This window comes from Carassius auratus, linkage group LG48F (assembly GCF_003368295.1).
Source record: "Carassius auratus strain Wakin linkage group LG48F, ASM336829v1, whole genome shotgun sequence".
Taxonomy (NCBI): Eukaryota; Metazoa; Chordata; class Actinopteri; order Cypriniformes; family Cyprinidae; genus Carassius; species Carassius auratus.
The window spans coordinates 367,360-511,538 of record NC_039300.1 but is presented as its reverse complement, the minus strand read 5'-3'; the positions used below and the strand labels follow the sequence as shown (position 1 = coordinate 511,538).

At 40.0% G+C, this 144,179-nt stretch overlaps 2 protein-coding genes and 1 pseudogene across 5 annotated transcripts; 2 read left to right on the top strand and 1 right to left on the bottom strand.

Annotated features, from left to right (window-relative positions):
- Positions 1-41,041: 41,041 nt before the first annotated feature.
- Positions 41,042-93,633, top strand: samhd1 (SAM domain and HD domain 1). Of its 2 annotated transcripts, XM_026241406.1 has the most exons (17): positions 41,042-41,436; positions 41,510-41,801; positions 49,737-49,803; positions 49,908-49,980; positions 50,051-50,211; positions 50,333-50,448; positions 60,495-60,565; positions 60,814-60,969; positions 61,715-61,815; positions 61,886-61,994; positions 71,140-71,231; positions 71,313-71,428; positions 72,107-72,246; positions 72,492-72,581; positions 74,733-74,837; positions 75,225-75,362; positions 92,694-93,633. In XM_026241406.1, the coding sequence occupies exons 2-17, from the start codon at positions 41,636-41,638 to the stop codon at positions 92,886-92,888; spliced, it is 1,896 nt and encodes a 631-aa protein (XP_026097191.1). In that variant the 5' UTR covers positions 41,042-41,436; positions 41,510-41,635; the 3' UTR covers positions 92,889-93,633. The 2 variants fall into 2 exon arrangements, with proteins under 2 accessions (XP_026097191.1, XP_026097192.1); XM_026241407.1 differs by lacking the exon at positions 41,042-41,436 and having other exon boundaries at positions 41,464-41,801.
- Positions 93,634-125,456: 31,823 nt separating this feature from the next.
- Positions 125,457-131,693, top strand: LOC113068630 (uncharacterized). 3 transcript variants are annotated; one of them, XR_003279583.1, is made up of 7 exons: positions 125,457-125,587; positions 125,668-125,730; positions 125,830-125,895; positions 126,034-126,114; positions 126,209-126,472; positions 126,575-127,170; positions 131,485-131,693. XR_003279583.1 is itself a non-coding variant. In XM_026241405.1 (2 exons), the coding sequence occupies exons 1-2, from the start codon at positions 126,451-126,453 to the stop codon at positions 127,222-127,224; spliced, it is 672 nt and encodes a 223-aa protein (XP_026097190.1). In that variant the 5' UTR covers positions 126,326-126,450; the 3' UTR covers positions 127,225-127,371. The 3 variants fall into 3 exon arrangements, 1 of the variants encoding a protein (XP_026097190.1); XR_003279584.1 differs by lacking the exon at positions 131,485-131,693 and having other exon boundaries at positions 125,834-125,895; positions 126,575-127,371; XM_026241405.1 differs by lacking the exons at positions 125,457-125,587; positions 125,668-125,730; positions 125,830-125,895; positions 126,034-126,114; positions 131,485-131,693 and having other exon boundaries at positions 126,326-126,472; positions 126,575-127,371.
- A 3,218-nt stretch (positions 131,694-134,911) lies between these two features.
- LOC113068621 (coiled-coil domain-containing protein 106-like) lies at positions 134,912-138,311 on the bottom strand (annotated as a pseudogene).
- Positions 138,312-144,179: the final 5,868 nt, after the last annotated feature.

Here is a 144,179-nt window from a genome sequence, read left to right as displayed (position 1 = left end):
ATAGTCAGAAGAGGACCTATGACTTCTGGAAGCACCTCTTTTAGGAGCTTAGATGGTATAAGGTCTAACATACATGTTGTTGGTTTAGATGATTTATGAAGTTTATACAATTCTTCCTCTCCTATAGTAGAGAATGAGTGGAACTGTTCCTCAGGGGGTCTTTAGTGCACTGTCTGATGTGATGTGTTTCATGGCAAAATTAACATGACAATACTTTGATTTTTGTTCTTGCAAATGAGCTTGTGTGTTGTTTAATTTGTAGAACAAAACATAAAAGTATTGTCATGTTAATTTTGCCACTGCTTTTACTTTATAAAAAACACCATTATATAAATTCAGAAAAAATCTTGAAGGGAGCAGGGTCAGGGTTTGGATGTTCTTCCTTCACCCTCTCTATTAGACAACTCTAAACTCGAACAGGTTTCCTTTTTCTTCAGTTGGAACCTCAGTTCCTCCAACTTGGAATTGATTGTCTGTCCCGGTGTCCAGCAGTTGCCTTTTCATGGTGTTTCATGACAGCATCTGCAAAACCAAACAAAAAGAAGATAAAAGAACATTTAAATAAGTCAGTTTTTACATGACATGATTCTGGTCAAGTGTTTGTACCCTTAACCCTTAAGGTATCTGCACACTATAGTCCGATATTTTCACACATTAAAAAATAAATATGACCTCACGTATCAATCATGTTTACACAATGCCTCTTAAACTTATGACTTCCATCATAAAAAAATATTGGATCAAGTTAGATTTTCTACGTTTTCACAGGACTGACATCCCGGTGAGTCTGACACACACACACACACACACATACCATTGTCTGGCTAGCTATGTAATAGTGTTGTCAAAAGACCCGGTACTTCGATACCAAATCAGTATTAAAAAAAGAAAATGTCAAGGTACCAGGTTTCTTTAAGTACCGGTGGTACCGAGGACCCGGTCATTTCCGCGAATCAGAAAATGCAGACAGAATCTCAAAATCCAGTCATGAAAATTAAACTTACGTTTTAATATGGACAGTCACGGAATTTGTAAAGTTATAAATTAATCAAATCAAATCTACATATGGACCAGTATCTTTAAATGTTAAGCCTCAAAAGTTGGTTGAAATATGAATCCGTGTTCTGCGCATTTCTTTGTGAATGAATGAATGGCAGAGACATGCGGGTTTGTTTACTACATAGACTGAAGCATGTGACACTTGCAGTAATTTCAGCATCTGCCATCTAAATACATAAACAACATCACCAGAACTGTTCTGGGTCACTTCACAAGCATTTTACAGTTTGAGTTAAACCAGTGTCAATTTAATAAAGGTATTCACAGCATCCCGTCAAAATAAAAGTTCATTCTTACATAAAGGCATTGTGCTAGAAATATTACTATTATTTAGTAGAATGTATGTGATACTGCTACTACTGCTGAAAAAAATAATAAAGCTTAATTTTTTTAAAGAAATAAATCACACAATATTTCTTCCATGTTTTAATTTTAATAGCAAATCTCCTTTATTTATTAAATCTGGGTATAACTTGTTTAACATTTTTTCATAATTATATTACTTAAATAAGGATAAAGCATGGCATTGGTTATATTTTTAGTGATAAAGTGTGTTTTTTTTATTTATTATTAGCATATTTTTGCTTTGGTACCTGAATTGGTACCGAGAACCGTGGAGCTTCACTGGTTTCGTACCGAATACTGGACTTTTGGTACTGTGACAACACTAGTTGTACCTCTCTGGTTGTAGTGTCCTCAGTGCAGTGTTAAACAGGATGGCCTTGTAAGACATACAGGACTCAAAACATATTTAATATTTATTTGATACATTTTTTAAATATCTGATAAACTTTTGAATGTTTTTCTGGAGAAGTTCAACAAGAGGTCCACTCCAACTCTGATGCATGGTCTTCAGCATGGAAGAATATAGGACAATAATCAGTCTGTCACAGGGCCAACAATACGCAGTATACAATGTCAGATTTATTAGAAATAAACTACAGCAGAGGTGACATGCAGACAAGAGAAAGAATAATGTATAGAACATCCTACAAATAATCTTAAGAAAAGAGAATTTACGTTTTTAGGTTTTAAAGATGCTTTGATGATATAGGTGAAATAAATTGTGGAAAAAAGCATTTTAATTTATTTAATAATGTTTCTCAGATCAGCTATGTTTCCTATATCTCTATCAGCAGCTCCCATTAGAGGACATTTATCTGACATTACTAAAACCACAGTACAATTTGTTTATCAATATTTGTCTACTCTACAATGAAAGATAAAAACATGTTTGGAATAGTTTCAGCATATTTTAGTTCATGTAAGTGGATTAACAGTATGGCTGCCAACTTAGAAAATGAAAATAAGGGACAGAACAAGGGACACACACAAAGGCCTATTATTTATATACATATATAACAGGTATATATATTTTAGATTTGTAATGTTTTTTATTGGAGTCTCATATGCTCATCGAGGCTGTATTTAGTTGATCAAAAATACAGAAAAAAGAATTTCTAATATTAGTTTCCTATCTCATTATACTTAAAATATATTTTTTTTATTAATTTATTCAGTGACTCAGTGTATTCAGTGTATTTTTAGTATCATTACTCCAGTCTTCAGTGTCACATGATCCTGTAGAAATCAGTATAATATTCTGAGTTATTATCAGTGTTGATAATATAATTAACTGTTGTGCTGCTTTTTATTTTATTTATGAAACGCAGGTTCCAAAAAATATTAAGTTAAAAACGACAGAATTTATTCAAAATATAAATGTTGACAATATTCTAACAATATCATTTGTTTATCAATTTAACACCTAAATCCTTGCTGAATAAAAGTATTCTAAAAGTTTCTTTAAAAAAAAAGAAATGTACTGTCCCCAAGCAGTAGTGTATATTTAACACACACACACAAAAAAATATATTTTGAATAAATACTGTTATTTATACTTATTATTTATGTATTCTTTGATAAATAAAATCACAGGTCCAAAAAAGCAGCATACCTGTTTCCAACATTGATAATAAATCAGCATATTTTAATGATTTATGAAGGATCATAATGATGCTGAAAATTTAGCTCAGCTTTACAGAAACTCGCTGATCAGATCACAGACACAGAACAACAACACCCGGTCTCTGTTTTAATCATTCTTGGGGACTTTATTAAAGCCAATCTCTCCTGTGAACTGCCAAAATACAGACAGCACATCACATGTCCCACCAGAGACAGTTATATATTGGATCACTGTTACACCACAATAAAGGATGCATATCTGTTTCATGAGTAGCTTTGGGACGTTCTGATCACTGTCTGGTTCATCTTATACCATCCTACAAGCAGAAACTTAAATCTGCTAAACCTGTAGTAAGGACTGTGAAGAGATGGACCAGCGAAACAGAGCAGGATTTACAATCTTGTTGTTACGTAAGACAGAGACGGGATGTAATCGCAAGGCGTGTTTATTGACAAACAGCCCAAGAGACAGATATATAGGAAGAATCACTGGAAACACAGGCGGGCGGACACAAGGCTGATGGAATGGTGACACAGGGACTTCGGTGGACAACAGATGGTGGTGCTCAGTCCAGTGATGATCCCTTGCAACCCAGTGTGTATATAATCCTCGTGATGGTGCTCAGTAATCCAGTGAGTGCTGAGTGAACAAACGACGATAACAAGAAGACTCAGGCAGGAACTAAGGACACAGGAACAGGTACGGGAGCCCACCGGGGAGAAACAACGATCTGACAACATGAAACACAAGTTACTGAACTTATATAGGTAACAAACAATTGAAACCAGCTGGCGCTGCTGATCATCGCTGATCAGTGACCACGCCCACAGACACACACACAACAGCACGCTAGACGAGAGAGAGAGAGTGAATTCATGAACCGTGACAGTACTGGCGTTCCCTGGCGGACTTACCTGACGATTGTAATCATCAATCAGAGAGTGATCCAGAATGTCTCTAGCAGGAACCCAACTTCTCCGTTGGGACCGTAAGCCTCCCAGTCCACCAGGTACTGAAATCCGCGTCCCCTCCCTCTCGAGTCCAGAGTACGACTAACCAAATAAGTAGGTTCCCCATCTACGAGACGCGCCGGGGGAGGAACCGGGACAGGCAGATTAATAGGTGCCCAAAACACGGGTTTGATCTTTGATACATGGAAGACGGGGTGAATTCTCCTTTACGTAGGAGGAAGTTTGAGGGGGATGGCCACCGGACTAATGATCTTGGTGACAGGAAACGGCCCAATACATTTGGGAGCAAGCTTATTAGAGACGGAGCGGAGAGGAATGTTCTTGGTAGAAAGCCACACTTTCTGACCGACGGCGTATACGGGAGGCTTTGACCGGTGGCAATCGGCCTTGGCCTTGGTGAGCGCCCCCATTTGGAGAAGAGTCTCACGATCTCTAGTCCAAGTGTGGTGACACCTCTGGACGAAGGCGTGAGCGGAGGGGACCGCGACTTCGGATTCCGTACTGGCAAAAACTGGTGGCTGGTAACCTAAACTACACTCAAACGGAGTAAGGCCCGTAGCTGACACTGGTAACGAGTTGTGTGCGTACTCCACCATAGAAAGTTGTTGGCTCCAAGAGGAAGGATCCTTGGAAACCAAACATCGCAATACTCTCTCCAGATCTTAATTGGCCCTCTCTGATTGACCATTGCTTTGGGGATGAAACCCCGTAGAGAGACTAACCGTTGCCCCTAATAATCTACAAAACTCCTGCCAAAATTTGGACACAAATTGGGGACCCTTTGGCCTGCCTAGAGTTGAGTCTTTTAGCAGTTCTAATGTATTCTAGGTTCTTGTGATCGGTCCAAACGATAAATGGTACCTCTGATCTTTCTAACCAGTGCTGCCATTCCTCCAGTGCTAACTTGACTGCCAACAACTCTCTGTTACCAATGTCATAATTACGTTCGGCAGGTGATAAACGATGAGAAAAAAACGTGCAAGGGTGAATCTTATCGTCTGTGGCAGAACGTTGGGAAAGAACTGCTCCTACCCCCACCTCTGACGCGTCGACCTCCACCACGAACTGACGTGATGGATCAGGGGCAACGAGGATGGGAGCCGAAATGAAGCGGCTCTTAAGTTTGGCAAATACAGCCTCTGATGTATCTGAAGACCAAAAATGTGTTATTTTAATATTACTTATTTATTTGTGAAGTTTTATGCATGATGAAGTTTACTGCATGAGTTAAAGTCTGCATGAACATGTAGGATCATATGACAGACACAGGGAGAGGAACTAATTTTGACCATACCAGAATGTCTAAATGAACGTGTATGTAATATGTTCCACTGATGCATAGGGTGGTTTCTTATTTCCACCAATGTATGTATGTATAAATATACCAACAGATGTTAGCATGAAGTATACATTCTATTTTAAACAAACCAACATGTTTCTGTACCTTGTAAGGAACTTGGTCAGTGGTATATAAGCTATGGTCACTGTTAAAGCCTTAGAGAAACTGAGAAACTAAGAAACTGAGAGACTGAGAAACGGAGAAATGGAGAAATGAACATACAGCTGGCAAAGACAACAAGTTTCTCTCCTATGCCTGATACAATTGTGATTACTGATTTTAGATCAATATTTGGTATCACGAACAGGATATCCATTTCAGACATTTGTCTCAATTATCACGATTCATTAGGTAAGACATTTTTCTTTTTCCTAAAAATAAATCTAAGTCTGCCTGATGACATATGTGATGTTGAGACTGTGACTGAAACTGCTGAAAAGAACTGTGTAATTTTAAAATACCAGTTGTGTTGCCAATAAATGTGTCACACATAGCCAAATTTAAGAAATTCTGTTTGATGTAACTAATTGAGTTGTTCTGATCAGTGGACCTCCAAAATATTTGAATGAAGCTGGGGTAAAAGTGGATCTTTTAGAGTAAAAGACCACTTAGTAAAATTTTCAGGAGAATAAGCCATAATGCGATTTAGCAATTAGATGATTAGAAGTGGTGGAATGTGGCGAGTCTGCAATAAGGGGCAGGTTAAACTCTAAAACAATTCTATCCACAAAAAAAAAGCCGCACTTAGGAAAGTGTGGGAAAGTTATAAGTTGTAAGAATAGGAGCGGTTTAAAGTGGCGGGTCTGCGCTAAAGGTATTGCTGTTTTGAGAACCCTAAAACGTTTAAACACACTAAAGTAAAGGTACAGTACCTTTATGAATTATAGTGGCTAGAATCGTGGGCCTTCTGATTTTGACAGTAAAGCTGTTCAATGTTTGGGAAAGAGACAGATCAGCTCAACTTAAAAAAGGGGAATTATAGGAATATTTAGGATTTAACTTTGTTCTCTTTATCTTTCTTTGTTTTATTTTGAGTTGTCAGCTAGAGAGAGAGGAAGAGAGGGGAGGGCAGGACCCATCCCTTCAGCAGCAGCACACACACACACACACACACACACACACACACACACACACAGATACTCACACGCACACACAGAGTTAAATATATCCCTGCTGCTGAGAGCCTGAGACACAGATCCTCTGCAGAAATGACAGAGACTGGCTGCAACAGCAGAACAATATCTGCTTGGTACTTGGAAAAGAACAAGAAGCAAGCAAAGTTTATGAAGAAAGGACTGAACGTTGATGCTTCTTTGGATGAACAGTTTAAATGGTTCATGATCCAAAAATACTCAGTCAAGTTGAAAGCCTTTCCGATCCTAGCAGCTCACTGGATTGTCAAGCAAGGTGGTATTTGTTGCAGTTCAGATGGGAGTCCAGTTTCACTTTTTGAAGCAATGAAGCCTCAGATTGAAGCATATAAAAATTTGAATAAAATCATGTCTATCACATGTTCAGAAAAAGATAACACAACCATTGATGATTCATTTGATCCAGATTGGACAAATATAATAGCCGAGGCTGAAAGAAAATATTTGCAAGAACCAGTAAACTCAGCAAAAACTGTAATGCCTCCTCCATACAACCCAATTTATCCAGCTTTGCCTGGACAATGTAAAGTTTATAGTAAGCCAAATGGAGGGCCAGTTGACAAAATATTTATTGCATCCGCACAGGCTGCTCCAGTAATAACCAGATCCAAAACAGCCCAGCCAAACAGAGACATGTCGCGATATGCACCAGCACCTGCTTCTGATTGGGGTGATGAGACAAGAGAAGATGAAATGATCACAGTTGATAAGGTCGGTCCTAAATTCTCTTCACCTGCTGTTAAAAAGGAAGAATTACAAACTGAAATGATGACGGAAGATAGACCATTCACACCAGGAGAACGTCAAGCCATTCTTACAGCTTTGCCTCCTTTGAAGAGACAAGATCCAAACACAGAGTTTTGGCGAGAATTAGATTCCTTGGTTGAAGCACATCAAATGTCACTAAAAGACATACACACTATTGTGAAAGCTAAAATCCCGAGAGATAGATGGGAACGCTTGCCAGCGTCAATAACGACAGCCCAATGGATAGACTTGTGGGTTGATGGCCAGGGACGGCCCCTGGGCCTTTGGAGAGCCTTAGATGAGTTCCGAAAAGAAATCCAAAATATCCTGGGAAGCGGTAAGATTCCTTTCACATCAGTAACATTGATTAAGCAAAAAGATGATGAATCTCCAGATGAATATGCTCTGCGTAAATGGAATGCTTATGAAAGATGGTCTCGCTGTGCTAAGAAAGAACCAGACAGAGATGATGTACAGTTTACTGACACACTAGTGGATGGTTTTAGCACAAAATATCAACAAGCCTTATTACTTGGAGTCAATCCAGGAGAAACATTTGACCAAATTTTGCAATGGGCTGGTCGTCTAGAGATGGCTATTAGATCAAACAAGGATGAAGGAAACAGGCTGAATCGAAGAGGAGTGGCATTCGTTCAATCCAACAGCGTTGCAGAGAAGATGTTGAAGGTATGCCACAATTGTGGAAAGCCTGGCCACATCATTAAAGACTGTTGGGCTAAAGGTGGTGGAGCAGAAGGTAAAGGCCCATCATTTAAAAAGGTAAATGCCAAAAATAATGATAAAACATCTCAGTGAAAGTCGTGGACTGAAGCACAAGTTCGTCAGCTCATTGAAGGAATTTTGCGTCCACAATAGGAATCAGCGGCCCCCTGTAAGAGTAAGAAAAAAGACAATTGACTTTTCATCCCTGCTTTGATAGGGGGCCATTCATGTGACTGTCTAATTGATACGGGAGCCTCCCTCTCCATAACTGATTTGAATTTACCTACAACACATGAAACTATAGAAGTTGGAGGAGATATCATGATATTTCACAAAAGTATACCAGTTCCTCTGCAGATACATGAAGATGAAGTCTTATGGACACCTTTCTGGGTGGGGCCGAATTCACAAGGAAGTCTTATAGGTATGGACATTCTACCATTGTTAAACATGATTATATTTACTGACAGTCGTCAAATAGCTACAGCAGCTGGAATAATACCACATAAAGATCGCACATGTAATATAAGTCTTATTGGTGTAGTTAAACCAATCACCAGAGACTGGGTAAAAGAAGGTGTGTGGGGTCTTCTGTGTGGTTTATATCCAGATGTTTGGGCTAAACACAAATTGGATTGTGGAAAAGCCAACATTGACCCTGTTATTATTGAAGGACCGATACATGCCCCTCATAAACAATACCCCATTCGACCAGAAGCAAGACAAGCTGTGGTAGAAATTGTGGCAAATTTGGAAGCTGAAGGAATTGTCCGATGAGCTTCTTCTACTACCAATTGTCAGGATCCTGCCCTGACAGTCTTGTCTGTCCTATCTTTGATTAATGTGCGTCTGTTCATTTTGTGCCTGAGCACATGGTTGTGTCTTTGTTTATGTTGGCCCTTGTCCTGCCTCCTCGTTTCTAATCACCACGCCCCCTTGTTTAGTCCTTTTGTTTGTCTAATTGTTCAGCTGATCCTTGTGCGCTCTGCTCCCTTTATATTGTGCTCATTTCCCTCTGGTTCTTGTTCCCTCACTGCTGGTTTGTTTTTGTGCGTGCCTTGTGTACAGTCTCTTGCTTAGATATTTAGTCTTGTGAGGACTCTTTAATCAGTATTTTGCAACTTATTTGGTTCCCTCTTGTTTTCTAGTTTTCACTTGTTCCCATGTGTAGTCTAGTTCTAGTCTTTGTAGTTTAGTTTTTTTTCTTGACCCTTTTGGGGTTTTTCCCACCCTTTTATTTTCATTCTAGTTTTCAGCAAGGTTGCTATTTTCTTTATTTTGGTTTGTAGTTCTAGTTATACCTAGCTTTTTCCAGTTGTTATCCTTTTTGTTTTCAGTTAATTCCAGTTATTTCTAGTATTACTTTTTGTTTTTCCTTTTTTAGTTTTCGTTTCTCCCTAGGCATTGGTTTGCAAGTTTACTTTCATCTGTCAAATTCTTGTCTCCCTTGTTTTGTCTTTGTTTGCATCTGTGTTGGTTCCTGCCCTGCTTCCTGAATCCTCCCTGGTGGCTGGTTCGTCTGACCTGACAGACCTTGTGGTGCCACAAGGGGTTCCTTCAACTGGGTCAGGGCCTTCCTACTTGAGTTGCTACCAGGTCTCCTTTTGCCACAGAGTCTGGAGCCATGACCTTCTGACCAGCCTGTTCTCCTGTCATGTGCCCTGCCCTATTGTGGACTGTCTTACTACATCATCCGTGTTTCATGCTTGTTAATAAACTGTTTCCCCCTTGATAATTCTGCATCTGGGTCCTCCCTTGCCAAACCCTGACACCGATAGCCCTGTATGGCCAGTCAGGAAATCAGATAACTCATGGAGACTAACCATTGATTACACAAGACTTAACAGTGTAACACCAAAACCACATCCTATTGTGGCAAACCCTGCTACCATTTTGAATGATATTCCAGGGAATGCAAGAATCTTCACGGTCTTAGATGTGCTGTCAGCTTTCTGGTCTATACCTATTGATGAAAAATCTCAAGAAAAATTGGCCTTCACTGTCGGCGCAACCCAGCATGTATGGAACAGACTTCCACAAGGTCTTAATATTTCTCCTGTTGTATTTCACAGAGCCCTGGACCAGTTCTTAACTGAGCGAAAAGCTGAAATTGAGAGCTCAGGAAGTGTTTGCCTCCAATATGTTGATGACTTGTTGATTGCAAGCCCAGATGATAATAGTCACATATATGCTCTAAATATTACTCTGCAAGCTCTAAGAAAAGGAGGATTCAAGGTTATCCCTGACAAAGCACAACTGGCAAAAACTAAAGTTATTTATTTAGGCCAAGAAATATCTGCTGAGGGAAGGAGATTGACAACAGAGCGTGTAGATGCATTACAGCAACTTCCAAAACCCCTGACAGTTACAGGAATGAGAAAAATGATGGGACTTTTCAAATACTGTTGCCAGTATATACCTGATTTTGCCAGACTCACTAGTCCTCTTATTGATATGTATAAAGGAGGGAAGCCTGGAGTGGAACAGATAGAATGGACACCAGAAGCTGAGGAAGCATTTACCTCTATGAAAGAGAAACTGATTTCAGCCCCAGCCTTGGGACTTCCTGATGGTCGTTTGCCATTTCATTTGTGGACCAGAGTGGGAGATGAGACCTATTCAGCAGTGTTGTGTCAAAAACCAGGTGATCAATACAAACCAGTTGGATACTTTTCCACAAAGATTCCTGTTACCATGATAGGTCAACCACGATGTATACAAGCCCTTGATGGAGCCACATGGGCAGTGAATGCTGTGGAAAATATGATAGGTACACAAACCATCACATTGCACACCCCACACAGTATAGTAACGCTGTTGAACAACACAAACATCAAAACAATTACTGATTCGAGAAGAGCAAAATGGGAAGCAGCTTTGCTGAACAAGGACTTGAGAGTGGAAATCATCAGAGACACTTCCCTTAACCCCGCAACAATGATGCTGGAACCGCATGAGGGAACAACACATGAGTGTGAAAAACAAGTAGAGGAAGAAAGCCTTGGTCCAGTTAATCCAATCCCTCTTGAAAATCCAGATAAAGAGTTATGGGTCGATGGATCCAGTTATTACATTGATGGGAAACGACACACTGGATGTGATGTAGTGGAGGCTGATGGAACTGTTGTGAAGAAAGGAGCACTTCCAGGGCAATTTTCAGAACAGGTAGCTGAGATCATAGCGCTTACGGAAGCTCTTGAACTATCAGATGGAGATCGAGTCAACATCTATACAGAAAGTCGTTATGCTTTTGGCGTTGTACATGACTATCTCGCCTTATGGAAAAGACGTGGTCTCATCACTAGCAATGGGAGCGAAATACAACATGCTTCCATAATTCGTCGCTTGATTGCAGCATGTCACTTACCAAGAGAAGCAGCCGTGATAAAGGTAAAATCATCAATCTGACAAATCCAAAGAAAGTCAAGGAAACACGGCAGCAGATGTAGCAGCTAGAGAAGCAGCTTTACTTTCCCCTACTCCTGTCACCTTGGTTCAAGAAAACAGAAAGGATAATCCTTAGCTCAATCTTCTGTCATATCAAACAGAGACAAAAGAAGAGAAAGAACAATGGGAAAAAGTAGGAGCAAAAAAAGATGATCAAGGTATCTGGAGAATTCCGACAGGACAAGTGGTAATGCCTATCGAAACGAGAAAATAATTAATGCAGTTGTATCATCGTAAAGTGCATGCTGGAGCAAAAGCAATGAAAGCTCAAATCAGCGAGACTTGGTGGTGGCCACGAATGATGAGAGACATTGATGATTATTGTAGGAGATGATTGATCTGTATGAAAGCAAATGTGGGAAAACCTGTAAAGGTAAGAATGTCACATGCACCCAGACCAACAGGGCCATGGACACATCTTCAAATCGATTTCAGGGGACCATTGTCACCCAGTGGAGGGTACCAATACATTCTAGTTATCATAGATCGATTTACTAGATGGGTGGAAGCGTTTCCAACAAAAACTTGCACTGCTGAAGCTGCAGCACCAGTAATGGTGGAAGAAATTTTTCCTCGCTGGGGCCTTCCATGTGAAATTGATTCTGACAATGGAACCCACTTCACTGGAAAACTAATGAAGGAAGCAATGAAATTGATGGGAATTAAACAAAAGTTCCATATTTCATATAGACCACAAAGTTCGGGAATGGTCGAACGGATGAACAGATCATTAAAGACGTATCTTACCAAAGCAATTCTGCAGACTGGCCAAGGTTGGCATAAATGATTACCTGCTATATTGTGGAACTTAAGAGCAACTCCAAACAGAGTAACAGGACTAACCCCTTTTGAACTAATGACTGGAAGAGCAATGGTTCTAACTCCTGATGCTCCCCCGCCTGCAGGAACAGGAGGAGATTCCACTTTATTCCAAGAAAAGTTAAGAAGATATCTCACTATGCTGGACAGAGCTACCAAAGAAAACATCCAGAAGATGCGAGAAGCTCAGCAGCAGTGGGATGAAAAACACCACTACTGACATTCCACACATTCCTGAGTTAGGTAGTTTTGTAATGGTCAAACAAATTGCTAGGAAAGGTTTAGAGCCTAGGTGGGAAGGACCATATGAGATACTTTATTGACATTGATTAGAGATGGTTGCAAGTTATTCTCGATACACAACATCAATGGTATGCTTCTTTTTAACTTTATTTGGTGTTTACCAAGGAAGCCAAGCTTTATGGACTCCTCGGGTTCAAGGAATAACTCGGAATGCAACTCTGAAATCTCGTCAACATCTTACTCTACCCTTTATTTCCAAATGGGGATTATGGGATTGGGTGCCAAGTAATGATAAAGATCTTGCTAAATATCGAGAGGGCATCTATGGTGGATGTAACTATCACCATGAATGTTACAAAAGTACAGTAATTTGGCCAGTTCAAAATGGGAAATATTCTAATAGTGGTCAAAGACAAGAAATATGTTCAAAAGAACAATGTGAAATTGTGGGGTTAGACCTCATAACTTCTTGTAATGTGGAAATGAATTTCATATTGAATCGTACTTACATGCTTACAATATGGGATTCGTTGGATCGAGGGTGTGTTTATCCCATAGTGTTGCCATGTGAGGGGTTCTTAAGAGATACTGGCTCCAGAACGACAAGATTCAAGGGAAATTATTTAAGAGTATGGCATTCAGAAGATGAGAACAATTATTGTGAAACTGAACTAGAAAATGGACGGTGTTTTTATCTCTCTGCAGAAAAGACAAACAAAGCAAAAACATGCCCTAACACAACTAATGTGCCAGTTCATGGTATCTTGTTAGCAAAAGAAACCAAAACCTTGATAAATGAAGCCCACATGGTGCGACAACGTATCAATTATAATTTGATGTCTCTGCATACTGTTTTTGATCAGTCCTATTTCTGGAAATTTTACAAAAATAAGAAGTTGGTTGGAAAAAGAAGTTAAATATTATACCTCCAAAGATCCTCTTAGTAGTCAAAATCATAAACCTCTAAGTATATGGGGAGGTATAGAAGGGGTATTTGGTTCTGTCAATTCAATTAGTAATACTGCTCAAATGAGTCAATTAAGTAAATCGGTCAGTGGGTGGGAAAAATGACAGGGAAAGAACTTACTGAAGCACTTCATGGTTCTATGCATACAGTGTTGGGAAAGTTCACTTTCTACATGAACTAGTTCAAAGTTCAATTCACAAATTTTAAAATGAACTAGTTCAGTTCATAGTTCAAACTACAAAATTTTCACACAGTTCCAAAAATGAACTAGTTCATAGTTATTTTTTCCATATGTTGCTACGAGCTATTATTTTTCAAAATTATTGCAACAGCCCATATAGAATCACAGAAAGCAATTATTTTATCAGTTTTAACAATGAAGCTATGCGTCAGATTTCATCTTCATATCCAATTTTGAATCCTTATCCAACCAGGGTTTACATTAGCATTGAGGGGACAGCACTTCCCCCTTGTTGCTTTAATGCTTTGTCTCCCATTCTCACCGACCTTGTCATAAACATCATAAAATTATTTTAAATGATCATACGCCTTCTTGCTACATGCTGCTGTCGCCTCGATGCCTTTTTTTTTTTTTTTTTTGATGACGCGTCACGCATGCGGCGGAGTGTGGTGTGACACTGGTGGCTGGTGTTGCCAGCTTGGGTGTTTTTCCGCTACATATTAAGACCCGTTTACGGTGTGTTTTAGCCGGTTTTTCGCCTGGAAGGCTCTATAGAAATCTGGCACCCTATTGAACGAAGTTAACCTGAGAGAGCGTGCCGTTCACAGACACCAGAATGAACGAGTTGACAGTAACGTTCATCAGGCATTAATACAGCACGTTCAATTCACGTTCGGCCAAAATATGAACGAGTTCATGAACTATCCTTCAATGAACGCGTTCAGGCACAACACTGTATACATATTATAGCAGCGGGTCAACATCTTAATAATGCTGCAAAGGAATTGGCAGACGCATTAGCAAAATCATCTAATTTTGAGACACACCGTGCAGCGTGTTTATTTTTAGCTCAAAATTTAAAGGATCAAATGGTGGAAGATGTTCAAGTTATTGGGATGGCTCAAGTTCCTGAACGAATAGCTGAATCTTTGTTATTGGTTTTTGGTAATCAACTTAATTTAACTTCTGCTAAACATATTCCATTAGTTAAAATTGCAATAGATGAGAAATCTTTAACAGGTTCTGGAGTACTACCTTTAATTATGGTATGGCCTCAATATGGAAAGCGCAACATAATGACAGTTAGAAAATTCCAATCAATGGGAATTAGACAAGGAAATTGAGTAATTAGATTAGGGAAAAATGGATATTGGGCTGAGGGGAAACCACCGATGATTTCTACCACAAACTGTTGTGTTGAGGAACATGAGTGGGTAATTTGTTCATGTTCTACAATGTTTAGTCTATCTCTTAATGGATCTGCAGTTTGGGAGGTAGTTCCTTTAGATCAAGCCACAGGTGCATGGCAGGTGTCAGAAGCACAGTGGTGTATATTACATAATGGAATAAGTGAAAGTATGACATATGGGGGGAAGTTGTGTCCAATTCCTCCTGATCCATTTTGCATTGAAATTCTCTATCCTCTTCATTAAGGTGGAATACATGTTCCACACATGCAATTGCTGCAGGTAGAACCACAGTGGTGGAATAATGATTTAGTGGAGGAAAGGAATTATGAACTCTTTGAAATGGTTAAGATAGTCAAAAAGAGTGTTAAAGCAGCTGAAGAGGAAGGAATTCAAGCAATGGGACATATTGTCGTAGCAAAGGGAGTAGCTAAATTATTGTCTGAAAGGAAATTAACACAAATTCCAGGGAATTTATCATGGTCAGACTGTATAGTTCTTACTATGGTAGGAGTTCTTGTGTTTATGTTAATAATACACATCATCATATGTGTTACTAGAAGGAGAGGTATTAAACCTGCCAAACTAGTTATTTCTAACCATATGGATAAAGCAGAGAATGGGAAATATAGAGTAAAATAGGATATTTCATACATTGCACACTTATGAACACAACCCCACAAACAATCAACACCTGCTTACTGATTTTCAACCCCAAGGGATAGGATTCTTTAACATCAACCTTTATGTTAGTTTGTTATTTTGGCCAGGAACTGGAGGAGTTCAGGTACCGGACAAGTCCAGGCACTGGTGAAGATTTATTCATTTTTCCTTTCCTTTAGATAACTGGGGTTCATTTTAAATACATACACATAGATGTAATTACACACATATTATGCTGGAACATATCATGGGTTGGGGTTATTTTGTTTGTTTTGTTCTATTCCTGATTCCTTATGTTTCTATTCTTCTGTCCTTTGTGTGTCTTTTGTTCTTTGGTTCGCTTTTTCTCTCCTTACTATCACTCCATTAGGTGGCGATGATGGTGTGAAACTGACGGCCGTAGTTTCAGAAGGGGGAGATGAAGACCAAAAATTTGCTATTTTAATATTACTTATTTATTTGTGAAGTTTTAGTGCATGATGAAGTTTACTGCATGAGTTAAAGTCTGCATGAACATGTAGGATAATATGACAGACACAGGGAGAGGAACTAATTTTGACCATACCAGAATGTCTACATGAACGTGTAGTAATATGTTCCACTGATGCATAGGGTGGTTTCTTCTTTCCACCAATGTATGTATGCATAAATATACCAACTGATGTTAGCATGAAGTATACATTCTATTTTAAACAAACCAACATGTTTCTGTACCTTATAAGGAACTTGGTCAGTGGTATATAAGCTATGGTCACTGTTAAAGCCTTAGAGAAACTGAGAGACTGAGAAACGGAGAAATGGAGAAATGAACATACAGCTGGCAAAGAAAACAAGTTTCTCTCCTATGCCTGATACATATGTCAATAAAGATTTTTGACAAGGCAACTGGTATTCGGCCCTGTGATTAAATTGTAAGGGGACAAGACTGATTTTAGATCAACAGTATCGGACCACCTGAACGTCGTTCTGGGGGAGGTCAAAACGGTCAGAGGAGTGACTAGTTGGCTGAAGTTACGAATAAAACGTCGATTAAAATTGGCGAATCCCAGAAGCCTCTGTAGGGCCTTACGGGAATCTGGACTTGGCCAATCTATCACAGCCTTAACCTTGTCAGGATCCATACGCACTGCCTCAGACGAGATGATGAACCCTAAAAAGGGGACGGACTGTGCATGCAAAACGCATTTCTCCGCCTTGACAAAAAGCCCATTCTCTAGCAACCTCTGAAGCACTCGTCTGATGTGCTGAACGTGTTCCTGGAGAGAAGAGGAAAATATCAATATGTCATCCAGGTAAACATATATGAATTGATCAACCATATCTCTCAGCACGTCATTGACGAGTGCTTGGAAGACCGCGGGCGAGTTGGATAGCCCGAAGGGCATAACCAAGTATTCAAAGTGCCCTCTGGGGGTATTAAATGCGGTCTTCCATTCATTTCCTTTCCTTATGCGAACCAAATGATAAGCGTTATGTAAATCCAATTTTGTGAAGATGGATGCTCCCTGTGTCACAGTGTCTGGGTTGTGTTCCCTGGGGCTCCACTAGATGTCCTTCTTTCTCACGGTGTCTGTCACCAGATCACTTCCTGTTCCCTTATTTGGTCACCTTCCTCCTTGTGTAATTGATTGTTTCCCCACCTGTCTCCTGTTTCCTCATTATCCTTCTGTGTATAAATACCCAGTCTGTCCTAGTCTGTGTTACGGAGTCCTTGTTTAATGTCGAATGTTATTCATTGTCCGTCACTCTTGCCTTGTCGTCTTGTCTTGCTTTCATGTTTATGTTTATGTTGGATTTGGATTCTCTGGTTTTGACCCTGCCTGGACTGTTTACCCCTTTGGATTATCCCTTAATAAAAGATACTTACCTGCAATTGGTTCCTTCTCCTGTGTTTCCCATAACACGTTACGTGACAGAAGGACTCCGTCACCAAGAGAACCAGCAGGTATGTCTGCCCATGCCTAAACCCCAGTCACAGAGCGGGACAGAGGTGGTTTTGAAGGAACTCGCCTGGTGGTTTTCCGCGGAACCAGGGGAGGTCGTCGAGGAGGAGGTGGGCGAGAGGAAGCACGGCGCAAGATGGCCACCGACCCAGCGCCGCTGTGGTGCGTAATCACCAACCCCGCACCACGAGGCCAGATGGAAGCCAGCCTCACCCCACAGGGCAAGATGGCTGCCAGCTCAACACCAACGCCCAAGAGGGCTGCTGATACCCTTCTCGACTACTTCGAGATGCTATCGAGAATACTAGAAGTTCCCAAGACGGTTCACGTCATGGCTGCTGAGCCAGCGCTTCAGCACAAGATGGCCGTTAACCCAGCGCCACAGCTCGAGATGGCCGCTGAGCCAGCGCCACAGCACAAGATGGCCGCCAGCCCAGAGCCACAGCACAAGATGGTCACCAGCCCAGCGCCACAGCACACGATGGCCGCCAGCTTAGAGCCACAGACCAAGATGGCCACCAGTTTAGAGCCACAGCACAAGATGGCCGCCAGCCCAGAGCCACAGCACAAGATGGCTGATTCAACGCCTGAGTCGCCAGTACAAGTGTCACCGACTCGCCGTCATAGAGGGCGGAGGACGAGGAGACAGGCGTCGACCGTCCCTCAAGGCCTGGAGAACGTTCCCGAGCGGACCGTTTCCATTCCCGAGGCGGTGCCCGATGCTGTTCTGGAGGTCGAAGTGGGGCCTGAGGCCGAGGCGGTGCCCAATGCTGTTCCAGAGGCTGAGGCGAGGCCCGATGCTGTTCCAGAGGTCGAAGCGAAACCCGACGCTGTTCTGGAGGTCGGGGCGGTGCCCGATGCTGTTCCCGAGGCCGATGCTGTTCCCGAGGCCGAGGCTGTTCCCGAGGCGGTGCCCGAGGCTGTTCCCGATGCCGAGGCACAGGCCGTTGCTGTTCTGGAGGCCGAGGCGGTGCCCGATGCGGTTCCCGATGCGGTTCCCGAGGCGGTGCCCGATGCAGTTCCCGAGGCGGTGCCCGATGCAGTTCCCGAGGCCGTGCCCGATGCAGTTCCCGAGGCGGTGCCCGATGCAGTTCCCGAGGCGGTGCTCGCTGCTTTTCGAGAGGCCGAGGCGGTGCCCGATGCAGTTCCCGAGGCCGAGGCGGTGCCCGATGCAGTTCCCGAGGCAGTGCCCGAGGCGGTGCCCGATGCAGTTCCCGAGGCGGTGCCCGATGCAGTTCCCGATGCGGTGCCCGATGCAGTTCCCGATGCAGTTCCCGAGGCGGTGCCTGATGCCGAGGTGGTGCCCGAGGTCGTTCCCGATGTGGTGATCGATGCTGTTCTGGAGGCTGAGGCGGTGACCGATGCGGTTCCGGAGGCCGAGGCGGTGCCCGATGTCGAGGCAGTGCCCGAGGCGGTTCCTGAGGCCGTTACCAAGGCGGTGCTTGACGCCATTCCCGATGCAGTGTCCGAGGTCGCTCCCGATGTCTTGACCGAGGCGGTGCCCGATGCCTTGACCGAGGCGGTGCCCGAGACCGTTCCAGAGCCAGGACCAGTCACCTATGACCCTCCAGGGCCAGGGCCAGTCACCGGTTACCCTCCAGAGCCAAGTCAAGTCACTGGGTGGCCGGCTGCTCCATCCTGGGGGACTCCGACGTTGACCACAAGGTCGTGGTGGTCTTCCGCTCCGCCCTGGAGGGCTCTGGCCTTGACCACACGGCTGTGGTGGTCATCTGCTCCGCCCTGGTGGACGCCTCAACATGTCCTTCATGGACTTCTGTTTTGTGTTTTTTGAGTTCTGTTATGTTTCTGTCTGTTCCCTTTAGTTTGTCTGGCCCTCCTTCCCTCCCCCTGAACCTCCTCCGGTCCTCCTCCCTCCTGGTATCCCTGTTTTATGTTTACATTTCTGGTGTTGTTTCCCATGTTTTCCTTTTCTGGCCCTCCGTCCCTCCCCCTGAGCCTCCACCTGTCCACCTCCCTCCTGGTCTCTGTGTTGTGTCTTGTCTTGGAGCGTCTGGGAGCCGCTCCGTAGAGGGGGGGTACTGTCACAGTGTCTGGGTTGTGTTCCCTGGGGTTCCACTAGATGTCCTCCTTTCTCACGGTGTCTGTCACCAGATCACTTCCTGTTCCCTTATTTGGTCACCTTCCTCCTTGTGTAATTGATTGTTTCCCCACCTGTCTCCTGTTTCCTCATTATCCTTCTGTGTATAAATACCCAGTCTGTCCTAGTCTGTGTTACGGAGTCCTTGTTTAATGTCGAATGTTATTCATTGTCCGTCACTCTTGCCTTGTCGTCTTGTCTTGCTTTCATGTTTATGTTTATGTTGGATTTGGATTCTCTGGTTTTGACCCTGCCTGGACTGTTTACCCCTTTGGATTATCCCTTAATAAAAGATACTTACCTGCAATTGGTTCCTTCTCCTGTGTTTCCCATAACACGTTACGTGACACCCTGCAATCATTCGAAAGCTGAAGACATCAACGGCAAAGGATAAGTATTCTTTACCGTGATGTTGTTCAACCCTCGATAATCAATGCACGGTCGCAGAGACCCATCCTTCTTCCCCACAAAAAAGAACCCCGCCCCCACTGGAGATGAGGAAGGTCTAATGAATTTGAATGCTAGAGAATCAGAAATGTATTTCTCCATAGCCTCCCTCTCTGGAACAGAAAGTGAATATAACTTGCCCTTAGGCAGAGACTCGCCTGGTACTATGTCTATGGCACAGTCATAGGGATGATGTGGAGGAAAAGAAGCAGCACGAGACTTACTGAACACTTCTCTCAGGTCCTGGTACTCTTCGGGCAAGTTAGATAAATTCACTGCCTCCTCCTGGAAAACAGACAGGTACAGACGAACACGCAGATACTAGACATGACTCATGACACATATTACTCCACATAGATATTGAATTGTGCCCCCAATCGACTCTGGGATTATGTTGTGTGAACCAAGGATGACCAAGTACGATGGATGCCAGAGGTGAGTTCATGAGGAGGAATGTTATTGTCTCAGTGTGGTTGCCAGACGTGATGAGAGTGATGGGTTCAGTAGCATGAGTAATGTTGGGAAGCTGTTGTCCATTAAGAGCATTGACAGAAATCTTGTACGTGAGATGGGTGATAGGAATGTGAAGACAGTGAGCCAGTTCAAAATCCATAATTACCCTCTGCCCCCGAGTCCAGTAAGGCCTTGGTGTCATGTGTGTTGGTTGCCCACCTTACTGGAAGGAGAGTAGATGATGGTGATGATGATTTCTTCTTAGCGGAGATCCCACCCGATAGTAGCCTCCTAGTTACTACCGGGCTAGATCCTTTTAATGGGCATGAGTGGATGAAGTGGCCCTCCCGCAGTATAGGCACAGTCCTTGGGATCTCCGCTGTTCCTTCTCCTCCCGGGAAAGCCAAGCTCTACCCACCTGCATGGGCTCCGGATCGTAAGAGGGACTGACCGTATCCAGGAATTCCGAACGTCTGGTCTCCATGCCGCAAACTGGATGGTCTTGTTGGAAACGGCCCATTCTGCTCAGCTGAGCATCCACTCGAAGTGCTAATTCGATAAGTCCATTGAGACTAGTGGGAAGGTCCAGCATATAAATTTCCCTCTGAATACGGTCAGCCAACCCATGCAGGAATCTGTCCCACTGCGCCTCCTCGTTCCATTGGCACTCTGCAGTCAGGGTGCGGAACTGGATGGAATACTCGGACACCGAACCGTGACCTTGGCCAAGATCGGCGAGTAGTCTGGCCGCCTCCCTACCCGCCACCGCCCGATCGAAAACCCTCCTCATCTCTTCGGTGAGTGCTTGGAACGAGGCGCAGCATGGGTCTTGATTCTCCCACACCGCCGTTCCCCAGAGAGCCGCCCTGACTGAAAGTAGCGTCAGCAGATACGCCACCTTGGATCGCTCTTGGTTGAACGTCTGAGGCTGTAATGCAAAGTGCCTAGAACATCGGATCAGAAAAGCTCTGCAAAACTCTGGTTCACCTGAATAACCTTCTGGTGTCGGCAGTCTCGGTTCTCGCCGCAGCTGCGGCTCTGGAAGGGGGGGTGGAGTCGGCGGTGTGGGTGGTGCAGTGGAGACTCGTAGCTGTTTTATTGGCTGGGTGAGCTCGGACACAAGCGCCTGGAGCGCCCTCCCTGTGAGAGAGATGTTCTCATCCTGAGTGTCCATTCTAGCGATGCTTTGAGCCGCAAACTTGTCCCATGTGGAAGCGCCTGCTACATCCATTATGGTCAGATCGTTCTGTTACGTAAGACAGAGACAGGATGTAATCGCAAGGCGTGTTTATTGACAAACAGCATAAGAGACAGATATATACGAAGAATCACAGGAAACACAGGCGGGCGGACACAAGGCTGATGGAATGGTGACGCAGGGACTTCGGTGGACAACAGATGGTGGTGATTGGTCCAGTGATGATCCCTTGATACCCGGTGTGTGAATAATCCTCATGACGATGCTCGGTAATCCAGTGCTGAGTGAAGATCCAGGAACAAATGACGATAACAGGAAGAATCAGGCAGGAACTAAGGACACAGGAACAGGTACGGGAGCACACGAGCGCAGTTACTGAACTTATATAGGGAACAAACAATTGAAACCAGCTTGAAAATCATACTTGGCAATAAAGCTCTTTCTGATTCTGATAAATTATATTTTAAAGTACATTAAAATATTAAACTGTTATGTTAAATTGCAATAATAGGCTATATCACAAAATTAGTTTTTTTCTTGATTTTATCAAAAACATTTATTATCTGTTCACATTTTATTTTTTATTATCTGTGTGTTGTTGTTTTCTCAGTGTTCGGGAACTTTGTGACACAAACAAATTCCTTGTATGTGCAAATATACTTGACAATAAAGCTCTTTCTGACTCTGATTTGTGTGTGTGTGTAATAGCGATACAGTACAAATGGAAATGGTTATTTTTCAATTAAAGATAACTTAACCTGTTAACTGTCACTCATGTTTTTGAAGATAGACATGAATGTGCATGATACAAACCAAAATTTTTATAATTCATGACTGAAAACATTTTGTAACATGATTTTGATGTACCATTTACATGGTAATGCAACGTCTGATTTTAAAATGGGTTTTGAAGGATGAATTTTGAGATTTTATGTTTACAAGTGATAAATAACTTCTGATGATTTCTAAAAAGTGATAGGGAAAAAGGCAACGAGGAAGTCTTTTTTTTAAACAAAGGTAAAAGCTCCTTTTGTAATGTAGATTTCTGAGGGTGCACTCTTGTCATAAATTCATCTATTACTTTTCCTACATAATTTTTAACAAAAAATATTGGTAAAATATATATTTGGGAGTCTTAGACCTTTCCAACGATATATAGTTTGTCAAGATTAGATTAGATTTGATTGTAATATAGTATAGTCAACGTAGGCGTCCCGTATACGGGACGGGGTGACATTTAACAGGTTAAAGAGTTAATGGACTGCTGTGAGTGCTTGACACTTCATTGGTCATTTTGTGTTTTAAGAATTATATTAAAGGTTAAGAGTACGCTGTAACTTATATAAATATAAATTGTTTCATCTAGGTATTTAACAACATTACCTACATTTAAGAAAGACGACTTTCCTTATTGATTATGTCTTCCCTCAGGTAACGTTAAAATGCATGTTTTCTTGCATGTCTGGATGTTGGAATCACGTTGTTTGCGTTCTCCTCAATTGATTAGCTGAAGTCAAAACACGGATGTTATAAACACCTAACTCCGTTAACGGGTGTCCAGCTCGCAGAACCGGGAGCAAGAGACCAGCCGGTGTTCTAACAGAACACCATAACGGATATACTCACACATCAAACACTTGTCAAAAAAAGAAACAAATGATTATCACCTTAGAGTTTGATATTCGTATGGACTAGGTGGTCATATGGCATATGCTTTAAACACGGGACAAACTGCGGCATGTACAGCTTTCATAATGCTTCTTTGATGCCTTAAATACAGGACGATTCCATATTATACAGAACGGTTGGCAACCCTAATTAACAGTACAGTGCATACTTTTAGGTTAAATTAAGTAGCTTTTTTAATTCATCCATTAACAAATCGCCAGCAAAACATTTACAAAGCTATAAAAAAAACTCATCTACACATAATATGTGATTAAAATCCCAAACTTTCATAAAGAAGAGCTCAAATCTATAGCTAGCTTACCTCTTATAGTTAGCCTCTGTTAGCTCACGGTTGTGATGATAATGGACTTATTCCCATGACACTGAACCAAAGTAAATATTCAACAGTAGCGTGACAATTACATGTATAGGAGGCCTAAACTGAATTAGAACATAGGATTTATATAATATAACATAATATAATATAATAACAGCTTTAAAAATGGTATAGTGTAGAAACTAAATGCATTGCTGCACTATAAAAACACATTGATTCAAAGTTATTTGGGGCATGAATATCATTTCACAAATAGCCTAAGTATGTAAACACACACAGCATATGTATTTTTTTAGTATATTTCAGTATATTTAACAGTGCTTCACATATATGTGAATATATTACCTTTCTGTATGGGATTTCCCATAGAATACAATATTATTTAAAAAGCACAACATGTGAATTTTGTCATCAGTTATTCTCCCTCATACCGTTCCAAATCCATACGAATTCCATTCAACTTTGAAACACAAATGAAGAGTATTTTTAATGAAATCTCTGTTCAACTACCATTTCAATGTCCAATACAGTACAGCTGTCAGATTTCATTAAAAAGGATCTTCATTAGTGTTCCAAAAATGAACAATAGTCTAACAGGATTGGTATGAGATTATTCATATATTATGGGTGATCTAAACCTAGTTAGATTACTAACCTTTTATTCATGTTAAATTATCTGCATCTACAATTGACATCAAAAAATAAAAAAAACTTTCTTGTACAGCATTTGAAAATAAAGAATAAAAATGTATGCACTCATGCCTGACATTTCAATATTAAACTAAGAAAACTATACAATCCAAATTAAGATCAGGGCTCCAAGTGTTTGTGTGCATTTAGAATCTCTTGCCATGTGCCCATTTGAGTTGAGATTTGAAAAAAAAAAAAAAAAACTCAAATTAACACAGAATCTACAAGTAGTTCATACATGAGTCTTGGATGTGCACTGCCTTCATCTGAACATGTGATGCTCGTTCAGGATTTCTTCACAGGAAGACTGTTAATGACAAGAAAAGAAAATTAATGAAAAAGTATAGAATAACGTGCAGAACAGGTTGAGATTGAATTATTAAGTTCCAGTTTAAACATTGCTTACAAAATACTGTGACGATCGTGCACCAGAGAGACACAGGGAGTTAGAGAGATCCAATTGCAGGTATTTATTCAAAAAAAGGGTAATCCAAATCGTTGTCAAACACAGCCAAGGTCAAAACCAAAACGACAGTCCAAAATAAACAAACAAAGGAAAGGCGACGGGAAAGGGAACTCGGAAAACGAGAGGACTTGGAGGACGAGCAGACAGGAAGTATCTCGGGGGACGACAATGTTGATACACGAAGGGTAAGGACTCCATACAAACAACAGGGAAAGACTGGTATATACAGGTCCTTCTCAAAAAATGTGCATATTATGATAAAAGTTCATTATTTTCCATAATGTAATGATAAAAAAATAAACTTTCATATATTTCAGATTCATTGCACACCAACTTAAATATTTCAGGTCTTTTATTGTTTTAATACTGATGATTTTGGCATACAGCTCATGAAAACCCAAAATTCCTATCTCAAAAAATTAGCATATTTCATCCGAATAAATAAAAGAAAAGTGTTTTCAATACAAAAAAAGTCAACCTTCAAATAATTATGTTCAGTTATGCACTCAATACTTGGTCGGGAATCCTTTTGCAGAAATGACTGCTTCAATGCGGCGAGGCATGGAGGCAATCAGCCTGTGGCACTGCTGAGGTGTTATGGAGGCCCAGGATGCTTCGATACAATACAATACAATTTTATTTGTTAAGCACATTTAAAACAACCGAGGTTAGCCAAAGTGCTGGACACTGACATAATTGCAACAAATTAAAAAAAGCACATAAAATGAGCACAATACACAGTTTAAACAAGTGACAAACTAAAATAATAAAATGCAGAAATGAACTCTCAGGCTGGTTTAAAGGCCAATTAATAAAATTTAGTTTTAAGTCGTGATTTAAAACTGTCAAGGCTGGGAGCCACTCTGACACGCATAGGCAGATAATTCCACAGCCTAGGGGCCACGAGTGAAAAAGCTCGATTTCCCCTATTTTTAAGTCTTGTTCTAGGAACAGATAAGAGTAGTTAGTCAGCAGACCTCAATGACCTTAAGAGGAGCATGCATCTTCAGTAGATCATCTATGTAAGCTGGGGCTTGACCATGAAGAGATTTAAAAACAAACAATAAAATCTTAAACTGTATTCTAAAACAAACAGGTAGCCAATGAAGAGAGGCAAGAACAGGCATAATGTGCTCTCGTTTACGGGTTCCTGTAAGGAGTCGAGCGGCAGCATTCTGAACTATTTGCAATCTAGAAAGAGAGGCCTGGTTAACTCCTATATATAAAGCATTACAATAATCCAGGCAAGTGGTGATAAAAGCATGTATAACCCTCTCCAAATCTTTGAAAGATAGAAATGGCTTCAATTTGGTAAGTAGCCTAAGTTGAAAGAAACTAGCTTTTACAACAGAGTTTATCTGTGTCTCTAAGTGAAGATTACTATCCATCTTTACCCCAAGGTTCATTACCATAGACTTTACATAGGGCGTCAGGGGTCCCAGGTCCAATTCGGAGATGCTAGTAAAACTGCTAGGTCTGAAAATCATAATTTCAGTTTTACTTTAATTAAAATGTAAAACGTTTAAAGCCATGCACGCTTTAATATCATAAAAACACTCTAACAGCCTTTTTATCAAATCCTCACCCTTTCATTTTATAGGCAGTAAATCATCTGCATACAGATGGAAACTAATGTTATGCTTTTTTAAGATGGAACCTAAAGGAAGCAAGTAAAGGGATAAGAGAATCGGCCCCAAAATAGAGCCCTGCGGTACTCCACATGTCACTGGTGCTGCTGGTGAAGTAGAGCCCCCATATCCAACTTTAAATACTCTCGCTGAGAGATATGATCTAAATCATTTTAATACAGTGCCTTTAATCCCCACGTTGTGCTCGAGACGTGAGATAAGAACACTGGTCAACCGTATCAAAGGCTGCTGTAAAATCTAAAAGCATCAAGATTGTAGAATCTCCAGAATCTGTTAAAATCAAAAGATTGTTAAAAAACTTTTATAAATTCAGTCTCTGTACTATGAAATGCTTTAAAACCAGACTGGAAAACCTCAAGAATACCATGCAGATCTAAATAGGCTTGTAATTGCTCTAGGACTGCCTTCTCAAAAATCTTGGACACAAAAGAAAGTTCTGAAATTGGACGATAATTTGTAAGAACTGAAGTGTCCAGATTTTGTTTTTTGATAAGGGGCTGCACCACAGCCTCTTTAAAACAAAGTGGCACATAACCAAAAGTCAGACTACTGTTTATGATTGCTTGAATGTTTGGTCCAATAGTGTTCCATACCTCTTTAAAAATACGTGATGGGATGATATCAGTGGGACAAATTGAAGGTTTTAAATGTGTAACAATATCATTAAGGGCCAAGATGGAAACAGGCTCAAACTCAGTGAGGACTGCAGCACACTCTATGGAAATGGAAGGATCAAAGGCTTGAGGTGAAATGCTAGCTCTAATCTTTTCCACAAAAAAGTGGAGGAATTTTTCACAGGCCACAGTAAATTCTTCCAACATTATAGATGGGGGGGGGGTATGAAGAACAGAATTAATTGTTCTAAAAAGAACATGAGGTTTATGGCCATTTTTATCAATAACATCAGAGAGGTATTTAGCCTTTTCAGTTTGAACAATTCACTGATAATTATTCAAACAATCCTTTAGAATATCATAAAAAACCTGCAATTTATGTTTTTTCCATTGTCCTTCAGCTTTCCTACACTTTTGCCTAGCCGCTTTAGTTAAATCATTAATCCACTGTTCATAATTAGGTTTGGAGCGCCTGGGCTTTAGTGGTGCAATTTTATAAAGAATATTTATACAGGTGGATGAAAAACAGGAAACAAGCTCATCTGTACATTGGAAAGCAGACTGCTCTAAAGTGTCTATAACATTACTAAATGCTTCTGAAAATTGTGCAGCAGTGGCCGGTTTAATCATCCTGCCGATACGAGGTGGAGCACATTGCTTAAAGGGGGGGTGAAATGTATGTTTTCATTCAATATCCTGTTAATCTTGAGTACCTATAGAGTAGTACTGCATCCTTCATAACTCCAAAAAGTCTTTAGTTTTATTATATTCATAAGAGAAAGATAGTCTGTACCGGTTTTTCCCGGAAAAACACGACCGCCTGGAGGCGTGACGTAGGGGCGGAGCTAAAGAATCATGAGCGTGAGTAAGCTTTTGCGTTGAGAGCGTTTGGAAGCTGTGACATTACCGTGAGGAAAAAAACATCCAAAACAGCGATTCAGCGTATATTTATGATCCAGAATCAGATCCAGAGGCTGAAATCTAACAAGAGCAGCATCAGCAATGACATCTCTATGTGGTATGTACTGAAAATGTACTGAAACTGTATATATTTGCTTAGCGGTTTTGGAAAATGACTAAGTTCCACTTTATGTCGTCTTTTTTTTTTTTTTTTTTTTAAGCTGTACATGTGGAAAGTGCAGTTTGATGACAACATGTTGTTTACTTGATGTGCTTACGCGCCGATAGCTAAGTTAACAACACAGAGATATTTGAAGCAGTTTTACTCACCGCCTGCGTTTCCAACACACGATTGTGACCCTTTTTCGTTGGGACTGCATTATCCTTAAGAAATAAACGATGTGCAAATCCGGCGTCAAACTGGGCCTTGTTTGTAAAACAAGCATCTTCGAAATGCAGGGAACAAACAAAAACAAACACTTGCACAACTCCGTTGATGCTCTGTAAAAATAAACTCCATCCACTGGTCCCTTAATACTGTTTTTTTTTGGTAATCTGTGCAGGGTTGTCTTGCCCTGGCAACCAAAAACACTTCTTTTGTGACATTTCGCGACGCTCTGGCTCTGATCAGTGAAGTCTGTTGTGCTCTCAGTGCTCTGCTATACGGGAGCATGCGCTCTTCCGGCAGAAGTGCCCTTAGGACCCATATAAAGGAAATTCTGCTCCATCTAACGTCACACAGAGCCATACTCGAAAAAAACTTTCCCAAACTTGTGACAAACCGGAAGGAGTATTTTTAGAACAAAAATACTACTTCAAACATACAATTTAATTCTTTAAACTTTGTCCATGTTTAGCATGGGAATCCAACGCTTTAACAATGTAAAAAACTCAGTATGCATGAAATAGCATTTCACCCCCCCATTAACAATATTGTATGGAAGGGAAACATCAAATAAAATTGGTGCATGGTCAGAAAAAACAGCCTTTTGTATCACAAGATTTAAAATAGGCAAACTGCATGACAAAACAAGATCTAATGTGTGGCCATGTGTAGTACCACTTACAAACTGTATAAGGTTAAATGAATCAATAAGTTCAAAAAAATCTTTAGCCAACAGATTTGTGGGACAACATACATGAATATTCATATCTCCTAAAATTAAGATCCGGTCATATTTTGGCATAATTTCAGACAATAATTCAGTCAAGTCTCTGATAAAATGCTTGCTATATTTAGGAGGTCGATAGATAAGAGCACACAAAACGGGCTGAAATTTGCCCAATTCAAACATTGTTATCTCAAAATGTTATCATTGGCAACTGCCTGCAATTGTATTTTTCCTTAAAAATAACGGAAAGTCCTCCTCCTTGACCAGTAGTCCTCGGGGAGTTAAAATATGTGCAATCCAGTGGTAGAAGTTCAGAAAAAGGGCTCGACTCACCAACATTTAACCAAGTTTCAGTCACAAAAAGAAAATCCAAGTTATGCTGGGAAAAAAGCTCCTTTAAAATAAAGGTCTTATTCACCAGCGATCTAACGTTGACCAGGGCAGCTCTGACAGGAGCCGGGGAACTGGCCAATACGAGTTACATAACTCAAAGACCGAAGGTTTCCATGGTTAACACCGCCTTTCCTAGGGCGAGGTGATCGTTGGTGAGAATACTCCATATCTGAGCTGGTAATTGGTATCAACCAGGTCCTGGCAGGATCCATAGCACGCCAGGATAAATAGTAAACCAAAGGCTGACGCCGGGCTCCACAGGCTGAACAGTCCGCTATGTAAGCTTTCAACGTCACCAGCTGCCCGCTGCGCTTCCCACGGCACCTCGAGCGTCCTCTCCGGACAAGGGAACTGCGGGGAATAGAGCCAAAGGTAAGCGTTTGTAGCTGAGTGGAAGTGCGTAGAGTGGATGAGGTCCTGGGGAAACACAGACATTCAAACGCAGACAACACTGAAGCTAACAAACAAGGTACAAGACATTCAACAATGATCTCACAAACACAAGACGTGAGACAAGCCAATATATAGGGGATGAGTAATGAGTGACAGCAGCTGCTGATGACAATTAACGGAGACGCCCACTGTCACAGTGTCTGGGTTGTTGTTCCCCGGGGTTCCACTAGATGTCCTCCTTCTCACGGTGTCTGTCCCAGATCACTTCCTGTTTCCTTATATGGTCACCTTCCTCCTTGTTGTGTAATTGATTGTTCCCCCCACCTGTCTCCTGTTTCCCCATTATCCTTCTGTGTATAAATACCCAGTCTGTCTTAGTCTGTGTTACGGAGTCCTTGTTTAATGTTATGTTATTTCATGCCCGTCATCCTTGTCTTGCCTTGCGTTAGTGTCTTGTTTATGTCTGCTTTGATCTTCTGGTTTTGACCCTGCCTGGACTGTTCACCCTTTTGGATTATCCCTAATAAACGACGTACCTGCAAATTGGTTCCTTCTCCTGTGTTTCCCATAACACGTTACGTGACACCCACAAGCTAATCAGTGCAGACGCAAAACACACAGACTTCACCACAAAGTGCAAACACCCCGACCGTACCAACCGTGACACTTCTCCAATGCGAGACGGAAATCGATCAGCGTTTGAAGATCATAAACCAGCAGAGAGTCAATACATTGCATAAACAGTGACACAAGCAGTAAAATCACGAACAATTTTCTCAGCACCAGACGGCCGGCTACAAACACTGGCGCCATCTTGGAATTCTGATTAAGGCCGCTTCGATAGTGCCAGGTCTCATGCTGAAAAACGAAATCTTCATCTCCATAAAGCTTTTCAGCAGATGGAAGCATGAAGTGCTCCAAAATCTCCTGATAACTAGCTGCATTGACCATGCCCTTGATAAAACACAGTGGACCAACACCAGCAGCTGACATGGCACCCCAGACCATCACTGACTGTGGGTACTTGACACTGGACTTCAGGCATTTTGGCATTTCCTTCTCCCCAGTCTTCCTCCAGAATCTGGCACCATGATTTCCGAATGACATGCAAAATTTGCTTTCATCCGAAAAAAGTACTTTGGACCACTAAGCAACAGTCCAGTGCTGCTTCTTTGTAGCCCAGGCCAGGACGCTTCTGCCGCTGTTTCTGTGGCTTGACCTGGGGAATGCGGCACCTGTAGCCCATTTCGTGCACACGCCTGTGCACGGTGGCTCTGGATTTATCTACTCCAGACTCTTCCTCAGGGTCCGGTCACCTCTTCTCGTTGTGCAGCATTTTTTGCCACATTTTTTCCTTCCCACAGACTTCCCACTGGGGTGCCTTGATACAGCTGGGAACAGCCTATTCGTTCCGAAATTTCTTTCTGTGTCTTACCCTCTCGCTTGAGGGCCTTCTGGACAGCAGTCAGGTTGGCAGACTTACCCATGATTGCGGTTTGGAGTAATGATCCAGGCTGGGAGTTTTTAAAAGCCTCAGGAATCTTTTGCAGGTGTTTAAAGTTATTTAGTTGATTCAGATGATTAGGTTAATAGCTCGTTTAGAGAACCTTTTCATGATATGCAAATTTTTTGAGAAATTTTGGGTTTTTATGAGCTGTTTGCCAAAATCATCAGTATTAAAACAATAAAAGACCTGAAATATTTCAGTTGGTGTGCAATGAATCTAAAATATATGACATATATTATATGTTTAATTTTTATCATTACATTATGGAAAATAATGAATTTTTATCACAATATGCTATTTTTTTTTAGAAGAACCTGTATATAGAGAGGCTAATGACAATAAAGTGCCTGCACCTGGTGCAATTAACAGGAATGCAATTACTGTTAAGACAGGATCAGACTAGAGGAATTCTAGTTCCTACGGTGAAGTGCCTAAGGGGAAGTGAGCCCAATAGTGGACACCCAGGGAAACAGAGACTAGACAGCGTGACATTACCCCCTCCTCAACGGAGCAGCTGCCAGATGCTCCACCCGAACCCAAGGGAAAACCAAAAACACAAAGAGACCAGGAGGGAGGTGGAGCGGTGGAGGACTAGGGGGAGGGACGGAGGGCCAGGTAAAATGGGGAAAACAGAGACAAGAGGACCAGGTAGAATGGGGAAACAGAGACGAGACGACCAGGTAAAATGGGAAAACAGAGAGAAGAGAAGTGCAACACAAAACAAGGAGTCCAGGAGGGAGGTGGACTGGCACAGGATCAGTGGGAGGGACGGAGGGCCAGGTCCTTAGAGGGAAACAGAACGAAAGACACAGACCAGAAACCCAGGAGGGAGGTGGACCGGCGGAGGATCGGGAGAGGGACGGAGGGCCAGGTCCATAGGAGGAAACAGAAAGAAAGACACAATCAGAAGAACAACAAAAAATAAACACAAAAACACAAGTCCAAGAAGGACATCACATGACGCCCACCAGGGCGGAGAAGAAGACCACCACAACTGTGTGGTCGGGACAGACGCCCCCCAGGGCGGAGCAGAAGACCACCACAACTGTGTGGTCGGGACGAACGCCCCGCCCCCTAGGGCAGAGCAGAAGACCACCACAACCGTGTGTCATGGCGGAAGCCCCCCAGGGCGGAACAGAAGACCACCACGTCCGTGTGGTCGAACCTGACGCCCCCCAGGGCGGAGCAGAAGACCACCACAACCGTGTGGTCGGGACGGATGCCCCCCAGGGCGGAGCAGAAGACCACCACATACGTGCGGCCGGACAAACAGGGGAACAAGTCTGGTTGGGCAAGTCTGAAACATAGAACATGAACATGTTAAGGCTAGCCTCCGTGGCCACAACAGGATCAGTCGGGTGCTCAGAGAGTTTGACTGAGACATGACGAGCCTCTGGAAGTTCCGCAGAGGCAAGGAGAGACTCTGGTAGTTCAGCAGAGATGTGGAATGGTTATGATAGTTCAGCAGAAACGTGGAATGGCTCCGGCAGTTCAGCAGAGACGTGGAGAGGCTCTGGCAGTTCCACAGAGAAGTGACGAGACTCTGGTAATCCCATGGGGTTTATACTGGATTCCAGAAGATCAATGCTGACTTGACTCTGCTCATGAAGATTATTGGTGACTTGCATTTGTTCATGAAGATCATTGGTGAATTGCCTTTGTTCATGAAGATCACTGGTGACTTGAATTCTCCCGTGAAGAACCCCGGTGACTTGACTCTGTCCTTGAAGATCACCGGTGACTTGACTCTGTCCTTGAAGGTCACCAGTGACCTGACTTGACTCTGGAAGGTCAAAGGTAACTAGTCCCGACTCTGGAAGGTCAAAAGTGACTAGCCCTGACTCTGGAGGGTCAATGGTAACTAGTTCTGACTCAGGAAGGTCGACCGTGACTAGCTCTGATTCTGGAAGGGTGACGGTGACTAACCCTGACTCTGGAAGGTCAACGGTGACTAACCCTGACTCTGGAGGGTCCACGAGCACCTGACTTGACTCTGGAGGGTCCACGAGCATCTGACTCGACTCTGGAGGGTCAACCGGAAACTGACTCAACTCTGGAAATTCGACGGGCACCTGACTCGACTCTGGAAGGTCAACAGGAACTAGCCCTGACTCTGGAAGGTCGATGGTGACTAGCCCTGACTCTGGAAGGTCGACGGTGACTAACCCTGACTCTGGAAGGTCGACTGTGACTAACCCTGACTTTGGAAGGTCGACGGTGACTAACCCTGACTCTGGAGGGTCCACAAGCACCTGACTCAACTCTGGAAAGTCAACGGGCACCTGACTCGACTATGGAAGGTCAACAGGAATCTGACTTGATTTAGGAGGATCAACTGGAACGTGACTCGACTCTGGATGGTCAACAGGAACCTGACTCAACTCTGGATAGTCAACTGGAACCTGACTCAACTCTGGAGGGTCAGCTGGAACCTGACTCAACTCTGGAGGGTCAACGGGAATATGACTCGACTCTGGAGGGTCAACTGGAACCTGAACTGAGTCTGGAGGGTCAATCTTGACTAACCCTGACTCTGGAAGGTCAACGGTGACTAACCCTGAGTCTGGCGGGTCTACGAGCACCTGACTCGACTCTGGAGGGTCCATGAACACCTGACTCGACTCAAGTAGCACACAAATTCCCAGAACCGGAATGTGTCCAATTGAGCCAGTTCCTTTTGAGGAACCGGGTCATCCAGCCCGGTATTAAAATAGTCCTTAAATGGACTCAATGGGAGAGGAAATGGTAACTTGTATGACAGCAATATGTAATCATCAATAAAAATAAACAAAGAAATTATAAACAACACATTGTAAATTCAGAAAGCCACTCCAAACATTGATTAAATCTTTCCTACACAAACAACTTCACTAACCAAGTTAACTGAATAAACAACTCAATTACTTTTTTTTTTGTCATTGTTGAACATCCCTAATGGTAAATAAATATAGAATCATATGGGTAGCAATTTGAAATATGCTAAATGGTAATGCAACACTTAAAATGGTAATGTAGTTCTGTGTTTTAACCTAACCCTCATGGCGGAAGCCCCCCAGGGCGGAACAGAAGACCACCACAACCGTGTGGTCGGGACGGATGCCCCCCAGGGCGGAGCAGAAGACCACCACAACCGTGTGGTCGGGACGGATGCCCCCCAGGGCGGAGCAGAAGACCACCACATACGTGTGGCCGGACAAACAGGGGAACAAGTCTGGTTGGGCAAGTCTGAAACATAGAACATGAACATGTTAAGGGTAGCCTCCGTGGCCACAACAGGATCAGTCGGGTGCTCAGAGAGTTTGACTGAGACGTGACGAGCCTCTGGAAGTTCCGCAAAGGCAAGGAGAGACTCTGGTAGTTCAGCAGAGACGTGGAATGGTTATGATAGTTCAGCAGAAACGTGGAATGGCTCCGGCAGTTCAGCAGAGATGTGGAGAGGCTCTGGCAGTTCCACAGAGAAGTGACGAGACTCTGGTAATCCCATGAGGTTTATACTGGATTCCAGAAGATCAATGCTGACTTGACTCTGTACTTGAAGATCACCAGTGACCTGACTTGACTCTAGAAGGTCAACGTTAACTAGTCCCGACTCTGGAAGGTCAAAAGTGACTAGCCCTGACTCTGGAGGGTCAATGGTAACTAGTTCTGACTCAGGAAGGTCGACGGTGACTAGCTCTGATTCTGGAAGGTCAACGGTGACTAACCCTGACTCTGGAGGGTCCACGAGTACCTGACTTGACTCTGGAGGGTCCACGAGCATCTGACTCGACTCTGGAAGGTCAACCGGAAACTGACTCAACTCTGGAAATTCGACGGCACCTGACTCGACTCTGGAAGGTCAACAGGAACTAGCCCTGACTCTGGAAGGTCGATGGTGACTAGCCCTGACTCTGGAAGGTCGACGGTGACTAACCCTGACTCTGGAAGGTCGACGGTGACTAACCCTGACTCTGGAAGGTGGACTGTGACCTACCCTGACTCTGGAAGGTCTACGGTGACTAACCCTGACTCTGGAGGGTCCACGAGCACCTGACTCAACTCTGGAAAGTCAACGGGCACCTGACTCGACTATGGAAGGTCAACAGGAACCTGACTTGATTCAGGAGGATCAACTGGAACGTGACTCGACTCTGGATGGTCAACAGGAACATGACTCAACTCTGGATAGTCAACTGGAACCTGACTCGACTCTGGAGGGTCAACTGGAACCTGAGTCTGGAGGGTCAATGGTGACTAACCCTGACTCTGGAAGGTCAACTGTGACTAACCCTGACTCTGGAGGGTCTACGAGAACCTGACTTGACTCTGGAGGGTCAATTGTGACTAACCCTGACTCTGGACCAGCAGCCATCTTAGGCCGTGGCGCTGGACCGGCAGCCATTTTGGTCAGTGTCGCTGGGCTGGCGGCCATCTTGCATCGTGGCGCTGAGCTGACGACCACCTTGTGCTGTGACGCTGTGCTGGTGGCCATCTTGGGCAGTGGCGCTGGACTGACGACCACCATGAGTTGTGATGCTGGGCTGTCGGCCATCTTGCATCATGGCGCTGGGCTGGTAGACTTCTTGTGCAGTGGCGCTGGGCTGGCGGCCATCCCACCGGAAGAGACAGGAGTGGCTAGGGCATCCCATGGAAGCCGATGCTGCAAGTAGCACACAAATTCCCAGAAACCGAATGTGTCCAATTGAGCCAGGTCCTTTTGAGGAACCGGGTCATCCAGCCCGGTATTAAAATAGTCCTTAAATGGACTCAATGGGAGAGGAAATGGTAACTTGTATGACAGCAATCTGTAATCACCAATAACAATAAACAAAGAAATTATAAACAACACATTGTAAATTCAGAAAGCCACTCCAAACATTGATTAAATCTTTCCTACACAAACAACTTCACTAACCAAGTTAACTGAATAAACAACTCAATTACTTTTTTTTTTTTGTCATTGTTGAACATCCCTAATGGTAAATAAATATGGAATCATATGGGTAGCAATTTGAAATATGCTAAATGGCAATGCAACACTTAAAATGGTAATGTAGTTCTGTGTTTTAATTTACATTTAACCATATGTGTCCAAAATTGTTTAAAATTAAAATTCTGTTACATGATTTACATTTGCCATTTTCTACACTAGTTTTAATATGCAAATTAAAAACATTTAAACACTTTACAAGTTGCAAAATGAAGTTTTGATTAGATATGTTTAACATGTCCGAGCAAAAACTGTAGCAAAATCATTATTAATTGCCGTTTTTTTCTAAATGCATTTAGACACATTTTAATCATAATACCTCATAATAATTGTAGCAAAAATGCTGTGAGAATTTCAGAATGCATTCTGAGCCAAATGTGCAGCAAAATGGTGATTTTATTTTTCTTAAATGCATAGACTCTTACATATAAGACTTTTCAATGGCAATTTCATTTAATACCCATTGGTGAATTTAGTTTAAGTCAGTGTGGAAAGTGTTTGGTTGCCTGAATATTGACTTATTATGTGTCCTGTTGCTGACCCCCAACTTGATGTAACCTAACGATTGACGATTGATGCATTTTCAAATGCATTTCAAATCCACACTGACTTTTTATTCATTGCGAGGTATTAAGTAAAAATGCAACTGAAACATCTTTTATGTAAGTGTCAATCCACTTCTTCAATGCACTAAGAATAAAATGTAATAAATTGAAAACACCATTTTGTGCCACCAAGTCAAAATGTATTTAGGAAAAACTGCATTTAAATTATTATTTTTACTACAGTTTTTGCTTGGACATATTAACCATATCTAATTAATTTGTGTAATATATTTTCATTTTAATTTTGCAACTTATAAAGCATTAAAATATGTTTTTATTTTGCATATTAAAACGACTGTAGGAAAAGGTAAATGTAAACTATATAATAGATTTTTCATTTTGCACTAAATATTAAACATTTGTATGGGAAATGTACATTAAAATACAGAAACATATTGCTGTTTTACATATTGCATTTCCATTTTGCATATTACATTTCTAATTGAATTTTGATACCCATATGCTTTCATAAATAAAAACTAAATAAATAAATCAGAATACCAACCCATGATAAGAATGCAGAGGGTGCTTGGGACGCAAAGTACAGCAGCAATTATGACCTGCCATTAGAAAAGAAAACGAAAAGAAACAGAAACACCATGAATGTCATGAACTACTGTCCCTTTCAAACATGACTCACATCGACGGTCATCTGACACAGAAACAACTCTTTACATCCGTCAAGACTTATTTAAGACTCTCACTCGCCAAAAATTCTAATATTGACAATTTTGCGTGCTTTTGTCTGTGTAAGAGTGAGAGAACTCGATGTGCTCCTGGCGCACTCTCTGAAGCTCTGCATGTGCATGATGTGTGCACGGACAGTGTGCCAGTAAAGTTACAGAATTAACTTATTGAGTGAGTGTGTGTGTGTATATGTGTGTGTGTGTGTTTAACACGAACAAGCCGATAAAATGTCTAAACCTACCTCGTTTAGCAGAAAAGGTGTGTTATCCTTGAAGAACTCCATGATATCAGATCTTCTCCTGTCATATAATCTCTTTTAAATAAAAAGTCGTAACATTAATGGTGTTTTCTTGTCTTGCCCATTACTCTGCCAGCTCCTGTTGAAGGCATAAAGCACTCTAAACACAGTTGTAAGTTACCGCACTTCAGATTTAACGTGATCACAGCTGCTCAATATCACCTCAGAAACATTAATTTGCCAGATGCTTTACATTTTGTTGAATAACGTTAGAAGTGTAAGATGAGCCGGTAAGGTTTTTAGGAAAACATTACTTTCATTTTTCATGATGGGTTAGGGTTCATGATGTTTAATATAGGAGACAGATCTGGACTGATCCGGCACATTCACTCTGTCTCTACGAAACCAAGCTGTTGTAGCACATGAATGAGAGAAGGACAGAATGAGAGCTGGTGTTGTCTTGGTCTAATAACCATGGACTTCTCTTGAAAGATGTCATCTTGATGGCAGTATATGTCTCTGTACAATAATGACATGTAATGCCTCCATGTCAGTGTACCCTCACACATGCCAGTCACCCATTCCCCTTGCTCTGATAAACCCCCATCCAATAACAAATGTTTGCTTTTGCATCTGTCACTGGTAAAAATCTGGATGGCCCATTGGTCTTTGGGACTGAGAACTCATCTGTTTTTCCCAGTGGACACATCTGAGCACATCACACATGTCCATTTTCTCTGTCTATCTGAGAGAATCCGTGGCATCACTGCACAGAATTGATGTATAGCTTTCTGATCAATATTAATTTATTTATTTTTTGCTCAGCTTCATGTCATTTTTTTATGTATTATAACTTTATGAGAGATATCTTAAATATCTAAATGATATCTAAATGGATTTTCTGCAAATAATGAGGTGCCTGTCATGGCCCGGTAGGACGCACAGAGGAAGAAACAGGGTCTGGGTCCAAATGCAGGGAAATATAACTTTTTAATAAAAGAGAACAAAAAGGCCAACGAGGCAAAAACAAAACAGAAACGAATAACAGGGAACAAGCCGAAATGCAAGAAATAGAAACACGGTTTACACAAACAACGATTAGCAGATTAGCAGTTTGTTTGTTTATTTATATTTGCACCTTAAAATACAAAATGACAAAAATAATAATAACAAAACATAAAATATATGAACAAAAATAAGACAAATATGATCAATTTAATGATGTCAAAACACACATGCACATACATGTATACATACACATAACATCAACAAATATTAATGACGATTACAGTAATGAAAAAATAAGCCAAAAATATGATCATAACATAAAAATGGAATAATATCTATAAAAAAACTTAGAACAGCAGTTAAATCTTTTATAACATTTTAATGAGGAGGAGTTTATTGCTAAGTGGGAAAACTGTTCCATAATGTGGTACCCCTAAATCTGATAGTAAAGTGACCTCTGCACGTAAGAAACTTTGGAAGATGAAGATCTAAGGATTGACCAGTTGAATAAGAGTGAACCTGTGAGTTAAATTTAAAATAAGCCTTAAAGTGCTCTGGGATATTTTCATAATTAAAATGTACCTTATAAATAAGAACACATATTTGAGTGATATTAATATCATACACAGTAAGTATCTGAAGATTATGAAATAGAGGCACAGATGAAGAATGTGACTCAGATCGGGTTGCAATCCTGACAAAACCTTTCTGAAGAACCAAAATTATGTGAAGTGTAGAAGGAAAAGTGCTTGCCCAAACTATATTACAATATGAAAGATACGGATAAATTAAACTGTAATAGAGTGTAAGAAGACAATTTGTAGTAATGAGATTGCTAATCCTCTTAATTATACCAATAGATTTATTTATTTTCTTGCTAACCCAGTCAATTTGTGTTTTCCAATTCAAGTTCTCATCAACAAAAATTCAGAGGAATCTTGGGATATCTCCACAGTCTCCATTTTGACTTTTGAGAGGTTCTTGGAATATGATTTTTTTCCACTAAAAATTATATAATTAGATTGTTTTGTATTCAGTGATAACTTATTTAATCTGAACCATGTAGCATATGCAGTTAAACCGTTAAACTTTGAATGAGAATAATGGTGGATTATAGTGATTTTGGGCTCTTTTTAATCAGAAGAATCTAAAAAATGGTGTCTATTTTTGCTTCATGTTGTATAAAGTTATGAGCAAAATGGTGACATCGACAATTAACTTACATATGGGTCTGGGAGTGAGACCCATGAACTCGCTCAAGTTTATTCAAAGCCCTAAACCTAATAATACTATCATTCATTAGAGCTGAGAGATTCTAATATTTAAACTGATTTTTTGTTATTCCATTCATGGGTTGCTTATTAATTTGATAATTTTTTTGTGCAGAAGATTTTTTTTTTTTTTTTTTCACTTTCATTTTATTTTGCCACTTTCCCAATTTAAAACAAATATAATATTTTTTTTTTTGGATTGTGTTGCAGCCATCAAAATCTAAAATATTTAAAAATACATATTTAATCTTTTAAAATCTTTTATTTGTACTTTTATTGCAAAACATTTACAATAACACCAACCAACAATATATTTGTTATTAGATTATTAAACTTTAATTTGACCTATCATGTGGTGTTCTTGTTGCGACTTACTCATGATGAAATATTTAATAACCATTTAAAAAATATTGTCTATTTTGTATTAAGTCATTAAAACAGTTGGATCATAATATGAAAGTATACTTTGATTTTTATTCTTAGTATTTTTTTTTTCATTTATCTAGATTTCACAAAATCCAAAATTATTATGATTCAGTGAGTTTTTAATGGCTTTAAGACCTCTTCCCACAATATTAAATAAAGCAGTGTCAATTTTTCATTCTTAGCCTTATTCCCTGAGCAAGCAGAGTATGAACAATGCCTTTGATGAGATCTGAAAACAGCAGAAGTCAACAAATTAAAATGGGGGGAAAGATAACAGAAAATAAATTGATAAACAACTAAAGTGAGAGTGGCACTTCTCCGGTTAGAAAGTATATTTGAGATATTATTTATTTTAACTTATATTCCTGGATTACAGATAAACATGTTCTCTTTCATTTTGTTACTGTTTAATACTTGGAAAAATTACACTTCTGATGATGATGTATTATTTAAATGGTAAGTGTAATGCAGAGATGTACTCATCAATGCACGACTGTCGACTTCGGCTGGTAATCCTGTCACATTCCACTCCCCATAGCGGGCTCCCGTTTCCTCGCCTCCCGTTATCGTTTTCCTCTGGCGGAAGTGATTTACGGCGTGCGCGAGCATCAGGTGTATGCATGCTCGGTTATTAATGGCAGCGAGATGGATGCCTCCACCTAATATGTTCTGTTGTAGCCGTTATAACTTATTCTACAGTGAGCTCTGTCTCGTGAATACATCTGGACCAGCTGACGTAGATCCACACTCATGAGTGCTTTTGGTCTTTTCAGTCAGTGATGTGCAGCAAAAAATGTGTTCTGGGGTTTCATGACCCTTTAATAAAATTAAAAATGCAAGGAAGTAATTAAGGTGCTAAATCATTTGACAAGCCTTATTAAAGAGCATACAGAACAAGGTAAAATATATGGTGCTGCTATTATAAAATATCTTATAAGATTTTATGTATTTATTTGTGATTCACACTCCAGTCCAGTTGGTGGCGGTAAATGCACCGGAAGTTGGTTTGTCATCCGCCGTAAAGCATCCTCAGAAGAAGAAGCGAGCCGCCGGCTTCCATGCGAAAGTTTGCGTGAGTTCTCTTGGAAGTATAGAGTATGGAGAGAGGAGTGAAGCGGCCCCGAGGAGGAGCAGGAGACGACTTCAGGGCCCGAGGAGGAGCAGGAGACGGCTGTGAGGCGGACTTCAGGCGCTGGGACGTGGCCGAGACCGTCTCTTATCTGCGCCGAGAGGGACTCGATCAGTGGGAGCAGATCTTCAGAGGTAAGACACGAGGACACCGAGCAGTGAAACTCTGCAGATAAATCCTGGATCACGATGTGAAGTCTCGATGTCTGCACTTTCATCTCCACTCGTTCAGTGTCGCCGAAGAAAGAGCATTTTAACTAGTCAAGACTACTTTAGCTCATATCCTGCGAGTGAATGAAAGTCATGTCTCCACACATAGTGGGCGTGGCCTGTCGTCACAGCTTTACTCATTTATTTATTTATTTAGTAATCTTCTGTCCATCAAATGTATCCGTCGAAGTAGCCTAACCGTCCAAAGTGGACACCAGTACTGCTCAGAAAGACGTGATTATGATGTCACGAGGTCTTGGGAACGCCCGTGTTTTGTGCATCGCGGGAAACAGATATAATTACACCAGCACAGTGTTCACTGTCGCAGTCTGACCGCTTCTGTTATTGAGCACTTCATGATTGTCTGATCGATGTAAAAGAGCAGCTGAGTCTAGCAGAACTCACCAGTATCACACACTCCGGACACACGTCAACTCGAGCAGCTCTAAAACCGTTTATTTATTCGTCAAACGGACACAAGTTGACTTCAAGAACAAACAATGAGGATAAGATAAGTTTGAAGTGTTTAAAAACGAGTAGCGTCAGTGTTTTGTGTCTGAAGTGTCTCTCTGTGTTCAGCGTCACGTGTCTAAACACACAGCACGCGCTGTCACTGTATGATGAACTCTGACCCTTCTCACGGCTCCAGAGAAACTCTCAGCATGGATTGAACTATCAACTACTGATGCCGATTAATCGGCAAAACTGATATATCGGTCGACCTCTAATAATAACAACATAACTTTCTGTGGGCACTGTATGCATACGCGGTTCATTGTATAGCACTTGCGATTCAATTCTGTATAATATTATTATTATTATTATTATTAATATAAGAAATCCTTGTGTATAAGCGAGCCTTGAGTTCATTAGCCCCAGCGCAGCTCTTCACGTCTGATGTGTGACACACTTAAACTGCAGTAAACGGTAAAACAATTGCAGTACAGATTAGTAGTTTAAGTGTCTGATAATTTGAATATGAATACTAATTTCTATCATCCAGCAGCACCGTGAACAGTGGCTCACACTGAAAGAGAAACGATCAATAGTTTCCAGGGATCCAGGCTTCATCTATTCCACGACCCACCAAAATATCTGAGAAAAAAAACACGTTTGCATTAGTTTAAGCCAAACTTAAAACAGAAATTAAGTATTTAAGAAAAACAACCATTTTATTTTAGAGTACAACTGAAATGTCACTACTAATATTTAAGTTGACCTTGTGTGTAGTGTCCATGAAACTGAAGCAGTGAAGTGTGCAGAAGATGCGTTCATGATCCGAACGAGCACAATCCAACACTGCTTTAGAAAAGCAGAACTAGCTGAAACAGTTTGGAGATTATAATAATCGTGGAAAAGTTTAACTAATAATCAACAGATGTGTCTCGTTTAAACAAACAAACAAAACACTGTAAGACATTTAGTTCAGGCAGAAATGTATGTGTTCAATGGTTAAATGTTCAGCAATCTCTTCAAAAGATTTCTGAACGCTGGTAAATTTTTCTCTAAACAGAGATACGTCAAGGAAATATTGCAAACGTTTGTATATTTTGTTATGTGGAAATGTTTAAATCTTGTGGTGTAACGGTTAACCCTGTGTTTGCTTCTTACCACAGCAGTGCAGAGTTCAGAGGACGATAGAAATGAACTGAACCGTTTTCTGCTGTGTGCATCCAGTGTACTGAAGTGAGCAAGTGCTTCTCTTTTAATAGTGCGCACCGATTGAACCTTTAATGACATTGCTCTGACCTTCACTGGTATTACAGCTCGTGCGCAGGCTTAAATTAAAAAATCCCACTAAGGATATTGCAGTTGGTATTAATGTTGTGATGATTGTGAAGTTTATAATGTGTTACACCGGTGCCGAAGCCCTGGAGAAGGAGGGACGCGCCGCTGAAGATCCCTCTGCGCTGGGAAACAGTTTCACATTTGAGCTTGAAGATCCTGCAGCAGTTTTCACTGCTATAAGACTGTTTCTGTACGAGTCCTGTAACATGTTCGCGTGATTATCTCTGTGAACATTTATATTAACAATAAGAAGAAATTCCTGATGTTAGAATGGGCTGTGTTGTCATGGTAACTGCCTGTTATTACAGTATTATTGTATGTATAATTATAAATACACAGCAGCACAAACGGCTAAACGAGACAACTGCACAAATGACCAAAGAAACACACCTGGAGATGATTTTAAAGGGTTAGTTCACCCCCTCATGTTGTTCCACAGCCGGAAAACTTTTAAACGTGATAACCAAGTGTTTGACCTTAATGGTCTCATAATGGGGCAGAAGATCCGATAAATAATTTGGTAATATCTTGAACTGGATTCTACATTCAATGGGGAGCCAATGCAAACCAACCGAAACGGGTGATATTTCCCCTCTTAGTGGTCTTTGTTAAGAATCTGGCATTGTTTTGGACAACTAAAGGCGAGACAGACAAGATTGAGGGACCCCTAAATACATTGAGTTTTGATGAAAGCGTTTGTTTGTCAGATGAAAGCAGAGTATGACACCAGAAACACTGCTCGCCTTCCCTCCGTGGCTGAAGGATTTCAGGGTGTTTGACATGTTATGTTCATAACGTAACGTATATTAAAAACCAGATACTGATAATGTAGCACTGTAAGATCAATATTACCGTCCACGAGTGCTATAGATCACAGATCAGCTGCGTCAGAGATGAACGGAGTAGAGCTGTAATTGGGCCTTAAAAGTTAGGCCTGACAGGACCCGAGCCCGACAGGTTTCGGCCCGAGCCCGACAAGTACATTTTGATTGACAGCTTTTTAAAAGCCCGAACCCGTTTACAGCCCGACATTATTCAAATGTGCGCACACACACAGCTCTTGCCTTTTGTCAAGAATGAGTCATTTATGCATGTTTTAAAATAATTTATTCATAACTAACGTAGACTAGACCACTTGGAAGTTGGAATAAAGAATAAAATAAGTCCTGTGTCACATCGTAACATCTCAGCATTTTAGACATAGACTCATTTAACCTATAAATAGACCAACACACCAATAAAAACGAGTCATTTAAAAAAAAAAAAATGAAGATAAATTTTAAATTAAGATGGGTATTTGGCAATAACGGAATTAAGATAAAGGCTCCGCCGGATTTGCTTTATTTAATAAAAGAATAATGCCAACATTAGCGTAAATACTCTGTCAACATTATGCATTTAAGACTCAATGATTTAGTTAACATTTGATTTACTCACAGAGATTAGGCTAAGTCTACATGTTTTTGTGGAGGAAAATGATTGAATCCACTGTAGATGTCTTCAGCGCGCTCCTGCGCTCACTGATGGTGCGTCATTATTCACTCATTATTCTCATTATAAACGGTCAAAACTTTTCCACACCTCAGAGTTTGCTTTAGTTGCTGGTGCAACCAAAACGTAATCGGCAGAGGCAAGCTTTCGTTACACCTGCTCAGCATGCATTTTCGCATCTTTCTCGCAATCGAAACACATCACAGGACCGCTCGTTTACCTCGCAAACCGGAGCGCAAGCTGAGCCCGACCCGAGCCCGCGTAAGATGATAGAAATTAAGCCCAAACCCGACCGAACCTGTCGGGTCCCGTCGAGTTCGGGCAAAGATCTTCAGCTCTAGAACGGAGCGCGAGCACAATCCTGTGACAGTCCCGAGCACTAATAGAGGTGTGAATGACAGAGACACGATTCACCAACACTGTTCAAGCTCTCCATTAAAGGGGGGGTGAAATGCTATTTCATGCATACTGAGTTTTTTACACTGTTAAAGAGTTGGATTCCCATGCTAAACATGGACAAAGTTTCAAAAATTAAGTTGTACGTTTGAAGGAGTATTTCTGTTCCAAAAATACCTCTTCCGGTTTGTCACAAGTTTGGGAAAGTTTTTTTCGAGTATGGCTCTGTGTGACGTTAGATGGAGCGGAATTTCCTTATATGGGTCCTGAGGCACTTCTGCCGGAAGAGCGCGCTCCCGTATAGCAGAGCACTGAGAGCACAACAGACTTCACTGATCAGAGCGAGAGCGGCGCCAAATGTCACAAAAGAAGTGTGTTTTTGGTTGCCAGGGCAAGACAACCCTGCACAGATTACCAAAAGAGAAACAGCATTAAGGGACCAGTGGATGGAGTTTATTTTTACAGAGCATCAACGGAGTTGTGCAAGTGTTTGTGTTTGTTCCCTGCATTTCGAAGATGCTTGTTTTACAAACAAGGCCCAGTTTGTGACGGATTTGCACATCGTTTATTTCTTAAGGATGATGCAATCCCAACGAAAAAGGGTCACGATCGTGTGTTGGAACCGCAGGCGGTGAGTAAAACTGCTTCAAATATCTCTGCCTCCTTGTTAGTGCGTCCGCCTCCCATCAGAGACCCGGGTTCGAGCCCCGCTAGGAGCGAGTCGTTGCTGCTGCTGCTTTCGTTCAGTTTCAGCCTCGGGATCTGATTCTGGATCATAAATAAACGGCTGAATCTGACTGTTAGCCATGGTTTGTTTTGGATGATGGGTTTTCCCTCACGGTAATGTCACAGCTTCCAAACGCTCTCAACACAAAAGCCTACTGGTGCTCGTGATTCTTTAGCTCCGCCCACACATCACGCCTCCAGCCGGTCGTGTTTTTCCGGGAAAAATCGGTACAGACTATCTTTCTCTTATGAATATAATAAAACTAAAGACTTTTTGGAGTTATGAAGGATGCAGTACTACTCTATAGGTACTCAAGATTAACAGGAGATTGAGTGAAAACCAGCATTTCACCCCCCCTTTAATGTGTGCAATAGAACGAGAGAAGATTGCATTCTTTCAGTCTCCACAAGGACTTGTGTCACGGCAGATCAACATTGTTCACGGACAGTTACTGATGTATGATGCTGTGATGTATAATAAGACACTTGTTCCTTACTTTGTTTTATTTTATAGAAGGTGTAACATTAAATTAGATTAAAGTGCACATAAACACACAAAACGTAAGTACATATGGAGGGAGGGGTTCACGGACCAATCACAGCACTGCAGTCCACGTAGAATTGACGCGCTGATGATTTTTGGAGAGGTGCACCTCAGGCTACGGCATAGGTTCGACGCAGAAGAAATAGGGCGATAATTAATTAAAGGTAGAAGTTGTAGGAATTGGGCAAGTAGGTTACATACAAAGTCAATGCAAAGACGCGATCAGACGATGGATCAGACGCGTCCTCGCACGGCTCTAGAGACGTGATGCCCTGCGTCTGGCGTGCACACCCCATAATACTAATCTTGTTGATCGTTATAATAGCATACGTTTTCTGTAAAGATACGAATCAAATCACCTGTCCAGTAAAACACAAGTGAGATCGGCATCTCTTTCTAGCTGAAGTTTGTCGTGAAGCTTCTTCTGTACTTGTCCACGACACTGATGTCATGTTTCTACGTCAGTGAAGACGGTAACTAAGGGGAACTGACGTCATTGACAGGCGACTGCGTCACTGTCCAGAATGGGGAGTTTCTCATGATTTATCAACTGGACAAAATATATAACACTAGCCTGGTGGATATTTTCCTGTACCACTGCGTGTTTAAAACATGAAGGGCACAGCCACTAATAACCCTACTGTTAATTACAGACTGGATGCATGGCCCAATAGTTTCCAGTGCTTCCACAGTAAAAACAGTGAGGGAATCGCATCCAGCAAACAAGATGCAGGTTTCACATGACAAATAATATATATTTGGTCGGATAGAGAAACTGGCTCAAACAGGCTAGTTAAAGTAAATGAGACACTTCCAGAGTTAGTGACAGTAGAGCGATTATTTAGACTCTTAGTAATAAAGTGAAGTGACATACACACAGCCAAGTGTGTGACCCATTTCACCTGTAAGAATTAGAGAAAGCTCAGACACTCTGATCTTCTGAGACATACCAAGGACACACAGTGCATTCACATACAGACATCTGTCCCCACATCTCACTGAGAGAAAATGCAGAAACACCTCTCACATGCAACACTTCCTTCCCTTCACATAGCTCCCTCAGAACGGCCAATAGTAGAATATAACCGTCTACATCAATGCAAGTGATCTAACACTCATGTCTAGTATCATTGGAAATGTCTCAGTGCAACTGGTACAATGGTCTCACTCTCACAAAAGTAGATTAGAAGATAATACAGATCTGAAGAGTCAGGAGATATCTTGATCACTGTGATGGGAGTGTCCTTTCCCAGGGTCCTCCATGTAAATTACCCCTGTTCCCTTTAACCCTGGTCTGGGACCCGAGGTAATGCAAATTCCCATTATTAGTTTCTGTCTCCATCTCGGGGGATGTTTGTCTTGGTCTGAGGTATTAAAGGATTAGAATAAAGAGGATCAGGGCCTTCTGTAGCTGGGATGAGCCCATAGCATGAAGTGTGTCCATGTATTTGTCTAAGACTCAGGTATGCATCTTTTACTCTTAGATTCATCCTTGAGAATGTGATTTCTTGCATTGATTTGATATCTATGAATTGGCTATGTGTAATTGGCATAATCCTTACCTGACTGATAATAAATTGTTACATTTGATTTACTCTGACTTACTCTGAAATTATTATCTCAAGTAGATTAAGTGAAGGCTATGTTTCCGCAAATCTGCGTCCAGGGTTAAGTGCATACTAAAACTCAGACTAGATGGAGCATGGGGCGCATCAGGTGAGGTTTTAGATTTCTGGCTAAACCGCTTGACTTTAGTTTAGGTGTACTCCGTTGCATTAACTATGGGGGGCTAGTAACAGTACTGGTCATAACCGCTGGTTATTGTCTCATCGTTAATTAAGTAGTACGTAGTTATATAACTGTTGGGGGCTAGACAGGTAGTGCTAGCAGAACCGCTGATTATCGTTGGAGCTTTAAGTTGTACGTGGGTAGCTGAGGGGGACTAAACGGATCCGTCGTAACCTCTGACTACTGTTGAGACTGGAGAGTTTGTGATGGTGGGACACACGTAGAAGAACGGCTGTCGTGGGGCACCCTGAGCGACAGATTCCTAATGAACGAGTTCAACAAAGAGTTAAATGAGAATAATCAAATCTCAGAAGAATAACAATTATAATTAGAGACCAACAAACAACCAATTTGCCTTTCAACCTAAATTCGAGATCATACTAAAATGGAGTCAGATTTGAGTTTAACCTAAACTGAATAACTCTACGCGCTGAAAGACCGAACACGCAGGAAACCTTCATCCAGCACCAGATACCTTCCTCGGGACGAGTGTCTGGACCTTACAAACCCATCCAAAGGGCACACACACACACACACACACACACACACACACACACACCCATAGGGGTTAGGAGTTAAACTCGAATCATTAAGCCTCAACACAAAGTATTTCAGAGTTTGTCAACGTGCAAATGAAAACTGAAATCCATAAGTGTTTGCTGGCATGAGTAATAATCTGAGAATATTTGACCAGTGGTCTAGGAGGAGTTCGAAACGGTGGGTTTTCAAAGAAAATCAAAATGGGGAAAGTAAGTTCAGCTGATTATGGGGTAACTGGCATCAATGATCTCGTCATGATCCAAGGAATCGGGACAATAGGGAAACTACTAGTATTTTTTCATTGAATTATAGTCTGACAGCGGAGTACCTCCAGGGCAACAATACACCAACATCTGAAAACAGAAACAAAGCATTTTTTGACATCATTCAGCCCAATTATTCAGAGGTTATGAGCAAAAACAGCCGTTTCCCATATCTGTGTGCCAAAACAGCTCAGGTGCTCTCGGGTCGTGGTAGTCATAAGACCAGGAGAAGAAGTAAAATACTTTTTTAGACATGTCGGGAACACTTTTACAATGGAAATGAATGATTTATTGTTTTTTATTGATTTTCTGTCTGTTCCTCAGAACATGGCATCACCGGGCCAGGCCTGCCGTTCCTCAGCGAAGCACATTTGGAGAAGATGGGTGTTTCGTAAGTGTTTCTTCATTACAGTAGGAGTAAGAGTTCACTTTGACAGTTAGCTGTTCATTCCCAGTTTGTTTTGACCGTAGTAACGTCTGTGTTTCCTCACTCAGCCCTTTGGGATCACGCCTGCAAGTCCTCCACTGCGTTCAGAAACTCTGGCAGATCTCCAGTGAGTCCATGAAGGTATGCAGCAGCTTCCAGAGAGTGCAGGTGTCTAATGTGCAGCCCTGAAGCTAGTTGTGTTGTGCTGCAGGTCTTCAACGACCCCATCCACGGCCACATCGAGCTGCATCCTCTGCTGGTGCGCTTCATAGACACGCCTCAGTTCCAGAGACTGCGGCACATCAAGCAGCTGGGGGGGACGTACCTGGTGTTCCCCGGGGCGTCTCACAACCGCTTCGAGCACTCCATCGGGTACGAGTGCACGCACATGCATCAGCCTCTGTGAATATAACCAGTGTTCTGGCATCAATCCTGCTCAGTATCTCCGTAAGATCTGTTTCTGATGGTGCTGCTCTGTGTTTGTGTGGTGCAGGGTGGGATATCTGGCCGGATGTCTAGTGCAGGCTCTTCATCAACGACAGCCCGAGCTCCTCATAACAAAGCAAGATGCTCTGTGTGTGCAGATCGCCGGCCTGTGTCATGACCTGGGTGAGTGACGTCTGGCTAGAGACCTGAGCGAGTCACATGTCCACAGCGCAAGTGACTCATGTTCCTCTCAGTCTGATCATACACGGATTGATTTAACCTCTAACCCTAACACCTCTCAACTCACACGTGTCAGTGATTACGAATAGATGTAATGAAACGGGACAAATTTAGTCTTGACAAACTATGTATCATTATAAAGATCTAATCCTCAAGCATCGACGACAGATCGCTGTTTTTTGTGAGGCGATTGGATGAAAGATAGGCGGAAGAGAGTATATTTGAATTTGGCGCCCCCTCGTGACGCACCTGTCAGCTGATGGAGGCGGAGCTTACAGCCATTGCCTTTTCCTTTCTTTGTTTTATTTTTCGACAGTGTTATATATGTGAGAGTGTGTTTTGTTGAATGTGAATGTATCTGCATGATTACCCTCTGTTTGAGTTAGGGATGCACCAAAATTACAATCCTTGGCTGAAACCCAAAAAGAGGAAACCAAGGCTGAAAACCAAACACCAAAATAAATTATGCCATTTATTAGTACCATGGCATTTATGGCTATGACTGTATACTAACTTTACTAAAACCAAGGCATTGTAATTTCATAAATTAATATTAAAGTTTCATGTAATAAATTACTTATAAATTAAGCAAATGTTTATTTATGACATTGCAACAATGCACAGTATAAAATAAAATTCAAACTAAAATGTTTAACTTGACCCCACTCATGTGCATATGAAATAATAATGTTCTCTCACAAAAACCAAGTGCATTTGAAAGTTGTCTCTGTAGGACTATTACGAGAAAGAGCATTAGTTGTCCAGTAGGAAAGAGGGGATGGGGACTTCAGACAGATGAGCATCTAGCTGTTGAGCTTGTCATCTGCCTGACATCTGACACATATTTGAGAGAGTGCATTTAAATAGGCCCAGGGCATAAACATTTAGAGCTGAAACAACGAATCGATTTAATCGATTAAAATCGATTATTAAAATAGTTGTCAACTAATTCAGTAATCGATTCGTCGCTAAATAAATTTTATTTGCCATAAGCGGCTCATTTCGTGCATATTTCAAATCTGCGGCGACCAAAGTGTGGCAGTAATGAGCCACCGGAGGTTTTACTCAGCCAGTACAGCAGGTGAAGTAGCGAATAGCCAATAGCTGGCCTCGTTTTATGTCACGTGCTTCCCGAACAGCGTCTCTGCAGCATTCAGCGGGAAGTGGGAGTACTTTACTTTGAGCCTTCAAAATGAAGAGTAACCTGTAAACTCTGCACTACTGAACTGTTTAAGGGGCCGTTCACATATCGTGTCTTTTGCGTGCTCAAGTTCGTTATTTCCTATTTAGGCGCGCAGTATGCACTCTCTTAATGGAAGCGACGCGGTCACGACACGCACGCGGTGCGATGCGCCCGTTTTTCCAGGCGCGTCCACACCGCATCCATTTATCCTTTGCTGAAATTTCCGGGTCTTCATGGAGAGGGCACGTCATGGAGAGAGCACGTCATAGTTGCTTAGCAAAGGCAGACGCCTGGTTGCTTAGCAAAGGCAGGGGCGCTTCTGCCTGAGCGCTTTGGAAAGGAGGAGAAAGCGGCGCGACTAGCGTTTTCCACGCGTTTTTAGGTGCGATATGTGAACGGCCCCTAAGAATTTTATTTGTGCAGATTCTCCAGTACAAGGTTGTTTGCAAATGTTTAGTCGTAAAAGCTGATAACATTGCTTTTTAACAGTTAACATTTAAAGCTTTACAAACATGTTATGTGATCAGTTTGTCGTTTACCAGTACATAATTCAGACTTGCAGCCTAATTATGACTGAATGAGAGAGGTAAATGTTTGAGTATATTTAAAATGCACTTCTTTTCTAAGTATTCACTGCTCTTTTTCACACAGCAGGTTTTTTTGTGTGTGTCCCAATTTTTTTTTTCTGGACAACCTTCTGATGGATTTTACTTTAAATTGTGAGTTCCATTCAGGTTTCATGCCATTGGCACTTTTTTTTCGAAGGATTGTTTACAATTTCACAGCATAAGCTATAAAGCTTTTTCCCAGTAAATAATAAAATACAATGCACTGCAATTTTATTCTGTTTTATCCTTATACTTCGTGAAAATATGTTCTCAAAGATTCCTTAAGCTTTGTTTGGGATGTTAAACTACTTTAGGAGCTCTAAGGACTGCCATGGTGAAAACAACATTTGAAATCTCCTTGTGAATTTTGCTAGAGTATGGGTCAGTGTTTTGATTGCAGAAGAGTTCGACAAAGGATTACTAACATAATAAAACAACTCCAGGTATATTTTTGATGAGGATATGACAATGCAAAATGGTTAAAATCTCTTAAAAATCTATGCTGAATGATAAAGACCCTTTATTAATAATTTACTTGGGGAAAAAATGGAAAAAACTAAAATATAAGTACATAAACCGATTAATCGATTAATCGTAAAAAATAATCGACAGATTAATCGATTATCAAAATAATCGTTAGTTGCAGCCCTATAAACATTTTTCTCAAATTAAAAACTATATCTAGCAGAAACATGGCTACCTGTAAAAGACCATGTTCTTTTAAATATTTTGTCATACAGAATCGCATTTTTGTTCATTTCATGCCCAAACACTATTTTAAACCACGAGAAGAATATGATACAAATACTCAGTAGTGGTTTAAAGTGAGTTTAAAGTAAAAGTGTACTATTAATCTTTTGAATTGTGACATTTAGTTTGATGATACCTGTTGCTCTAATCCAGATGCACCATTAAAAAGCAAAGTACACGTTTGACCAGAACAATGTAAACCGATCAAACGTTAAACATGTGTATTAATGTATGTAGATGTAAATGTACACTAAACAAACTTTAAATGTTGTGCACAAACGTATGTAGTAGAAAAACATTCACAGGAAAAACAAGTTAAAAAAATAACTATTTCGGTGAGGTGTGGACTAGGGAGGTTTTAGTCGGGCTGAGAGATCTGTTCTTGTCTGTTCTGTTCCTCATCGCCTGTACCAGCTTCCCCAGGACGTAGAGAGAGGTTTGACTGAAAGCAGTCGTTTGAGCATCTTCCTCCCTCCTCCAGGCCGCTTCCTGCTCCCGTGCTCCCGGCCTCATCTAGCTCCCTCTGTGTCCGGTTCAGTTCCTGCTGTTCAGTATCAGCACCTGCACCTCTCTTAAAACAGCAAGATGCTCCTGATGGTGCATGCCCCCTTTCCTCTTGCCTGGACACACAGAAAGAAAAGTTATAATTGTGATTTTTTTTCTAAAGGTTTTTGCTAAAATCAAAAATTATTTGAGTTATATTTGAGTAATTTGAGTTAAAATAAAGCTTATCACATATCATCGATTAATTTCTGAAAGAACTGTTCATTACAGTGGGAACTAATCAGAGTTACAGTATTTCTGGTGAGCAACAGGATTGTGTAAGGTCCAGGCACTCGGCCCAAGGAAGGTGCACGTAGAGTTATTCAATTTAGGTTAAACTCAGATCTGACTCCATTTTACTATGACCTCGAATTTAGGTTGGAATGCAAATCGGTTGTACCTCTGTTTCTAAATAGTAGGCCTATTCTTCTGACATTGGATTATTCTGGTTAAACTCTTTAGTTTATATTAACTCATTCATTCGGGTGCTCATGTCTCACAAGGATTCAGCGTAATCTACTAGAGTCGATAATTACAGAGTAAAACAGAATAAAATCAAATCTAACAATTTATTAACAGTCAGGTAAATATGTATTTTGCCAATTACATATCCAATTGAAACACATCAAATCATATCAGTACAAAAGATCAAATTCTCAAAGATGAATCTACAAGTAATATATGCATCCCTGACCTTAGACACACACCACACTACAGTCTTTCTGGCTACAGAATCGCCCTGATCCTCTTGCTGCAATCCTTTAATACCTCAGACCGAGACCAACATCCCCCGAGATGGAGACAGAAACTAACAATTGGAATTTGCATATGCAACCTTTTGAAATGCCATTGCGACCCAAATTTTTATGGGGTCGTAAATGTATCACTGATTATTTTTTTACCTACTAATGTGTAATGCTATGTTTTAATATGAGCATTTATTAAAATAGAAATGTGTATTTTAAGAATACGTTTTATAACGTGCTCCGAGCATTCAACACGTCAAGTTGGCTTGAAGAAAAAGAGCGAAAAGTGAAAGAGCTCAATTCAGCAGCGCGGTGTTCTGGTGTTCAGGGAGCAAGCAGAGACACGTCTCAAAGTCTTCTTGCTTTTGTACCGACAACAAATACATACTAAATATGTCGAAATACCAGTCTTGGAAAGTGTGTTCGAAAAAGTCTGTAGTTATGTCTTCAGTAAAGAGTTGCAAAGAAATCGGATGTGTATCATTATAATGGATGCGTTTGTCTCTTAAAGTGACCGCGCCTTATTTACTAGCTCTGCTGTCAGAGTCTTTAATGTATGAAAATGAAAGTAAATCACTCACTGCTCTTGACTGAATTACCTTGTAGTACAAGAATTTATCCAAAGTCAATCCAAAAATAAGATAGAATTGTTTTACTGGTGGGTGCAGGCCACTAGTTCATTTATGTAAGTGAGTATGGCAAAATAGTGATCTGTGAAATATTATACCCAAACATTCTTTATACTGCAGGCTACCAGTGAAACTGATTAAAAAATAATAATAATTAGGGACCTGCCCATGTTTTGCTTAAGTGTTTGTTTCTTTAATTGTTAATGCAACCTTTTCACACCACAGACTGAACCAAATTAAGCATGGCTTGCTTATTAACTGTTCAACAAAGTATTGATAGTTGTGTAAATGTTGTCACACTGACAGATGTCTGAAGTTTTGGTTGATTCAATTAAATATCTTTTTATCAAAGTTATCCGACATTATCAAGATGAATTAATGAGTTATTGTCATATTTTATTACCAGTTTCTAAACTACAGCAAATAAACTGTGATTATGTGAGAAACGTTGAAGGTGTCTGAATACATTTTGGTTTGATTGTGTATTTTATTTTACAGTGAAGACTATGCAGTGCTATTTTAAATTAACAAAAACAAACTTAAAAAAATGTAATCATTGTGTAAATAGCATAAATAAATAGAATGAACATACAGTACAAATCAAACCATTTTAAACAGGGTCCACTGTACACCCTGCACCGGGGTCCCTCTAACCCCAGCTACAAGACGGAGCAATGCACTGTGTGTACTGTAAGAAACAGAACAAGTAAAACAAAAAGCACATCTGTATGCAATACAGTTTCATTATTGTTCATTATTATCAAGAGCAACTTACTATAAATAATTTGGGCGACCAAATCATGTTATGCGTCAGTAACTGAAAAAGTTATTTGCATAATTGCCACTAGTGGAAAAAGTTAGTGTAGTTCCCTAATAAAGGGAGGAAAGGACACTCCCATCACAGTAATCACGATATCTCTTGACTCTTCAGATCTGTATTATCTTCTAATCTACTTTTGTGAGAGTGAGACCATTGTACCAGTTGCACTGAGACATTTCCAATGATACTAAACATGAGTGTTAGATCACTTGCATTGACATTTTCATGTAATCATTTTGAGCAGACTGAGTAGAAGGAAGAATGGGTGAAGGGATTTATAATGAAACAAATGGCCAGAAGGGGAGGAGGTCTCCTGCTCCTCCACTCTGTGGGGTGTCTCCAAGATGCCCGTGTATGTTTGTATTGTCTGTTTCTCAGGAGATCAAAGTATCTCAGGGTCTTTCATCCTTACAATTTCATGATACATCACGGCTTTCAAAACGACATAAGAAAAAGATTAGGTAAGCTTAGTCTAAATATATGATCTGTAACATTAAGTGTTTGTCATATATCATACCTGGTAGCACACCTGCTGGAGGCTGCTATCACCAGTTGGGACGTTGAGGCATCACTGCATGGAGAAAGTGCTAACGAGTCAATCGTAGACTGTGCATCTGAAACAAAAAGTTTGTACAATGTTGGTTAATGCACAAATTACAGCAACACAAATCAAACTAGCAACAATAACAAATCCAGAACATTTAAATAATAATGGAATAGGCATACAAGTAAAAAAACAAAATAAAGCTTTACAGTATAGATGGTCAATAAAGTGAAGCTTTCAAACTTAATATATTGTACACAACTTTACATACCATCCTCGATTGTGTTGTCCAACAACGAGGTGTCCGAGTCCAGGGCACCCTCTCTCCCACTGCTCGCAGGTCGACTTCCGTAGATAGCCTCCATTTGGTCGAGCCACTTCCACGTTCTTCTGTTTGCACCACTCCGGCCGTTGTGATCCTTTATTGCTCGGTAGTCACTTTTTAGTTTTTATAATTTGTCCCTACACTGTTTGTAGGTCCTGTGGTAGCTGTGTGTGGCTAAGAGCTGTGCTACTTCTTGAACACTTTTTCATTCCGTGTCGCCCCATCCAGCTTTTTTAAATATTTTACATTATATTTGACTCCCCGTGGGGACCCGAGGTAGAATAGGTCCCTAGCACCCCCTTGCTGTTCGTAAAAGGCGACAAATGGGGCAACTTGTTAGCCGTGAGTTGCGACTCGTGTCTGTGGAGGAAGAAGTCCTGGCATTTGAGGAATGTGATTAGCTGTGGCTTTTACAGGACCAACACAATGCTTTGGTTCCAACTTCATATAGACGAGCGGTTGGAGGAGCCCGATCCAACCAAGCGGCTAGTCATGACGTGCCCTGGGTAGATATTGGCAATTAAACCAGCTATATGTTTTTCTTCCCTGAAGGCGGTGGCAAAGGGTTAATCAAGCAATTTGAACATCAGTTCTTTTTGCAAGAGTATATCATCCTTGTATTCCTGATGCGTATCTGCAGGAGTTGGGCTCCGAGGCGGGTGGGGAGCAAAGATGATGAAACAAGATAAAAAAAGAATATGGCTAACAAACAATCCTCAAAAAGGCGAATATTGGAACAAAATTTGGATGATGACAAACACTGGATGTGAATTGCTAAAAAAAAAAAAAAGATCACTGGCAGAGGTTTATCCTTTTAGAATCTCTTTCAACGGAGAAAGTACTTACAAAGTTATCCCCATTTGCTATCCAAAAGGGAATCTCAGGAATTGCAGGAACTGTTAAGGATGTTAGAAAGTTGAGATCAGGTCAGATTTTGGTCAAATGCTCAAAAAAAGCCCATGCTGATAATTTGTTTATTGTTCCAATAAAAGCCACCTTCCATCCATATCTCAACAGCAGTAGAGGAATAATTAGAGCAAGAGAACTTCAGGATATGGATGAATCTGAAACAACCACAGAATTAACACAAGAAGGTGTTACAAGTGTAAAGAGAATTTCAATCTGAAAAAGAGATCAAATAATAAAGACTGGCACATATATCTTGACTTTCAACAAATCCCAACCACCAGAAGGGATCCGTTTAGGATATCTGAGAGTCCCCGTTGTTATTTTTATCCCAAATCCTCTAAGATGCTTCAACTGTCAGAGATTTGGTCATAGTTCTGCTAGCTGCAATAACAAGTCTATTTGTCATAATTATCAAAATGCAGGAATTGCACAGGTGATTGTCCTTCATGGATAAAAGAAAAAGAAATTCAAAAAGTGAAATGTCTTAAAAGAGTGAACTATGCAGATGCTTGGAAAGAGGTTGAAAAGCTTCCTATTTTTCAGTTTGAGAAATCCTTTGCTGCAGTGGTTTTACCGACCAAGCAAGAGGCTGAGTGCCAAACTGATCTGACCTGGTTAACAAGAGAAAAACCACAGTTAATCAGTAAAACCTCATCTTCAATCAAAAAGAAAACACAAAGCACCCAAACTTCTAGTCAAACACAAACTGAAACAATTGAAGACCAAAGTGTATGGCGTCGATTCAGTGCCATTATTATCCGAGCGTGTGTGTGTGCGTGCATCATTACAGTCTGTAAAATATGTGTATCTCTTATTACAAGACTGCAATCACTAGCAATCAGAAGAATTCCAGTTAATCAAGTATCTACAAAAGATCTACTCTATAAACAATGCATTAAATTACATTAAAGACAAAAATAAATTAAACAAGCAAATGAAATGATTACTCGCATCTGGTCCACTGATGAAGTTATGGGTCAAGTGAATTATTAATCATTTTCTAACAGGCGTCGAATACTGACTTTAGGAAAAGGGGAATAACCAATGACATTTGAGATAACTAAAACAGCAAGCCCCGCCCCACGACTGACAAAAATAACATTGTTCGCGCGAGCAGAGGTGAGATGATCGAGCGCGAGGATATCAGGGGGCAAGGAACTCGACCGGAAGTTGAAGTCGGCTGCGTGTTGCCATCTTGTAGCAGAACTTCCCTTGCGTTAGTATTCCCATTGACAGCGAATAACTTTACATCTGAGGCGTTTAAAGACTCCGTTTGTCCATTATTTATTTCTAAAGATACACGACAATGTATAAAGTGCTCCATTACCTTCTATGTTACATTATGGCCCCGTAGAAACAGTTTTTGTAAAAAATAGGCTAACGATTGCGTCATAACCACTCTGCTCTCTGTCGCATTACCGTACAGACAGGAGGAGAAGCTCGCAGGCAATTAACTTAATATGGCGTACTGGCGTTACATTTTAAAATACTATACAAAATAATTAATCAGAATACTTACTCCTGCTCACTCACGCCAAAGAACTCCCCGCTCAAGCTCGCCGTCTCTGCAAGATTAACGATGGCAGTTTGCACGCACAGCTACTAGAAGATTTACATCTGGCAGACAGGTTGCTGACGTCGTCAAGCTTCGTTTGAGTCTGCGCGTCAGAAACGGAAGTGCTAAAAAACGCTAAAAATGGGCTTCACTTGTCTCAATTGAGTTCCAATGGGGTCGCTGTGTCCATTTCTTTTACTGTCTATGGAGGATATGGGGAATGACCATGCGCGCGCGAGAGTTTGAAATGAGCTCGCGAGCTCCCGTTTCTTCGCATCCGATTCAGTTTTCCTCTCGCTTAAACCATTTAGCGCGCGCGCCAGCATCAGCTGTGCGCTCGGTTATTATTGGCATTGATTTGCCGTCATAAAAGTGTAATAGTGGAGATTCCCATGACCTCAAAAGGAAAGAAGTCACAGCACAGCACAAGAGCTCAACAACAAAAGTTTAGCCAGGAGAATAGATTACAGAAAGCTGACTCCCTTAAAGAGGTAAACATGGCGGAACCCACAATTTCCCGCAGTCGGAGCTCCTCTCCTAAAAGTAGGAGTAAAGGCCAAGTACTGGTTTTACCAACATAATTAATACTATTAATACATAATTAATACTACAGTATTATTCAGTGGGACAGTTGTGGAGCAAAGGCAAATTTTGAAGAACTTCAACGACTAGTTATGATTCTCAGCCTTTTTGCTTTTTGCCTCCAAGAAACTCGTTTGTCACCAGACAGTCCTTTGTCTTTGAAAAAGTTTGTTAGCTTTAATGCATATGGTCCAAACATACATCGACCTTCTGGTGGCTCAACTATATTAATTCAATTTTAAATCAAGACATGATCAAGTTGTCTTTACTAGGTGTAGACTGGGGCATTCAAGACTTACCCATGGGTTTTATTAATAGGCGAAGTTCCTCCTTTATGTCTTTCATGTAAAGTTCCTTTGACTATCAAGCATATTTTGTTGAATTGTAATTTTTATGATGCTGCTAGAAAACGCTTTTATTCAGAAACATGCTTGCATGGAATATTTGAAAATGTACCACCTAAATGTATTTTAGATTTTCTATCTTATGTTAAGTTGAAATGTTTTATATAATGTAAATCTTATGGATGATACTGAACCTTTTTGCCATGTAAATAGCCATGAAGCTAACATGGCGTAAAAAACGTAATAAACAAACAAACATTATATTTGACAGCCCTGCCTCATACTGCTTTGTAATTTGAACACAAACCAGGAATGAGGCCAGTGACTGGACATTTTTCAGGATTCATATGGGTGAATTGGGTTTCACGACCGCTAAACGAAGAGCAAGTGTTAATGGCTTTATTGGGTTTGCATCTTCATTCTTTAAAATAGCGTTTTGTCTTTTGTTCAGGTCATGGCCCCTTTTCTCATATGTTTGATGGCATGTTCATCCCTAAAGTTCGACCTGGTGAGAAATGGAAGGTAGGTGTGTTAAAATCACCCCCAGCGTAAAACAATGCATGTGATTCTCTAGCCTCAGCTTGTGTTGGTCTGTGCACCGTTAGTAATCCTCAAGGGTCTCATAGCTGACCCTGGGTGTGGCGTTCTCTTGCACCTGAGGTAAGTGATGGGGTTGACACACAGATGACAAACACAGCACATCTGTCCTGTAGCTCTGTGGTCTTCTTCTGTTGGCCTGTAGATCTGATCAGCACGTTTGGTTTCTACAGCACGAGATGGCCTCGGTTCAGATGTTTGACCACCTGGTGAGGGTCAACGGTCTGGAGGAGGTCATGGTACACCACGGGTTGACTCTTCCCAACGACCTGATATTCATTAAGGAGCAGATCGCCGGACCACTGGAAAACTCGGTCTTAAACCGCTCGGTACGTACACCTGCTGCCTCCTGTAAAATACATCTATGACAAGCCATCGCTTGACATCGCACACTCGTTTCTGTACAGCTTTGATATTGCTGTTCAAGTCATGTCACCTTTATTTATATAGCACTTTAAACAAAATACATTGCGTCAAAGCAACTGAACAACATTAATTAGGAAAACAGTGTGTCAATAATGCAGAATGATAGTTAAAGGCAGTTCATCATTGAATTCAGTGATGTCATCTCTGTTCAGTTTAAATAGTGTCTGTGCATTTATTTACAATCAAAACTAAATCAAATACTTACGTGAATATAACTCTTTCATCCCACTCTTTCCAAACCATTTTATAAAGTGTTATTGTTGGAAATAAGGTGACAAAGACCTGATACCAATGGTTCAGTTGTGTCATTTACTCAGTTTCCTTGTTCTGGGGGGCACTGTATTTGTCCATACTGGAAAGCTTACAAGTAGCAGGATAGTAAACCTTACACTGGTTTAATCCAAGACTGCTGAAGCCATGTGGACACTTGATATGAAGAACAGACTGAAATCAAAGTCAAAATCCAGCCTCATTGCTAGTGTTATTCACTATATTTGATTTGGGCTCTGTTCCCCCATCGTGGCTTCAGAAACCACTGCAGCTGTGTGGATTACATCTAGTGTTTCCTGAAAGGTTTGCAAGCTGTGTGTTAATGACTCCTCTGCTCTAGTAAAGGTAACATGCAGCATTATTCTTCTGACCCTGCAGTGGCCATATAAGGGCCGGCCGATGGAGAAATCCTTCCTGTACGAGATCGTAGCTAACAAAAGAAACGGCATTGACGTGGATAAGTGGGATTATTTTGCCCGGTAAGATGATTTGCACCAAGCTATTAATGATGCTTTGTGTGTTGCTAACTGAAAGTGTTCTTTTGGACAGCGATTGCTACCATCTCGGCATTCAGAACAACTTCGACTATCAGCGCTTCCTCAGATTTGCACGAGTGTGTGAAGTGAGAGGAAAGAAGCACATCTGCACCAGAGACAAGGTACATTGTGCAGTTATACCGACTGTACATTCATTGATTTCGTTTATTGTACAGTGCTCGACTGATTTCAGTGCTCGTTCTTTTTTAACTTGATTTATTACTGTTTAAACGAACAGTCCAGGGATGGAAATTAACTTTTTGTCCACTGGCCACTGTGGCTGCTGGATTTCAAAATCTACCAGCCACTCAATGTTTTTACTAGCCACTTTCTTGGTTTTAACTGGCAATGTGTAACTGCATGTGAAAATTAATACTGCAAGATCTACAATACTTAAGCAGTTTATTTAATCTCAAGTCTCAATGAAATACTGACATATTCTCTTTCAGTGATGCTCAGATGCTGCCTATCTAGGCAGCTTACTAGGTTTTGAAATGGGTCTCATCACGCCAGAGCTGTCAAACGTGTGTAGCGATACAATGTAGTTTCTACAAACAAAAATGAACAGCGTAACAACTTACTAGCCACAGAGCTAACTTCTGAAAAAGTACTTGAAGACTGGAAATAAAATGCATCCCCCGGACAGCAGTTATTACACACACGGTTTGTTAGTTTTCATATGCCGTTAAAAACAATAAGATAAACACAACCTGTCCAAAATCTAAAATGTAGCAGAATGCTGGAGGAGAATGAACTTACTGGGGTTTGACAGAGACGTGACAGTATGCGGATCTTGTATATCATGAGTGCGTGCTATAAAACATACTGTAAATCAGTGGTCCCCAACCCCCGGGCCGCGGACCGGTACCAGTCTGTGCGTCATTTGGCTGAATAACTTACATTAAAGCAGCGTTGCCAACTTCTTTCAATGGAAAGTAGCTAAACCCTGCCTGAAAAGTCCCTTGGTGTCGCTAGATGACGTCATACGGCCGTAGATAATTAGCATCTTCATAACGTAAGTGTGTCACATTGTCTTGCCTCCCTGTGTTCACGTACTGCATTTTAATGCAGCCAAATTCTCAATAAAACTGTTTTTATTACTATATTTTAATGTTTTTGTTGTCAAACAACAGAATGAATATTATAATGACTAAAACGCAGTCCATTAAGACTATATAACCAGCTCTCAAATATTTAAATCTGCACTAAAATCATACTCACGAAATTGACTAATGAAATAAAATACTCATTTACATTTACATTTACATTTATTTATTTAGCAGACGCTTTTATCCAAAGCAACTTACAAATGAAGACAGTGGAAGCAATCAAAAACAACAAAAAGAGCAATGATATATAAGTGCTATAACAATTCTCAGAATAAAAAAAGAATAGAGCAAACTAGTGTTAGAGGTCTTTACACACACACACATACAATTGCATAATTAATGAAAGGAAAATATAATACAAAAAGATTAGAAAGGTAGTTAGATTTTTTTTTTAAAGAATAGAATTAGAATATTGAGTGATTAAGTTAAAGGATCAAATAAAGATGGAAGAGATGTGTTTTAAGCCGATTCTTGAAGATGGCTAAGGACTCAGCTGCTCGGATTGAGTCGGGGATAGGGCTGCACGATATTGGGAAAAAATGACATTGCGATATTTTATTTTTCTGCGATATCTATTGCGATATGAAATATAATCAAAAAAGTTTTTCAAACAGAAATGGGGTGAGCACACTTACATTCTCATTTTAAATGATTTAAACATCGATACCATCGTGTCAATTGATTAATATGCGCAAGGGAGAGAGAGCAAGACAGCGCTTGTGTTGTTTGAAGACGGTGAGCGTGCGGCCGGGGCTCTCTCTCTCTCTTTCTCTCGCGCTCGTACAGTTAATGAATAACGGATCAACTACGACAGCCTACATCACACATCCTGCGATGTGACTATTGTGGATTTGTACATTGCGATATCGATGCTGAAACGACACATCGTGCAGCCCTAGTCGGGGAGGTCATTGCACCAGGAGGGAAGATTTAATTTAAAAGTCTGTAAAAGCTTCTTTGGGATGGCACAATCAAGCGACGTTCACTTGCAGAACGCAAGCTTCTAGAGGCACATAAGTCTGAAGTAATGAATTTAGGTAAATGGGTGCAGAGCCAGTGGTAGTTTTGTAGGCAAACATCAATGCCTTGAATTTTATGCGAGCAGCTATTGGAAGCCAGTGCAAATTGATAAACAGATGTGTGACGTGTATTCTTTTTGGCTCATTAAAAATTAATCTTGCTGCCGCGTTCTGAATTAATTGTAAAGGTTTGATAGAATTGGCTGGAAGACCTGCCAAGAGAGCATTGCAATAGTCCAGCCTGGACAGAACAAGAGCTTGAACAAGGAGTTGTGCAGCATGTTCTGAAAGAAAGGGCTTGATCTTCTTGATGTTGAATAAAGCAAATCTGCAGGATCGGACAGTTTTAGCAATGTGGTCTGAGAAAGTCAGCTGATCATCAATCATAACTCCAAGGCTTCTAGCTGTTTTTGAAGGAGACATTGAACAGTCCAGGCAACCATAGTGGCGTCTTTCTCTACCACGAACTCCGTCTTGGGGATAGTAGGTGAAAAGATAAAACAGTACTTAAGTGCACTGTTGTTGAGGACACATCTGCCTGGAACCATACAAACTGTAGCTTGTAATAAACTTAGTGACACCACTAACAAATGTACCCATCTCATTTACATAAACATTCCCTAACATCATATATACAACCAAAGTGCTAACAGGAGTACTTACATTTGACTTAAAGAACCTCAGGTTCCTCAAACCAGGGCCAAAAATACAAGAAAGCATTGTTGAGAAAGTTTCGCCATATGGTTAACACATCCTTCCTACCTCATACTTGTTCTCTTATCCTTTTTATGTTACCAGGCATCTCACATGCTAGAGTGCCCCTAGTGACATGATTAAATATTACATGTATAGAAAGCTAATGGGACCAATGTAACTGTAAAAATGTTACAAGCATAGCGGTGGAATTAAAAGCCATGTTTCTGAATGACAGAACCTAATGATGCCATGTAGACAGACAAGAGAAGTGGTCCAAGAACTGACCCCTGAGGCACCCCAGTAGTTAGATGTTGTGACTTGGACACTTCACCTCTTCAAGATACTTTAAAGGACCTATCTGATAGGTAAGACTCAGACCATTGAAGTGTGGTTACTGAGATGCCTTTTCCCAGTAGGGTTGATAGGAGGATCTGGTGGTTAACTGTGAGCTTCAACAACTGAGAGCAAGGCCGTCTCAGTTGAATGTCCACTTCTGAAGCCAGATTGGTTGCTGTCAAGGAGGTTGTTGTGTGTGAGAAATGTAGAGACTTGGTTGAACACAGCTCGTTCATGTGTTTTATTCTGTAGTTCTCTAAAAGAGATGGGTTGAGGGTGGGTTTCTTAAGGAGTAGAATTATACGAGCCTGTCTAAATGATGAGGGGAAAACACAAGTGTGGAGGGATGTGAGTGAGTGCATGTACAACTTCAGGAGAAATGGCATGAAGGAGATGAGATGGAATTGGATCAAGCGGGCAAGTAGTAGGGTGATTTAAAAATGATGAGTTTTGAGAGGACAAAGAAGTGAGGGTACTCAGGGTACTTAAAAGATAAAATTGAATGTCCAGTTTCCTCCATCTCCTCTGGCACAGCAGCAGATATTTTGATGGGTGGAAATGTATAGAGCCCATCCCAGTCCTGTGACAGTGCCTCTCTGCAGGCCCCCGGTAGAGCCGCCCACACCTCCTCCATTATTCGTCTCATGAGTCGAAGAGATCTCAACCCCGTAACACTCTGCAAAGACTGCCGTTTTCCAGTCATCACCACTTGACATACCCAGCCATCACAAAACCGCTTTCCACAGATTTAGAGGACAAAATCCTTGTTCTTATTAATGGGTTGTGGAACAGCGGTTCTCCCCTTATCCAGTCCTCGGGTTGTAAAATACCTCTATGTATAATAAATGTCTTTTTCCAAGCTGTTATCATTGACTTATAAAAATGTGTCAACTTTCAAATCCACTTCATCACTTTTCAGTAAAAAAAAGCTGTTTATCATACAATAATCCAGATGTTTTCCGCAGAAGAGCACAAGCAACATTAATCCACCCACCATTCTCCTCGTACAATAGTCTCTGGACTGATTGCAATCTAAAAGCACTTATGCTGCTTCGTACATCTATTAGGCCTTGCCCTCCTTCAATCACTGGTAGATAAAGTGCCTGCCGAGGAATCCACTTTTGACCAGACCACAAAAAGTGCACCAGTTTCCTCTGAATCTCCTTAATAAGGTCATCTGGTGGCTCAAGCACATTCAGTTTGTGCCATATACAGGCCGTCAGGATGTTTGTAATTAGGACTCTGCCTCTATAAGATAGTTCGGGCAATAGCCAGTTCCACTTAGACAACTTTCCAAGCAGAACCTCCCAGTTCTTTTCTATATATTTATCAGTGCCCAGATACACCCCCAAAACTTTAAAACCTTCCTTTCCCCATTTCAGTCCTTCATGAAGTTGAGGTGGTCCCGTACCATCCCAAGACCCCACAGCAAACCCATCACACTTTGCCCAGTTTACCTTGGCTGAAGAAGACTTTTCATAAAGGTTTAAAGTTTTAAAAAGTATCTGAATATCATTTTGACCAGAAATAAAAATATTTACATCATCTGCATAAGCAGACACAGAATACCTTAGCCCTGAATTATCTCCTGGTATCATTAAACCTTGCAACTCCTTTCTTAGCTTACACGGTAAGGGTTCTATGGCTAAACTATAAAGTTGTCCTGATAGAGGACATCTCTGCCTAATTCCTCTTTTAACAGGGATTGGACAACTCAGGCCACCTCCTATCTTAAGCATAACTGAAGCATCTTCATAAAGTATTTTTATCCAAGAAATAATATTCTCCCCAAATCCAAAGGTTTTTAAAACGGTAAAAAGGTGTTCATGACCTACCCAGTCAAAAGCTTTCTCTTGGTCAATAGATAAATAACCCACATCAGGATTGTTTCTAATAGATAAATCAATCACATCTCTCATAAGAAACATATTGTCCATTATTGTCCACCCAGGAATACAGTAATTTTGTTCACTTATCACTACAACATGCAAAATATTTTTTTGCTAACATTTAGACAAAATGTTATAATCGAGACACATTAAAGACACTGGTCGCCAATTCTTCAACAAGCCTAGGTCTCCACTTTTTGGCAGAAGTGATAACAGCCCTTTGACAGCTGTTTGGTAGATAACCTCTTTTAAAACATTCACAAAATACATTATACAAATCTTCTCCTAAAACACCCCAAAAGGCTTTATAAAATTCTGCTGGCAAACCCTCAATTCCTGGTGACTTTCCTGTAGAGAGCTGTTTGACCGCCTTCGAAAGTTCATCAAAAGAAGTCTTAAGGTCCAATGAGTTTTTTTCCTCAGGCCTTAATTTAGGAAGATCTCTTAACCCTCAAAGACCGATATAGCCACGGCTAAAAATAACTGTTGGTTTTTAATGTTTAATAAGTTTTGAACCGCTAATCCAATCTGATTGCTTTAGTTGAATGCCAAGTTTCGGAGATATCCTATTTATCTCATTTGGATATTCAGAGGCGGCGTAGTGCACTTGATTACGTCATCACATTTTGACAACATTGATTCGTCATAAGAAACCAAAGCTTTCGTTCCTCTCAGCCAAACAGAAATGATTGTTGACCCGTAGTCCCACCCCTGAGCCCAGATTGGTTCAAACTGTACCATATTCAACCAATAAGTAGTCATTTGAACTACTACTAAACATATTGCTTTTGAAATATGAACGAACACAAAGTGAAAGTAAAGTCTGTCGCGAGGGCATGGATACAAACACTAACTAACACATTTGCATGAGAAAACTCTGCTTGTGCGGCAGAACCGGAGTCTCTCAGAGACTAAATAATGTTTGCCAAGAAAGTCGCTTGATTTGTCGCTAGTCCCTTTTTTGGAAAAAGTCGCTAAGCTGGTCTGAAAAGTTGCTAAGTTTAGTGACAAAGTCTGCATTAAAGCTGCAGTCGGTAACTTTTGGCTCTCGCGTCTGGTGGACAAACATTGTAGCTTGAACTACATCTGTTTACATCTATGGCGAGTCACATGGGTACTGTGCTACTCTGCAGCGTTGACGACCCCAACCAGAATAAAATAGTCTGAATATAAACACTAATTATAGGTGTACTGTAGTGATTCAGAATAAGACCAAAAAAACGGTTTGGGAAATGGATTCATGATGTAGCTAGCTCGCTCATTATATATTATTCATGTTATGTTGTTGACGCAATGTTACGAGGACACTACTAATAAAGTTGCATACGAATACACAGTGAATTCATGTTTATGATTATATGTACAATATACCACAGTTTTTATGCCAGTCGTATCATTTTATTTTGTTGTATTTATCCGTCACACTTTAAAGTCCTGTCTGTGAAATTGTCTGACATTAAACCGGTCCTTGGTGCCGAAAAGGTTGAGGACCGCTGCTGTAAATAACCAACAAATATATCACTCCACCAGCAGCACTAACTTCAGCTGCAAACACTGTACTGGGAATAACGCCGCTGTTTCGAGCCCAGTTTACACCGCCAGAGCTGCTTCGGATGATATTACTCTTTATTGGGTGTTGTACACACCCAGAAGAATCATCTGTTTCCTGTGGTCTTGTCCTGGTGCTCCTCTGAGACAAGGTCTTTACAGGGGATCTGTATCTGGGGCTCTAGTTGTCCTGGTCTCCGCTGTCTTTCAGGGCAGTAGAGGTCCTTTCTAGGTGCTGATCCACCATCTGGTCTGGATACGTACTGGATACAGGTGACTGCAGTGACCCTCTGATCTGGATACAGACTGGATCTGGTGGCCACGGTGACCTCGGAATAAGAGAGAAACAGACAAATATTAGCGTAGATGCCATTCTTCTAATGATGTAGAAAGTACGGTGTTATGTGAAGTGTTTCCGGTTCCGGTTTACCTAATTAATGCAGCCTAAAAATCCTTTAACGGATTAGTAGAGGTCCTTTCTAGGTGCTGATCCACCATCTGGTCTGGATACGTACTGGATCCGGGTGACTGCAGTGACCCTCTGATCTGGACACAGACTGGATCTGGTGGCTACAGTGACCTCGGAATAAGAGAGAAACAGACTAATATTAGCGTAGATGCCGTTCAGCTCCAGTAGACCTACGTGATATGGTTTAAAATCTGCTCAGGGAGAGTTGAGGTGTTCTTTCGGGCATTTGGTTAAGGTGAGTTTACAGCAGAGGACGCATGTCGTCTTATCTGCCGGCTTACAGCAGTGCTACTGGACTAAAGGGGCAGCAGTGGCTCAGTGGTTCATGTAGGTTGTCTACAAACCGGAAGGTTGGTGGTTCAATCCCCGGCTCCACCTGACCAGGTGTCGAGGTGTCCTTGAGCAAGACACCTAACCCCAGCTGCTCCCGACGAGCTGGATGTGCCTTGAATGGCAGACACCGCAGTCGGTGTGTGAATGAGTGAGTGAATGTGAGGCAAATTGTAAAGTGCTTTGGATGGCCATGTGGTCTGTTGAAAGTGCTATATAAACGCAGTCCATTTACCATTTAAATGGTGTCTCTCTCCATAGCGATGACTCTTTACTTCAGTGTCTGCTCAGTGTTCTGTAGCGCAGCTGCCGAGCATCCCATGAAAACAGCAGCTAGCATTCAGACACCTGAAAGCACAATATGCTTTTTTCTTGTTTGCTGGAAGGTTGTGGTTGGTTTGAAGTCCAAGTTTCTAAAGAGTTCATCACTCATAATATAATTTATAAGCACATGGCTTTTTTACTACTTGGGAGACGTGAAAATGATAATGATATTTAAACTCAAGCCAAATCAAATATCTTGTGACATTCAATGACATTTTTTAAATTATATATGGGCTAATATAGGTGAAAATGCTTATGCTTCTCAGTAAAAAAAATTAATCTTCGTAATAAACGTTAAAGTAATGACTTGTAAATTTGCCAGCACTCATTGCTGTTCTTGTTGTGCAGCATTGCAACAGATATATTTCAGATAAGAACCCAGTGCCAGTCATGATGAGGTTAAAACCCTCTGCAGTCGATTAACGCAGATACGCATTATGAGGCATTTTCTCCTGATAACCCCGAATGACTGAATAAGCCATCGTATTGTACATCGCGATTCCAAAATAAATGTTTCTGCACGTGGCCAAATATTACAGTTTAATGGATTTAAACATTGTTTAATCAAGCTGTAAAGTGAAACGTCACCAGGCCGCTGGCGCCCTCTGCAGATACTTGTTTTAATACACAGTGTACTTAAGTTATGTTCATGTTACATATAGGCATATTACATTATGTATTTTAACAGTGTTGTTCAGTACAATCTTGTAATTTCTTGGTTTTGATGTTTTATTTGAGCCAATTATTATTGCCTCATTGTTAGTTTACATATAAATAGTCATACTAAAGCCTGGTTTTCACTAAGGTCTGTTTGTTACTAAATAAATAAATAAATTAGGATTACTCCGTTGTCATAATAATCATTAGATTAATTGATTCCCAAAATAATCATTAGTTACAGCCCTAGATTACTTAAAATATTTCTAAATACAACTGCATTGTTTTACTTTTTGTAATAAAAAGACAAACATTTTATTGAAAACTTCTTAAACAGTATTCAAATATTGTCACATTCAAGTATCTGTACTTCCATCTCATGAGCTAGTGTATTGATACACCCCTAGTGTCGAGAAGCGATGATAAAGCTCATAATTAAAGTGTATGATACAGCTTTCATTCTGCAGGTCAATCATATATTCATGTAAAAGAAAATCAGTTTGAATAAAGAAAGCAATAACTTTGCCATAGTATCCTTTCAAATGTTTAAGTTGTCACAGTCATTGCATGCTCCGCTCCGTCCCGTCCCCGGAAGAAAGTCCAGGCTCAGGATTTATTTTGCTTTAACCCCTGCGTATGGCGCAGAACAACCATTCCTGTAACACGAGTAGCACATTGATTTGTTTCTTTTCTCATTGTAATGTTAATCCAGTATATTAGAAAACTAAAGGAGTGCATGACCTCCGGTGGCTCGACAGCTTCTCTGTGTAACGCCAACATTTCTAAAGCTGTTATTTGTTCAGGTTCAGAGGGGGTTTTGTATCAGTCAGAATTTCAAAGAAATAAAAAGCCTTTCAATTTTGCTTTTTTGTTTTTTTTTATGTTTACAGGAAGTTGGCAATCTCTATGACATGTTCCACACTCGTAACTGCCTCCATCGCCGGGCGTATCAGCACAAAGTGGGCAACATCATCGAGACCATGTGTGTATTAGCCTCATTTAACAGCACATTGTCATGCTTTCAGCCGGACTGAAGTGTTCTGTCATGCTTGTCTTGAATCAGGATTACGGAGGCTTTCGTAAAAGCTGATCCTCATATTCAGATCCAGGGCTCTGCTGGGAGGATCTTCAGCATCTCTTCAGCTATAGAAGACATGGAGGCCTACACCAAACTCACAGGTGTGTCCCGGTCCAGGAGTTTAGGCTCATTTAGCTGCATTCATCTGCATCAGTCTAACAGAAGTTTTAACATGTTATTTTCCTCCAAAGGTGATTCATTGATTGCTGTGTTAAATAAACAGCCATAATTACTGTGTTTGTTAATCTGCTGGCTGAACCCAACAACCTCAGGTTTCATTATCATCTTTGTGCTTCGTTTTTACCAAAATGCTATTTTCTTATTTATGCTGCTCTCTTGCAAATTTGCTGAAATAAAATTTATCAATTTAAAAAAAATAAAAATAATAATCAGATCAAATATTTGAAGCGAAGAGATGCTGAAGGATGATTGTAGAAAATCCTATGTATATGATATCATTTATTTGATGCACATTCAGTAAAGACCCAGTGCTCCACATGATGGGCATTTGGCATGTGTATTTGAATGTTGATAGCATTGAAATGCTGTCTGTGCTTGTGAGGGTCATTATGAGGGCCACAGTAAGGCCTTTGGCATGGATTAATGCACTTATAAAATCTTTTTAGCAGCATGATTTTGTGCTCTGACATGTCAAAGTGTTAGTGCTGTGCTATGTGAATATATTCACACACCGGTCCTTTATTGCAGGATTAGAAAGCATATGGCTAAATGTTACACCCTGATATTGTGATGAAATGAGGGATTGTGTCCTGTTTCAGATCACATATTTGAGCTGATTCTGTACTCGTCTGCGCCGGAGCTGTCTGAGGCACGAGCCATCCTAAACAACATCGTCTGCAGACGACTGTACAAGTGTGTGGGTCAGACCACAGCCGAGACGCACGTGGACGCCTCACAGGTCAACCACAAATAATAAAGCTGACTTTCAGTGGATGCACATAAATGATGGGAGCACTTTAAAAGTGTCCTCGTTTGTTTTGAAGATGAACAAAAGAATGAACTGTTCATGAGCCTTTGTAAGAGAAAGGTCTTGGAAAATATCAGTTTTGTCTTTATAAAAAGATGGTAGATCCAGCTGATAAAGGAGCAAAGTGACTGAGTTGTTGATTAGATAACTGGTATAACTTCTCTGATCTTTTGCAGGAGAAGCTGCTTGACTGGGCAAAGGAAGTCGCCGGTTCAAAGCCCAGTGGCACAGATGCCAACCTGACTGCGGAGGACTTTGTAGTTAGTGTACGTTCAGATTTAACTGCTACAAGCTGTCAGATCCCAACACCCCAGCACCATAATACTCAGAGCTGCTTCTGCTTACAGATGATACATAACCGGGCAGTCAGATGACATGAAAAACTGACACTTCCCATGAATTTCAACCCAACCGCTCAGATTATAAACCATTATTATAAGCTTACTGTTGTAAAGGCAAGCAGACACTTTTGAATACTGATTTTTATTTTAAATATATGTGATTTAAATGGTTCATGGAATGGCAGGATGTGAAATCGCCCATTTATCAGTTAACATGAGCTTACAAAAGCGTGTGTAATTAAAGGATCAGCCAAGCTCTGTTCAAAGGGTCTGATCTAGCTTTTTCACTTTCAACTTTAGTCTGTAATGTTGCTGTTTGAGCATAACAAAGATCTGCAAAGTTACAAATCTTAAAGTCCACTTCAAACCCAGATATTTTATTTAACAGAAAAAACTTAACAACTATAATGAATGACTCATTTGGACTACAATGCATGTTTTCTTAGATTTGTGATATCACAAATATTGACGAATGGGACGAGACCTAGTTGAGCTGCACTAGAGAAGGCGTTGACTAGTGTTATCACTATGTGAGAGACATTTTTTTGTTATTATTGTCTGGGTTTACATCGCGTTCAAATTGATTTGATATTGACGCAATATTTAAACTGAAGCTGGCAGGTGGCTATGATAAGGGGCATGACATTTCCTGACCAGACACTGTGCTGCCAACCACAGCACACACTGGCCCCGCTGACCAATCACAGCACACACTGGCCCCGCTGACCAATCACAGCACACACTGGCCCAGCTGACCAACCACAGCACACACTGGCCCCGCTAACCAATCACAGCACACACTGGCCCCGCTAACCAATCACAGCACACACTGGCCCCGCTAACCAACCACAGCAAACACTGGCCCCGCTGACCAATCACAGCACACACTGGCCCCGCTGACCAATCACACACTGGCCCCGCTAACCAATCACAGCACACACTGGCCCAGCTGACCAATCACAGCACACACTGGCCCCGCTGACCAATCACACACTGGCCCCGCTGACCAATCACAGCACACACCGGCCCAGCCGACCAATCACAGCACACACTGGCCCAGCTGACCAATCACAGCACACACTGGTCCCGCTGACCAATCACACACTGGCCCCGCTGACCAATCACAGCACACACTGGCCCAGCTGACCAATCACAGCACACACCGGCCCAGCCGACCAATCACAGCACACACTGGCCCCGCTGACCAATCACAGCACACACTGGTCCCGCTAACCAATCACAGCACACACTGGCCCCGCTGACCAATCACAGCACACACCGGCCCAGCCGACCAATCACAGCACACACTGGCCCCGCCGACCAATCACAGCACACACTGGCCCCGCTGACCAATCACACACTGGCCCCGCTGACCAATCACAGCACACACTGGCCCCGCTGACCAATCACAGCACACACCGGCCCCGCTGACCAATCACAGCACACACCGGCCCAGCCGACCAATCACAGCACACACCGGCCCAGCCGACCAATCACAGCACACACCAGCCCAGCTAACCAATCACAGCACACACTGGCCCAGCTGACCAATCACAGCACACACTGGCCCAGCTGACCAATCACAGCACACACTGGCCCCGCTGACCAATCACAGCACACACCGGCCCAGCTAGCCAATCACAGCACACACTGGCCCAGCCGACCAATCACAGCACACACCAGCCCAGCTAACCAATCACAGCACACACTGGCCCAGCTGACCAATCACAGCACACACTGGCCCAGCTAACCAATCACAGCACACACTGGCCCCGCTGACCAACCACAGCACACACCGGCCCAGCCGACCAATCACAGCACACACCGGCCCAGCCGACCAATCACAGCACACACTGGCCCCGCTGACCAATCACAGCACATTTCGTATTTTAGAAGGCAGGCCTTCATTTGATGCAGGAGCCGTTCATGCCAAAATATTACAAATACTGTGTTTTTTGATCAACCTAGTCTGAGACCCTATTCTAGTACACCCCCAAAACAAAATCAAGTCTTTGTAAAAGAGCATCAAAGATAATTCTGCTTATATTTTGTAAAGTGTCCTCTTTCGTTTTCTAGGTCATTCACATGGATTATGGAATGAAAGAGAAAAACCCCATCAACAATGTCCACTTTTACTGCAAGAAAGATCCCACCAAAGCCATCAAGATCCGCAAAAAACAGGTACATTCCAGAAGATGAACCTAGATTGTGACTATCAGCCAGCAATGTCATGTCACTTCAACCCCACCTTCAAAGAAAAGAAAAGGCAACACAGTCCAGGACAGATGAAAGAGTTTGTAGGTTATAGGCCAATAAAATCAAAGTAAAATAAAATCCAAATATCATGATAGAAGCTTTAGCAATTATCACAACAGGAAAATTTGATACCGTCATAAGACCCCCCCCCCCCCCAAACCATATAGACACATGTCTAAGATGTTGATTATGGATTTATTTCCCTATTGGTGGGAATATGTATGTTTAGATTTGTATTGATTCTAATCCTAAACAATATATGCTCCAGCCAAACTCCGAGCCTGTGTTCCTGATGTCTGTGTGGTGTAACAGGTGTCCAAACTGCTGCCAGAGTGCTTCGCTGAGCAGCTGATCAGGGTTTACTGTAAGAAGTCAGATGACAAGAGCCTAGAAGCTGCTAAGAAGTATTTTGTCCAGTGGTGCATGGACAGGAACTTCACCAAACCTCAGGCAAGACTTTTCATTTGCAGTTTTGTAATAATTCAAATTTCAGTGTTATTTTCAAACACACTTGGTACTTTGAGTGATGGATTTGTTTGATATATTTCAAACATTATTTGACATTTTAGTTATTATATTCATTTAAATTATCGATTTAAAGTGCACAGACCGAGATCACAACCACAGTGTATTTATTGGAAAACAAGACGTGCTGATTGTGATGGAAGTTGTGATTTAATAGAAATAAATAAAAAGTGTTGGACTGACTGAGAAGTTTTGAAAAAAGGTTGTGAACCATAAACACATCTTGTTCAAATACTTGTGTACAATTAAAAGTTAAATAGATACTCCTCCCTAAAATGAAAATGTCATCATTTACTCATCCTTGTGTTGTTTGAAAATGGTATGACTTAAAATGTTGTGTAAATGCATTAACCTGTTTTCGTTTGCAGTATCGAGGAAAAATTATTTGTATTTCAGTTCTTGTAAATGTTGTTCCCTTTCAAGGGAACTTTGAACTGCGTCCTCTAGGGGCTGCTATTGGGAAACACCTCGTTGTGACCAGTGTCTAAAGCATATATTCAAAAAATACCAACAACATGTTGTACAGTGACAGCTCATGGTGTCATTACCGGTGCAACTATAGTGAAATAGGTGCAGAGAGAACACGTCTTCATTGACTGTTCTGTTTGAAGTGTTTAGGAGTGCATGTTTCTCATAAGTTCACATGGCTCATTGCTGTGTGTGTGTGTGTGTGTGTGTGTGTGTGTGTGTGGTGAAGAGCAACTTGCAGATGGGAAATTTCTCCCTGTCAGTAATTTCCTTTTGTTTATATAGGAAATGTATAGTGTGGCTCTGTCTGCAGTTTTTTTTACAGATGGTTAATATTATGTCCTTCTCAGATTATGCTGCACACAAAAAAACCATGTATGTATTTAATACGCTGGTGGTTGTGTGTATTCCATCTGCATGTTTCTTTGCATTAATAATAATAATAATAATAATAATAATACATTTTATTTATAATGCGCTTTTCTAGAACCCAAAGCGCTACAAACAAATACAATTCAAAAACTACAATAAATGCAATACAAAGTTAAAAGTATAAATCATAAAATATTCATTACAGTACAACACAGTAGAATATTACTGACAGTCCATAAAAGCAATTTTAAAAAGATGAGTTTTCAACAGCTTCTTAAAACTGGCTATTGTGTGAGCTTCTCTAAGAGCAATGGGGAGCGCGTTCCATAACCTGGGTGCAGCAAGAGAGAAAGCTCTCTCGCCCATAGATTTTAATCTATAGGGAGGCTGTTGAAGAGTAAGGGAATCAGCAGACCGAAGGGAACGAGAAGGCATGTATCGGGTGACTAAGTCACAAATATAAGAAGGGGCAGTTCCATGTATAGCTTTGTATGTTAATGTTAGAGTTTTAAAAACAATACGTGACTGTACAGGAAGCCAATGCAAACTATAAAGCACGCCTGTGATTTGCTGACCTGATGGAGTATATGTGAGAATACGAGCAGCTGAATTCTGGATATACTGCAGGCGTTTGATTAATTTAGCAGGTAAGCCAATGAATAGTGCATTGCAGTAGTCAATCCTGGAAGTAACAAATGCATGAATAAGCCTTTCAGCATCAGGTGGAGTGAAGAAAGGCCTAATTCTTGCAAATGTTTCTGAGGTGATGGAAAGCAGATTTTGTAATACTCTTAATGTGAGAGTCTAGTGTCAGATGAGTGTCAAAAATTACTCCAAGGTTACGAGCCTGAGCAGATGGAAGTGCTACGCTGTCATCCATAATCAAATTAAGATTGCTACCCTTATGAATAGCCGCTGGTGTGCCAATGAGTAGAACCTCTGTTTTAGAAGAATTCAGTTTTAAAAAATTATGGTGCATCCATGTTTTTATTTCCAGCACACACTCTGAAAGAACTGTTGAGGTGAGAGTAGGATCAGACTTGGAGCTGATGTAAATTTGCGTATCATCTGCATAAAAGTGATACCCCAAACCATATTTCCTAATAATTTGTCCCAAAGGAAGCATATACACACTAAACAATATAGGACCCAGTATAGATCCCTGAGGAACACCATGACAGACCTGTCCAAGTTCAGATTTGTTGTTTCCCAAAACAACAAACTGGGTACGATCAGTGATGTAAGATTTAAACCAGTTTAGTACCGTACCAGTGATACCAAGCCATCTCTCCAGCCTGTTTATCAAATGCAGCACTAAAATTCACATCAAACAGCTGCTCCACCAACACTGGCGCCCCTCAGGGATGTGTTCTCTCCCCTCTGCTCTTCTCCCTTTACACCAACGACTGCACCTCTAAAGACCCCTCTGTCAAGCTCCTGAAGTTTGCAGACGACACTACAGTCATCGGCCTCATCCAGGACGGTGATGAGTCTGCTTACAGACAAGAGGTTGAGCAGCTGGCTGTCTGGTGCAGTCTTAACAACCTGGAGCTGAACACGCTCAAAACAGTGGAGATGATCGTGGACTTTAGGAGAAACCCCCTGCACTCCCCCCACTCACCATCATGAACAGCACTGTGACTGCAGTGGAGTCATTCAGATTCCTGGGCACCACCATCTCTCAGGACCTGAAGTGAGACAATCACATTGACTCCATTGTAAAAAAGGCCCAGCAAAGGTTGTATTTCCTTCGCCAGCTGAGGAAGTTTAACCTGCCACAGGAGCTGCTGAAACAGTTCTACTCAGCCGTCATTGAGTCTGTACTGTGTACTTCTATAACTGTCTGGTTTGGCTCAGCAACAAAATCAGACATCAGAAGACTACAGAGAACTGTTCAGACTGCTGAAAGGATTATTGGTGCTCCCCTGCCCACCCTTCAAGAACTGTATACATCCAGAGTGAGGAAAAGGGCTCATAATATCACTCTGGATCCCTCACATCCAAGTCACCCCATCTTTGAACTTTTGCCATCTGGCCGGCGTCTCAGAGCCGCAAATACCAGAACAGCAAGGCACAAGAACAGTTTCTTCCCCCAGGCAATCTACCTCATGAACAGTTAAATGTTCCCCACTTATGCTTATGCAAACAAAATTGCAACATCCTTATATTTATTTGTTACCCCTCCATCCTAGTACATCCCTGCATCTTTTTCAATCCTATCCCATTATCATTTATAGCACAATTGTTTATACACTTATTTATTTGGCTACATTTATTTTTTTTTTTATTTATTTATTTTTTTTTGTCTGTGTGTTGGTGTCTCTGTGTACTGGAAGCTTATGTCACTAAAACAAATTCCTTGTATGCGCAAACATACTTGGCAATAAAGGTCTTTCTGATTCTGATTCTGATTCTGAAGATCCAGCAGGACCAGGATGGTGGAGGCTCCAGAGTCAGCTGAGATAAGCAGATCATTCATAACTCGAACCAGGGCTGTTTCTGTACTATATCCCTTTCTAAACCCAGACTGAAAAGGTTCAGAAAGAAAGCTTGTTGGAAGACAAGTGTGAGTGGAGCTGTGCCACAACAACACGTTCTAAAACTTTAGTAAGAAAGGGTAAGTTTGAATTGTTTTCCCGGACCGGTGTCTGTTCTTTTCTAGGGTATCTGCTGTATTCAGAAACCGGGTGCTTGACTTGTAGTGATTACCTCACTCGTATATGTTGTATCAAGTTGTTATGATAGCCCTGGTTCTGGCTTCATACTTCCTGGATCACGCGGCTAGATCACAGGCTTTTCCTGGAGTCTTCTTGATCATAAGGCCACTGGCACGGCACTGCAAAATGTCCTGGATGTCCAGGCTTGGCTTATGCTTTCAGGCTGTCCTGTCTGGTACGCGGTAGCTAGGTCACCCTGAGAGGCTTCCTGATCACCAGGGTATCCCCTCTTGCGGAGGCATCAAGCGGGAGGTATAGTGTCGTGTTTCCACCAAAATTACCTGGAACAGTTGTACCAGGAACTTTTTTTTACAGGACCAATTAGACAATGCAAGACTTGTAATTCTGCAAACAGCAGCGTAATGTTTCTTGATAACGTTAGTCAGCATGCCTTGGCTACTGCAACTTTCTTCACTTGTATATTTACAATGACGAAATATGACAAACACCTCTGCCTCTTTTCATTGTCTCCGAAATCAGCCAAACCCATTTTTAAATAGGCGCTGTCTTTAGAAATAAACTGCATATTTGAGTTTTAAACAACTGCATTCTCGCCTGAAATACTTTTAAAACTACATTTCATGATACAAAATTTTTCAAATAAATGGTGGTTGAAATCAAAATGCTGCATGAACTTAAAGGTCCCGTTTTTCGTGCTTTTTTGAAGCTTTGATTGTGTTTACAGTGTGCAATATAACGTGTTCATGTTTCGCATGTAAAAAACAGTATTTTTCACACAATTCACCTATCTGTTTACCGCTGTTTTCACTGTCCTAAAAACGGGCTGATGACTTTCTTGTTCTATAAAGTCCCTCCTTCAGAAATACATAATGAGTTCTGATTGGGCCAGCGGTTCCTGTGTTGTGATTCGACAGCAGCTTAGAGCACACTGCCCTCCTGCAAACGCTAGTTTTGGAGTAGTTTTGAGAAGCAAGTGGGCAGGAGCATATGCTGGAGATGTACTTATAAGCACAGGAGCGTTTTTACTGACAAGATAAATCGCATTTGTTTTTTTGCACAGCCCTAACATCTAGTTAACAAAGCTAAAAAGCGTTGCCCTTTGTGTAATAAGTTACAGAAACTGTTAAATGCACCAACTTAAATAATAAAATACACTTACCAGTTGTGGTCCATAAACAACACCTTCTCCAGACAAAGAGGGAACTGCTCCATCTTTCAAGAATAATCTTTGTGCGAATCCGGCATTAAACTGATTGAGATTGAGGAAGCTGTCCTCAGCAAAATGTGCTGCACATAGTTTTACATGTGGATTATATTTTCGGGAACCGAGTTAAACATAAATTGTAACCATTAATCTCCAAGTACAGCGTCCCTGGGAAGGCCAAACAAAGATGATTGGACTCCGAGATGAAAATGTGAAGATGAAAACAGTGTTTCAACGACATGGCAACAAAAACAAACAGCTCTTCCTTCTTCTCCGTCGGAGCGCAATAGGACCACGCCCCCTTTTTGTGCATTCCTGTGGGCGGAGGTTAGTCCAAAAACTGTTTTAGTGACGTCATTCCTGCAGGAACTAGAGGGATGTAGTCCAAAGGGGTCGTTTTTTGTAGGCAAATTCTGTTAAATAATATATCTCGCTTGGCATTGAACTTTGAGCTTTAGAATTTTACAGATATTATTTATACTCTAGCAGCAACATTACGCACTAACTAAAGTTTAAAACATGAGATCATGAAGAAGGGGACCTTTAACCAAACAGGATGTTTAGCACCCAAGTCCCGCCCCCAAACATCCTATACCTTTGAAAAAGTACTACCTCGCCAGCAGGGACTTACTGAGGGGCAATTTTTTACCAAGAACATTAGTTCCTGGGTAAAGTTCCAAGGGTGGAAACGCGGTTTATGTGGCGTTTGCGAGAACCTCCTTGTCAAGGCTCTCTAAGACAGTGCTCCCCTTTTCTCAAAGGGTTGTATTTAAGCTTGCCTCTCCCTTTCGACCCGAGTACTTCCGGGTATCTATGAGCAGATGATTGGGAGCTCTTAAACCCATGCTATGGTAAGTTCACATGCTTTGTGCACTTTCTGAAATCCACATAGTGGTAAGTGTGCACGTTAAGAAATCCTGTATGGTAAGGGTTATGCATTATTAGACTAGTTCTCTTTCTCTGAGTTGGCTTAGAGCAGTATCTCTGAGCAATATCAGGGGAACTAGGCCCTTCTGCTGCCTCCCTGGTGCGCTGATGAGTTTTTTGGCTAAGCTTAAAATTAGGGTGTAATGCTCCCTCAGCCTGGTAACTTACTACTAGCCATTCCAGCATTTGAACATGCTGTAGGTCTAGCCCCACTCTCTACTGAGAGCTGGATGTGTTGCTTCCTATGCTAAGTATTTTACTGCTAGCCATTACAGTATTATACCATAGATCGAGTTAATGTCTTCTCAAATATATTGTTCTTGGGATGCACCATTTCCAACTATGGGCTACTCTTTCAGAGTTCCATGCGAGCCCCTTAGAATGGAATCTCAAATCCGTGTTATGGTTAGTTTTCATGTGTAGTCTTTTTACACTTTCTAAAATTTACACTGTGGTATTTTTGCACGATTGTACTTTGCTGTCTTTCTAAAATTGTGTATGGTGAGGGCTACGCATGGCAACTTCGTTCCCTTTTTGAGTTGGTTAAAGGCCCGGTTCCACCTTGGATACCACTCCACCTATGTGTCCTCAGGATATTTATTTTAATTGGGTGTTGCTCCTAGTGATCTGCTGAGACAGTTCAGCAAGCTCAAGCAGAGCAAGCGGTAGCCTCTGTGTGACAGGCAAGACTTAGTATGATGCTAGCCTCTTGGTCATATCCCCTTAACCTGTTAGCCAGCACCCCCCATTATGGGACTCACAGCTGAAAGTGCCCTACCTAAATTAAAATTGTAACAGTTCCTTACTTCAGTGTGTAACACACATAATTTTGGGGTCTTTGGAAAGAAGACACCTTTACTTTTTATCAATCAGACTTGATAATGCTCAAAAATATTAAAAGTTATAGACACTGAAGTGCCTTGAATGTTTTTTTATTTTTTATCACACTAAAATCTTATTTTATTTGATATAAAAATTCATGAAATCTGTCCTGGAGCAATCTAGAAAACTAATGGGTTGAAAATCACATGTCTCGTGAGTTTCTATTTCAAATCTGAATAAGATATCATGAAAAATGAGATTGCTGCAACCATTCAATGAGACTAAGCCTACACATCCTCCCCCCCCTATATAAAAAATATTTTCCAAATGTATTGAAGGCTTCTGCAAACTATTTTAGTCATTAAACATACCCCTGCATAGTTTTTTTTTAATTATAAAACAATAGACAAACTTAGACATTAAATAAAAAAATTTTTTTGAGGACTAGAAAAATACAATAAGAATAATTTGAGTAAGAAGAAAAAAAGTTTAACTTTGTATGATAATTACAGAACATCCTGAGATTGATAGAAATGCAGCATTTACAATGAATTCTGGTCATATGGTCAGTTATCTTGTGCTGATGTCCTGATGGCCATTTATAGAGATGGTATCATATAAATGTGCCTTAAAGTCAATAATCACGCTGTATTCATATAGACAGTGTTCACGTTAGCCACATTTCCACTGTCGAGCCAAAACTGGTCGTGCTAGTGCATGCCAGGGCCAGTCGCGTTTCCACTGTCACTTCCGGGGCTTCCTCGGGGCCAACGGCCAAGGTTTTTGGCCCGACGAAAACCTTGGGCCAAAGCGGGCCAGCTGGGGCTAGAGGAGGGGTTATGAACACAGGCGGAGATTCTCAGCTCAGCGCGGATCATTTCAGAGAGATAACAGCTTTAACACCGGTATTAAAGATTTTTTAAAATAAGTTGAGCTCAAAACTCACTTTCAGTCAGCAGAGAGTGTTTGAAATAACTTGATCCGATGTGGATTATAATCACTAAAGAAGGCAGAAATATTTAGAAGTGATGTAAAATACTGTGTATGCTAAACATTAACGTTACCATAGTAAACATGATAAATGCAACAACTTGGAGAAATCAGACGTATCTCTATTACAATTGTGTATTTATTTAGTAATATTTGAGTTAAGCTCCACATAGCATAGCCTATCATCAAATTATTATAATGATTTTTGTTCGGGAGCTTTTATAAAAATAGAGAGTCTGTGCTGTGGATCATTTCAGAAAGATAACAGACAAAACACCAGCATTAAAAACTTTTTTCAATAAGTTGAGCTCAAAACTAACTTTCAACTTCAGTGTTTCGAATATTTAAGTGTTTGAAATAACTTGATCCGATGTGGATTATAATCACATAAACAATGCAGAAATATTTATAAGCAATGCAAAAGACTGCACGCTAAACATTAACATTACCATAGTAAACATGGTAAATATGACCGCTTGAAGAAATCAGACGTCAGCTTCTTATTCTCTATCACAATCGTGCATTTATTTAGTAACTTACCGTATTTTCCGGACTTTAAGTCACACTTTTTTTTTCAAAGTTTGGCTGGTCCTGCGACTTATAGTCAGGTGCGACTTATTTATCAAAATTAATTTGACATGAACCAAGAGAAATGAATTAACAGAAAACATTACCGTCTCCAGCCGCGAGAGGGCGCTCTATGCTTCCAGAGATGCTGGACAGTTCTCCTGTAGTCTACACTGAGCAGCATAGAGCGACTGGAGACGGTAATGTTTTCTCTTGGTTCTAAACAAATGCGACTTATAGTCCGGTGCGACTTATAACCCAAAAATACGGTATATTATCTGTCATAAGTATTGTATCGAGAGTTTAGCTCCACGTAGCCTATCATAAAAAATATATTCAGGTTTTATGTAATTTATACAGACTCGACTGAATAAGCAGGCTATTTTCATAATCGTTAAAAATAAATAAATAAAATAGAAATACATGTATTTCTGTGTGATTAATTTTGAGTCCTGATAAATTAAATCAGTATGATCAATGTATCACTTATTCTATAGTAAAACATCGATGCTTTTGAATATGAATATTTAACAGCATGCAAACAAACGGGCACTTTTATCATGTTCGTGTGTGATCGCGCATGTTCCAGTGACTTATTTCTTAGTTTTCTGATAACTTCTCTTCGTTGGTGAAATGATGAGGTTGTGTGACGTTGTTCTGAGAGGCGTGTAAAGGGCGTGTTTTAGTGACGAGCTGCGGTGCTTCAGGCTCGACTGTGGAAACCCTGCGCTATTCTGGCCTCGGTGCTACAGGCCCGAGACTATTAGCCCCACCTGGCCTGTTTTAAGCCCTGGCTCGCACTGGCCTGACAGTGGAAATGCGGCTTTTGATAACAGTGATTACACACTAATAGCTAGCTGATTTGTGCTCAGACCGATGGTAATCATGCAGATACAGGCACATTTAACATAAAACACACTCACACATATATAACAAAATGTTGAAAAAAAAAAAAAAATAGAAAAGGGCGATCGCTAAGTTCCGCCTCCATCAGCTGACAGGTGCGTCAGAGCGCGTCACGAGCCCTCACGAGAGCGACGGAATTCAAATATATTATCTTCCACCTATCTTTCACTTTTTTTAGTGGATCATTTCATTCTGTTTGTGACACTGTATGCTACAAAACCTCGCTACAAAACTTCTTAACCAACACCCCGACACAGGCGTTCTGAACTCCCCTCAACTCGCACATGTCAATATTTACGAATAGATTAAATGAAACGGGACAAATTTAGTCTTGACAAACTATGTATCATTATAAAGATCTAAGCCTCAAACATCGACGAAAGATCGCTGTTTTTCAATGGAAAGCTTATAAAGACTGTATTTGCTACCTTTGTGTAAGCAGTACACATACAAACATAAACATTAGAAACGTTGTACATACCAAATCCGTCCTAATAAAGAGTCATAAACACATCCACAGCTGTAAATCCCGGTTTAGTTAGAAAGGTAAGGGTCCACTGAACGACATCTCATGGAGCACGTTTAGTCCAACGAAACAATAACGTTGTAATATGGATCATAATTCCTTTGTTTACGTTTCAGTTCTTCAGCGACAGAATTGTTTGCGTCTGTTATGGAATAACTCACGGTCGGAAACTGCGTCTTAGTAGTAAAAACACGGCATGGTTTTGTAGTGTACAGTGTCACAAACAGAATGAGACAATTCACTAAAAAAATGAAAGGCGGGAGATTGTTATGTGCCTGTATCTGCATGATTACCATCTCTTCGAGAACAAATCAGCTCGCTAATACGGTGTAATCATATAAATGTGGCATATCATATAAATGTGCCATAGTCAATAAGTCACACTAGAGGTGTTTCCCCATAGTGACCCCTAGAGGACGCAGTATCTACTCAGGGAACCATGGTTACGCAAGTAACCTGAGACACCCCTTGTGATGCAGGACATTGGCTTGTCGATCGTACTTTGTAATTACACATACTGTAAAATAGTGTATCTACCTGACGTAATACTGGCTAATATAACGTAACTTCATGTGTTAAAGGGATAGTTCACCCAAATATGAACATTTTGTTTATCTGCTTACCCCCAGGGCATCCAAGATGTAGGTGACTTTGTTTCTTCAGTAGAACACAAATGGAGATTCTGAACTCAAACCGTTGCAGTCTATTAGTCTTGTAATGTAAGTGGATGGGTATCACGGCTTTGAGAGTCATAAAACACACAAACAAAACCAAATTAAACCCTGCGGCTCGTGATGATACACTGATGTGAAAAGACACAAAACCATTGCTCTGTGCAAGAAACTGAACGGTATTTACATCGTTCTCCAAAGCAGGCACCTGATCTAAAATCTCAATTAGGAATGTCAATGGTCCATTTGAGAGATAGGTGGTGGTAATGCACTTATAAGTCTGGATCTGCCGTAAAGCAAGTAGAAGATGCGTCAGGTGCCTGCTGTTGAGAAGAATTATCTCAGCATAGTAAGGCTTGCATAGACTAGTTGAGTGATCGACTACTTCAACCACTACTCGGCGCTGTCGGAAACAATCGACTACTCGAGCATGCCCTTATTCCACATATTTTCAAACCAGCAGGCCATTCTGGGTTGAGCGAGACTCCATGGAGTGAGTGAGCGGAGCGGGATATTCAGAAATGTGCTCCCCGCTCACGAGTTCTGATCGAAACAAACCCCAGCCTCACTGTCTGCTGACCTTGCAGAAACATCAAAATAGACATAGCCAGACTAGACTATTTTAGTACAAATTAAGAGCTTACTATTTTTTATCATTCTTTACAAAATTAGAATAATACGTTTTTTTTTTGTTTTTTTTTTGGGTGGGCCTGTTGAAAAGCAGGTGGGCCTGACGCCTGCCTGCTCCACAGGCTGGATTAATGAATAAAAATAATATCCATTAATCCATGAATGGCCTATAAATACACACCCCAGTTCATCAGTGACATCATTTACGAACTTGGTAATTAAAGAGTTAAAATCTTGGATTGTTTTTCTATTAAACATTTGGTAATTTTGATCAGGACTGAGGTTGATTAATAGATTTATGCAAAAAAATATTTAACGAAAGGGTAGTGAATTTGCCCACAGTGTGTTAAGTTTTTGAAAATTTTCAAAGCGTTTTCCCAAAATGTGTGTCAAAATAAGATTTGTCACCAAAAATCATTCCATTAGCTGAAACACAGAGAAGGTTTAGGCCAAAATAAGACTCAGCTTTACCCCCTAGTGGACAAAAAACATTGCCAAAAATGCATAAGAGGGTTAAAAATAACAGTGGAGAGTGGTTTGTGAATGTTGATGCTTAGCCTAAATAATGATGGGGAACATCCCCTCCTGTGACCCATGATTTGTCTGTATGTGTATTCAGACGGACTTTCATGATAATACAAAAAATTGTGTTAACCCTTTCGAGTCGATTAACGCATATATGCGTTTTGAGTCATTTTCTCCTGATAACCCCGAAAAGAACTTAAATTACACTCTCAGTTTTAATCGTACAGATAAGAGCAATACATCAATCGAATCTGTAAAGGGTCTAGTTTTTTTTGGATACAGACATAATAACAAAGAACCTTTGTGCACTTATAAATTAAAGATAACAAACAAAGTGCGCTGTCTGCAGTCTTTGTCTCCGCTGATCGTCATGTACAAACATGTCATTAAAATGAACTGTAACTCCGTGAATACTCAACGAAGAGACATGAGAGAGATATCTATAGAAAGCCTGAAATGTCTACTTTTAAACTGCTGCCGAAAACAAATATTCTGAGATAAAGTAATCCATATGAAAACAACGCGATGTCTATTTTTCATATCTCCGCTCATTATATCTAATGTGACCACGCCCCCGCGCTTAACGCGCTATTCAGATTCAAACTGAAGCGCGCGGCTTGAATACGCCCACACAGAAGAAAAAGCAGCGAGACTGTTCTTAAAGTTTTTATTTTATTTTACTGTTTGCTTCGCGATGAGAGGAATCAGACATAATTCACCCCAAAAAGATGTGATGTGGTTGAGGATTTGAGAAATGGATTTCCTCAGAAAAAAGAATGAAGCACTTTATTCAACAGAGATAATAAACATGAGTAAGTCTCTTTTTATTTATTTGTACTAGTTTTCACATAAAGTGTAAACATTTTACTAGTTAGACTTTTTCCAAATACTTTTTCCAAACTATAATTCCTGACTAAATGTATAATCAAGTGAAACATTATGAAGTTTCAATAACAATATACAATACTATACCATTCAAAAGCTTGATGTAAATAATATAAATGTGACAAATAGAGATAACTCTAACAAATGTAAAAACAATGCAGTTCTTTCGATTTATTCCCCCTAAAAAAACCTCTCAGCTCTTTTCAACATTAATAATAATAATAATGATAATAATAAATGGGGTTTATTTGGTAGAAAATAAGATTGTTAAAAGGATTTCTGAAGGATTGTGTGACTGGAGTAAGGATGCCTAAAAATTTGTTTGAAAGTCAGCTTTGATTGTTCCTGATAAACTGTTTAACTGCTCCCCCAAGTGAATATTAAATTATGTTGTGGGATAATTAAATATATTCTTAATAAACTACAAACATAAAATTATATACTTTTATTTTGTTCTCACATTCTTTCTTGTAACTCCTCACTCACAGTGACACACAGCTGACTGAGAGGCTCATTTTGCAGCTCATTATGCAGGCCTTTGTCTTCTCAGGTGTAAATCACAATGATATTCATGGTAGTTGACGCCTACTCGCATATGACTTTTACCAACAAAAAGTGTTTTAGAAAATTTAAATCAATATATTGTTTTCTGTGAGTGAGTAAACAAGATGATTTTCACATAATTTAGAAAGAAAAATTCTAGGCTACAAGCTCCAGTTCTCAACTTTTCCGGCAACCAATTTTATGTATGTGTTTTATTGCCTTATTCAAGTGATTTAACATTTTTAGTTTTTCACTAACCATTCATAACATTTTTTTTTCTCAAAAATACAATCATGTACATGCATGCATTTCACATATTATTATAGCCCAGTTTGTGCTGATTACAGTGATATTAGACTTTACCCATTTAGATATTTATAAGAAACTGAAAAAAGCACAAATGTCAGGGCATGACAAAACTTCTCCAGGCCCCAAAAATACCCTTAGACTCCAGAGGGTTAACACGTGATAAAATAAATGTCGGCATTAATCAATTAATAACTTGCCCAGCCCTAGTCTTTACACATCAATGTAGCGTCAGGAGCCGCATGGTTTAATTTGATTTTGTTTGTGTTTTTATTTTTTGTCAAGTCAAGTCACCTTTATTTATATAGTGCTTTAAACAAAATACATTGCGTCAAAGCAACTGAACAACATTCATTAGGAAAACAGTGTGTCAATAATCAGTGTTTGAAATAATGGCGTTGAAAAAAGAACGGCGTTAGGTAACGACGTTATTTTTTCAGTAACAGGGTATTCTAACTAATTACTTTTCCCGTCGTTACAACGCCGTTAACGTTACTGAACGTTAAATGCTGTGCGTTACTATGCATTGATTTAATAAACTATGCAATCCCAACGCACCCCTGGCTCACACAGCGAGTGAGCAGGTGGGTTAATGACGAGATAAGCGGTTGTGATTGGCTAAGGCAGAGTCATGTGTTTCATGGTAGCCAATCAGAGCCAGTGTTTTTACACACATGCCGGCACACGCGGCAGCGCCAGCGGCGCCAAACACACACACGCACGCAACAGCTACACAGAGATTCGCAGCAGAGATGGCGAGTCAGGAGCAATCCGATGAAAAACTGGCATTTTCAAGGTGAAGATATAAGCACTACTTCAAATTCACTGTGGTCAAAGGCAAGAACGTGCATGTAATGTGTGACACGCATCTACAAAGCTAGTGGCCAAAAGCACTTTTCTTACAAAGATAATACTTGAAGTGCAGGATAAAACTTTGTCTGTTGACGTGCAATAAATATTGAAAGTTATGTACGAACACCTGTCTCTTCTTCTCGTTTCAATAGACTTGTGAAAACTGAATTCTCTGACATTTTTTTACAGTAATGCAAATAGTTATTTTCCCTGGTAACGAGTTACTTTTATTAAAGAGTAATTCAGTTACTAACTCAGTTACTGTTTGGAACAAGTAGTGAGTAACTATAACTAATTACTTTTTTAAAGTGACGTTGCCAACACTGTCAATAATGCAAAATGATAGTTAAAGGCAGTTCATCATTGAATTCAGTGATGTCATCTCTGTTCAGTTAAATAGTGTCTGTGCATTTATTTGCAATCAAGTAAACGATATCGCTGTAGATGAAGTGACCCCAACTAAGCAAGCCAGAGGCGACAGCGGCAAGGAACCGAAACTCCATCGGTGACAGAATGGAGAAAAAAAGCTTGGGAGAAACCAGGCTCAGTTGGGGTCAGTTCTCCTCTGACCAGACGAAACCAGTAGTTCAATTCCAGGCTGCAGCAAAGTCAGATTGTGCAGAAGAATCATCTGTTTCCTGTGGTCTTGTCCTGGTGCTCCTCTGAGACAAGGTCTTTACAGGGGATCTGTATCTGGGCTCTAGTTGTCCTGGTCTCCGCTGTCTTTCAGGGCAGTAGAGGTCCTTTCTAGGTGCTGATCCACCATCTGGTCTGGATACGTACTGGATCCGGGCGACTGCAGTGACCCTCTGATCTGGACACAGACTGGATCTGGTGGCCACGGTGACCTCGGAATAAGAGAGAAACAGACAAATATTAGCGTAGATGCCATTCTTCTAATGATGTAGAAAGTACGGTGTTATGTGAAGTGTTTCCGGTTCCGGTTTACCTAATTAATGCAGCCTAAAAATCCTTTAACGGATTTGGATATTAAAAGCATATTAGTATGTTATGTGTAAGCCAGGTTAAAGAGATGAGTCTTTAATCTAGATTTAAACTGCAAGAGTGTGTCTGCCTCCCGAACAATGTTAGGTAGGTTATTCCAGAGTTTAGGCGCCAAATAGGAAAAGGATCTGCCGCCCGCAATTGATTTTGATATTCTAGGTATTATCAAATTGCCTGAGTTTTGAGAACGTAGCGGACGTAGAGGAGTATAATGTAAAAGGAGCTCATTCAAATACTGAGGTGCTAAACCATTCAGGGCTTTATAAGTAATAAGCAATATTTTAAAATCTATACGATGTTTGATAGGGAGCCAGTGCAGTGTGGACAGGACCGGGCTAATATGGTCATACTTCCTGGTTCTAGTAAGAACTCTTGCTGCTGCATTTTGGACTAGCTGTAGTTTGTTTACCAAGCGTGCAGAACAACCACCCAATAAAGCATTACAATAGTCTAACCTTGAAGTCATAAATGCATGGATTAACATTTCTGCATTTGACATTGAGAGCATAGGCCGTAATTTAGATATATTTTTGAGATGGAAAAATGCAGTTTTACAAATGCTAGAAACGTGGCTTTCTAAGGAAAGATTGCGATCAAATAGCACACCTAGGTTCCTAACTGATGACGAAGAATTGACAGAGCAACCATCAAGTCTTAGACAGTGTTCTAGGTTATTACAAGCAGAGTTTTTAGGCCCTATGATTAACACCTCTGTTTTTTCTGAATTTAGCAGTAAGAAATTACTTGTCATCCAATTTTTTATATCGACTATGCATTCCATTAGTTTTTCAAATTGGTGTGTTTCACCGGGCCGCGAAGAAATATAGAGCTGACTATCATCAGCATAACAGTGAAAGCTAACACCATGTTTCCTGATGATATCTCCCAAGGGTAACATATAAAGCATGAAGAGTAGCGGCCCTAGTACTGAGCCTTGAGGTACTCCATACTGCACTTGTGATCGATATGATACATCTTCATTCACTGCTACGAACTGATGGCGGTCATATAAGTACGATTTAAACCATGCTAATGCACTTCCACTGATGCCAACAAAGTGTTCAATTCTATGCAAAAGAATGTTGTGGTCAATTGTGTCAAACGCAGCACTAAGATCCAATAAAACTAATAGAGAGATACACCCACGATCAGATGATAAGAGCAGATCATTTGTAACTCTAAGGAGAGCAGTCTCAGTACTATGATACGGTCTAAATCCTGACTGGAAATCCTCACATATACCATTTTTCTCTAAGAAGGAATATAATTGTGAGGATACCACCTTTTCTAGTATCTTGGACAGAAAAGGTAGATTCAACTTGGTCTATAATTAACTAGTTCTCTGGGGTCAAGTTGTGTTTTTTTGATGAGAGGCTTAATAACAGCCAGTTTGAAGGTTTTGGGGACATATCCTAATGACAATGAGGAATTAATAATAGTCAGAAGAGGACCTATGACTTCTGGAAGCACCTCTTTTAAGAGCTTAGATGGTATAGGGTCTAACATACATGTTGTTGGTTTAGATGATTTAACAAGTTTATACAATTCTTCCTCTCCTATAGTAGAGAATGAGTGGAACTGTTCCTCAGGGGGTCTATAGTGCACTGTCTGATGTGATACTGTAGCTGACGGCTGAATGGTTGCAATTTTATCTCTTATAGTATCGATTTTAGAAGTAAAGTAGTTCATAAAGTCATTACTGCTGTGGTGTTGGGAAATGTCAACACTTGTTGAGGCTTTATTTTTCGTTAATTTAGCCACTGTATTGAATAAATACCTGGGGTTATGTTTGTTTTCTTCTAAAATAGAAGAAAAGTAATCAGATCTAGCAGTTTTTAATGCTTTTCTGTAGGATAGGTTACTTTTCCGCCAAGCAATACGAAATACCTCTAGTTTTGTTTTCCTCCAGCTGCGCTCCATTTTTTTTTTTTAGTATGTTTTAGCCATGATTCCCATCCACTTACTTTGAGTGATTGACTGCAACGGTTTGAGTTAAAAATCTTTGTTTGTGTTCCACTGAAGAAACATCTTGGATGCCCTGGGAGTAAGCAGATAAACATCAAAATTGTCCTTTTTGGGAGAACTATCCCTTTAAGGTTAGGTTTAGGAGTAAAGAATAGGTTAAGGGTTAGTACCTTGTTATATGACCCAGTTATTGTATTCACTATAATCAGAACATAGTGTGTTGATGTAGAACAGCTGCTGGTTTGCAGGTCAATCAGTGAAAGATGAATTCAGTGAACTGGTTTTTAGTAGTTATTAGTGTATTGTTTTCTGTCAGTGACAGCCAGTTGGCAGTCGAGTTCTTGAAGATAACTCATGTTCTCTAACCCTTATTTGACACGCAGTGACACTGATGTATATTTGAATGTGTTTCAGGATGGAGATATAATTGCTCCAGAGTTAACCCCGCTCAAACATGACTGGCACACGCTGGAGCAAGACGACGAAGACAGTGAGCTAGATGACAACGCTGTAGACAATCATCTTGGAATGAGAGATGAAACGCCCAGGAAGACTGGACGTAATGTGAAAGTCAACCTCTTTCAAGCTCAGGGAGAAAGCAGACTCTGAATCACTGGCCCTGGGATCTCTGCCCTGTGCTTCTCTCATTTAGAATATTTTGGAGCTCATTCTATCTCAAGTGTTTTTGAGCTTCATTTAAACTGGTTTGCCTTTTGGTTTTATTTTCACCTTTAATATCATGTTCACTGTCAGGGTTTTAATGCTACTTGCACCTCTGACGCTTTATTTTACATCAATCCAGAATGAGTGTCTCTCTCCACCATCCATTATTTCTTGATGCAGAGGGAAATGTTAAATGCGTTTGGGCATTCTTTTGTTATTTTTTATTTATTTAAAAATTTTATCAGGGACTTGCTGTTACTTTTTTTCCCTTCTGTTAATCAGCCCTCTACTCACTCGCAGTGTGTAAAAACTCATGTTATGAGGAGTCTCAAATGTGATGACATATCGATATTTGAGCAAACCATTTTTTAGACTTCAGGTGTTTTGTGTTTACAGTAATGGGGGTATTATTATAATTATTTTTTTATTTTTTTGGATCTTGTGTCAGATGTTCTCATCTTCTCATCAGTACAGGCTTTTGCTGTGACCTTATATGCTTGCTTACTGATTTCAGGCTGTACCGATATATTACAATTGTCACAGCACAATCACATCAAGTCTGTTGTACAAAAAAGGTTAACTTATGGCACATTGTGCATGTCATGCTGAAAGATGTAGTGCTGAATCAATGAAAAACTCTATCTATCTCAAAATTCAGAGTATGCAAATAAAAATACAGTCATGCCATTCATTCTTTTAATGTGCCTGATAGTGGACATGAAGTACAGACCCACTATTAATTGTCTTTAACTTATGTACTTAATTATTTGATACAATGCACTTGTTGTTTATATAAAAGTCAAAAGTCACCTTTATTTATATAGCGCTTTAAACAAATTCATTGCGTCAAAGCACTGAACAACATTCATTAGGAAAACAGTGTGTCAATAATGCAGAATGATAGTTAAAGGCAGTTCATCATTGAATTCAGGTAAGTCATCTCTGTTCAGTTTAAATAGTGTCTGTTTTTATTTGCAATCAAGTAAACGATATCGCTGTAGATGAAGTGACCCCAACTAAGCAAGCCAGAGGCGACAGCGGCAAGGAACCGAAACTCCATCGGTGACAGAATGGAGAAAAAAACCTTGGGAGAAACCAGGCTCAGTTGGGGTCAGTTCTCCTCTGACCAGACGAAACCAGTAGTTCAATTCCAGGCTGCAGCAAAGTCAGATTGTGAAGAAGAATCATCTGTTTCCAAGTTATGACTAAAAAATAAATAAATAAGAGCTGAAGTTACAGCAAATGCTGGAAGAGACAAATGAATCTGGGATTGTATTGATCTAAATTTTGGAGCATGGGGAGCATGGTCTGCAAAACTGAGAAAATGTTTTTAGGTATTGCCATAGTAGTAGGAGGATTATTATTTTGCTGCATATCCCCTTTGCCTGCAAGGATCGGCATTTTACAGCATTTTAAACATCATTCTCTTACTTGATCTAGACAAACTGTGCATCAGTTGAAAGTTTTAAGACTCAAGCTTCGATATTTGACCAATGTTTTGATAAAACATTGTTGCAGTGACAGATATTTAGTGATTTATGTCAGGAGTGCAAAATAATAAATCCGTATTATGCCACATTTTGAATAGAAATTCACCACTCACTCGTATTCAGCCACGTCAACAGCAGTTTGTGTTCACATAGACTCACTGAACAGCGTCAATAAGGATTTATAGACCAAAGATGCATATCTGCGGAGATATATGGATATATTTAGTGATGTTTACTACATATTTCTTCAGACAGAATCGTAATTTCTATTCATTTTCCATGGATTTACGTGATTTGATGAAAAACAGCCTCTCCTAGCACTGTATCTGTCTGTTTGCTCAGTGCTCATGCTGTGACCCAGACAGACTCTGATTGGTCCTTCGCCTTGTCAATCTTTAGAGTATCATAATTGGACACCGCAGCATCGTGTCACATGCTTCCTGTACACTTCCTGGTTCATATCTGCCCACAACAACACTGAAACACCTCTGTATACACGAAGTATCCGAATAATAAACCCGTGATTAAAATAGTAAAGCTTGGTATGAGATTTTCTTGAGATCTGGGGTATTTTAATAAAAAATCTAAAAAATGTACATCTGAAATGCTAACTTCTGCAACGATGTCTATAAGACTATAAAAAGCATATTTTTATAACAGTAAATGACCAAATTCCTCCTGTTATTGCAAATTATTACAAACACTCGATCGGGGTTTAAAGTGAGTTTTGAGTAAAAGTGTACTAATAATTTCATAAATTGTCAGATGTAGCTTGATGCTAACGTTAGCACCAATGCTACTAATAGCAGGTGCTTTTCTTCTTCATAATGCATTTTTGTCACATTAATTCACGTAAGGTCGTAAGAAAATGTTTTTTTTGTGTGTAATTTTATAGTAAGACTTTTGATAAATAAGGGCTAAATTAAATTTGTATTTAATTTTAAATTTAAATTCATACTGAGATTAAAGAGAGATTGCAGCTTGGTGGTTTTGTAAAACTTGATATACCACAACAAAGGTTAATAAATGAAGAATAAAAACAAAAGAATAATGATAAAAGAATAATGCGGATAATGTGTCATACCTGGCAGAGGTGTGAAAGACTCATTTGGTGAGAACAATAGAATCATGAATGGGGGAGTATCCATAGCCAAAAACACAGACAAAGCACACAGGAGTGTTTACATGTGAGCTTTATAGAGATGACAAGGGCCATAAATCAATCTGATTAGCCTTCTCTAAAAACACATGACATGGCCTTAGAAAATATTTCATAAAATTCACAGTTTTACAGATTAGATTATGAAATTTCTAATGAAGTTTTGAAAGACTTGTGGCTTTAGCTACACTCTATTTCTAAACTCATATCTTACATCAACACATTTTTTAAATACTTTTAAAAAATATGTTTTTAATATTTTTATTTTTGTTTTTATGTTTGAGCTTATATATCTCTATTATCATAACAGTCTGAGTGATTCTGATTCCTGAACAGTAATCTTTGAAGTGTCAGCTTTGTGAACATATGTTGATTATGTATCTATCAACATATGTCAGAAACGTCAGAAAGAATCATGAGCAAAATCTTTTTTATTTTGTATGTCATTTCTGTCTCCATGCCAAAAATAGGGGGTGACTGGTAAGGGGATATTATCCATATTATGAACATTAATCATCAACGCTACTGTTAAGCAAATGGAAATGATTTAAATCCCTAATAATCAACAAATGACCACAGAAAGGAACCTGGAGGAATATTATGAAGGATGGCCAGCAGGGGAAGTTGTGGCTTAATGGTTAGAGAGTCCCAATCGAAGGGTTGTGAGTTTGAGACTTGGGCTGGCAGGAATTGTAAGTGGGGTGAGTGAATGTACAGTGCCCTCTCCACCCTCAATACCACGAATGAGGAGCCCTTGAGCAAGGCACTGAACCCCCAACTGCTCCCGGGCGCCGCAGCATAAATCGCTGCCCACTGCTCCGGGTGTGTGTTCACAGTGTGTGTGTGTGTTCACTGCTGTGTGTGTGCACTTTTGATGGGTTAAAAGCAGAGCACGTGACCCTAGTATGGGTCACCATACTATGTAAGCTGTATGTCAGGTCACTTTTTTTTTTACCTTAATCGGCAAACTTTTGATGATAGTTCTAGTGACTCTAACGAGGACAATGAAGAGGTCTAAAGATGAACCATTCCCTGGATGTAAGTGCTAGCCTAACTTCTGCCCAAGGCTGGAGTTAAACTATTATAATCTTGTGATATTCAATGTGTTGTGTTTTGTATGTATAGTTATGTCTTCTATACATAACTGTGACAACCACAGGCGAGTGCTGAACCAATTGCACGCTCGTTCTTATAACATTGTTTACTATTAAAGAAGGGTTTAGGGAGACTGGATTTTTTACTCACTCTTAGTCAAATGTGGAGAGAGATGTTTGGTCCAGTTGCTCCCCAAGAGTGAAATTGCATAATTTAGTCACTGGTGATAATACAGTGTGACTTATTTAGTCACTGGGTAGTGTTAACTAATAAGACTGAATTATGCAGTCAGTAGCACTCTGGATAAAATTAAGCAAATGCGAGACTTCCTAATTTCCAAAGGAGGGAATGTAGAAGATTTTTATCAATACCATTTTTATTAATCAAGTATAATCAAGGTGAATCTAGCCATTTATATATAAAGTTATTATTCAGTTATAATCATATGGCCTGTGTGTAAAAATAATGTGCCTGACTAGCAGAAATACACAGACCCTAACATGAGAAACATCTTGAAAAACATACAAATGGGCCTTTTTCTTTACCATAACAAGTCTAGGGGACCCCCAAGCCAAGTTTGTTCATAGAGGTTTCCATGTGTAAATACGAATAAATCTAGATTTAAATAAAGAAAGACACATTATAATCGTTTAATCATACACTAGATTTAATTATATCTCATGGAATTGATCTTACTGCTATAGATATTGTACCTCAAAGTGATGATATTACAGACCATTTCCTTGTATCGTGCATGCTGCGTATAACTGATATTAACTATATGTCTCAGCGATACCGTCTGGGCAGAACTATTGTTCCAGCCACCAAAGAAAGATTCGCAAATAACCTGCCTGATCTATCTCAACTGCTAATTGTACCCAAAAATACACATGAATTAGACGAAATGACTGACAACATGGGCACTATTTTCTCTAATACATTAGAAGCTGTTGCCCCGATCAAATTGAAAAAAGTTAGAGAAAAACGTACTGTACCATGGTATAACAGTAATACTCACTCTCTTAAGAAAGAAACTCGTAGTCTTGAACGCAAATGGAGAAAAACTAACTTGGAAGTTTTTAGGATTGCATGGAAAAACAGTATGTCCAGCTATAGACAGGCTCTAAAAACTGCTAGGGCAGAGCATATACACAAACTCATTGAAAATAACCAAAACAATCCAAGGTTTTTATTTAGCACAGTGGCTAAATTAACAAATTACCAGACGCCACCTGATTCAAATATTCCACCAACGTTAAATAGTAATGACTTTATGAATTTCTTCACTGATAAAATAGATAACATTAGAAATACAATAGCGAATGTAGATTCTACAGCGTCTAACACTTCAGTTTCATCCATCGCACCCAAAGATAAACTGCAGTGCTTTACAACCATAGGACAGGAAGAGCTAAATAAACTTATCACTGTATCTAAACCAACAACATGTTTATTAGATCCTGTACCCACTAAATTACTGAAAGAGCTGTTACCTGTAGCCGAAGAACCGCTTCTCAATATCAACTCGTCGTTATCTTTAGGTCACGACCCAAAACCATTCAAGCTGGCGGTTATCAAGCCTCTTATTAAGAAACCAAAACTAGATCCTAGTGTACTGGCAAATTATAGGCCTATTTCAAATCTCCCATTTATGTCTAAAATTTTAGAGAAAGTTGTGTCTGCTCAATTGAGCACCTTCCTGCACAAAAATGATCTGTATGAAGAATTTCAGTCAGGTTTCAGGCCCCACCATAGCACAGAAACTGCACTTGTTAAAATTACAAATGACCTGCTCCTTGCGTCAGACCAAGGCTGCATCTCATTTCTAGTCTTACTTGATCTTAGTGCTGCATTCGACACCATAGATCATGACATTCTCATATGATCATACTCAGCTATATATCTCAACGAGACCAGATGAAACTTCTCAATTATCTAAGCTAACAGAGTGTGTTAAAAATGTAAAAGATTGGATGACAAATAATTTTCTCCAATTAAATTCAGATAAGACGGAGATATTAATTATTGGACCAAAAAACACTACACAGAATCTTGTAGATTACAATTTGCAACTAGACGGATGTACTGTTACTTCCTCTACAGTCAGAAATCTGGGTGTGTCATAGTGTCTCAGTTGTGTTCCCTGGGTTTCCACTAAATGTCCTCCTTTCCCACGGTGTCCAACTTTATTAACTGTCTGTTCCCTTATTTGGTCACCTTCCTCCTCGTTTGAGTTAATTGATGATTTCCCACTTGTCTCCAGTTCCCTCTTCACCGTCTGTGTATTTATACCCGGTCTGTTTGAGTATGTGTCACAGAGTCCTTGTCTTATGTGTGATAAGATAAGATAAGATAAGAAACACTTTATTCGCCAAATGCATCAGCAGATACACAGGAATTTGATATGGCCATCAGTAACACACAAACTCAACACACAAACATATATGCGTATAGCTGCAAAAGCATGCCTAAAACAATCCATCAAATAATAAAATAGTCCAAAAATAGTAGAGTCGAGCCAGGTTCCAGTGAACTCTCCAGAGTCGAGTCAGGTTCCAGTTGACCGTCCAGAGTCGAGTCAGGTTACAGTGAACTCTCCAGTCGAGTCAGCTGTTCGTGGACCATTCAGAGTCAGGGCTAGTCACCGCTGATCTTCCAGAGTCAGGGCTAGTCACCGATGACCTTCCAGAGCCAGGGCTAGGTACCATGGACTTTCCAGAGACAAGGCTGGTCACCGTTGACCTTTCAGAGTCAAGTCAAGTCACTGGTGATCTTCAAGGACTGAGTCAAGTCACCGGTGATCCTCTTGAACAAGTGCCAGTCACCAATGATCTTCGCGAGCAGAGTCAGGCCAGCACCGATCTTCTGGAGTCCAGTAAAAATACCAGGGGATTACCAGAGCTTCGTCGTTCTGCTGGTCCGGCTGCACGGAGGTCTGATCCGCCCTGGAAGGCTTCTGCCACAAGGACATGGTGGTCTTCTGCTCCACCCAGGGAGGCTTCTCCCCCCCTCCCCCTGAGCCTCCACCTGTCCGCCTCCTTCCTGGTCTCTTTTTTGTGTCTGTCATGGAGCGTCTGGGAGCCGCTCCGTAGAGGGGGGGTAATGTCACAGTGTCTGGGTTGTGTTCCCTGGGTTTCCACTAGGTGTCCTCCTTTCCCACGGTGTCTGGCACTTTATTAACTGTCTGTTCCCTTATTTGGTTACCTTCCTCCTCGTTTGAGTTAATTAATGATTCCCCACCTGTCTCCAGTTCCCTCTTCACCGTCTGTGTATTTATACCCAGTCTGTTTGAGTATGTGTTACGGAGTCCTTGTCTTATGTGTGATACTAATCTGTAGTCTTGCTCTGGCCGTGTGTTCTCGTCTGTGTTCATGTTTATTGGATATTCTGGTTTTGACCCTGCCTGGAATTGTTTACTCTCCTTGGATTTGCCCTTAAATAAACATCATACCTGCACTTGGATCTCTCTGTGTTTCCTGTATCACCGAACGTGACAGGGTGTCATATTAGACAGCAACTTGTCTTTTGAAAATCATATTTCCAATGTTACAAAAACTGCATTCTTCCATCTTAGAAACATTGCCAAGCTACGAACCATGTTATCTGTTTCTGATGCAGAAAAGCTAGTTCATGCATTCATGACCTCTAGACTGGACTATTGTAATGCACTTCTTGGTGGTTGTCCTGCTTTGTTAGGTGGTTGTCCTGCTTCGTCAATAAACAAAGCAAAGTCAGATTGTGCAGAAGAATCATCTGTTTCTTGTGGTCTTGTCCCACAAGTACCCACTGGAGCATTTAACATTCTTCTGTGTACCCATCTCTTACACTGCAGTCACACCTTTTCTATTAAAAGACAATATTTGCTCCCTTAAACTGATTTACAGGTACATTTATTACATGTATAGAGGCAAATATTTTCTATCCTTATGAACTATATGTCATGTTTTATGTCTTATTCCAGTGTTCCTGTGGCTCAGTGGTAGAGCATTGTGTTAGCAGCGCAAAAAGTTGTGGGTTCAATACCCAAGGAACACACATACTAGTAGCCTGAATGCAGTATAAGTCGCTTTGGATAAAATCATCTACTAAATGTATTGTTAACATTCCATAATAAATAAAGCTATAAATGATAGCAAATCAAAGTGATAATTTTTGGATTTAAAAATAAAACTGCCAATAGGTTGTAATAGGTCTTAATGAGCCAGGCATTGTGTCATTCATTCAGTAACGAAGCAAAATGCTGTAGTTATGAATGGGTTATTAATCACTGACTCTCAAATCATGACAAATCATTCAAAGCCACAGATTCATTCACTATTGAAACACCACTGTGTTGCTTGGAGACGCACACCAGATGATACAGATTTCACTGGAACTATTATTTTGTTAATGCATAATACAACAAACAAGTCAAGTCAGGTGACCTTTATTTATATAGTGCTTTAAACAAGATACGTTGCGTCAAAGCAACTGAACAACATTCATTAGGAAAACTGTGTCAATAATGTAAAATGATAGTTAAAGGCAGTTCATCAGTTCAGTTAGTGTCTGCATTAACCCTTGTGCATTGTTCAAATTAATTACCCTCTCATTATGTTCGGTGTTACGTTCCACGTGGACATGTGATATTTTTTTTCTTTGTCTCTGTGTGGTCATTCATTACTTTCAGGTGGTGCTCATTGGCTGTTCGGGAGGCATGTCGTTACTATTGAACGCGTCAAAGCAGCTGGTTGACCAATCCGATGGGGTGTCGCCGGGTCCAAAAGGCCCATTTATAAGGAGAATGAGCGATCTTTCGCCAGATTTCAGCCAAATCGCGTAAACTGATCTGTTCTTTTTCCTCAAAGTTATGATCTTTTGTTAATGTTTTGAGTTTATGCCTAGTCTCTGTGATGGGAGTAATACTCCTACGTGTTGTTAGTTCTGATGTTGCATTTGCTTGTGCATGTAACATAACCTGTTTAGCGCATTTCGTTTCTGCTACTGAGTTTATTCTACCGATTGTGGACCATACATCACAAACCAACGGTAGGCAGTATGTTTTCTTGTAAGCTAGGCGGACAGTGATTGTTGTATTTATGTTTATAAGTCAGAATAAAAAAATTTTTTTTTGCATAAATCTATTAATAAACCTTTTGACTTTTTCAAAACTACCAAATGTTTTTTTTAAATCTAAGATTTTAACTCTTTAATTGCCAAGTTCATAAATTATGTCACTGATTTTGGGGGGAAAAAACTAACAAAATGACTTATTTTCAATATAAAAGTAATTGTGGCTGGATTTTTTTTTTTTTTTTACCTTTTATCACAGTCTTGGGCATGTAAAAGATTAGAGACCGAGAGAGAGAGAGAATGTGTGAGAGCGATCTTTGCACACTTACCTTGGTATACTGGAGAAAATCTAAATGTACACCTCAGCTCTCAGAACTACATGGAGTAAACAAAAACAAAGTCAGTGTATTTAAACATTTGCATGCTATCCTGTTGGTCATTTGATGGTGAGAAGAGCAGCAACACGAGAAAGGGCTTGACCAAAGTTTTAGAAATTATTATGCAGCGTGACCCCTCCAGTGAGCTGCAGTTTATTTAAAGTTGGTATTGCATTTTGGTTCATAAATTATGTTCATAAATCTGATGCAAATTAGAATATTTTTTTAACAGAAAATAAGGTTTTAAACTGGCTTTACCTCAAGAAAAGACAAGTATTTCACACGTAGGCCGTCCATACTTATCACCATCAAAAGGCAGCAGGTGCATAAATACACATAGTTTTTGTTTACTCCACGTAGTTCTGGGAGCTGAGGTGCATATTTAGACTTTTTTCAGATACATCAAGGTAGGTTAGGGTTAGGTTTGGTAAAGTACAACAGCTCCCCCCAACCTAACCCTCGTCTAGGCCGGTTTGGGATAGGGAGACTGAGGAAAGGTGCACGGGCCCATGCTTGACAGACTATACCATATCATGTGAGATCATCTTTGGTCTAGGAGTTGTGCTTGTCTAAGCATTGGGCCTAAAGAAGTGAAAGTTATGTTTTTAAACACTGGGTCTGTGATGGTTAAGTTTAGGCTGTGAAGTCGTTCACCCTTAAGTTTCACAGTGCTTGAGTTGAACCGGCTGGGTTCATAATTGCTGAGGTTATGGTGGTTAGCTTGAGAGTGCGGTTTGTTCCAGCGTTCAATCTAGATCTGAGTAGATATGAGAACACAAAGTTCTTGACTGAACTTGTTCCAGATCGGCGAACCAGACCACAACTCAAAGGTTGCAGTCTGATAATCCCGACCCAGCATCGTGCTCTGCCAAAAAGACTTGTTTCATGCAGACTGCCATGTTATCAAAGACGGTAAATGTCATAGTTAAAATATAATCGCTGGGTCTGTGATGGTTAAAGGTATAGTTCACCCAAAAATCTAAATTATGTCATTAATAACTCATGTCCCTCATGTCGTTCCAAACGAGTGAGACCTCCGTTTATCTTCGGAACACAGTTTAAGATATTTTAGATTTAGTCCGAGAGCTCTCAGTCCCTCCATTGAAGCTGTGAGTACGGTCTACTGTCCATGTCCAGAAAGGTAAGAAAAACATCATCAAAGTACTCCATGTGACATCAGAGGGTCAGTTAGAATATTTTGAAGCATCGAAAAAACATTTTGGTCCAAAAAAAATACTACTTCATTCAGCATTGCCTTCTCTTCTGTGTCTGTTGTGAGAGAGTTCAAAACAAAGCAGTTTGTCACATCTGGTTCACGAACAAATCATTTGATGTAACCAGATCTTCTTGAACCAGTTCACCAAATCGAACGAAATCGTTTTAAACGGTTCACGTCTCCAATACGCATTAATCCACTAGTCTTTGGCTGCGTCCGAAATCGTGTACTTCTCAACTATATATTATGGAAAAAGCAGTATGCGACAAATTAGTATGTTTGAATCTTTTGTGTTCATAAAAGAGTAGGTGAGAATCGCGAGATTCAGGTCTACGTATACTTAATTTGCATTCTAATATGCCTACTCACCTACTATACAGTTGGGGAAAAAAGAGAATGTGAAGAAAGAAGTACATTCGAAACATTGAACCATAAAACAGTAGGCGAGAAATCCCCGGATGTCCTACTGCTTCAGCCAAGATTCTGAAGGGTTCATCGATGGATACTTTTCAATCCCAGAATGCCAAGCGAAAGGGATAAGTCGTCATCGAACGTGAAGGAGAGTAGCGTGGAGGGTGTTCCCACTGCGCAAATTTACGTCCAGTGGACGTCTTTTTATGTATTTGCTGACGTTAAAAAGACGTCCACTGAGGAGCCAGAATCAAAGTTTTTTTGACGCGTTCTGTACGTCCGATTTAGACGTTCAGAGAACCTCCTTACAAGGTTAGAAACTTGTTCAAAAGTGGTCAGTATAAATATTTTCAACATAATTTAAGGTTCATTAAGGCATAACTTAAACTGTTTCTGGACCAAATCAACACTCTCAGGATGCGTTAGATTTAGAGTCATGTTATTTCAATGTAATTTCCAGACACTATGTTTGTCCTAAAATCAAGAAAATAAAATAATCTTTATGAAATAATGAAATAACTGACGATTGAACATGTGATAAAATCAACTACAAATAACTGAAGGCTACTGAACATGTAAAGGAAGAACATGTTCACCTCAAAGGTTGTGTTAAGTGTTAGGTGCTGGTGTGGATGGACAGATAGATAGATAGATAGATAGATAGATAGATAGATAGATAGATAGATAGATAGACGTTTTATGATATTTCTGTGCAGGAATTGACGAAGTGTTGAGTTAATCAAAGTTTATAGAGCCTAGGGACTAGCATGTTTAAAAATGGTGGGTTCCTGGGTTAGTGGGTTAAGCTTAGTGGTTAGTGCTAGCAGTTTTGAGGTTTAGGTTTAGGGGCTAGTTTGGGGTTAATTGCAACTAGGTATATAGATAAAAACGAGTTTCACCCTAATTAATTCCACCCTCATTAGCATATGCGATCTGATTGGCCAAAGCTTACCTGTCCGTATCTTTTGAAGCGTAGGTCCGATGTGCACATAACTGGTATAGTTGGATTCAGAAAGCAGCCTTCTTTCAGGTAGCGTGGATCTATGGAAGAAAGGATGTTGCCTTCAAATCCAATGTGACTGTACATCAGTCTAAAGTGTGACAAAAAGGAAGTCAGTCATCGGTAAAAGCAAGAAATACATCCAAAGGAAATAACCTGTGAAATCATTTGACTTTTTTTGCAAAAAGGCATTACAAGCCTGTATAAAAACAGTTTTCCAGCCAGTTCGTGTGTGTTTGAGTGCATGTGTGGGAGTGTGCACATGTGTGTGAGTGTGCACAGCAGTGTATGTGTGTGTTTGTGAAAGAGATAAGTGTAATTATTTTTTTGCAAATGTGATATTGTCACGGAGACAAACCCTGTGATTCCCTCTGCTGGCCAGTGTCTGTTGTCATTCATGTAACTTTACTGCCTACCTACCGACCCTTGCTTGTCTATTGGATATTGATTCTCTGCTCTCCCTGCGTTGTTGATATTGCTGTTACTGACCATTGCCTGTACGACTACGAGTTTCTGAATAAAGCCTGCAGATGGATCCTACTTCGAGTTCTGGGTCATTACAGATATGTTGAACTGTGTGTTCAAATCAGGACTTGTATTTTCAATAATAGATCAAACTAAGGGTAAAAGTAACCCGATGTGAGTTATTCACCATTTTCATTGTAGGGATGAATATGAGCCCTTTTTGGCTGCATGCGAGCAAAACACAGGGTGCCTGATTAAGTCATTGTATGAGCTGCCCAGAGTGGAAACCTTCCTGAGGGAGGACTCTGTGTGTATTCCATTATTTGCATCAGTGGTGGAGGATGCAGATGAGGCAGTGAAGTACAAATTTGACCTGGATGGAGTTGTGGTGCTCTTGTCTGATTTGTCATGCATTACAGCAGGAATACACTATTTGTTCGTGGGCAAAGTCGACAGTTCAAAAATGTCTAACCACTGGCATATTTTGAGGAAACATTTGAACCTTTCACAATACACTGTTGATGGAGTTAATGCGCTCTGCAAATCATTGGGAAGTGTACTAGGCTTTGTGGATGGTGACTATTTTTTAAACATAAGTTGTGTCCCAGCCAACCCCAACCGAGCCCAATCCAATGTTCAAAAGTGAGTTGATGTCAAAGGCTCATGCCGTTGGACTTATCAATGCTTTATTCAGTGAATTTCAGAGGCAGCTGAAGATCCTTGCACCGCATGATTTAGAGAGGCCAACAACCCAGAAGACCAATCTGAACAACTTGGGGAGGATGAATATCTAGTTTATCTTGATCAGAAGTTCATCTTGAAGCTGCTTCATCATGCTGTATTAGCAGTTAACAACGATCTGGATATGGAAATCCTGCTGACCATCACCAAGTTTGATCAGAAGGATGAGCGGCCCTTTGACTTGGGCAGTTTAGTCAACACAGAGGGTGTCATTAACGTGTCATACCATGCTGCTTCCACTGTGCAGTCAACAGACCCCACTGTGGATCTACCCTGGTCTCGCTGTGGGATACAGGAGGTGGAGGGTACCCGGGGAACCTTGTTTCCTGTGTACTCGATTGAAGCAGCCAACTTCCAGAGCAATATTGACAACATGCCTTTAGATGTCGATGCAATGCTGAGGCAGGTTTTTCGCGAAGACGGGTGTGATCATGATCAATGCGGAGAGGTATGTTAAATACCTGGATGATCTGTCCCTGAAGACAGTTACCAGGACCAATTTGAGTATTGAGGGTGTATTTTTGGTTCAAGCAGGATATCAGGAGGTCTTGCAAGCTAGTCATTTTTTCATTTCACCCATGATTGACAACTTTCTTGAGTCCGTGCCCATGATTGTTCCCTTTCAGGACAATAATGAAGGCCTAGGACTGCGACACGTTGTACAGCCTGTTGGCAAATATCTAAGTACAACTTTGTTTGACCTTTTGCAGTCCAGTAAAGGCCTGGATGGATTTGAAAGGAGCTGGACTGCCTTCCAGCTAGAGTTGGCAGTGGAGGAACTCTTTTTTGGTCGGCCTGTGTGTGCATTCTCAAGGCAGTATGCGGCAAACCTCGGCTTGAGTGCTTCTCATCCAAATAGCCTGACCAGGATGAGGGGATTTCTTGGTTTGGCACCCATTGGCAGTGCTAGTGTGGGGAGTCTCCACCTTCCGCTGTCTGATTTACTTCTAGTGGTTAACCAGTTTGTGGGCCAGGAGTTAATGAAAATTATCCTTTCCGACCTCCACCAATGGAATGACAGGTTGCCGCTGCAGGTTCTTAAAGACCCCGACCGTCCAATTGGCAACCTAGTTGACTGCCGCACTGTGAGGGAGTTTTGCTGTGAAGTATGCGACAGAAAGGCATTTGGATATCCCCACACATTTGGGAGGGCTGTCAACATGGTGATCTATATGCATTCTGATCCTGCCAGGTGTCTGGAGCTTGGTATGTCTGAAATAAAGTACTTTCCTCATATCCGATTGTGATGAGCAACGTCATCTCAAGGCGACGTGGAATTTCAAGGATTACATTGAGCTGCACCAGGTGAATGAAACTCCTTCCATGGCATCTCGTGCAGCAGCATACCGAGGTGACGTGTTTTTCAGAATAGAGGAACTTGATCTTTCATACTCAAGAAACCTGAAGAAATACATAGAGAATGGTATGCCCTGGCTAGAAAAATGCTTGGAGCGCCTCCCCAGAGTCATCACTGTTCTTGTATTCCTCAGTTGTGTCGGAATGATTCAGAATGGTGATTACATCTCCTTCCAGAAACCTGAAGAGGTGGTCGTGGAAAGGATTGAATTGTCATCTTTACCTGCAAGTTCACATTCTCGGTTGTCAGACTTGGAGGTGTCGTATGTGGTTGGGAATGTTCATCTGAGCCATCGCCTGGCCTACGAATTGTACCTTACACGCTGCAGGGAGAACTCTACACGTGTGCACACATTCCATTCTTTTAAATCCAAACGCAATAGCCTCTTAGCAGATGTCTGAGTGAAACTTCTTATTTCAGTACTACTTTTAAGCACTAGATTTTAGTTTTTGTTCATTGATATATTTTTGATATTGAAAACATTTCACTTTAATGTGAAGATTTTATTTAATTTAAGCAATTTTTCATGTTGATACGTTTTTTTTCTACATTATTTTTTGTTGCAAGTGTGGCGTGGGGGGGGTCGGTGGAGACTGAAAATGTTACGTCACGGGGGAGCGACTTACAATAATAAATATAACCAGACTACGCCACGATGGGAATTTCACCCAAAGATTTTAATCAAACCACCTGTTAAAAGGGCAAACACAGGTTCGTATCACCAATTATATACGAGTCAGACACAATATAAAAATAATCTTTTTATTGACAGTTAAAACCAATATTAAAATAGGGCAATGGAGCATTTGGTTATTCAGCCCAATGGGCCACCAAGAGAAATTTTATACAACGCCAAAAGGCAAGGGCTGGAGCTTACCACAGGACAGCGGCTGACCAGACCACACCACCTATAAATGAATCACGGTGTGCACACACACACACACACACACACACTTGAAGACGCACCACAACACACTGTGAGAAATCACTGCACACCGTGACGGGGGTGCCACCACCTAAAATAAGCTGGTCCTCTGCCCTGGTGCCCAGACCCTGCCAAGACAAAAATATTATTTATTTATTTATATATATATATATATCCCAAATAAACAGTTTCTCTGAAACTAGGTTAATTAAACAAAAAAAAAAGAAATACTTTTGTATTCATTTATATTGTTACTGTGACCTCTCCGCGAGGTAGCTGCAGATTTTATATTTGCAAAAGAAAATCTAAATTTAACAAATATCCAAATATATGGAATAAACACAGCCACTGGAGAAGAGCATGTGGCCAGTAAATAAATCACAATAAAAAAAAGAAACAAAAACAATATAAACCTACCACAGAAATAAACAAATTCAACAAGATATAGGAATATGAAGACAGAAAGGAAGTCATGCAATTAGGACTTTGTCGTAAAACAATTCAAATATCAAAAAGAATAGCAGAGAATGCAACTGAGGCAGGTAGACAAAATCAATGAAAAACAACCAGAGCAACAATATTGAAAAAAACAAGAAATCGAGGAAAACAAGATTTGAAAACAAGATAATATTAGAAACCCAAAGTATTATTTGGGAAAAGAAAATAATAATAAAAAATAGTTTCTGGAAACAGGACAGCAATGCAGCTGTAAAAGGACACGAGTGCCTCAAATGAAAAGCAGCTACTGGCTTCCCCAAACCTATACACAAAAACGAGACTCTGTTAGATTGGTTCTCTCCCATCCCAATACAGGAACAGATCAAAAATACCTTACCAATCGTCGAGGAGATTTGAATAGCACACACGACAGGACTCTTACAACCAAGGCCATGGTAGGAATTAACAAAATTACAGCGACTGCATTGGGTCTCACAGCTGAGAAAGGGGGCAAGTTATCGTTCTCAACTTTTCAGTTGCTATAATATGTGCGTCATGAATAAATACACAAAGCATTCATCCTACCGTCGTTAAAGTCTACGCACGGCTTGTTTACATAGCCGCACAGCAGCAATCACTGAATCGAAACCGATGCTCCAAACTAATTGCAACCTATAAACACACATGAAAACTGTATTAACCAAATAACGGAGCCACAGCCAACACACTAGAAGCACTTTCTGCTTACCTTGATGTTTGCTAGCGCCAGGGAATGACGGCAGTGCGGAAGTGACGGAAACGCGTTACCGACGCAACAATTCAACAGGTGACGTATCTCAGGTAGCACATCATTTACCTTTTTATAGCCTGTGAGCGCCCTCAATTGGCTAAACACGGCAGGTGACGTAACAACTGCCACACAAGGGAGTACATATTTATTTTGTGTTTTTGAAAGTCTATGGTAAAGCAGTTTTTACTTTTTGACTTTCAGAGGAAGTGTTTCCTCTGAAAGTCATGGCCTAGCGGTTAAAGAGTTTGACTCCTAACCCTATGGTTGTGGTTTAGGGGAGTGAAAAATCCAAGATCTAGGGCCCTAAGGCCCCAGAAATGGATGTGCACAGGCCTACTTTCTACTAGCCACTAAAGGGCACCCTGGGCCAAGAAAAGAACAATCCCGGAGGCCCACGAAGAAGTCTAAAACCAAACAAAAATGCTCTTGGATCAGTGCAAAAAATCCCAAATAGGGCTAGAATGCTTATGGTTGTTTCCATTAGGTTTGCACAACAGAATGGTGTGGTACAGTGCATCTTTCAACATTTTTAAAGAGAACTCGGCATCTGTATGGATGGAGAAAATCGGTTTAAACCCCAAAGAACAATCATTAATTTGACTTAACACATCTCAACATAGTTTTGGATTGAAGAAAATAATTTTTGGAACCTACTAGATAATTTCTGTGGCTCTCAACATCATACCCCACACTGATGGAGGCCTTAAAGTGGTCTGTTCAAGCCTTATTGTGACGTTTCGGAATTTCTTTTCCTTCTTCAGGGAAGCTTGAACACAAAATGAAAGGTTCCAGTAACTCATTCCTATTTAAACTGTTTCTAAGGGGGCGTGCCTGCACACACACACATTAAACCAGTAAATATCAGCACTTTTTGGTGGGTCATGATCCATTTTGGTGTGATTAACTATTTTGTTTTTACTGATATTTTTGCATAAATTCACTGAACATTATCAGATGATCACCGAATACTCAAGATCCAGTTCGCAAGACCTACAACGAGGGACGTGGGCCCCACGAGATCATCCCATCCCGACCCAGGGCGACCCAAAAGCCCAGAGGCAGTGGCACGGGCTTGGTTAGAGGAATAAAAAAATCCTACATCTAGGGCCCTAAGGCCCCAGAAAATATTGTGCACAGGCCTACTTTCTACTGGCCACTAAAGGGCACCCCGGGCAGAGAAAAGAACAATCCCCATTGCATGGTTGGGGTCTGGATTGAGTTAAATGGGTTTTCAACTTAAACCAGTAATTAGTAGAGATGTTAATTTGATTCTGTTGATTTGAAATAGCATTTTTCTTAATTTAAAGCCTGTTTTCTGATCTCTGTTGCCTAATTGTTCCGTTGTTAATATTAATTCACTTACGTTAGCGTGCTAATGCTAATATTACTCTATTAATCATTAACACATTACCGTTTAAGGTTTAATAGTTACCTCTTGAAGTGAATCAGAAGGCATTAAAACGGTTGGCTCCACGTACTTCCTATACTTTGAAAGTAAGTTTTATCAAGCTCAATAAGTATCAAAATTGCTGCTCCAAACACATTTCTAGGCTTACTCCCAGGGGGTTTTAGATACACTCTTCTTAGTTTAAAATTAGTTTTCCCAATACCTCTTTCTTTATCTTTCTGTTAGTAATATCAGTATTTTAAAGTTAGGCTGTTGATAATATGCCTGTCATGCATTAAGACTTGGTTATACAACAATTATTTACAACTGAATATAAAAAAGACTGAAACTTTGATCATTGCTCCAGAACAAAAAATACCTCAAATTAAACAACACCTCTGTTCCTTAGACTAATCCATCGAGTTGAGCCTAAGAAACCTGGGTGTTTTGTTCGACCAATCGTTGTCTCTGGATGGTCATTCTAGACAGTTGGTCAGAAACTGTTTTTATCATTTGAGAAATATTTTCTAAATTGAGAAAAATATTGCCCAGAGCTACCTTGGAGATGACCATTCATGCTTTTATTTCTTCAAGGTTAGATTACTGTAATTCTCTTTTTACTTGTTTTAACAATGTTTCTCTGAACCGTCTTCAATTGGTGCAAAATGCAGCAGCCAGGCTTTTAACAGGAATCAACAGAAGGACACACATTAGTCCGATTTTATTTACTCCCCACTGTCTTCCGGTAAAATTTAGAATTAATTATAAAATTTTAGTTTTAACCTTTAGAGCATTACATGGACAGGCCCCCCAATATATCGCAGACATGCTTACCCCTTATTCTTCTTTCCGTACTCTTCGTTCCTCAGGTCAAAATCTCCTGATTGTCCCTAAAACCCGCCTTAAAACTCGGGGAGACCGCTCCTTTCAAGCAGTTGCTCCCAAACTGTGGAATGCCCTCCCACTGTCTCTGCGTGTGGTTGATTCTGTTGATTCTTTTAAAAAACAGCTAAAGACACTTCTATTCAGTCAATCTTTCAGTTGACTGAGCTATTATGTTTTGTATGATGTTTAAGTTTTTTTTAAATCATTTTTAAGTTTGTTAAATTGCTATATGTAAAGCACTTTGTGATTCTTTCTGTGATAGGTGCTATATAAATAAAGTTTACTTACTTAATATTGTATATATAAAGACCTTCAAAGCACTGACACCTTCAAAAGCAATCTGCCAAAGTTAGCCTTTCAGTAATATCATAAAGTTTAAATTAAAAACCCTTAACAGATTACCACCAAAGGCATCAGCACATCAAAGTTAACTTTAAAAATATAAATGTAGAATAAATAGAAAAACCTCCAATAGATTACCATTAAAGGTATCAGTAAGTTGAAATTAGCATGCCAATAACACCACACATATAAGTATAAAAATAATAATAATAAAAACCTTTAAAACACCGACACCTTCAAAAGCAATCTGCCAAAGTTAGCATTTCAGTAATATCATAAATATAAAATTCATAAAAAAAACTTTTAAAAGATTACTACCAAAGGCATCAGCACGTCAAAGTTAGCTTGTTAGTAATATAAATGTAAACTAAATGGAAGAAAAATAGGAAAAAATCTTCAACAGCTTAAGATTTTACTAAAGGTATGAGTATGTTAAAATTAGCATGTCAATAATATCATACATATAAATATAAAAATAAACATGAAAATAAAAAATAAATATTAAAACTGTAAAAATGTAAGCCATTAAACCATTAAAGGTCTAAGAGTTTCAATTTAAAGCAAACCAGAAGGTGACTAGGCCTGTCTGGGTCCCGCACCTCCCAACAAGCCTGTCTGGACTTGGGTTTGCCCCCCTGTCCCGCCTCTTCCGCTCCCCCTGGCGGAGAAAAGGAGAACCGGGAAGGAGTGATCCAATTAAAAGATTTGATGTGGTTTTTAAACGCTGGGTCAGTGATGGCTAAATACAGGTATTTTAGTTCAGCCTTAAATTTAGCAGTGTTCGAATTGAACCGGTTAGGTTTCTAAACCGCTGGGTCTGTGACGGTTAAGTTTAGGGTGTGGTTTGGTTCAGCCTTAAATTTAGCAGTACTCACCAGACCACAGCTCAAAATTCAGAGCCCGACGATCCCGACCCAGCATCGCGTTCTGCCATGAAGTGCTGTTTCAGCCAGACTGCCTTGTCCCAAAGACGGTAAGTGTCATCGTTAGACTATAAACACTGGTTCTGTAACGGTTAAAGTGAGGGTGTGTTTTAGTTCAGCCTCAAATTTAGCAGTGTTCGAGTTGAACCAGCTAGGTTTTTAAACCGCTGGGTTTGTGAAGGTTAAGTTTAGGGTGTGGTTTGGTTCAGCCTTAAATTTAGCAGTACTGGGTTAGGATTAGGAACGAATGAGATCCAGAAGCTGAAACATAGTTTAACATCGGTAAATGCACTGTCCTTCTTATACTCCTGATGGCCACCTGTTTTCACCGTTCGAGCAGAGCCCCATAGCCCAGGCCCACAACATCCTCCCAATAAAAGGAGATTTTCAAATTAATATTCTGTTATATTCATTATTTATAATACAATACATATAATTACATAGGTTTCAAATCCTTAGTGGTAGAATGGGTAGGTTTTAGGTGTAGTGTGGTTCTCCTGGTTAGGTTTAGGTGTAGTGCAGTTGACCTGATTAGGTTTAGGTGTAGTGTATTTAACCTGAGTAGTTCTTAAGGGCCAAGGGTTATTTTTAAGAAAGAAAATATTTAAAGAGGAGGAATTACAAAATATAAAACATATAATGATAGAGAGCAATTGAGATTTACTCAGGCCTTCCCTCTCTCAGACCTCATTGAGGCCCCTGGGGTATATGTACCCAGTTTTTTGATCCAACTTCTCTCCTCCCGGAGTCTATCTTTTAGAAGCCAGAGTGAGTTGGCTTGGAGCACCGTGGCTCTGAGAGAGGGAAGGCCTTGGGACATGAAGTGTCTTACAATGAATCTACGTTTCTCTATTTTGTTTATTATGTTATGAGCAGTGTTGTGGGTAACGCGTTACAAAGTAACGCGTTAGAGTACTCTAATTACTTTTTTCCTGAAATGTGTAACTTAACGCGTTAGTTTCATGCGTAAGTAATCAGTAACTTCGTTATTTTTAAAAAAAAGTAATCCGTTATTTTAAGGAAAGGAAAATCCCGACTGCAGCCTGCTTTTTGTCAGACAGTAGTCCTAGGTCTACTGTGCCACCTGCGGATGTATCAGCGGAGCCGAAGCTCTGTGATCGTAAAGTCAATGGCTGTGATGCGTCTGTGCCCTGCGCCTGACCCTGTGTGTGTGGGTTTTTTTTCGAACTCCCGGCAAGATAGCAGAGAGGACAGCGTTTGGTTTATGGAAGTACGCACATTATTTTCAATTTGTCAACGAAAAAGAAAAGAACATAATGGTAAAATGCACACTCTGCTTTGGTGAAAAGCTTCTGTCGACCGCCAAAAATTCTACCTCAAATTTAACGCTACGTTTTAATCACAACTTTGAAGAGTAAATGTAAGAGGACTGTGTTAAAGCGAATTTAGGCTTGTGACTGTGAGTGACACTTTAATAATAATTAGTTCGGCTATTAAGCGATTTGTCATTTGCCTGTGTGGCAGTGAAGGATTTAATTCGGTTTGTTATCATTTTTGTTTGACAGGCAGCTGTTAATTTCTGTTAGATCGTTGGCTGGCTGGTTGTTCATCATTTCTAAATGGATTTAAATCTGCAAGCCTGTTTAAGGTTGTGTTTACAAGTAAGCATACTTGTACTTTGATAACTGCATTATTTAAAGTTAAAGAAAAATCAGGAGTTATCTTGTGGTGCTCATAATATACAGTAGCCTAGGCTACCCGGGCTGGGTAGGTGCGAATTTTGATTAATAATACGTTCTGTGATAATAAATAAATAAAACGCAATGTGGAATAGCCGATTGTTGACTGTCTTTCCTGTTATTGTTATCCTGCAGTGTTAATTTAGTCGGATGACTGACGTTATTCATTGTCGGGAGTCACGACTTCTAGGTGCATTTAAAGGGGCCAGGGGCTGTGTCTGTCATGTGTGAGCCGCTGCAAACGGCTTTTAATTTTTGGTAACGCATGAGTACTCTAACGCGTTACTTTTATGAATAGGTAACGCTGTATCATAACTGATTACTTTTAATTGATGGTAACGTTGTAACCTAACTAACTACTTTCCAAAGTAACTATACCCAACACTGGTTATGAGGATGCTGATAAATTATCTTTCTAAGATCTGTTTACTGGTCCTATTCTTTACCCATCTCAAATACACATAATATTTACACGATCCTGCTTTGGGATTCATATTGGTATTTAGACCTTGTACTTTACTTTGTATTAGAATATTCAGTAGATTTTTATTTCTTTCATAGGCCGCAATTGGTTTGTGATTCTGTAAATGAGAAGTCTCTTTCAAAAATGTAGTGAAATTTTGTTTTTGATGTGTTTGAGTGTTTGAGTGCTTTAAATAAAATTTTGACTGCTTTTAAGAATTCTTCTTTCTGTGAACATATACGGTGGAATCTCAGCAATTGTGATTTAAGTATCCCTTTGAAGGTGTGTCTGGGGTGAAAACTACTCCTATGTAATAGGCAGTGTGTATCAGTCTCCTTAAAGTAGACTTTATAGTCCAGCTGATTGTTCTGTTGAAATTTAGGTCCTTTATATGTCACTACATCAAAAAAATTGACTCTTTCACAGTCCAACTCAAATCTTATTTTAATAGATCTTTCGTGTTGATTCAAGTGCTAAGTAAATTTCATAAAATCCTCTTTCGAGTACGTCCACACTCCCCAGATGTCATCTAGGAATCTGAAATACAAAAACTTTTTAAGTGGTTCCTTAGCCAAAGCAGTCTCTTCCCAATGGGCCATGAGAATATTAGCATTCGAGGGTGCGAAGCGTTTTCCCATTGCAGTTCCCTTTATTTGCAAGAAGTATTTAGAGTTGAATTCAAAATCGTTTTTAGTCAAGTTGATCTCCAGTAACTTTAATAAATACTCATCCGGTCGTTTGCTGTCCGGGTATCTACGCATGCACTCCCGTACTGCTTCAAGGCCTGCTCTGGTTTCTATGTTTGTATAGAGACTGTCTACGTCAATCGTGAACAACAGTGAATCAGAAGGGATCCTGAGTCCCTGGGTCTTCTGTATAAAATCATAGGTATCCTTTAAATAACTGTTATGTTTCTGTGATATACAACTTAAATGATATTCAATAAATTCAGCTATATTATATGTTTCGCTATTACAATCGGATACTATCGGTCTCCCTGGTGGTATCTTATCTGGAACACTCCAACTTTTCTGATTTTTGTGTATTTTTGGGAGTAAATAAAATCTTCTAGCTCTCGGTACTCCTGGACCCAACAGGTATTCCTTCTGTTTTCTGTTGTTGATTCTATTTTCATACATCTCTTCTAGGATCTCCTTAACTTCTATCTGGGTATGTGGATAAATAGGCTCTTCTAAAGGGCTATAATGTTCAGTATTCTCGAGTTGTCTCATACCTTCCCAAGTATAGTCGTTCCTGCTCATAATTACAACCGTGTTGCCTAGGGCTGTAGTACTCGAGTCCGGTCTTGGACTCGAGTCCGGACTCGAGACATTTTTCTGTCGTCTCGGACTTGTCTAGCAAAAAAATAAAATAAAAAATTTCTCCTTCAAAACAAAACCACATTTGCATGATGTCGCGACTGAAAACGTGTGGAAAACGCTAGGCGCGCCGCTCTCCTTATTTCCAAAGCACTCTGTAGCCTGCGCTTGCGCTCCAGTGGCGTCTGCTGTTGCTGGGCAACCATGACCCGCTCTCCATGATGACGCAGAAGTTTCAGCAAAGAATAAATGGAATTCCAGCACTAAACATCCCTTTCAGTAGCTCTGCTAATAGATTCATTTAAAAAATGGCTATCCTTGTGCAACTATGATCATCTGTTTCTCCATCTTGCCTTAGCTTTCAGTATTGTTCCGGGAAAGGATGTGCATGACCAGTGGTGCACTTACTGCGACCTGAAAAGTTTAGATGTTTCTAATTTAATTTTCTACCTGTTAGATTGTGTTTTATTTACGTCTACACCTAGATAGCCTTTTTTTTTATCAATAAATGCATATTAATTTATAGCCTTATGCAACAATTACATATGCAAATTTTTAACTTTTTATATGACATTACATATTTACATTTTCATGTAACAGCCAGTATTTGTATCTGCAACAATCACAAAATTTTTCCTATCTGCATTCGGATACAACATCGTACAGTTACTTGATAAGACTGTTATGACTTTTTATATATTTTTTCGTAGTTATGACTGAACAAGTATGTCGTGTTAAACTGAAATAATTATTAATTTCTAAAATAATATTTATCATGCAAGCAGAGAGATGTCATGACAAATGTTTAGTGATCATTTGAACACGACTGAATCCATTCAATGCACACATTCTCATTACGCAGAACACTTTGAGCGAGTCTTAATGTTAATGAACTTCACTAAACAGATGTGTGTGTTCCGCGCAAACCAGCAAAAGGTAAATATGCAAACATGTAGGACAAGTAGACACTGTATCCGTATCGAAGCTGATTATTAGCCTACTGTTGAGAGAGAACTGATTTGGTTTTTGAGAGACTGAGACGCGCAGCGCTGCTGTTTGATTGGTGAGCGCGCTGTGCTTATTCCATTCATTCGTATCATGGTAGCCTAAGCTTTCAATATTTGCCTTAAATATATACAAATAATATAACGTGTAGCTATGATGTATTATTATAGGTAAAATTACTCTTGCAACGCTCTGATTTCTGAGAGATAAACAGAGAGGCGACAACAATGCGGTGTTTGATTTGCTCTCTTTTCACTCAGGCACAACCCTAATTATTACATTACATATTTTATTTTTACATGCAACATAGATAAGGTCATATAGTAACAGCTCCACACAATATTGTAATTCTAAAATTCACGTCGTGCTTGCAAACACTTTGTATGCAGTATGGTTAATGCATGCTGGAGTAGTCGATTGTTTCTGACAGAGCTCGACTAGTCTATGCAAGCCCTAGTACAGTATGACAAAACTTTCGCTGTATTTATGTGCGCATGCCCAGTAGAGCCAAACGTATCGATTCTAGCCTTGCTGCGCGCATTTGTCATATCCCGAGCTTTGTGCGTGTCTGTGCACTGTGCCAATTAGGCATAGTCATATACATTTTTGACCACAGATATAATGTCAACAAACAATAAAGTACATAAAAATTATTTGACCTTACAGTTTCAAACTTTGTTTGTTTATCCAAGTTTAGCTCCCAGGGTCGGACTGGGGGTAAAACCAGTACTCATTAGCAAGGCCCCAAAGGAAGAGAGGGCCCTTGAAAAGTATGAATCTGAAATATATATTTTTTACCTGGATATTTTCATGGGTGGGGGCCATGGGGGCCCATCAGGATCGCCTATGCACCAGGCCCGGGATCTTGTGTAACGCCCCTGTTAGCTTCAACCCTAATTATACACACTTGAACCAGATAATCAAGCTCTTACTAGACACACTAATCTTCCAGGTGTTTTAAGGCCAGTTGGAGCTAAACTTTTCAGGACATTGGCCATCCAGGATGTAGTTTGGAGACCCCTGTCCTACAGAGTTGTTACTTTGCACATGCTTTTTGATCATTACAAATAATAATGTAAAATGATTTTCTTAGAATAGGAGATATGCTTTCTCTCGCATCACAAACATTATCAGTAGTTAAGTATGTGAAGAGGACCCTTTTTTCATTCTTTTGGACTCTGTCTTGGACTTGGACTCGAAACTTTTGGACTTGGACTTGACTTGGACTCGAACCTCTTTGGACTCGGTCTTGACTTGGTCTCGACTAGTCCTGGACTTGGACTTGACTTGGACTCGACAAAGCCGGACTTGACTACAGCTCTAGCTGCCTTTATCGGCCAGTTTTATAACTATCTTTTTGTTTTTCTTTAAAGAATTCAGTGCTTTTTCTTCACTGGTGGTCAGATTGGAGATCTCGTTTATTTCCCAATGTAAATGTTTAAATGCTTTTAAATCAGCTTCCACAATTTGTGTTATCTGTTGGGGTAGACTGGAGAAAGGGGGAGTCCAATCTGAACCATCAGTGAACCGTTTCTTTCCCTTTCTTTTTCTTTTTCCTTCAAAGAAGGCTTCCAATTTAAGGTATTTCTGCAGGCCTCTGAGTAATTCACCTCTTTGTGTTTTTTTATTTTTTGGTGCAGGAACGAAAGACAGTCCCTTCAATAAGACTGCCGTTTGATCATCCGTAAGCTCAAGTGATGGTGCTAAATTCATGATTAATCTCTCAGTGCCATCACTCGGCCTGATGTTCACAAGAAGTTTAAATGATCCATCCAATGTTTCAGCATTGTTTTTGCTGTTCCAGCGGTCCAGTGTATACAATCCTCCTCCACCACAAATTCCTCTTTGGGAAGCTCTTCAATGGAGACCAATGTGTCCTTTATATATTTATTTATCTTTTCTAAATGGACCTGTTCTTCCAGAGGTACATTTGTGGAGAGGTTTACCAAGGGGAAGTACAAAGCCGTGTGTGGTAATCGGCTTCTGGCCATTCTGTATTTTCTGTGTATCTCTTAATGGTTAGCAATACATCTCTGTGCTCTGTTATTAATCCCTAGAGAAAAGATCAACAACTCGGGCTCCATTGCTATGGTGGCCTTTTCCATTTTCCTTTTCCAAGTTGCCCTTGTGTTGGAATTTAGCTCCTGGGAAACAGTCGATCTGCAGATCTGCGTCGAGCCAGGTCGAGCCTGTTTTGCTGTGTTTATTTCCCCACTGGGTAGCTCAGTGATCTCATCTTCTTCCAGCAACAGTCTCTGGTAGATTCTACGGGGTGTTCTTTGTTCCAAGGGTGCTTGTGGCCTGACAGGCGTTGGTAATATGGCTGGAGGTTCTAACTGGAAATCTTCTTCATCGAATGACCACTCTTCTCTACCCCTATTTGTCGGTGGAGTTCTTTGTTCCACCAGAATTTCGGGGGGGCATCCTCCCTTTCCAAGTGGCGAGAATTATTTTTAAATTCTCTAAATGAGCGGTCCCTGTCCTCAAACTGCCTCGGGAAATGAGAAGTGCCAGCACGGTTGTGTGTAATGAAATTTCTGTTGTGAGATTCTCTCTCGTGTTCAGCTGGATGTTCATCTAGATCGATACGTTGACGTGGGACTTCTCCTCGTTCCCTACATGCTCTGTATGCGTACATATCAGCTGATGACACGTTCAAAAATCAAAACAAATTCCCAGGAATTTCAAAACTAAATGACACTCAGTGAACTTGCGACGTTTCGAAGCAAAATAGCTTCTTCTTCAGGCAGTGTAATACTATAGTGTCGTTAAAACAATTAGGAACTGTGGAAACACGAGTGCAGCCCTTACAAAAAATAACCATGGTTTTATTATAGTAAAACTGTAGTAACCCATGGTTTTTTGGCGTATTGACTGCCATTTGTAAAACCACAGATTTACTACAAATACCATGGTTAAACTATGGTTAATATAGCAAAACCATGGTTAATTTGTGGTTACGATGGTTTAACTACAGTAACCATGGTTTTTTGGCTTTATTTGTAGTAAAACCATGGTTAATTTTTGTAAGGGAGGCGTTGCTACTCTGAGTGATTCGATGCGAATAATTAGAAACGCGCCCCTCCCGCTACTAAAGGTGTTTCTAAATGTCAAGGAAGGATCCTCGGAAGCCATTATTCTGAGGATGCTACGCCATCGACATCCGTCGAAGGACTGTTCCAATGTCGAGGATCCTCGGAATTTCAACCAAGGACTGTGTAACGGATATGCAGATCATCGATTCATGTGTTTAATTCAGATTTTCCAAATGAAACTCTTTTTGCACCAAGTGCCTGGCCTGGCGCCAGCCTGGCTGGACTTAAATTATTTACGATGCCCATGCGAGCTTCAAAGAAGAAATGAAAACCCCCAACCCAAATTCCTCCAACACACTGGAGACAAAGGAAACCTTTCGTATAAGTTCCTTACTTTCATTTTATTATTAATATGTATTTTAATTATGTTTATGGATTGCATAAAATGGTTAATCCTTGTTATGTGAAGAGTATAAGTTGCAAGCTCATACTTTAGGAAATGTCTCTCCTCACTTTAACCTTCTCAAAGAGAGCCATGTTTCTGCAACCCCCACTTTTGCAGGTTGTAAAAGTTTACGACCACACAGGACAGGAGAGAAGCCAAATCACTGGCTTCTTTTGAACAATGCATTCTATGGAATGTATTCATTAACTTTCTGTTTCTATGTTTTATACATGTTTTACGTATTCCCTTTTGGTACATTTAGATGTTTCCCAACATCTGCAGTGTTATCATGTGTTAAGCAAATCTTTAAATATGTGTAATTCTGCATTTGAATGTAACTTCATGTTTTGATCACATATATCTATTATGTTTAGTCTTGTTCTAATCGTCATGCTCTGACAGACCCATTTATCTAGCGCAAAGTAATGAAATATGTATGTAATCTGAATTACAAACTTGCTAGAATAATCCCTGGAATTTGGACAAGCCCTAGATCTCCAGGGGGGGGGTTGTCTTCACAGAGACAAAGGAACTTTTCCCTCCGCCTCAGATCGCGGACTTTCATTGGCTGTTTACGCGAAAAAGGGGCGTGAACTATTTCAAGCTATATGAATTGACCAAACAAGGTCCACTGGCTCTTCTTCCTCTTCTTCTCATTCTCTGTTCTCGAACACGCTGCTCTCCAACGTTGCTTCATAGCTCATAGCGCAAACCCCCTCAGCACAGGGGCTGAGAGAAAAAGCCATTTTAATGGCTCCTTTGGAAGTTTTCGTTTTGTTCTTTCCTTTTCTTTTCTTTACTAAGTTTATTCAACTATTCGCCTCTCCACGCAAGGAAGACGAATTCTGGAACAATGTTTGTTGAACCTTTCAAATACCGCGCGAGGACAGAACAAAGGACCACGTGCTCCACGCTCACGCCAAGAGCCAGCGCAGCGTGCACGCGCGTCACATGGCCTCCGTTTCATGGCACATGGCTGTTTCAACGGGAACAGCGTGCAAAGCTCACAAGCTCGACGCCGATCTCACGCCACGCTCACATGGGACACTTTTGCAAGTATCACTTTCTCTATGGAGATTTAAATGCTGCTTTAAAGTGTTGTTATGATCTGATTTGTTGTTGGCTTCCAAAAGTTACTGACTATGATTTTCATACCTGAGCTCCTTATGTGATCTCACTCTATTTTCTCTCTCTCTCTCTCTCTTTTATTTGGATTCGTTATGTATTGTATAAAGCTTACTGTTTGTATTGTCGTACGCATATTTACTCTGTGTGATTTGTAGTTTGATGTATTACTAGTTTAATTATTAAAAACCCATATACTGACGATTGGCTTGGACTCCACCCCACTCACATTACGAGTCACTGAGATGTCTGATCTATAGCTACAAGCTCTAAATTTAGAAACTAAATTTTATCATAAGGATAGGATAATATTTTCATGGCCAGAGAATACTTTTCCTTGAATTATAAGGCGTGATAACTTTATTGAAAATTGATAGGTCTACAGTGGTTTGCTGGACATACCACGGTTTGATTTGCAGTAATTTACAGTAAGAGATATCACAATAATTGATATGAAGAATGTAATATTGACATATTAATGAGTAAGTTACAGTGCCCTGTGATTATTTATTGTTATAGGCAATTGAGTTATTTTTCATAATCAATCAAATTTAATGTAACTGTCATCTGAGATATAAATTAATCATATTCCTGATTAATTATTCAAATTCCCTATATATCATTTGAGTTAATTATTCTGTAAGACTCATTGTTGCTACAACTGAGTCCTTCATTCGAAGAATATCCCATACACAGGAAAGGATGCATATGTGTATCCTTCATGCTCTTCACGCTCTCAAATCACCCACAATCCTATGCGCGCAGCTTTGCTATCTAGTTAAAAAAAAAATCGAACTTTAGCGTAGTCGGAGCGTAACAGTTTTTATTTACATTACCAAACATTTGTTAGAACTGTAGTAAATATAAGTAAAGTTTGACGTTTAAATGCCAGTACAAATTACTACCGTATTGATATTGTAAATTATACAAATACAGATGGTTAACTGAACCGGACCTGTCATTTAACAATTGGTTGCATCATCGGCATTTCTTTTATAAATAATTAGTTAAGTTCTCCAAAGTAATTTAATGATACCATTCACAGTGTTATTAAAACGGACCTTTTCACTGACGTAATGACGCAATTACGTGCACTTGCTAGCCTGTTTCATTTACGTGTTCTTCGAATGCTTAAGAGGAGTCTCACCTTGCCTCTGAAGGAAGTGACTTGGAAGGATCAGTCCTACCAAGGAAGTATCCTTGACATTGAGAAACGCCATAAGTATCAACGAGGTCCCTGTGATGACGTCATCTCCCCACGCCTCGGATAATGCCATTATGATGGTAATTTACAAATATGAAACTTCAAAATCTTGTTATTGAAAAATGCTTCTATTTATTCTCCATCATATTCAACCTTTTTTGATATTTTAATAAAGTGCCCTTGGTCGTCATCATCAAAATACTCCTTTTAACTTCATCATTTATCACATTTAGGGGCACTGTAAATTTTAAATCCCATGTGCTATATTTTTTTATTGTTTTTAAACTTAGATTTCTATCTTATAACATTATGATTTCATAGTTAACTCAGTCATTGCTGATCCTCAGATTTTATATAAATGTATTTATTTTATTTCTAGAATTTGATAATGTAAATTGTTATTTATCATGTTTTTTTATAAATCCATACTGTTAAATATGTAATAAATATGTAATAATTATAATTGAGTTAATTGTTTTAGGAGAATATGGAGAGAAAAAAACTTTTTTTCATAAACCATGATTCACTATAGCGTTCGAGAGGTATTGAGAAGAAATTATAGGGGACCATCTGTCAAAAGTGGGCTCATTTATCCCTAATGTCATCAATGGGTGGTCAACAGATCAAATTGGCAAAAATTATCTGAGGCAGCACCTATCTAATCCATCCAGGCTTCTGAAAAAGTGTTTTGTCTGGACATGTTCTTTTTAGGCCCTAAGAGCTCCAGCTAATCTTACACTCATGAATGCGAATGAAGAAGCAGTACATAAGTTTAAGAAATAAAACAACAAAGTTCTAGGAGAACTTACAGGAGTTAAAAATGAGATCCATGCGGTCCACTTGCCCCATCTGTGAATGTTGTTCCCAGACATGCATGTGTAGCCCCCTGTCTGCTGACTGTGCTGTTGTGTATTTGGTTTGCAATGTGCTACCCTGACTGGCAGTATCAAACATGTATTGAAAAGTTAGTCAGGATGTAACTGATCATATGAATGTCCTGAAATGTCCCTTCATGTATCATATGAAATCTTCTGAAATCTTCTAATTATTGTTTCACCTTTTCTTCAAATGTCTCCTTCCTGACTTTCGGGGCTGGTACAACAGTGTTTATGCAGACACCTCACCATGGTCTGATCTATAGACTATATGTTAAGGTCCCTCTGAGCAGGAAGGTGCCAGGGCGTCTAGCTTTTACTGTTGAAAGACAAACCTGCGTCATGTTTTAGGTTGAAAGACATCCAGACACGTTAATCTGATTTAGGGGCTAAATGTTAATGTCTCTTACCTTATGAGCAGGAAAGTGCCAAGGCGTCTACCTTTTAGTGGTGGAAGATGGTCATCTTAATGTGTCTATGTTAACACCTGACTTTTACTAAAACTTTCATTGAATTTACTTTAGGCAGAGGATGATGAGGTTCTTAAGAGGATTAGACAAGTCAGTGCTATGTCCATATGAATGCTGCTTAACAGGAGGGCCATTTCTCTAAGGCTAGGTTGAACAAAAGCAGTGGGGAACGATAGCTATCATGCTTAAGTTTCTTCTCTTTGTTATTTAAGTAGTATGAGTTAACTGTCCAGGAGTGGTTTAATTTAAAACATAATAATTTTCTTTATTCAACAACTACATTTTTAAAAACAAAATAAAGATGTTGTATACGTAACAGCAGATGCATGTTTACCCAAATCAATACTAGGACTCTGATCATGTTTAAAACATTTTCAGTTTTTATTTACTGAAAGCCATTCAGCATAGGTTCTTCTTTTTATTTTAGTAGAATATGAGTTTAACTGTCTAGTAGGAGTTTTATTTAGGGTGGGTTTTAATTTTTAAAACATAAGAAAAAGGAGCAGAACCATTTCTTTTTAACTAATATGGTGACCGTTGCAGTAAATTCATCCCTACCCGAAAACATTACTAGTATTCTAACCAAGTTTTAATCTTGGCTTTATATTATTTTAACTGGTTAGAAACATCTAAGTTATATTTACTAGTAGATTTAGTAAGTTATATTTGATAAAGTTGTAGATCCTTGCAGTGTGTTCATAGGTTGGAAAGAAATGAAAACATTCATCCCTATTGGACAGAACATTGGGTAGGCATGTTTTTTCCATTTTTATAATGTAAATGTTCATGTTACGCCTACATCTGACATCACACCTCAACACATTCAAAGAGGGTCCGCTCTAACCTGATCAGTTTCACTAAAATTCACATATTAGCTAGTTTGCTAGCCTACATCTGCTGCTGTGGAATCTCTGAGAAAGACTTTGTTTGTTACAATGGCTTACAAAAATGGTGAGTGTATTTAATTTATATATAAGATGGTTTCTTTGTAAATGGGGTATCTTACTCTGTTTAACTTTAATGTTTAACAGGATTTTTAAATCGTATGTGTGTACAATTCAGAATACTTTAAGGCGCAGATCTTGACCAGCTACGTAAGTAATGTATTTGTTTATACATATAGTATAGTGAATACACTGCGTTTTAAGGATTTATCCACTTATTTTATATTAATTATACTTATTTGTGGTTAGTTAGAGCTCCACTGATTAACAGCTTGGATCAGCGGTCTGCTAACAACAGTAGTAGTTCCTTGAATGGTATGTTGTATTTTATTAGCACTTACATTTGAAATATCTGTTTGATGTATGTAGTTTAAAAAACTTTTATTTATTTATTTTTTTAAACTAAAATCTTTTATTTTACTGTTTTACTTATTTCTTTATCTCTTGATGTAGCCGGATTGGTTTCTTAGCCTGGGCCTGATATTCAGAACATAATTGTTGGGCCCTCAGAGCCATCTGCATCGACCAGCTCAGGTTAGATCTTGATCCCTCTGAAAACATTTTGGTTTTTTCATGTATGTGGTTTAATACTTTACAAAAACAGAAACTTTTGTTTTACTGTTTACAGCATCTTCAGCTTTTGATGTAGCCGGATTGGTTTCTCAGCCAGGGTTTGATATCCAGAATAGAGATGCAGGACACTCAGAGCCATCTGCATCGACCGGTTCAGATCAGTTCACATAACTCTCTTTGTTAAAAGTCAACAGGGGAGTTAAACGACCCCGGCCTGACAAATTAGCAACAAGGGCTACTACCTCAAGGCTTAGTACTAAGAGACATCTAGCGGTGACCCTGACACGTTGTAGCCCGATGACAACCCACGAATCAGTTGGTATGTATATTTCTATTTTAATTTAACAATCTGTTGTAATAAGAGAGTGAGGGGAAAAAAATATCATACATTAATTTTTTATTACATGTGTGTTTTCCATAGAACTCCACAGTTCAGATGTGCTGAGCTCTCAGGATAATGTTTCTAACTGGGATGATGCTTTGATCAAAGGCTGGGATGCCAATGAAGATGCTGTGGTGCCGAATGCCTCGGAGTCCATAAGTTCAGCGGTAGCAGATAGACCTTCAGACGTTACAAATGCTGATAATTTTGTGCTGGATATAGATGATCAAGACTTGATATTAGCTGCAGACAGCGTTGCCCCCACAACTGTTACCAATAATACAGAGCTGACCGAGGTGGTTGAAAATCATCAGACTGATGAACTTAACGCTGTTGAGACTCCTGCCGAACATTCTGCATCAACTAATGATCAAGCTCTACCATCAAATCAACAATGCTTCATTCATGAGCTATTGCTGGGGGGCCGTGAACATAATCGACGTGTGGAGGAAAAACTGTTGAGTCTTCGGAGATGTTCAGCTTGTTCATTCAGTCATATTGATACGTTATTGACAAACTCTGTTGAACAAGGACAGATATGCAGACTGGTTCATGAACGTAAAGACTTTATTGCCGAACAAGTGAAGAAGATCGACAGCGGGCGTTGGGAGGAATTCAGAGAACGTCAACTCACGGTAACACTGCTTTCTAATATTAAGAATGCTGTTTTAGGTGGTGGCAAATCCTGAGCATTTTTGATTACACATGTAAAGAAAAATGCGCTGGTTTCTTCTTTTTTCTCTGAGCTGACGGTTACCATGTGTTAATTGTTTTTTGATATGCCTTGTACTGTAGTTGCATTTGCGTAGTGTTGTACTGCTGGTGTGTTTGTTAGGTTAAATTAGTTTTTTTTTTTTTTTTTTTTGTGATGGGTAAATCTTTAAAAAAAATGTTAATTACTATCTGTATTGATGTGTTTAACAGTGTTGAGCTAGTGTTTTTTGATTAGGGTTGTTTATTTAGTATGCATCTAATCAGATACATACATTTAAAAAAATACAAATACATTTTTTTTTTTTTTTGGTTAATTACTATTTGTATAGCGTGTTTAACAGTGTTTTTTTATTTATTTTTAGTATTACTAGCATTGGGATTTATTTTTGAGGATTTTTATTTAGTATGCATCTGTAATTAGATGTATATATTTTATAAACTCATCTTTTAAATATGGCTGGTAAAAGAGTACGTTCAGATGATGATCTACATAGCTGTTCATTGGAGTATGAACAGAGACCTTCTGCAAGAGCTAGATATGATGATGATGATGATGATGATGATGATGATGATGAAATGGTTATAGTTGAGCGGTTGCAGGGAATACTTAATCAGCAGATTGAGGCCTTTGGTCCAGACTATGTAAATCTAGCAGATAGATTAGAGAGTCTTGTACAAACTCAAAGGTCTAATGACGAACAGCATGGGATGATTTTAAACAAAAACATGTCTGAGATAGTATAAAATATGGCATTACAGAATCTAATAACCACAGAGGCTGAAATGTTAGACTCAACTGATCCTGATCTATGTGAAAGATTAGAACAATTGATCCAGACACATGCCTATGATTCTGAACAGATAGGCACTGGGTTATTAGATTCTGTAATGTCAGATTCCACAGGTCCCTTTGCAGGTTTAAGTCAGAATGATGTTGACAGACTTGCGCGAGATGGCGGTGTTGTAGAAGGATACACTATAGTACCAAGACCACATTTTAATGGTTTAGAGTTACATACAGATCTCAATCTGAGAGAAATTTCATCCCCCAATTTAGCTGCATACACTATATTTGTGCAAAATGTGTTGTCAGAGATGGTGTCATTTTCCAGACAGATTGCAGGTCAGGGTGGGTTTATTAACATTAGCTTGAGAGGTCCTAGTCTAAGACGCGATGTGAATGCTGTACTGTCCCCCGGTAATGATTACAATGAGCAGGTTTTTGTAGACCAGTTTGAAGTTGTAATGCAGAGTAATGAAGGTGTGATGGCCGATGATTCTTTACCATTACATGCCAGAAGTAAGAGTGGCGGGGTTCGTAGGAAGATTACAGATATCGCCCATGATGATGTGATTAAGAGGAAGAAGATGCATTTATTTTGTCCAAACAATGTTGGAACAAATCTATGCTTTCCTATTTGTTTAGCCCATTTTCTTGAACCACAAACACCACACCAGGAGTTAGAAGGAAGGGCTATGACCATACAGAATGCTGCCGGTTTCACATCGCAGAGCCTTATAGGTTTTAATGATGTAGCGAAGTTTGAAAAGGTCTTAAACATAAAAATTGTGGTTTTCCACAGATCTAGTGAGGGTCGATTAGAAAAGTATGAAACGCATGAAAAGCCGCATCCCAAAACTGTGTTTCTATATCTCCATGATAGTCATTACTACATGATAAATGATTATAGATTATGTGTGTGAGTACTGCTATACAGGATCTAAAATAGACAGAATCATGAATATGAATTTGCATGTTCTGTCTGCAATGACAGTGAATGTCACAAACAACCCAAAAACACAATTCATTGTCCCGACTGTTTGCGATTTTGTAAATCACAATACTGTTTTAACGCTCATAAACGGTCAGTTGGTGGTAACGTGTCGGGTAGATCCCTTTGCGATACTATTAAATACTGCAGTAAATGCAGTAGACGTTATTACATCGCCTCAAGCAATCCACAACCCCACAAATGTCCTGCCGATTTTTGTCTGCATTGCGGTGATAATGTAAGTCATGGAGGGGCTCATGAATGCTTCATACAGCCTACACAACCTAAAGAGTTTGACACCCGTTACATCTATTATGATTTTGAATCACGTAGTGATAACGGAAAACATGTTGCGAATTACGCTTCTGCCATGACTTTTGATGGGAAGAAATATGAATTTAGGGGTGAAGACTGTGTGAAACAACTCGTCGATAAATTCAGGCAGCCCAAATTTAAAAATTACACACTTGTAGCACACATGCTTTAGGCTTTGATAATTTTTTAATACTGGGGTATTTTTGCAAAGTAGGTCTTAAACTTAAGGTTCTCATGCAAGGCTGTAGACTACTCTCCATGGTTGATGAGATGACCAAGCAACGTTACATTGACAGCTATTCATTTTTGCCTATGGCTTTAGCGAAGACATCTGCAGCGTTAAATCTGACCACAGCTGAGAAGGGCTACTTTCCCCATCTTTTCAATAGGCTGGAGAATCAGAGCTATGTAGGTCCATACCCCGCTTAGCATTACTATGGTTATGACAACATGATAGACAGTGCTAGGACAAAATTTGACCAGTGGTACGATACTCTTGCAGGAAAGATCTTCGACTTCAGGAAAGAGATTGGGTTGTATTGTATGAATGATGTGGTTTTACTACGTGAAGCATGCATGAAATATAGAGAGGAGTTCATACAGTGTACGCAGATCGACACTTTTAGCTACACCACCTTGGCATCATGTTGCATGGGTGTGTTTAAGACACACTTCCTCAAGCTTAACACAATCCTTGACTCACAATAATGCATACGCACACCAACACAAGACATTCTCGAATGTTTCGATCGAATGGCTTGAATATGTGAAAAAGACCCGAGGGGTGGATATCCACTACGCCCTTAACCATGGTGAGATGAAGTTTGGATCATATTATGTAGACGGTTATTATGAGAAAGATGGTGTGAGAAAGGCTCTTGATTTTGCAGATTGTTTTTTACATGGTCATTTCTGTTCGTTACAGAGCTGACATATATAAATATATAAATATCATATATAAAATATATTTGAATTTACATAAATACATTCCTCTTTTTATCCCTTTCGCACGTACGATCACACACTCACACACGTGATTAGAACGGTCAGTGCATCACGTGATCAACTGCTAAATTCAAATGTGCTTTCGTGTTGGCTGGCACTGAGCCAGAGACAGGAGCTCGGAGCTGTCATATATCACAACTTTTCAGCGTTTTCAGCCACATAATGTTTATTTTAGGTTTCAGACATAAAAGTACTAAAAAAACAATACATTTAGAGTTTGTAAAATACACACTGATGTCAAAGGAAGAGGAAATAATAATCCTTTCCATTATAGTTAGTTTTATTCATATCAGATACACATTGTGTAAGTAACTTTAAAGTTTACTCTATTCTTCTCCCAGTTCACCTGCCATTTACTTTTATATATTTTGGGAGAAGTGGATGAATTCACGTCTTGTAAATCCAACAGATCTGATTTGAACTGCGTCTGCGGCGGCCATCGTGCATACAGCTCAACTAACGAGATCGTTATAAAGATGTTTAAACGACAAAACACTTCCACTTGCATATATTTGACAATCGGAATATCAGATATTTCATGCCATATCAAACAAATTTGTGAATATTTTGAATAAAAAAGGTTAAATGACATAAAAGCAGATCATCATTCATTTAGCTCTGTTGTTGCTGCAGTGTGTCACGTGACAAGCAATGACACGTTACCATGGAAACCATAAAGTGACACATTAATAACGGTCGCTTTGAAAAACTCACGCTGGGGGGTCAGCCAGAATATTTTAAACTTGTATTGGGCGACCCACCTCTTATGGTTTTATGGAATTTGTGTCTCTGATTAATTATTTTGTGAATTACTTTGCAAACCTGTGTTTTTAAAGGTGCTATACAGTTGCTATAAAGTTGTTATTATTATTGTTATTGTTATTTACAGTTCGTATTATGCTCTGTTCATTACTGTCCTGTCTAAATAAACAGGACATTTGCATTTACATTTGGGTTATGCAGTGTTTTAAAATTATATTTTACACTGGGGTGCCTTGAGATTTTATGCACTTTTGAAAGGTGCCCTGACTGAAAAAAGTTTGAGAAAGGCTGATCTAGACACAGTGGTTATGTGGGAATGCCAGTGGGCTAGTCTTAAGCAAACAGACCCTCATGTAATTGATTTTATGTCTACTTATTCAGCACCAGAGAGACTGAAACCTCGCGATTCCCTTTTTGGTGGAAGGACCAATGCGTACAAGTTGTACCACAAAACTGTTGATGGTGAGAATCCTATCCAGAAATTATTTTCAGCGATTTTGAAAATCTTGAAAATTATTATGGTCTTGTCAAGGTAAAGATGCTGCATCCTCGAAAATTACTATATCCGCTGCTTCCCATAAGATCCAATGGGAAATAAATTTTTGCCCTCTGCCGCACATGTGTGGAAGAGCAAAGTGATGTCATACCTTGTACTCACACCGATGATGAAAGAGCAATTTCGGGAACATGGGTCAGTCTGGAATTGTTAAAAGCCATTGAGAAGGGTTATGAGGTGGTTAAGATCTAGGAGGTGTGGCATTTTCCACAGAGATCTGACAGTCTGTTTTGTGATTATGTGAAGACGTTTTTGCAGTTTAAACAGCAAGCCTCTGGCTATCCCTCAGATGTAATCACTGAGAATGACAAGAGGACGTACATCTATGACTATCATAAACAAGAAGGGATTAAACTTGATCCTGAAAAGATAGCTTATAACCCTGCTCAAAGGTCAGTTATGAAATTACTTTTGAACAGTCTTTGGGGACGGTTCTGTTTAAGAGAAAATCTTGCTAATTCTAAACTTTTGAAAAACCCTGAAGATTTTGCTCATTTCATCTTTGGATGTCAGTATGAAGTTCTTCACTTTTCTATCTGACAGCGTTGCACTAGTACAGTACAAACATGCAGTGGGGTCTTTTTATGAGACTCGAGATGTAAATGTCTTTATATGTGCTTTTCCTACAGCCCATGCTCGACTAGAGTTGTATGATCTGATGGACAAGCTGGGGGATAGGCTTCTCTACAGCGATACTGATAGTGTCATCTTTGTGTCTAGAGAAGGAGACTGGGAACCTCCACTAGGTCCATATCTAGGTGAACTGACAGATGAGGTTGGCAGTGATGATTATATCACTGAATACTGTTCAGGGGGACCTAAAACATATGGCTACAGAACTGCAAAGGGAAAAGTGTGTATGAAAGCAAAAGGGATAACATTGAATTCAGAAAAGTCCAAAGTTATCAGATTGGACTCATTGATCAGCCTTGTTAACAGCTATGTAAATTCATCTGACAGTACTCAGCACATACTAGCCCACACAGACAACATTGTGAGAAATAAAAAGACGGTCACCTTGCATAACAAGTCAGTTGTTAAAAGATTCAAGGTTGTGTATAATAAGAGGGTGCTTCTCCCTGATTATAGAACATTACCTTATGGCTACTGATAACATTCTCAGTTATCGAGGGGTAAAGGATACAGATGGGTTTGATCCGCGGTTTCAGCATCCATTCTCAATGACCCTCTGTGGCCCATCATGCTCAGGAAAAACTTTTTATGTAAAAATGTTGTTGCACAATGCAAAAAATATGATTTCTAAAAATGTTGAAAACATTGTGTACATTTATGATTGTTGGCAACCATTGTATGATGAATTGTTGAAAATGTATGATATTAAATTTATTGAAGGTATCCCACAAACCCTGAATGATGACCATCTGTTTCCACCCAATAAAATTAATTTTTTATGAAACACGCTAGCGGTATATCTGAGGTTGAACGAGTTTTCACACAATATGTTCATCACCGAAATTTGAGTGCCCTGTATATTGTCCAAAATTAATTTTTTCAAGTCCAGTAGAACCATTAGTTTGAACACAAATTATTTGGTGTTGTTTAAAAACCCCCGAGATGTTGCCCAAATTAATGTTTAAGCAAAACAAATGTATCCTTCAAACACAATATTTTCATGGAATGTTATCAAGATGCAACCAGTGAACCTTATGGTTACCTTATGATTGATTATAAAGCTAAAACACCAGAACAGTATCGTCTCAGAACTGCTTTACTTTCACCATATCCAGTGGTCTATCTCCAGAAAAGAAAATAGTAACAACATTTCAGGGAAGGATGTCTGCAAGACCTTTAAGAAACCTGTCCCTTTTGAAGCTATTGTTAAAAGGCACACCAAAACAAAGGCGTGTTATTTTACAGTCAGCTTCAGATGAGTTCATAGCCACATTGTGTGAACTAGCTCTCAACATCCTCCATGGTAATGTACCACTAACCACACAACAATACCAGAAGCTTAAGAGGAGAAAAGCAGAGATCAGATTTGTTGCAAATAAAAAGATTGGGGTAAGGAGAAAGAGGCAGATGATTAACCAGCAGAGCGGATTTCTTCTACCTCTTTTAATTGTTGCAGTCCCATTTATATCTAATTTGATTGCATCTAAATAATGTTCGGGGATGAATAATGCAGAGAAGATGTATATGATTCCACAACACCAGTTGGATAAGTTGAGAACATCCAACCAGCGCGAGTCTTTACAGCAGGTTGTGGAGAATGATCTGGATATGACTATAAGACATATTTTTGTACAATAAAGATCTGGAGCCATATGAGAAAGCCAAGATGTACACCTCTGTTTAGCAGAGGTATTTAACACTGTCTAGGCTGGGGGACAAGGAAACAAATACATTAACACTAAGCTTTCAGACATCAGATGGGGTTAATAAAGTACAACTCCCCCCTACTTCCACAGACAGCCATGATGTTACAGACGTTGTTGTGGATGAAGTTTTAAAGAATGTTCCGCAGAGGAGTTAAAAAAATATTTGTTACATTTTACATAAAATGTCTAAAACTAAAAACATTGCTTCATGGACTGACTCAGGAGAGTTTGTGTTTAAAGGTAGAACTATGGAAGGTTCGCATATACTGGACTTAGTAAAAAGTGTGGTAACACTTTATAATAACTACATGCTATGAATCATTAGTTATGAATCATTAGTTAGGTAAATAGTTAATTCATCATTCATAAAACATTGTCTCGACATTAATAGACATTAGTAAGCAGTTTATAGATACAGCTATAAATGCTTTGTTCTTCATCAATAAGCATGAAAGAAACAACACAGAGGGATACAGAAAATATAAGTATTTTTCACAAAAAAATTACACTGTACAACTGTACACTTGATATAAAATGAAAAATAAACCTCTGCAATGCCATAGAAAAAATACAATAAAATCCCGTACACCTCCAGAAAACACAACTGTGCACCAAAATGAAACTAGGCATCTGTATTCTGATATAAAAATACATTTCTGTAAAGTGCAAACATTGCTGAATAAAAATTTACCAGTGTAAACACTGGATTACAGAACTGCCAAAATACAACTCATAACATTTTTATAAAACAATAATAAACAATCAAAACTGTGTCAAAACTACCTCAGTACTAACTTTCAAACATCAGGGAACAGCAGTTCAGTTTGTGGATGAGATTAGATTCATTGTACAACTTTAGTTTGTTTTAATAAGTTTGTTTTTGTGTGAAAACTTCCCCAGATCCTAGGTCAGTTCACTTTCGTTTTAGGCGCAGCAGCTTACCGGAAGCCTTAAAGGTATTGATAGTATCTTGTATTGCTGGATCCTCTTGAATTGCAGTGGCACACTGTGTGGCAAATGCACTAAGTTTAACCTGACTGCTGTGGGTTTTAAGGAGTTCCTTATACTTGTCATGTGTAGCGATGTACAGCTCTGCGATTGGAGCATTGACCACCACTGTGTTCCGGTCCACACCAACATGCTTGAAAGCAGCTGACATGGTCCCTCCCCTATTGAAGTGGCGAAGAATTTTTTTGTATCGGGCCACCACCTGCTGTGGTGTTTGAGATGTAATTCAAAGAACACAGAATTAGTTTTAGTAGTTGTTTTAATTATTCTCGCCCACCCTTTGACACACACAGATTTGACTCATAGATTGATCCAATTTACATTATGACACAGAGGGTGCAATTTTTTTTTCTTTTGCTATGTGGCTCTGATTTATTGTTTTTTTTTTTATTGTTGTTGTTGTTTTTTACCTAACCAAAGCATATTTATGTTAAGGGTAGTTTCTGTAGTTTGCTGTAAGTTCTTCCAAAATGAAGTAAATGGTAGCTTATTAAGTTATGTTTTAATGCAATAAATGCAGCTTAAGTCACCCTCTCACTTTGTTTTAAATCTTTTAGAAGGATTTAACAAAACATTAAAAAAGTGTTGAAGCTAATGTAGATGGTTTACCATGTTATCCCACTAAATCAATCAATCAATCACCTTTATTTATATAGTGCTTTAAACAAAATACATTGCGCCAAAGCACTGAACAACATTCATTTGGAAAACGGTGTCTCAATAATGCAAAATGATAGTTAAAGGCAGTTCATCATTGAATTCAGTTATGTAATCTCTGTTCAGTTGAAATAGTGTCTGTTTTAATTTGCAATCAAGTCAATGATATCACTGTAGATGAAGTGACCCCAACTAAGCAAGCCAGAGGCGACAGCGGCAAGGAACCGAAACTCCATCGGTGACAGAATGGAGAAAAAAACCTTGGGAGAAACCAGGCTCAGTTGGGAGGCCAGTTCTCCTCTGACCAGACGAAACCAGTAGTTCAATTCCAGACTGCAGCAAAGTCAGATTGTGCAGAAGAATCATCCGTTTCCTGTGGTCTTGTCCTGGTGGTCCTCTGAGACGAGGTCTTTACAGGGGATCTGTGTCTGGGGCTCTAGTTGTCCTGGTCTCCGCTGTCTTTCAGGGCAGTAGAGGTCCTTTCTAGGTGCTGATCCACCATCTGGTCTGGATACGTACTGGATCCGGGCGACTGCAGTGACCCTCTGATCTGGATACAGACTGGATCTGGTGGCCACGGTGACCTCGGAACAAGAGAGAAACAGACAAATATTAGCGTAGATGCCATTCTTCTAATGATGTAGAAAGTACGGTGTTATGTGAAGTGTTCCGGTTCCAGTTTACCTAATTAATGCAGCCTAAAAATCCTTTAACGGATTTGGATATTAAAAGCATATTAGTATGTTATGTGTATGCCAGGTTAAAGAGATGGGTCTTTAATCTAGATTTAAACTGCAAGAGTGTGTCTGCCTCCCGAACAATGTTAGGTAGGTTATTCCAGAGTTTAGGCGCCAAATAGGAAAAGGATCTGCCGCCCGCAGTTGATTTTGATATTCTAGGTATTATCAAATTGCCTGAGTTTTGAGAACGTAGCGGACGTAGAGGAGTATAATGTAAAAGGAGCTCATTCAAATACTGAGGTGCTAAACCATTCAGGGCTTTATAAGTAATAAGCAATATTTTAAAATCTATACGATGTTTGATAGGGAGCCAGTGCAGTGTGGACAGGACCGGGCTAATATGGTCATACTTCCTGGTTCTAGTAAGAACTCTTGCTGCTGCATTTTGGACTAGCTGTAGTTTGTTTACCAAGCGTGCAGAACAACCACCCAATAAAGCATTACAATAATCTAACCTTGAAGTCATAAATGCATGGATTAACATTTCTGCATTTGACATTGAGAGCATAGGCCGTAATTTAGATATATTTTTGAGATGGAAAAATGCAGTTTTACAAATGCTAGAAACGTGGCTTTCTAAGGAAAGATTGTGATCAAGTAGCACACCTAGGTTCCTAACTGATGACGAAGAATTGACAGAGCAACCATCAAGTCTTAGACAGTGTTCTAGGTTATTACAAGTAGAGTTTTTAGGCCCTATTATTAACACCTCTGTTTTTTCTGAATTTAGCAGTAAGAAATTACTCGTCATCCAATTTTTTATATCGACTATGCATTCCATTAGTTTTTCAAATTGGTGTGTTTCACCGGGCTGCGAGGAAATATAGAGCTGCGTATCATCAGCATAACAGTGAAAGCTAACACCATGTTTCCTGATGATATCTCCCAAGGGTAACATATAAAGCGTGAAGAGTAGCGGCCCTAGAACTGAGCCTTGAGGTACTCCATACTGCACTTGTGATCGATATGATACATCTTCATTCACTGCTACGAACTGATGGCGGTCATATAAGTACGATTTAAACCATGCTAATGCACTTCCACTGATGCCAACAAAGTGTTCAAGTCTATGCAAAAGAATGTTGTGGTCAATTGTGTCAAACGCAGCACTAAGATCCAATAAAACTAATAGAGAGATACACCCATGATCAGATGATAAGAGCAGATCATTTGTAACTCTAAGGAGAGCAGTTTCAGTACTATGATACGGTCTAAATCCTGACTGGAAATCCTCACATATACCATTTTTCTCTAAGAAGTAAATCCCCAATGCAATTTTTATAACACACACACACACACACACAATGTAACATCATGCAGGAAGAACCAGCCAAGAGAGAAACAAATGTACAGCAGACATAACCAATGGCAAACCATAACCCGGTGAGTGGAAAGGGTGTAAACAGCATTCTAACCTCTCTGACGTGTCTTCATTTCCATTTTCTTTGACTTCTTCCCATACTTTTTTCTTTTCCCCTTCCTTTTTGTCCTCTTCTTCTTCCTGTCCTCCTCTGATGAGGATGTAGCCAAGGTGTCAGACGTAGTATCAGAGGAAGATTCATCTGTGTTGTCCTTAGAGGAATTTGAAGACAAGGAAATCGCCTGGTTTGATCACATCTGACATGACAAGAGTCCAACCGTATTCAGCTGATGTGTGAATGTGGCCGTTTTGTGTTGTTAGTCTTACCCTACCCTTTTAAATAGTCTCTCTCCTTGGTCAGCTCATCAATCTTCTCTTTTTGCCACTCTACTCTCAGCTTACACATCTCCAACTCATGGGATTTTCCTTTGTCTGCCAGATGTGCCATTGGGGCCACGGAGACAACTAATTGAAAGCAAATATAACGTTACATTATCGAATGAACTGAGAACGTTCTATTAGCGATTAGCTTGCTAACCATCATCCATAATGTATGCCAACATAGTAACATACGCACTACTAGTGCCACTGACGCACGTCTTATCCAATGCATCCATCTCCACGCTGTCATTCCTTTTTGTCCGGGTCCGCAAGCCTTTTCGACTTTTGTCGGAGCTCTCCATCTTACAAATACAACTGCTTCACAATTCCTTTGTCCCCCGTTGATGACGATTGAAAGCACGAGTTTTCCTTGGTCCCACATTGATTATGTATGAAAGCGGGAACGCGATTTCTCTCGCCAATCAGATCACAAGCTAGCTGTCACTCTAAAATCACCACTATCTAAAGCAATTGTTTAATTAAAATAAATAAATAAAAATGAGTAAATTTACCCGGTTAAAGAAACTTATCAATGAGCCCAGTTCTATAAAGAAAACACTGAAGCTGATTAAGTGGCTTCAGAAAAGGAAACTACTAAAAAAAAAATTAAATGCAGAATATGTCATCGGAACATGAAAATGAAGAGAAGGACGAACAGTGGAGATCAATATGCTTGGTAATGAATATATATAGAGCTTAATTTGTGGAGGACGAAGAGAAAGCACCCATTTGGTAAATGAGCCAGTGAGAAATAATAACTTTTAAGAAGGGTCCAGTGCCTTTTCGATACTTTTAAAACGGTATTGGCGCCTAAACGGTGCCTGAACCGATACTTAAAAAAAAAGAACCTAAAAAAAAAACTATGGATAACATTAAAAAACATTACAAATATTTAAAATAAATCCATAGCTTTCACCTTGGATGCTCTCATTTCCCAAGGTGTGCTTCCCTTAATCTATGGCTAATAAATGTATTTTATTATGTGTATTATGGCAAATAGTCTTAGTGTTTATACTTGACTAACTGGGGCCCAGGTCAGGAAGCAGACAGACTGGCTAAACCGACCGTCTGCTAGCTGCCTCGCGTCACAGAGGTCAGCTAATTCTCAGCACATAGAGACTCTTTTACATAGATATCACACTATAGAGACTGTGTCTGTTCCCCGAACTAGAAAATACAAAAAACGTCCAAACCAAGTTAAGATTAACAATTTAATTGAGGTTCAACAAATAAAAACGGATGCAATATGGATAAACAAATGATAAAGCTTGGCTTATTGAATATCAAATCCCTTCTAACATTTTCTGTAAATAATATGATCACTGATCATAATATAGATGTGCTCTGTTTAACAGAAACTTGGCTAAAACCTGATGATTACATTATTTTAAATGAGTCCACCCCCCAAGATCACTGTTATAAACATGAGCCGCATCTAAAAGGCAAAGGGGGAGGTGTTGCTTCAATTTATAACAACGTTTTCAGGATTTCTCAGAGGGCAAGCTTCAAGTATAACTTGTTTGAAGTAATGGTGCTTCATATAACGTTATCCAGAGAAACAAATGTTAATGATAAATCCCCTGTTATGTTTGTACTGGCTACTGTACACAGGCCACCAGGGCACCATACAGACTTTATTAAAGAGTTTGGTGATTTTACATCCGAGTTAGTTCTGGCTGCAGATAAAGTTTTAATAGTTGGTTATTTTAATATCCATGGCGATAATGAAAAATATGCATTGGGATCTGCATTTATAGACATTATGAACTCTATTGGTGTTAGACAACAAGTTTCAGGACCTACTAATTGTCGAAATCATACTCTAGATTTAATACTGTCACATGGAATTGATGTTGATAGTGTTGAAATTATTCAGCCAAGTGATGATATCTCAGATCATTATTTTGTTCTGTGCAATCTTCATATAGCCAAAATTGTAAATTCTACTTCTTGTTACAAGTATCAAAGAACCATCACTTCTACCACAAAAGACTGCTTTTTAAGTTATCTTCCTGATGTATCCAAATTCCTTAGCATATCCAAAACCACAGAACAACGTGATGATGTGACAGAAACTATGGACTCTCTCTTTTCTAGTACTTTAAATACAGTTGCTCCTTTACGCTTAAGGAAGGTTAAGGAAAACAGTTTGACACCATGGTATAATGAGCACACTCGCACCCTAAAGAGAGCAGCCCGAAAAATGGAGCGCAGCTGGAGGAAAACAAAACTAGAGGTATTTCGTATTGCTTGGCGGAAAAGTAGCATATCCTACAGAAAAGCATTAAAAACTGCTAGATCCGATTACTTTTCTTCTCTTTTAGAAGAAAACAAACATAACCCCAGGTATTTATTCAATACAGTGGCTAAATTAACGAAAGATTTTACCCTTGGGAGATATCATCAGGAAACATGGTGTTAGCTTTCGCTCTTATGCTGATGATACTCAGCTCTAAATTTCTTCGCGGCCCGGTGAAACACACCAAATTGAAAAACTAATGGAATGCATAGTCGATATAAAACAATGGATGACAAGTCATTTCTTACTGCTAAATTCTGAAAAAGCTGAGGTGTTAATTATAGGACCTAAAAACTCTGCTTGTAATAACCTAGAACACTAAGACTCGATGGTTGCTCTGTCAATTCTTCGTCATCAGTTAGGAACCTAGGTGTGCTATTTGATCGCAATCTTTCCCTAGAAAGCCACGTTTCTAGCATTTGTAAAACTATACAAATAGTTGGCGGAGACCAGTACAACTAGAGCCCCAGATATATTTTTCCAACTCAAAAATATATCTAAATTACGGCCTATGCTCTCAATATCAAATGCAGAAATGTTAATCCATGCATTTATGACCTGAAGGTTAGATTATTGTAAAGCTTTATTGGGTGGTTGTTCTGCACGCTTAGTAAACAAACTACAGCTAGTCCAAAATGCAGCAGCAAGAGTTCTTACTAGAACCAGGAAGTATGACCATATTAGCCCGGTCCTGTCAACACTGCACTCGCTCCCTATCAAACATCGTATAGATTTTAAAATATCGCTTATTACTTATAAAGCCCTGAATGATTTAGCACCTCAGTATTTGAGTGAGCTCCTTTTACATTATAATCCTCTACGTCCGCTACGTTCTCAAAACTCAGGCAATTTGATAATACCTAGAATATCAAAATCAACTGCGGGCGGCAGATCCTTTTCCTATTTGGCGCCTAAACTCTGGAATAACCTACCTAACATTGTTCGGGAGGCAGACACACTCTTGCAGTTTAAATCTAGATTAAAGACCCATCTCTTTAACCTGGCTTACACATAACATACTAATATGCTTTTAATATCCAAATCCGTTAAAGGATTTTTAGGCTGCATTAATTAGGTAAAACGGAACTGGGAACACTTCCCATAACAACCTATGTACTTGCTACATCATTAGAAGAATGAAATCTACGCTAATATTTGTCTTTTTCTCTCTTATTCCGAGGTCACTGTAGCCACCAGATCCAGTCTGTATCCAGATCAGAGGGTCACTGCAGTCACCCGGATCCAGTACGTATCCAGACATGATGGTGGATCAGCACCTAGAAAGGACCTCTACATCCCTGAAAAACAGCGGAGACCAGGACAACTAGAGTCCAGATACAGATCCCCTGTAAAGACCTTGCAGCCTGGAATTAAACTGGCTGCAAGTTAGCTTCCGGCTTTGCTACCGTTCGGACGTTCTAGCTTACTGCTCTGTGCTTTGCTTCTTATTTCTGTACTTTTCTCTGATTTTTCTAAGATTTTTATCAGCACAGTGCTCAAACAACAGATTTTTTGGCACAAACGCTAAAACTAAAAACATTGGGACTGGAATAATACTACAAAAAGAAGACTTTGTCTCCCACTGCGAACAGCTTACATTCCGGAGACGGGAAAACAACTTCCTACATTCAAACAGAAAAGAGAGAAAATGCCTCCTGTTGGATCTACTTGTTGCATGAACTGCTGCAAACTTCTACAAAGGATTGTGATTCTTGAAACAAAGTTACTTTCTGAACTTCCAAAACAGACGGAACACTAAGCAGACCGTCGTCATGGACCCCCTCAGCATACAGCCGGTGAGTCCTATGAATCTTCTGAATCTCAACAGTTTATACCAAGTGTAGAGGAACAAGCCGAAACTGATCGCCACACTAATCTATGGCACAAACAGGGAGCGAGACCCAAAGGAACACGAGATATCAGATTGTCACGGGTTTCTCGTATTGCTGCCATAGCTTCCTCTACCCCAGATTCGACTATGACAAGGCTTGTAAATACTGGCATTCTACCACCCCCTATACATCTGGAGAACAGATTTGAAGCATTAATAAATGTGGTTGAGGAATCCTCAAATGTGATTAAACACGGATCTGATCAGCCAGCAGCTAACACCGCTACTAACAGGCGCTCAAGGACGAGCAGACAGCGGCTTTCAGCTCAGAGCGCAGCCGAGCCCAGGACTCTGATAGTGGGTGACTCTATTATCAGAAACATCCGTAGCAGGACTACAACAACATGCTGCCTTCCTCAAGCAACGGTCTCTGATGTGAACAAGGAACTTCAGAACATTCTGATGAAGCACAAGACTGCAAATCAAATCATCATCCATGTGGGGAAGAATGATATTCGGAAAGAGCAGTCAGAACTCCTGAAGAAGGACTTCATTGAACTCTTTGAAACACTTCAAAGACTCAAAGTTCAGTCGTTCATCAGTGGACCACTCCCAGCAAGGGGAACAAATATGTTTTCACGGTTGCTTGGGCTGAACACATGGCTACAAAGATATTGTAATATAAAAGGAGTAAATTTCATCGACAACTTCAGTCTTTTCTGGGGCCATAGACAATTGTTTAAACCGGATGGCCTCCACCCAAACAAACTTGATGCAAGAGTGTTTAAGGACAATATCTACTTCTCCCTTCGTCATCTTTCAGCAGAGTGTGTCAATCCATTCAGCACACACACACCGGGTCCGAGTCATCATGTGGTTGACATATCCCACAAGGACACTGATAACACCTTGCAGCCAAAACAATCACTGCTCATGGACACTATCCCTGCCCACAGAGCTCCTCACAGACTGACTGTGATTTATCAAAACAGCTACAAGATTCACCACCCAATGACGACTTTCTGGAAAACAGAAACTATCAACTAAAAAACGGCGGGCCCCCCAACCACCAAAGCCTGTGGGCCATGTTCCTATGAGAGCTCTCCGACCGCTGCCACAACGCCAGGGCCCAAACCCTCTATCTGCTGAAGGTGAACCAAAAACAACTGATAGCAGCTCTCAGTGATATGTGTCGGGTCCCCGCTATAATAGCAGCAACATTCACAAATGCTTACAGAACAAGCGGGAACCCAGTGTGCCTATAGCTTTCTCTATTTCAGTTTTATCACGTGATAGAAAGTCTAAGGCCTTTTCAAGCCGAAGGGCAAACTCATCTAATCTGCGGCCTATTATGCATCAAACTAAGATTGATGTAAAGACACCAAGCACTGCCATCAAGTTAGCACTTTTAAACATTCGCTCACTAAAAAATAAATCATTTCTAATCAATGACTTTATAACCACAAACAATCTGGATTTTATGTTTCTAAATGAAACAGGGCTAGAAGACAGCTGCAGTGCAACAATCCTAAATGAAGCAGCCCCTCCTAACTTCACTTACATGAGTGTTTGCAGGACTGTTAGGAGAGGTGGGGTGTAGCTGCTCTATTTAAAGATGTCTATCAATGCAAGCAAGTGTCATTTGGTCATTACTTGTCTTTTGAATTTCTAGGGATTGTGCTGAAAGGCGCTCCACACATTCTATTTATTATTATTTACAGGCCTCCAAAATACTCTCCAGCCTTTGTTGAATAGGTCACAGAAATGTTTTCAATGATTTCCTCAGAGTTTGACTGTTTTTCAATTGCAGGGGATTTTAATATTCACATAGATAATGCAGAATACAAAACTACAAAAGAAATGATAACGGTTCTAAACACTTTTGACCTGATTCAGCATGTGCAT

Coding starts and splice junctions, on each gene's coding strand:
- samhd1 (XM_026241406.1), top strand. CDS start 41,636: ATGGAGAGAGGAGTGAAGCGGCCCCGAGGAGGAGCAGGAGACGACTTC. Junction 61,816..61,885: donor AAGTGGGATTATTTTGCCCG/GTAAGATGATTT, acceptor TCTTTTGGACAG/CGATTGCTACCATCTCGGCA. Junction 75,363..92,693: donor GGAACTTCACCAAACCTCAG/GCAAGACTTTTC, acceptor AATGTGTTTCAG/GATGGAGATATAATTGCTCC.
- LOC113068630 (XM_026241405.1), top strand. CDS start 126,451: ATGACAACCCACGAATCAGTTG. Junction 126,473..126,574: donor GACAACCCACGAATCAGTTG/GTATGTATATTT, acceptor TGTTTTCCATAG/AACTCCACAGTTCAGATGTG.